General features: G+C 36.2%; 1 long non-coding RNA gene across 2 annotated transcripts; it reads right to left on the bottom strand.

The window, feature by feature from the left end:
- Positions 1–74,196: 74,196 nt before the first annotated feature.
- On the bottom strand, positions 74,197–126,858 carry LOC123615048 (uncharacterized). 2 transcript variants are annotated; one of them, XR_012506663.1, is made up of 4 exons: positions 126,689–126,858; positions 91,123–91,201; positions 89,499–89,544; positions 74,197–74,407 (listed from the first exon to the last, which is right to left on the bottom strand). It is a non-coding gene; the product is annotated as an uncharacterized LOC123615048 (long non-coding RNA). The 2 variants fall into 2 exon arrangements; XR_012506662.1 differs by lacking the exon at positions 89,499–89,544.
- Positions 126,859–144,179: the final 17,321 nt, after the last annotated feature.

The following is a 144,179-nucleotide window of genomic DNA, read 5'->3' as shown; positions in this document are numbered from 1 at the left end:
ATAGAATACCAAATTACTTCATTTTACATTATCTCATTTCATCCTCAAAATAGTTCTATTATTATTCTTATTCTAAATAATAAAAAACTAAGGCTTAAAAATTTAAACTGTTTCCCCAAATCACATGTTAAGAGACTGATCTAAGGTTAAACGATCTTTGACTTTAAAAGTATGATTTCCACCATACTATACTGAAGTATTTTGCCTTGTATTATTATACAGTACTTAATAAAATCCTTGACCAAGTGATCGTATGAAAAACATGAATATAATGAATGAGTGGATGAAAGTGTTAAGGTTTTAAGTCTAAGACTCCCAAATGGATGATAAGCAATTTAAAGCTCAGGTTCATGACTTATACCAATATGAATGTCCCAAATGTCATTATAATTGTAGACACTATAATTGCTTGTGCTTATTAAAACTTCACTATCAACCAAATTGCACATATATTTTCTTATTTAATCATTGGAAAAACCTAATTAGACAGTAGTTTTTCCAGCTTACCCACTGGAAGAGGGGTTCAGATGAGTCAGATAAGTTGTCAAGAAGAAGAACTGTGTGCAGGTGCATTCACTTCTTATTCTTGCCTGCTTCACTATGCAGCCTCTCAATCAATACATGGCAATGAAACACAAGTATCCTCTCGAGCTCTCCCCCAGGGCTTGAAATAATAGAGAGTCAAAGCAAGTGTGGGCACACCCTTTCCCATGTACACTGAGGCTGCTGACTCCAGTGCTGTGATGGCGCCATCTTGCATCTGGTGGTGTTCCGCAGGTAGTCCTTAAAGACCTCCTTTCCAAGTCTGTCTGAGTGGCCAATTAGACCTGTCTAGGCTTTCTTCTGGGAAGAAACTGAAAACATTACTATTCTGCAGTGTTCTGAGTCTCAGACGAGTTTGAAAATCACAGGAAACTATGTGCATCCAGAATCAGATTGAGAATATATTAGATAAATGGAAGAAATGAATACCTATTTATATATTTATACATCTATATCATATTTGTTACAGTCAAAAATATAACCTGCATTTGTGAAAGTTTTACTTTGTTGTAAGTTATTACCAACTATTTTTCTGTTGAAAAGAATGTAGCCTTCTTTTGGCTTTTGTTTTAAAATATGGACAACAGATTAGGATGTTGAGGAAGAACACAAAATATTATAAATCACTTGGAATATACAGAACTTCATATAGATTCTTGAGAATATTACAATGCTTCTGGAATGTAACTTGCTACTCTGTTACTGATTCAGGGACACTGTAGATAAAGAATGAAGCCAAGTTATTGACCCAAAATAGAGATTTTTTGAAACATGAAAAAAACCATTTAAGAGAATGACGATTGAGTGGAGAATAAATGATGTTATCCTTAGCAAAATAATTTATTGAGATTTTTGGCAAATTGAATGTCAGCAGATAATTTGTTTTGTATTCAAGACATTTTCCCCTACCTGAAGCACAATAAGTGTATATTTTTCTTTTTTTTATTATTATATAATTATTGATATTTAATATTAAAAACACTACAACTGTTACATCAGCATTTTCACATTTCTATTTCTAGTTCAATGAGTAATGAAAGTAAGTAATACTGTACTCAGTTAAATGTTAGAATTCAAAAGAAGCATAAAACATGCAAAATACTAGTACATCCAATATTTATGAGCAAAAGTGTTTGCCTGGTCTATGTGATATTAGCATTTTTCAGTGATCACAGATCTCAAGCCAAAAGCACCAAGCAAAAACTGTTTAATGCAAAGCAAAGGATTTCGATCAAATCTAATAAACTTAACATTGGCAGGCAGGGTTGGGGGAGGTGTGAAAGATACTAGAGGGTGGGGTAAGTTGAGAAATTCAACTGTTTTGAAATAATATGGCTTAGTGTCAGTTTATTTCAACCCTAACTCTGCAGTTAATGTTCTGTGTTTCATCGCATGCATCTACATTGTAAAGAGTGTGCTGGAGCTTGTTTTCAGATAACTGATGCAAGTAAAAGCTGTACTAAGACACATAGTGAAAATCTATATGAGAACAGATATGTAATGGATGAAATATTTTGGGTGTATGTTATGTTCAGTTTCAACACAATTGCTGTTCAAGGGTCGTTTGTGACATAAAGATAACATAATTTATTAAGCCTTATTGTGTGTCAGGAACATGCAAGATGTTTCAAGGTTTCAGTTTTGCAAGTCCAGGTCAGTGTGGTGAAATGAAATTTAAGGGGAAGTATGTCTTCCCAATTAGGACACCAGGGTGAAGAGATGTTGGTTGAGTCCAACACAGTTGACTATCTCTCCTTAGTAAGAGCTGAAGTTGTTTTTCATTCCAGGATTTTATAATGGTAACAGAAGAATTTTATCAATTATGTAAAAATGGACTGTTACTGTAAACAAAAATTTATGAAACAGATTATAAATACGGTTATAAAAATAAGGTATATCTGGAGATGTCTGGTTATCAGTACAAATATTTAGTGATGAAATACCTTCTTAATATGCTCCAAGGACCTTTCTGGATATTACTTTTCATAGATAGAGAAACCGAAGTTCAAGGGCAAAAGGAATTTTGCTGAAGATCACGCTGGTTTGCCTGAGTCAGATTTTGATCCCAGGCCTGTTTCAGGTTTAAGGCAAACCCTCAGTTTATTGCCCTGCACTGCTTTGGGTCCAAAATCATTTCCTGCTGACTTGGTGAATCTAGTAGTGCTTCTGCCCAGCTCTGTTACCTTTTACATGTGTTTTGGCCCTTTTGTTTCTTCAGTCCATGTTGTCCTACTCTATCTTCTGTTACCTGTTCTGTTCTGATCCAAGATGATACGTTCACCATAATGAACTTACTTCCTCTATTTATCAGTGCTTAGAATTCATTTCCTACAATATTAGGCTTTTGACTTTAACAATAGAGAACATGGTACTCTTTTCTCTTTTTCTTATGTTTTTATGTAAATCACAGCAAACAAGGGAAGCAATATATATTCGGTGTCCCTGAGAGTTTTCTTCCGGACTGAGCTACAGCTGTGCTGGAAGGGTTTGCAGGGTAACAAGCAGACTGCCGATGCGGTTCCTTTTTCTCTTTGTTTCTTTTCCTCTCTCTTCTCCTCGTCTGAACACGTTCTCTCTTGCATTGTCCTCCTTTTATTACGTAGGAAACTACAGCTCTGGTTGTCTATACCCTCATATTTCTCATCTTGAAAAGCTTGCCGTGGCTCATCAAGGGATTTTCCTCAACAGAAGTGTCTGCCATCATCTTTTTCCTGAAGCAGGATTTTTTTTCCATCTTCTGTGCTGTGAAAGCAGGATGTCAACCAAGTTGCCGACTTCTCTTGTTTTCAAGCTGACACTACTGCAGAGCCTTGCCCTGGTAAGAGTCCCCAGTGGCTTCAGCAGGTGTTTGGTGGTGTCTGTGAAAAAGACTGGTTAGAAATGAAAGAGCTAAAAGTTAAGCAACCTAAAATAATTTTGAGAAATACAGTAAGCGGCTCAACCTCTTATGTGTCCTTAGTCCTATTACAAGGTTAAGAAAAGAGTGTATGATTCAATGATTCACATAGATATGTAAAAGGATGAAGTGGTTTAAGGGATTAGTGACAGCTAAAGAGTGGAGAGAAACTGTTCATTGTACTGACTTGATTCATGGATGCTTTTCTAGATCTTCCACAGTTCAAATTCATTTTGAGGGTTTTGTAAATTGCAGGAAAAACTATAATGGCATACATGTCATAGCTTTTAGCTTGCTCAAAAAGAAGGGGACAGGGATTGGGGCTGACGATAAAGTCACCTTCCTTGAACACTTGGCTGCATGGAAGAAGGTGGAAATTCAATGAAATTGCAACAACAAAGCAAGGAAGATGGTGTTGGTGAGCAGAGTTTGGAGTTAGGTGATGAATTACTAGCATGTACTGAAAATTGTATCTCTCCAATACATGGTCTATGGGATAAATAAAAGGGCTATATCCAACTAAAAGTTGATTATTTCTTCCTAATCATTATCCTTTATTTGTTTGGTTCAATTCAAGAAATAGTTATTTCAGTCAGGGTTGAAAAAGACTACAGTCCCCATACTCTTAATCCATCCTTCATATTGTGGTCCCTGAGGCTGACCAGAGGACAGAGGAGGGTTAAAATAGAGAAATGGCTGCTTTAGTTTTGCAAGTAACATTCTGAGTCCAAGGAATTGCAACAGATCCTCTCAGCTGTAGTTTAGAAAGAACTGTTAATAAATTAATTTTGACTGCCTGAGCTTAAACCATGACTCCCAACCTCCATTTCTTCATCAAGACTTCCAGGAAGTTGAAAAAAGAGCAATAAAACAAAATATAATAAGAATGATTGACAAAGTTAGAGAGACAACACCTCAGTTGGAATTCAGATGAAGTCACACATAAATGTATTGAGTTAAAATCCTTTTATAAGTAACTTATTCTTTAAAAAATTGAATTAAGTCAGTAGGAGTTCTGGGTGCAGCCTTCAGTTCCAATCCAATAATGAAGGTAGGGTGGAGAATGCTATTTCTAATGGAATTACTTCTGTAAGATAAATGACTGAAATCATCTAATAAAGACTAGGCGTATTATTTCTCTAGGTTTTACAGTTTTATGACATACTCATTTGCATTCTCTAACTTCCAGGATTTTCTTAAAGCTTGATCCAGTAACCTCATTGATTTAAAAAATTTAAAGCTAAAAAGGACATAAATTTTTTTGAAAAGAATTTCTCAGTTTCAACACTGAATGATTAGATCTTATCTATGTTATCGTAAATAAAATTCAGACCTATTATTCTCAGGATGGACTCAAGTTTCAATATATTTTATTAATGAAAAGTCCTTTATCCACCTCAAATTAGAAAGCCATTTTATCACAGATGCTCTCACAGAGTGCAATGCTAACACCTTTCTCAACAAATTTTGAGATTGAATCTTGATATATTATCTTTCACAATGACTATGTACGTATAATCCATTGACTACTGACATACTATGAATAAATAAATACAGGAATTTTTTATAATACAAATAAATGTATAAAACTATGTTAACAAGATTGTAAGAGCAATTTAAGAGGCTTTTTTAAAAACAAGTTTATTAATAGATAGTCAGGAACTGTCTATTAATATGTGTGATCTTGACATGAGTTAATTATAATACTTCAGTTAACTCTATACTTAGTCTGTAGCTTCTTAAAATAAATTTGAATTTCTTAATTTGTTTGCCAAAGAGCAAAGAGCATTCCTGTCATGCTGAAAGATTTGTTTTAATTGATTCAAGAAGCAAATTAATTGTTAAAAGCTCTTGCATACCTTCAAATCTCTCACTATTGGCTTGTGGCGGTGGTGTCATTTTAATTTTTTTTAAAGTAGCAGTAAGTGAATTGTTGGCAGGTATGGTAGATTGAATGATGGCTTCTGTACAATGGCCACATCCTAATTCCTGAAACCTGTGAATACAGTTTGTTACATGGCAAAGGAGAAGTGAGGTAGCAGATAGAATTAAGGTGGCTCATCAGTTAACCTGGAGATGGGGAGAGCTTCCTGGATTATCCAGGTGGACCCAATGTAAACACAGGCATCCTTACAAGTGAATGAGGGAGCAGAAAGACAATGAGGCAGCTTCAAGAAGCTAAAAAAGGCCAGAAAATAGAATATCTTCAGGAGCCTCCAGAAGGAAACGCAGCCCTGCTGAAACCTTGATTTAGCCCCGAGATGCTCGTTTTGAACTTCTGACGTCCAAAACTGTAAGATAATAAATTTGTATTGTTTTAATTCACTAAGTTTGTGGTAATTTATTATAGCAGCAATAGGAAACTAATATAATAGGCATGACTCTGAGTAGACTTAAATTTTTCTCCCGCTAATTTTAAGTATGTTCAAATAAAAGATATTTGAAGTTTAAAATTAACCAGTTCTAGTAAGATTTTATTCTGGAAATAATATGACTTTCTCTTCTGTATTTCCTGGGGGTGGGGCGGTGGGGAGGAACTTGGTAGTGATGGTGGTGATTGTGGTCTCAACTGAGTATTTCTTTTAGATTTTGCTTAAGCAGGCTCGCTATAGCTACAAATCCATTTCATCAAATACACTGGGCCTGGGGACATTTGAAAATAAACCTTGGTCCCAGCATCTCCTACTTGTAGTTCGGAATCCCTTTATCCACTCTGATAACTTTGCTTTCTGTCTAGCTGACTTTTCCTAGCATTCTGCTTCTCTGCTGAGCCCCTCTGATGGAAACCTCTGTGGTTCTTTGATTGTGTTTTACTCTAGGGCACTGTCTGTCATACCGTCTTTAGTTCTGTAATCTGCCCCTTCAGGGTCAGTTTCACCCAAACTCAGGCTCAGGAACTAGGGCTGTTCCTTGTCTATTAAGGGAAACTTAGATTCTCCTCTGAGAGTGGAAGAAAAAAACGCAGCTAAATGCCAAGACATGCCTGACCCCTACCTAGATGTAGTTTAGGGTGTTTCTCTTGCTGAGAATACAGCAGACTTCTAAACTTTTAACACAGATTTGCCGGCTGTCTGAACATTTGACATCAGAGGCATAGGATTTCTTTCTAACAAACCAAACATTGTATCACTTCTTCAGGCAATGTCAGGAAGTCTAATCAAGGGCTGACTGTGAGCCAACGCTTTCCATCATCTCTATTGGGATGTAATAACAGAGAGTAAGAATATATTTACTATTCATTTTATAGGTGTTTTTCTTTAATGGGGGTATTGGGGATTGAACCCAGGACCTTGTGCATGCTAAGCACGTGTTCTACCACTGAGCCTTACCCTCTCCCCTCTAGGTTTTCTAAGCTGAGTCTCCGTATCAAGTTAGGGCAGCCGGAATAACAGACCTGAGTGACATTAGCTTAGTTCCTTTCAGAAATGCTTTCATGGATATATGATTTAATACTATGCTCTATGCCTTTATAGATGGTTGATAAAATAAATGGCCATTTGAATGACACTTCTTTATTGCTTGGGAAATGGTAGTTGAAGACATTGTCCGTTCCATAACCTAGAATCTCTCATGTAAGACTCCATGTGATAAGGACCTTCTTAAATTTTGTGTTGGGGAAAAAAATGTCTTATCAGACAAACTTTTGGATTTCTTTTAATCAACAAGTGGAAGTTATATAAGACAAATTGCGTTTACAATGATAGTATGTAAACAAACAAAGTTCATAAAGTCATTCAGAATAAAACTTCTTCTATTGTAGCTTAACAAAAAGTGTCCCAGAATAACTTCTCAAAGTCATAAACATTGATTTTGAACGCAGTCACTTTTCTTACCCCATCCTTAGGGAAGTGGGACTTTGACAAAAACAAAATGGCAAGTGAGGCCTCTCAGAATGATGTTCATTTATCCCTCTGTTCATACATTTACTAGGAAGCAGTGGAGCTTTTCTGTTGAATGGTTAAGACTGTGGTTTAATTAAATCCCAGATCACCCCACTTATTAGCTGAGGCCTTGGGCTATTTACTTAACCTCTCAACTTCAACTTCCTATCTAATAAAGTGGAAATAATATAAAATCTGCCTCCCAGGATTGAGGTGAAGATTAAATGAGGTAATTCATTTGAAGTACTTAGCACAGTGCCTGGCATATAAGGGACAAGACTCAGTAGCTCGGTATTGTCTGTATGATGCTGATGGTGGTTATGGCAGTGCTGAGAACATCAGTGAACGTAGACCTAGATGAGGACAACTCTCTCCTCCTTTGCAATATTTTTGTCTCCTTCCGTGGTGCTTCATCGTTAGCTTTCTGCTGAGGAAACACCTGCCCTCAGGCTGAATACACCCAGGTAGGGATAATGAAAGCTTCCTCAGGAATGACTCTGAGTCTGGACTGTGTTTTCAGGGAGAAGAGGAAAAAGTGTTAGAGGTTTTCTTTCTCTAAGTGGAGAAATAAGATTTAGACTAGATGGACTTTTTTTTTTTTTTTTTTAAAGCTTCTTGCCAGCTCTGCAAAGATAAGTGTGGTTAGGTTAATCTTGAGGAAAGTAAGGGTGAAGCTCTATTTTGTATTGAGGGGTGGGGGGAAGAAATATAAAAGGGGCTCTAAGTTCATGCTTGGTCTAGCTCACATCAGAAGGACAGGTGATCACACAGGGATTTGTGCAGAATCCCCAGCCAAAATAAAAGCATGGAGCAGTAGCTTACAAACTTTTTGGTCTTAGGACTTGATACTTAATTACTGAAGATGATAGAGAATTTTGTTTACTTGGGTTATAGTCATTGATTTACTGCACTAGAAATTAATACAGAAAATATTTAAATAGTAACTCATTTAAAAACAACAATACTTAACCCATTACATGTTAATATAAAAACCATTTTTATGAAAATAACTGTATATTCCAAAGCAAAAAAAAAGTAGTGGCATTATTTTACAGTTAAAAAAAAGGTACTTAATATTTGATTTATTAGAAGATAGCTGAATTCACATACCTGCATGTGCAATCAGTCATTTATGATGTGTTGTTTTGGTTGCAGTAAATGAAGTAAATCCAACATTACAAAGATAGCTGGAAAAGGAAGGAATATTTTAATAGATTTTTGAAACAACTTTTGGATATTCTTTTTCACACTACTCCACTCTACAAATGGTGATTTTTTAAAGGTTAGTAGCAGTGTGGAAACTGAAACTATACCAGTGAACTTTTCACTTCCATGACAGTATCGTTAGACCATCTTTGTATATTCTACCATACTTGATCTTGTAACATCGTGCATTTGGAAAATTTTGGACCACTGAAGCAGATTTCCCAATGTTGAAACATTTTATTATACATTAGTAAATGGTAACATTTGTTAATCTCATTAGAAAAATCTTTCTGTATTGAAAGATGTCAAGCTCATAGAGACAGATATAAATTTCCCCAGCTCTGGTTTTTGCTTGAAAGCTCAAATTTTGTCCTTGCCAACAAATGCTGTCAGCTGTTTCCTTGAAATGTCAGGCTCCCTACGTTCATTTTTGAGAAAATATATCCCAAATGCCCAAGTCTGAATAACCATAGTTTTTCCACCATTCTGGTAGACTTAGTCTTCATGGTAAAAGCAACTAGTTCAGCTTGTAACTCCAAAAATCCCACAAGAGCCTTTTCTTGAGACAAACATACATCAGTGGACAGCAGGAGTGATTTATAGTTAAAATGTCATGCTCTCAAAAATTGAGATGAAATAAAATTAATAATCTTTACTGCTTCATGAAAGACATTCTTAAGTGAAACTGGCATTTTACTGCAAGTGTGTAGCAGTAAAGAAGGTAATGACTACTAATTTTTTTTTTTTTTTTTTGGTGCTATTACTTTGTTTTCTGCTTGGGCATCAGCAGTTTCACCCACACTTGCTTTTGCAGCATCAGAGCAAATAGTAAGGTAGTGAAATTGGCAATTAATATCTTGTTATTATCATATCATCATTACTATCATTAACTGCTATGTTTATATCTGGAAACCTAAGTGAGCTGATAAGCTATTCTGTGGATTTGGGATTCGGGGATTTGGGATGGAGAGTCACAAAAACATGGGTGAAGACTCTCTATTTCACCTGAAGCCTCCGATTTTCTACTTCTTTTCTATATCAGCCCTTCTAGTTCCTCATTTTAGACACTAAGACCAGGAGACCCATGTCACTCAGATGACACTTTTTTTTTTTTTTTAGTTTTAATTTAATTAGTTTTGGTCAATATAACTCAGTCAGTGTACCCATTTAAAGAAGTATGTGTATACTTACATACCAATTATATACATTTATAATTATGGTTATATAGAGTGTTACACGATGAATTGTGTTCCCTCAAAGTTTGTTATGTTCAAGTCTTAACCCCGAGCACTTAGAATGTGGCTGTTTTTGGAGATAGGGTCCTTAAGAGGTAATGAAGTTAAAATGAGGTCATTAGATTGGGTCCTAATCCAGTATGACTGATGTCCTTGTAAGAAGAGATTAGGGCATAGACACATACAGCGCGAAGCCTGGGAAAACACAGGGAGAAGACAGCCATCTTCCAGTCAACGGGAGAGGCCTTGGAAGAAACCAGCCTTGCAGACATCTTGATTTCAAGCTTCTAACCTCCAGAACTGAGAAAATGCATTTTTGTGTAAGCCATCCAGTCTGTGGTACTTTGTTATGGCGGCCCTAGAAAACTGGTATGTGGACTATTAAAAGAATTTCAAGCATCAGTACAGAAGTATAGGGGGAGATCAAGATTAAATTATATTCAATTATTTTGAAAAAAAGAAGCCTGGGATGCTGACTGTAGCTATTGAGTGTTCTCAGCTAAAACTTTCACTGCCGCTTCTACTTGGGTGCTGGGAGTCAACCTTAGCCCTGGTGTTCCTTATCCCAACGTTCAGTTCCCAGGCACACATGCTTCAAGTAAATAGGCAGTGTTTTCCAATATTATTTTTCTTAACAACGAATCCTCACCAATACTAATAGACCCTGCTGCCCACATAGATTATAGATTGGACAGTGTTCAGCTGTCAATGTCGTGTATTCTGGGGGCTTGCTATTCAAATTGCGCCTGCAGACCACCAGCATCAATGTCATCTGAGAGTTGGTTAGAAATGCGGAGTCCTGGCCGCACCCTAAACCTACTGAATTAGCGTCCACATTTTAGAAATATTCCCATGTGATTCTTATGCACAGCAAACTTGGAGACACACTGCACTAAAGGTATATGTCTAGAAACATATTTTCTTTTTTTAAATTTGATATATTTGTTTTTGTTTTTATTGAAGTATAGTCAGTTACAATGTGTCAGTTTCTTGTGTACAGCATAATGTCCCAGTCATGCATATATATACATATATTTGTTTTCATATACTTTTTCAATAAAGGTTATTACAAGATACTGAATATAGTTCCCTGTGCTATACAGAAGAAATTTTTAAAATCTATTTTTATATATAGTGGCTAACATTTGCAAATCTCAGACTCCCAAATTTATCCCTTCCTATCCCCTTTCCCCCGGTAACCGTAAGATTGTTTGCTATGTTTGCTAGTCTGTTTCTGTTTTGTAGATGAGTTCATTAGTGTCCTCTTTTTTCTTTTCTTTTTTTTTAGATCCCACATATGAGTGATATCATATGGTATTTTTCTTTCTCTTTTATTGCATTCAAATCTTCTATAGAAAGAAAAGGTTTGGAATTTCCTGAAACAATGTGCAATATGTGGGAGTTTTCTAGTCCACAGACAGTAGACTTGAAATCAGTTCTGTAATATTTCAGCCTCCAGAGTGACAATATCTTTTCCTTGACATATGACTGCTCTCTTCTTGGAAATTCCAGGATGTGAGGTCTTGCAGGAAGCAATGACATTTCTCTTTCAGTGTCAATACTTCATGGGGAAAAAACATGTATTACTACGGTCGTCAAAAGAGGAATGTCTTAAGTGCATTTTCAACAATTGAAAAGTTTTTCTCATTTTTGCTTTCTTGTTTTAAGTATTCATTGAGGACATCCCCAAATCCAGTACACATACAATGTGTTCAGAGTACACATTTCCTTCTTACATCATTACTAAATTGTGTACCTATACTGAACTGCTTCACAAGTTAGTTTGCTGAGTCTAGGCTGAAGTCCAGCAGTTCCCTACAGAGTGGTAAACAGCTGGATGTCTCAGACGTTTCTCCTATACCTTTTATAGATCAAAATCTGAATGTGTTTTTCCAGGAAGTGTACCATGAAACTATGAGTGCCTGCTGAAAATCTCTCCTGTCCATAGTAGTGTTCAATCCGGACAGATATTTACTCAGAGAAAGCGCTTTTCTGATAATAACATCAACAACAAGCTGTCAAACAGGAAAAACAAAAAAGGTTTTTTTTTTCCATCATCATGAAGTGCTGTGATTGAAAATCCATTCTGAAGAAGTTGCCAGTGGTATCATTTCATCTGTAGATCCTAAAATAATGGCAGCTGGCAAATGCTGTGGCTGATACTTAGGCCTGCCATATGCCATTCAGTATTTTAATGACAGTACTAGTTTTGACCAGCAATTTCCACATGGGAAGTGACATCATGTATTTGCACTTCTAAATTGTTTGTACAGTTGTGAAGATGAATTTAGACTTAGACATACAGTGGTGGTGTATGATAGAGGTGTTCACCACTAACCCCACGTAGCATGACCTTCAGAAATCAAAATAACAGTCCTCCTGACCCTCAGATGCTGACATTTGACAAGCCAGCTGGCCTTGCTTGTTCTTGGAAACCTGTATCATCTTTTGTGTCCTCCCAGATGTTCCTAGCAGTTACTTGCCAGGACTTCACCAAATAAAAATGGTAAAGAATAAAAGAGACACTAGAGATCTTTCCTAGAAACTTCACTAGATGGTTACTTTTATATTTTCAACACAGTCATTTCTAAGATAATACAATCATTAGGCATTTGAAGAATTACAGCTGATATCAGTGAATGATCACTGGCATTTTTCATATTTATAATAATAGTTCCTTCTGGGTAAATGGGCTGACCTTGGAAGATACAATGTAGTTGTACAGGCTTCCAATGGTTTTTCAACAGTTGCATTTTCAATAGCTGTACTTCTAAAAGACAAATGTAAACATGTGGAAATAGATTATGGTTCGTTATTTTCTTTTTATAAAATAAAATGACCTTAGGAAAATGCCATTAATTATGTTGTTACCAACTTCCTCTTCAAGATTTTCTAAAGAAAAATCTTAAATCATCATTAGTACATTTTATGACTTCCACTAGAAATTTGCATCAATATGCTACTTGAAAATGTGTGTTAACACAAAACTAAAAGAGATATAACACTCAAAATAAAATGAACACATTCATCACATCACATACTTACCTCTTCTTCCCTTGTGCTACTGTCTTAGCAACTTTCGAATGTATCACTCAGTATTGTTAACTATAGTCATCATACTGTACATTACATCTCCAGAACTCATTCCTCTTAATAACTGAAAATTTGTATCCTTTAAAGACCTTCACTCATTTCTCCCACCCCATGTAACCATACCACTGGCAACTAACAATCTATTTCTATGAGTTCAGTTTTTTTAGATTCCACATACAAGTGAGATCATACAGTATTTGTCTTTCTCTGTTTGACTTATTTCACATAGTGTGTAATGCCCTCAGGGTTCATCCATGTTGTCACAAATGGCAGGATTTTCCTTCTCTTTTATAGCTGAAATAATATTCCATTGTACCTGTATATGTATAGGCCACATTTTTTTTTTTACCCATTCATCTGTCCATACTAACTTAGGTTGTTTCTATACCTTGAATATTGTAAATAATGCTGCAGTGGACATGGGAGTTAAGATATCTTTTCAGGGTAGTAATTTTATTTCATACCAAAATGTAGAATTGCTAGATCATATGGTAGTTCTATTCTTAATCTTTTAAGGAAACTTCATACTGTTTTTTCCATAGTGGCTGTACCACCTTACATTTTCATCAACAGTGTACAAAGCTTCCCTTTTCTCCACGTCCTCACCAACACTTGTTATCTCTTATCTTTTGGTGATAATGATTCTAACAGTATGAACAAATATCTCATTGTGGTTTTGATTTGCATTTTCCTGATGATTAGTGATATTGAGTATGTTTTCATGTAACTGTCGGCAGTTTGAATATCTGCTTTGGAAAAACGTCTATTCAGGTCCTCTGCCCATTTTGAAATCAGAATTTGGCTATTGAGTTGTGTGAGTTCCTTATATATTTCAGATATTAACCCCTTATCAGACATGCCTTGCAAATATTTTCTCCCTTTCAGCATGTTTCCTTTTCATTTTGTTGATGGTTTCCTTTGCTATGCAGAAGATTTTAGTTTGATATAGTTACACTTTTTTAATTTTTGCTTTTGGTGTCAAATTCAAAAGCTCATTTCCAATGCTGATGTTAAGAAGCTTATCCTTATGTTTTCTTCTACAAGTTTTAAGTTTTTAGGTTCTTAAATTTAAGTCTTTAATCTATTTTAAGTTAATTTTTATGTTTGTATAGGATATAGGTCCAGTTTCATTATTTCATGTTGCTGGCTTGTTTTCCCAGCAACATTTGTTGAAGAGTCTATTGCTTCCCTGTTGTATGTTTTTGGCTCTGTTGTTGTAAATTAATTGACCACATGCATATAAGTTTATTTGTCGATGCTCTGTTCTCTTCCATTGACCAAATTGTCTGCTTTTATGCCAACACCATACTGTTTTGTTATATATAGCTTTCTTAAATAGTTAGAAATTAAGAAGTATAATGCCTCCATCTTTGTTCTTATCAAGCTTACTTTGGCTATTTGGGGCCTTTTGTGGCTCCATACAAATTTTAAGATTATTTTTTCTATTTCCATAAAAATGCCATTGGAGTTTTGATAGGGATTGCATTCAATCTGGAGATCATTTGGATTGTATGGACATTTTAGCAATATTAATTCTTCCAATCCATGAGCATAGAATATCTTTTCATTTATTTGTATTTTCTTCAATTTCTCTTATTAATGCCTTATAATTTTTAGTGTACAGATCTTTTATATCCTTGGTTAAATTTATTCTTTTTTTTAAAATTCTTTTTGATGCTATTGTAAATGGGATTGTTTTCTTAATTTCTCTTTCTGATAGTTACTGTTAGTATATAGAAATATAATTGATTTTTATACATTGATTTTGTATCCTCAACTTTCCTGAATTTGTTTATTAGTTCTAGTATTTGGAGTTTTCTATATATTATATGTCAACTGCAAATAGAAACAATTTTACTTTTTCTTTCTAATTTGGATGCTTTTTTTTTTTTTCTTTTTCTCGCCTAACTGCTCTGACTGGGATTTTCAGTAATGTGTTGAATTAAAGTGGCAATAGTGAGCATCCTTGTCATGTTCCTAATCTTAGAAGATCTTTCAGCTTTTCACCATTTTGTATGATGTTAGCTGTGGGCTCATCATAAAAGTCCTTTATTATGTTGAGTTACATTTCCTCTATACTCAGTTTGTTGAGAGTTTTTGTCATAAATGGATGTTTCATTTTGTCAGATGCTTTTTCTGCATCTATTGAGGTGATCATATTTTTATTCTTCATTTTGTTAATGCAATGAAGGCATTGCTTTTTTGGATATTGAGCCATCCTTGCATTCCAGGAACAAATCCCACTTGATCATGGTTTATGATCCTTTTAATCTTGAATTTAGTTTGCTAACATTTTGTTGAGGGTTTTTGCATTTATGTTCATCAAATATATTTCCCTGTAGTTTTCTTTTCTTATAGTGTCCTTGTCTGGTTCTGGTATCAGGTAATGGTAGTGCTTCTCTCATAAATTAAGCTTGAAGTGTTCCCTTTTCTTCTGTTTTTGGAAGGGTTTGAGAAGGTTTGGTGTCAGTTGTTTTTAAAATGTTTGGTAGAGTTAACCAGTGAAACCATCTGGTCCTGGATTTTTTTTGTTGGAATTTTTTGATTACTGATTCAATCTCCTTATTAGTATTTGCTTTGTTCAGATTTTCTATTTCTTCATGATTTAGTCTTAGTAGCTGGTATGTCTTAGGAATGTATCCATTTCTTTTAGGTTTTCCGATTTGTTGACATATAATTGTTCACAGGATTCTTTTGAGCCTATGTATTTCTGTGGTGTCAGTTGTAATATCTCCTCTTATTTCTAATTTTATTTGAGTCCTCTTTTTTTCTTGGTGAGTCAACTAAAAGTTTGCCTATTTTATTTATCTTTTAAAAAACCCAGCTCTTAGTTTTATTTATACTCTCTATTGTCTTTTTAGCTTCTTTTAAAATTTATTTTCACTATTATTTGTTATTTCCTTTCTTTACTAACTTTGGGCTTAGTTTGTTCTTCTTTTACTGGTTTCTTGACATGTGAAGTTAGGTTGCTAGTTGAGATCTTTCTTTTCTCAATGTAGGCATTAATTGCTATAAACTTCCCTCTTAGAACTATTTTTGTAGCATTACATTTGTAATGTTATAGTTCCATTTTCATTTTTCTTGAGGTAACTTTTGACTTCTCTTTTGATTTTTTCTTTGACCCATTGATTGTTCAGTAGCATATTGCTTAAGCTCCACTTTTTGTGAATTTTGATTTTTTTCTTGTAATTAATTTCTAATTTCATACCATTGTGGTCAAAATAGATGCTTGATATAATTTAAATCTTCTGAAGTTATTAAGACTTGTTTTGTGGCCTAACATATATATATTCTGGAGAATGTTCTATATGTGTTTGAAAAGAATGTGTATTCTGCTTTTATTGAATGAAATGTTCTGTAATGTATGTTAAGTCCATTTAGTCTTACATGTAGTTTAAGTTCAATGTTTCCCTCTTGATTTCTGTCTAGATGATCTATCTATTGTTGAAAATAGGGTAATAAAGTTGTTTATTATTATTATTATTGTTATTATTATTATTATTATTATTATTATTATTATTATTAATTTTCTTCTATGTTACTCTCTTCAAGTCTGTTCATAGTTGCTTTCTATATTTAGGTGCTCCTACATGGTATATAAATATTTGCAAATATTATATCCTCTTGTTGGATTGACCCCTTTATTATTACATAATGATTTTTTTTGTTTCTTTCTTTTTACACTGTCTTGTCTGACATAAATATAGCTTCTTCTGCTTTCTTTTGGTTCCCCTTTGCATTGAATATATTTTTCATTCTTTTACTTTCAGTCTGTGTGTGTTGTTAAAGCTGAAGTGAGTCTCTTGTAGGCAGTACATAGTAGGATCTTGTTTTATGATCCATATAGCCACTGTATGTCTTTTAATTAGAGAATTTAGTCCATTTACACTTAAAGTAAATGGAGAAGCTGGGAGGTGAGATTTTTTTTCCCTGACTCTCTGCACTGGTCCCATGATATAGCCATGGTGGTGGTGGCAAGAGGTGTTCTGTACTCTCTAATAATTACTTCTTTATTGTATAGTTCTATGGAAATTATAAATATAAGCCTTTTGCCTATCAGAGCCAGGTGATCCAGGGGCCTGTCCCTTAGGCAGCAGTCACAGAAGTTGGGGTGTCAGTCATATGTACAATCTCCTTTCGAGGAGATAGTGGTGACTTGGAGCAAGCTAGAGGGAGAGGGCAGGGGAAGTGTCCAGAAGCTTCCCTGTTCTCTGGGCTGGATCATGTCTATCCCCAGATGTGTGCTGTAGTAGACACTTGATGCTCAGGCAGCAGCTTTTAAGGTATGAAAATAAACATCTTTCAGGGAAAGCCTAGGAGATGGGTGTTTCTGTCTGCTTCCTCTGCACTGAGCCCTGGGGGTTGGGGGTAGCCACTGCAAGTCCTTGTGAGCCTTTTAAGAGCTGTTTATTTATTTGCTCTATAGTCTTATAGGTCTCATGGATGCAAGCACCATCGACTTTCAGAGCTAGTTGTTTTGGCAGCCTGTCCCTCAAGTGAGAATCTTACATGTTGGGGCACTAAATGGAGGGTTCAGATGCCTTTCTCCTCAGGGAGAAGCTGGGACTTCCCTCCTGATTGTGTGGGGTTGTGCCAGAGGTGGAGTTCATGGTGATAGTGTGTCTCAGCCTTTCCTATCCGTTTTAATGTGGGTGATGTGGATATTTTCTTGTTCACCTAATGAAGAGTCACTCAGTTAGTGTCTAGATTTTTTTTTTCAGAAGAAATTGTCCTGAAAATTAGCACAAGGACCCAAGAACTATATTTGACAACAGAGGCTTAACCCAGAGGCAAGCAAATTGAGCATAGGTCCTATAGACTGTAAGGGTCTTTGCTATGTGATCTCTAGTAATGACAGATTTCCCCCAATGGATGTGTAACTTCACCTGATGGTATTGTTTGAGGAAAACATTCTGTAGCTTTATAGTGGGGCCCAAAATTCTGCATTTCTAACAGACTTTGAGGTGGTGGTGGTGCTGTTTGTCTGCAGAGCACACTTGTAGTAATGCGCCATTAGAGCAGTGCCATTCAAAGTGAGGTTGGTGGACTGACAGCATCACTGTCTCCTGTAGAAAGTGCAGAGTCTTGACCCTCCCCCCCCCAGACCTAATGAATCAGAATTTCTGGGCAGGGTTCTCAAGTCTCTGTCTTGACAAGCTTCCCTGGGGATTCTGATGTACACTAAAGTTTGATGAGCACTGCACTAGAAGGTATTATGTAGAAAATGATGTTGAGGAGGAAGAGAATCACAAGAAATCTTAAATCACTGGACTTAGATAGTGCATACAAGATTTGTTCCACCAAATATGAATCCAGGCCTTTTGAATAATACATATAAACTGCAAAGAATATTGCCAAACACCAAGGGGTGGATGTAAATGCTTGCTCTGGAAGGAAAAGATGAGTAATGATGGTTGGCAAGACCTGTAGAAGAATTACCTATGTGTTCTTATATTTTGGCAGCAGTCTAGAGCTGACCATTCTTGTGTTATGTTTTTCTTAACGTTCTCACAGTGAACACTGAAGGAAAGTCTCTCATGTGTTTGACTGTGAGTCTAATCAATCAAAGCTCAGGCATGCTATACTACTGTCGGCTATGATTTGTTTTTTTCATTTACTTGTCACAGAATTCTGATAAATTCATTCAAAATGGTCCAGAGCAGGTAAATATATAGCAATACTATTATAGCTTACATTTTTTCTTTTATGACAGTCTCTAGCACAAAACTTGGCACATGGGAGTTATTCATAATACACTTGAGAAATCATATAGAATTTATAGAATTCTATGATGTGCACAATTGAAATTTAATCCAAAAGCCAAGTTACTTGTTGAGGAGTTTGACTGTTTGTTTGAAAAATATTACCCCTTTGTGATGCAGGTATGGAAACACCATGGGAAAAACTGAGGAAACATTTCAATTCTCATGTTTTTTCTAAAACTTTGCTGTTTGTCTGCAGACACTATTTCATCTGATTCAGATAAGACATCCCTTCAAAGTATTTAAATTATTTTTTGAGCCACTGAGCCACATTAAACATATAGGCCCTAGTTGTTACCTGTAATTATCTTCAGAGTTCACAAAAGAATGGTCTTTGATTCATCTCTTGTAATTTTCACCAATTCATAGACACAGCCTGAAAATTTCATATCCTAATCTTGCTAAATTCTTGAAGGCTGTACCCATACTTTTATCAAACGTGAAGACTGGGTGTAGCATTTTTACTGTCTGTGTGACCTTAGGCAAATCACTTACCCTCTCTAAGCTTCTTGGTATTACCTCTTACTTGATGAAGATGCCTAGGAGATTCTCCCGACTAGTCCAAATACAAAAAAAAAATCCTTCTTCTGAGTAATTAGGTTGTTTTGATCCCATGAACATGGTGAATACTGTAACCAATTTAGTGAGCTGGTAAAGTAGGTAGACAGATAAAAGTTAGGTATGTTACTAACCTAACATCTCTGATTCTCACTTTTCTCATCTTTAAATGAAAATTTTTTGTGTAAATACAAGGTCATTTCTAATAAAACAAATAAACAAGATGTTGTTCCCCAATTTTATAAATTGATGAAAACTTAGGAAATCAAGCATGCAGAATTTTGTCTTTATCTCTATGCTGGCTACTATTTGGTTATTTCAAAGTACCACCAGGGATTAATTTTTTAGTTATTATATTTGGCACTGTGTAGACTTTTCCTTAGCTACTATCCATTTTCTATTACATCCTTGGAAACTGAAAGTCTCAGTGTGTGTAATGTCATTCACAGTGGTTTCAGGAAGTGCCCAGCCGGTGTTGATGCTTATTCACAATCACATCGTTGTGATTCAGTCTCAGCTCTATCAAATGCTTCTTCTGTTGCATTTCGAAATGGCTGTGGGACTAAATAAAGTATGCTATGAACTCATGATAACTTACTAACTTACTTCATAGGTAAACTTGTTAACTTATATCTCAAATCGTTTTGTTTAGCACTCTGTTTGTTTCTTGTAAATTTTTTATGGGTTCTTTGGAAAGATTTAAAGAGGATCACTATTACATTTTCTCCCCACAAGCAATATATATCACCCACTTCCTCTAGAATGTGTCTCTAATTTCAGTGACTTCAGTCATGTTAGTTTCTAGGCCCTACAAATTGAAAAAATTTAATAGAAATATTCTTCAAATTTTCACATGGCTGAATATAAGACAATACATACAGATATAGTGGAGGAAAGACTATTCCATGAAAATTACCAAAATGAATCAATCAGAGCATCTTAATCCTAGAAACTTTATTTCCATACAAGAGATATGTGCCAAAGGTTGGAATCTTTTTTTTTTTTTTTTGGTCACTAGAGGGAATATATTCCAGCAAATTCCCTTAAGCATTTTGTGACATTTTCCCTTTTTATTAAAAAAAAAAAAAAAAACAGAAAGGAAAAAAGTTATAAGAAAATCCACACATAGTAGAAAGATATGACTAAAGATGATTTATGTATTGTTTCTACAATTACAGCATAGTATTCATGAGCCCAACTCTCATTCTATCACCAAATGAAGGGATAAGACTGCCAAACTCTCATTCTGTTGTCTTTACCCTCGTCCTTTTGTGTCAAACTTTCCCTCTTTAAAGGCTTCCATTATGGTCCCTTAGGTATATTTTTTCAGAAAATAAAGTTGTAGAAGGTGGAGAGGAAGAGGGCCTGGGGCTGGACCTTCTGCTATGGATTATCCTCCATGTTGTACATGGATGAGTCCGTTGTAAACAACACAAGTGAAAATTAGCAGGTGTAAATCCTACATCTTTACATTGGTGACTTATGATGCTTGAGAATTCAACATGGCATAAACTTGAGGAAGTTAAAATTTATTCCATAGTATGTGAATACACCTGATTCCATGTATGGTCTTCCCTTGACTTTTTTTTTTTAAAGGACTCATATAGAGAAATTCCTATTTCACTATATCTTTATAGATACAAGTTGTCAATAAGTTTTAGCTTCTGCTAGACCGTGGTTTTTTTTTTTTTTTTTTAAGGAGAGACTAAAATATTCTATTTCCCATTTGATTACCTGAAAGGGAGTGTTTATCCTATGTGTTCATTCTGTAGTTTGTCCCAGAAATTCTTCAACAGAACATTGGTGCTCAAATCCTATCTTCTAAAGAATTGGATACACAGAAACCTGTGATTTGATTTAGTCAGTGAGAATCCTCAGATTTTCCCTACTGTTTTAGCTTTGGGTGGGAGGTAGGGCAAAACTGAATACTCACTAGGATCAAGGCACTCCTGTGTTCAGAAAGAAGATGGGTTATTGAAAACACTCAGCATATTTTCAGAGAGACCCTTTGATTGGGTTCCACCTGCATCCTCTGTGCTGATAGCACTGTTAGCAGTTAGAGTAGGCAGGAGCATGGGAGTCCCACCTGGTGCGTCGCATCGCAGCACGGCTGTTCTACATGGGGGTTTCTTAGAACATTAAGCTGCAGTCCTGGAATTAGTTTTCTCTGAAAGTTTTTTTTAAAATTAGCTTTCAACTATTGGCAATTTTTAAGTTTGTCTAGCCATGTTATTGATTTAAGTTGCTACCTATTTTAGGAACTTGTTTTATTTTAGATCAAAATGTGCAAATTTTGAGCATGTTGTTGTTTCTGAATTACAGATTCAGACTTGTTAGCCTTCTAATTTATAAGCATGAGGACCTAAGGCCCCCCTTGCCCTTGGACTCTTTTCATTTTTTTTTACTGGAGTTCTTTTGACTTTGCTTGCTGGTCTTTGAAATTATGACTAATTTGAGAGAGATTAGGAACTCTTTAATCTGTGAAGTAGTTACAATCCTCCCTGTGTCTAATTTTCACCATTTGCAGAACTAACCAGACTCCAGAATGTTGGGGTAGGAACCATCTAACCACATTCATATAGCTATAGCACCTTTAGATGTGGGTATAGGAGATAATATGTTGGCAGTTTAAATATGAGGATGAGCCTTCTTTGAATATAGCAGGTCACTGTCTGGAATGATGTTCCTGTCAGAAACAGATGGTGTCTTGAAGATGTGACTGAGGAGAGTTTAATGAGGGCACCATTTACATTTGTGGACAGGATTAAGGGACACTAACAAGGATGGTGAAGCACACTGGGGATCCCGACAGCAGGAAGGTATTACCACCCCATTTCTTGGTGATAAGGCACAGGGTAATATGGGTATGAGCCCAGATTTATAATTCTTACAACATAGAATAAGTTGGCTTTCCAGAGGTGACATTATGTGGGATGCCGTGGTGAAGAAGGCATTGTATAAGTCCGAAGATGGAGCTGGCAATATTGTGGAAGGCAATGAAAACATATCTCTAATGCATCTATTCCTCTGATGAAAAATAATTGTCCCGTCAATGACAGAAGATGTCCAGTGTGTCTGGCTGGACCCCTAGTGAATGGTGCCATATTAGGGGGTCAGAATTTGCCTCAGTACTTGTGATAAAAGGAAAAGAAAAGAATGATCAGGACTCAGTGAGAGCTCTAGTGTAGCTCAGGAAATGTTAAAAAAAAAAAAAAAGCTACTCACACATTGCAGATTATCAATAAAAGAGCTGAAGGAAAAATACCTTGGCTTACCTTTTTTCCCACCTTTACATTTCCTCATGGCCATACACAAGTGAGCCAAAAGTCAGTGAGCAAGCCTATTTGATGTAGCCCATAAAGTCAGTGTCCAGAATACAGTGTGGAGTTGGGTAGAGAAGGGTGAAGAGTGGATCTAAAGAGTAAATGGAGAACTTCCCAAACTGTCATGCAGTCCACTGAGTACGCAGAGTCAAATCTGAATGTAGCTACAGTGCTGAAGGCCATTTACAGACATTCAGACTCAATAAACCACACTGAATTACTATGGAACATACATTGATGTCAGACAGCTTGACTTCAAATCCTGTTTATTAGTTGAGTAACCCTGAACAAGTTTCTTAAGCAATGTGATTCCCAGTCTTAAGATATTTAAAAAATGGGTATCATACCTGCTCTAAATGAGTGTTCAATATGTGGTATTGTTTGTTCCATAGTCAGGGTCACAGATCCAGGCATCAGGGGATGGAAACGGGACCACTCACCACTAGTGATCCATTAGCAAAATTTTGCTTTAAGTCCCCATGTCCTTATGTCCTGTTGGTCTCGAAGTGTTAGTTCCAAAGAGAGGAGTGCTTCTTCTGGGAGACACAACAATGAGCCCACTGAGCTAGAGGTTGGGACTGTTACCTAGTCACTTTGGGCTCCTCATGCCTCTGAGTCAACAAAGAGAAGACTTACCGTACTGGCTGGGAAAATTGATCCTGGTTACCAAAGGCCAATCAGACAGCTGCTATACAGTGTAGGGAAGGATGAGTATATCTGGAATACAGAAGATTCCTTAGGGCTTTTCTTAGTAGTGTCCTGCCTTATGATTAAAGCTCATGGAAAACTACAACAACCCAGTCCAGGCAGGGCTTTGGGTTACCCCATCAGGCAAAGGATCACAACCAGCTGAGATACTTGCTAAGGGCACAGGGATTATGAAATAGAAAGTAGAAGAAAGTAGTTGTAAATAATAGCTATGATCACATGGCCAGTTGCTGAAATGAGGACTGTAATTGTCATGAGTATTTCTTTATAAATATGTGTGTGTGCTATTAAGCAAATATATTTGTCTTCTTCCCTCTCTTACCTTATTATCACATAAGATGGATTAACTTTACATTATAGTATTTAAGTATTGTTAACGTTACATCATAGTATTTAAGTTATAGGATATCAAGGAGAAGATTAAGTATTACCCAAGGACTTTGCATCCCCTTTGGGTTAAGGGTTAGTGCTTTCTCAGTTGTACGTAGGATAGTTGTATCATATGAGGAGGAAGTATGACTTTGCTCCTGTCTTTATTTGGATATTCAGCATAGTGTAAGGAGATGTGTCTTGGTGCCAAGTTGACTGTAATGATTAATTTTTATGTGTCAACTTGGCTAGGCCAATCTACTCAGTTGTTTGGTCAAGCACTAGTCTAGATGTGGCTGGGAAGATATTTTGTAGACGTGGGTAACATCTATAATCAGTTGACTTTAAGAAAAGTAGATCACCCTTGATAATATGGGTGGGCCTCATCCAATCAGTTGAAAGCCTTAGAGCGAAAAACAAAATTTCCCAGAAAAGAAGGAATTCTGCCTTTTTTTTTTTTTGACATTGAAAATAGAAAGGTCACTTGTATTGACAAGACAGGGCCACAATGGGCAGCTCCACAAAACACAAATAGGACAGTCCTGAGATAAGACTGCAAAATAGAAATCCTGTCTGAGTTTCCAGCCTACTGGTCTGCCCTATATATTTCATACTAAAGACTATAACATTACTCTTGCCTGAGATTCTAGCCTGTTACAATAATCTACCAGTTTTGGACTTTCCACCCCCATAATCATGAGCCAATTTCTTAAAATCTATCTGTCTATCAGTCCATCTGTCGTCTATTTTATATCTTATTAGTTTTATTTTTCTAAAGAATACTGATTGATAAGGTGTTAAAAGTACTTCCTTTCTATAGGAGTTGTTCACATTAAATGAAATAACATGTATAAGTGTGATGTGATTTGGGTGCTTTAGTTGCATGAAACAAATAATTTAATTCAAATTGGCTTATACAATAAATGTATATTCATGGCTTGTGTGCTAGGTTATTTTTCCCAAAGTTGGCACCACCAATACATACATAACACCAAGTGCTCTTTTTGACATGTCATACTGGCATACTTCCATAGCGAGGTGCAGGTTAATGTTCCCTTTCCCTGAAGGTGGGTACACATCTCTAAGAGACTCAACCGGAAGAATAAAGCAGAGGCAATCCTGCCTGACTTTTGAAGTTAAATCATGAAAGGCAACATAGCTTTTGTGTATGTGTGTGTCTGGGTCTGTCTGTCTGTCTTTCTTTTCTCAGTCTATGTGCTTTCCTTTCCTTTGTAACCTAGGTACCATGATGGGAGGAAATGCATCCCATGTGGGGAGGCCATATGTAGGTGTTTCAGCCCACGGCCCCAACCAGTTCTCCAGCTGACAGCCAGCATCCATTTCCAAATGTGTGGGTGAATGAGCTTCAAATGACTCCAGGCCACAGCCTTCAAGCCGTCAAGTATTTTACTTGAGGACCTCTAATTATGGAGCAGAGATAAGTCATCCCACAATGCTGTCTGAATTCCAGAGCTATAGAAACATAGGAGGTAATAAATATGATTGTCATTTTAAGCCAATACATTTTAGGGTAATTTGTCATGTAGTTATACATAATGAATATCACTTGCTTTATTGAAGAAAAATTTGAAGGTGGTATAAGTTTTAGGCATGATTAGATCGTGGATCAGCTAAGTTTCTCTATGACTTTTTTTCCCTCTAAGTTCTAATTTCCTTTGTGTGTTGGTTTTGCCTACTTATGGAAGAAAAAATAGCTATATTTGTTCCACTGCCTCACATCTGTACAATGTATGGTCCAGAGCAAAGAGATGACTTTTGTTCTAGTATTCCCAGAAGGAATCCTGAAATTCAGTATGATTGAGCTATCCTGTCGCATGGCCACCTCTAAAATAATCCAAGGTCTAGGCTTATGGAATTTAACCCTTGGCTTATCTTAGTATAATTTTCCCATCCTTAGAAACACAGAAATTCTTAAACCTATGATTCAGAGTACCTAGAATCTAAGCCAGGAGATAAAAAAGAAAAAAAACTAAAACAGGAAACTTACTACTTTTATTAGTTATTTTGGAAGTTTGACTTTTATGCTATCGTTTACTTTTCAGAGTTATCAGATACTTGCTTTATAAATTCCATCCTGAGATTTTAGTTGTCATCAGTATGAAGAACAAGATAGAATGGGTTTACTATTTAGCTGAAACTGGAAAGTGCCATCTTAAAATGGCATTAGCATGGCTTATTACATTCTTTCTTTTCCTTCACTACTTTGAGCCTTCAAACAACCAATTTCTTGTTTTGTAGCTCATTTTGATTAGTAATGAAGGATGCTTCATCATTTGATTCCCTATTACACATCACACTGTTATTTCCTGTTTTAATGGGAAACATCTCTAAAAAGTAAGTGGTCCACCTATGTCTTTCAAGCCTATTTGGAAAAAGCTGGGTGAGCAAAATTAAACAATCCCTTTAGTATAGAACTTTTTAGGTCCTTTAGTATGTGAATCTGCATTCTGAATTTCCAAAGGAGCAAGATAGTGCATTGTATTTTCCAAACATATTTAACTTCTGAGACCTTTTTTCCTCCCACAAAACTGACATTCTTCAGAAAAGAATTTGGGAAATAGTATAACCACTAACATTAACTTTTTTAACACTAACTCTTTTAACACTAACTCTTTATAGCTTACATCATGTTATGCACTCCAGATTCGCTTCCTTCTATACTTATTAAGTGCTATTCTAGGACCTCTGTGGGGTGTACCTTTTGTAGATTTAAAGTGCTATTTCAGACTTCCGCTAAAATGACTCTGCTCTTAACAACATTAAACATATGCTGTCACCTAACATTGCCAAGTATCCTGGAGACAATTTCAGGAAAGAATGTATAGAACAGCTTAATTTTAAACATAGCCTGTGAATGCTGTAGCTAACTCATATAGAGATAGACACATTTAGTCAGCTTTATAGAAATAGTTAGCTTTGAAATTAAAGGGGAAAAGATTGGAGCATAATGGCATTGTTTCTATCTCCTTTAGTGAGACAATAGTGGAAAGACTGGGTGACTGATGAATACCAAGGTAATACATGAGAAAATATTTGACTTTAAGGATAAACTAAGTAATACTCATAATTGTCATGTGTAAGGAAGTCATATATCAAACATTATGCCACATTTTATAGTGGAAATCTGTGGTTGCTTCCACAGTATCTTTTCTTTTCCTGAGAAACCCTGATATAAGTTTAAGAGATAGACAATGTTTGTGGATTGAGAGACATTATTGTTCAGATACAATTTTTCCCAAATTGATCTGCAGGTTGAAAGCAGTCCTAACCAAAATGCCAGCAGGGTGTTCTGTAGATATTGAAAAGTGAATATAACATTTATTTTGACAGGCAAAGAAACTAGAAATGCCAAACAAATTTCTAAAAATAGCAAAGTTTGGGAATCCATATTAACTGATTTTAAGACTTACCTACCTTTATAGTACTCAGTGTGGTATTGCAAAAGCATAGTCGCATAGATCAGTGGAACAGAATAGAGTGCAAAATAGCCCCACGCAAATGAGGCTGACTGATTTTTGACAAAATGCAAAAACAATTCAAAGAAGAAAGCATAGTGTTTTCAAAAAATGGTGCCAGTACATTTGAAAATCCTTATATGAAAATAGGAATCTAAATATATATCTTATGCCTTATACAAAATGAACTTAAGGTGAATTATATGTCTAAATGTAAAATGTAAAGGTATAAAATACTTTGAAAAAAATTGGGGAAAATTTGGGGGACCTTGGGTTAGGCGAAGTGTCTTTAGAGATCCCAAAGACAAAATAAATATAAGAAAACAAAGATAAATCATCTTTATCTAAATCTAAAACTTTTACTTTGCAAAAGACACTGTCAAGAGATTGAGAAGACTGAAGAACATATTTGCAAATTACATGTCTAATGAAGGACTTGATGTAGTCTATGAAGAACATTTAAATGCAAATTAAGACCATGCTGAGATACCACTACACAGCTATCGTGATCGCTAAAATATGAAACCTGAGAATATAACTTGCTGAAAAGCAGGTGGAGAAACTCAGACTTTACTACATTGCTGGTGTGAATGAAAAATTATGCATATACTCTGGAGAACAGTTTGGCAATTTCTGAAAAATTAAACATATGACCTAGCAATCTTACTAGTGGGTATTTATCCAGAGAAATGAAGACATACATATAATAAAAACAGTACATGATCATTTATGGAAGCAATATCCATAATTTACAAAACCTGGGAAGAATTGAAATAGTCTTCAATGAGAGTGAATAAACAAACTATAGTACCTCCATGCAATGGAATACTATACATCAGTTAAAAAGGAACAAACTCTTGAATCTCAAATACATTATGCTAAGGGAAATAAGACAGCCACCAAAGATTACATACTATATTATTGCATTTTTATGACATTCTGGAAAAGACCATATTATAGGAAAAGAGAACAGATCAGTTTTTACCAGGAATTAGGCATAGGAGAAAGGTTTGAGTATAAAGGGACAGTATGAAGACATTTTTAGGAGTGAGGAAACTGTTTTGTATCATGATTGTTGCTACAAAACTCTTTATATTTTTAAAAAGGCTCACAAAACTATATACCAAGGAAGAAAACTTTGTTTTATATAAATTAAGGGAAAATTTAAACAAAACCAAAAATAGTTTTAAAAGAGCCTTAACTATGATTAAGTTATAAACAAAGTTAGACATGTAAGAGTTTGTAAGAAAAAAAAGTAACAATAATTTGATTTTGGGGGGACAAAACCGCTTTTGAGAGTATCTTGAAAACTGTGGAATCTTTTCTTAACTATATCCTGTTAGACATTTTAATACATTTATTATGTGCATACAAACACACTGAAAGTTCTAAGTTCAGGAGGTTCCCTGATGTCCTTAGATTTATTTTTGTAAAAGCTGGTGGTCCAGGGACCACAGATTAGACCTCTTGCCCATGTAATACATTAATCAGGCTTCTATTCATGCTCAGGAATTTTAAAATTTTGACTTAATTTTATTTTCTTATTTTTATTAACCTATAATTGACATATAACTTACTAGTTTCAGGTATACAGTATAAGGAATTGTACAATGCATTCATTGTACAATGAATATTGATCTTAGAGTGTTTCAGAGTTCTCTTGTTCCCCAACATATTTTCTTACTAGCTTATCTTTTAAAAATTGAAAACAGTTTTTTTTTAATTCACAGGTTATTAAAGATATCCAGGATCTAATAGTAGCCAAAGGTAATTGGTTGCTGAATCTTCCATTTCTTCAATAAAGGTAAGGGGGTAAAAAGACAAGGCACATGGAGCTTTATCTTGTAAAAGAATTTTCACACTTGGGACAGATTTCGAAGCAAATAAGACAAACTTTAAAAATTTCATTAATTTGATTTGGGTGAGCCCTGTTGACATTTCTCTGGACTAGGATAGTAAAAGCTTTGAACACACACACACATAATGTATCTTCAAACAAATTCAAATAGAAGGACGTGTACTTTTATGTGTTATGTGAAGGGTTTGTTTGCTTTTTAATATAGCTGGCATAATTTTCATACAAAAGAAATGTACTCCAGGGGGTTTGCATGTAAGTTATCATAGGAGATAATTTCACAATAGCAGAGAACATAGTAAGATTTAAAGTTTTATTTTTGGAATTTAAATCTTACCTTGTTCTCCCTAGTTATATTTGCAGGACTTCCTTGAAAAGAGAAATGTAGAGTTTACAAATGACGAAAGTAAATAATCCCACAAATCTATCATCTAATTGCATCTAGAATTCCATGTATTTTATTTCATCACTAAGAACCACTATTCTAGTTTATATAATTCTTTCAATTGCTCCTCAAAGTTCTAAAACTAAAATGATATGTATTGCATATTGTATGGTCTGTCTATATTATGTAGAGTTATAGGCACATACGTGCATTTCTGTATGGAGATTTAGTGACTATAAGACACTTGTGAGCCTGGCATTGATTTGCAGCTGCATATATTGTGTGATCTTTTTAACATTTTCAAATGGCTGCAGTCCTGAGGGAGTGAACATGTTTCATAATGTTGGGCAGTTTCTGTACATTCAGTTGACAGAAAAGATAAAAAATTATCCCAAGTTTCCAGAGGAAAGGTAAGATGGATGGAGGTAGCTGATCAGGGCATATTTTGGTGACTTGCAATGTACAAGACAATATAAACTATGAGATCATATTTGGTGACTGAAAAAGTGAAATACCTTGTCATCCATCTAAGACAGAGAGGAAAAAAAAAGTACCAAGGCAATACTGTAGCTTAAAGATGAAATTTCCTGCTGGTCATGGTCATGGTCATGGTCATGGTTCTTCTTAACATCATTTTCTCTTTTAATATATTACATAAAAATTGTATGTAAATTAGTATATACATGTATATACATAGTATATTTTTCAAGTGGGAAAATTTTTGCATATTTTAATTTCCATATATATGTTTCTCTAATTTAGATTCTATTTGGTGATTTTCCTTTGAAAGGTTTAGTTGCTTTATTTCCTAACTTTCACAAATATTTATTAAATGACTACCATGTGCAAATGAACTATTGTTGCTCTGTCCAGAATTTCATAATTTAAAAGGGGAAATATTTGTTTTCATTTAAAACACATTTTTCCCTCAACATTATGTTCTGAAGTTAGCCTAGTTTCTTTATGGAGAGATAATTGTTTTCTCAAGCATTTGGGACAAAAGTTTCAATGCTTTTCCTATGTTAATTGTGAAGTAGAGATTACACCCATGGTATTATCATTTCAAGAGTATAATAACAACAGCAGATATTGGAGGGTCGTCATCAAGGTGAGTAGAAGAACTGCATAAAGATGCTACTGCCTTACTCTGTTACATGATGCTGCACAATTGTGGGCTACTAGGGAGCAACTGGGTCCAACCTGAATAGAATTGTGTGAAGTGACTCATCTATAGGAACAAAGGAGCTAGAGAAAGAATGAACGGTTCTAGTAAAGATGCAATATTGCTCTATTATTATCGATTTATTCATCTGTTCATTCACTCAGTAAAACTCTTGAGTACCCATTTAACATGACTCTATTTTATAAAGTTTTCCAATATGCAGATGAGGTTGAGAGCAACTGGCTTAGTTTTGTGATACCCAAGATAAGACTTTTTGAATATTTTAATAATGGAAAATACTGCTTCATTTATATATCTTTATTTAAATTCTTGCTTTTTGGGATAACACTTCTTAAAGCAAATAGTAAGGTGAAACTGCCTCTGTGTGCACACTGAATTCTGAGCAGGGACTGTTGTTACTTTTACATAATTAGTTTTTGTTTAAAAGAGTTAAGACAAAGAGTACTACTAAAGACGTGTCCATTTGGGTAAAATGTTGTTGGTACTTACATTGAAGCTTCCTCACAAGCATATTAGACTGAATGAGATTATAAACATTAGGCTTACTAAGCTTGCTGAAGGTTGTGTATTGTTGCACATTCAAAAGCTTTTCTGGTTTTGATAATATTACCATTATTAACTTTGTCAATTTACTCTCTTGTTTGGTTAAAATGTTTCAAAAATGGAAACCATGTGTTTTCTCTTTTTAATTTTAAAATGTCTACTACGTGTTTGAAAACACCACTGGGTCATAGAGGATTTTATGATCAAAAAGAATTTCTTAATCAGATTGACTTATGCTCCCTGATTTCTGAAACATCAATTCTAAGAATGTGGCAGCTCTCCATAATATCTTCCTGAGGAAGCTCATCTATTCAGTTTGCCTGAGTGGGCAACATTTTTCTACCCCTTCCAAAATGAAAATGAAAAGATGCTTTTGAATCTATCAATAAAGAAAGGGCTGAATTTTGATTAGAAATCCAAGTCAAGCATAACTCATGTTATTAATTACCTGAAATTTGAAAAATTCCTTTTGTTTTGTCATTCTTAACTGTATATGTTCATAAATTTTACTCATATTAATTTGTTGAACTCAGAGCATATATTTTGTTCATTACTATTGTAAATGTTGTTAGTCATAATTATTCTATTTACATATTTAGCCTAGTATGATTTTGATTTTGTAGAGCTTTGTTATTATTTTAAAATAAAACAAAACAGGTGATCAGCTTTATAGATTTATAAAAAACACCTTAGTGTTTTCAGTAAAGTGTCTATGATAATTCAGCTTCTCGGTTTGAAATGCTCATGTCTTGGCCATCTGTCACAAGTCGTGGATGTTGCATTATACACATGCAGGTAAGGATTTTATATTCTTCTTGTTTCATGGTTGTGGCTCAGGGTGGTGACTCTCCTGATATAAAACAAAAATTCTATATAACAAACTGTTCTCATCTCCATCTTCTTGCAAATATGCACCAACTCTTTGAAAAGAAAATGGACTACACTAGAGTTTATATATAATTAAAAACAATCTCTTCACTTCTCTTCAGTTCCATATCCAACATTCAAAGAAGTATTAATTTTATGTAAAGGGAAGATTTTACTGAAGTATTAACCAAGGTGCTGGGTTGTGAGCATTGGAAACTCAACTCAAAGTAGCTTAAGTAAAAGAGCAACTCTCTTATAGCTCTGGTCAAAAAATCCTAAGGAGACCCTGATTGAGAACATATATGAAACCCTGAACTAATTTATCGAGGAAGATGAAATATTCTTATTCACAAATATGCTCATAAGTCTACCATGTTTTAGGTATAGATAGGTAGATGAAGATCAGCTTTCTTTTCAAAGTGTATTAAATGGGTTTTCCTAAGATAAGATCTGATAGCCATCCTGTACCTTAGCTAGTAGGAAGTGATGTGGGACAGGAAGGAAACAACCAGTCTCCACCACAATAGAATTGTACAAAAATAAAAAAAACAGAAAGAAAAAAAGAAATGATGACACAATGATCCTTCTAGTACTAACATAATAACTTTAATTAAATTTACCATTTAATTTTTTATCCTAAGACCTACTATGAATTGTTAGAAATCACTAGCATCTTACTCTACTTATAGAAGAAATTATAGAAAGAATTCAACAATTCTAAAGAATCTATGTGTAGACATGATGTTTCACATGGACCAAATCCAAATCATGATGCTAATTTTATAAAAACTCATGAGCAGAGAACAAAGGATTAGAGTAGCTGATAAAATGTCAAGTACAAGCATTACAGATAATGGTGTTTTATGCTCTTCCACTTTCCTATAGAACTCTCAGTTTATCTCCTATTTCTATTATTTGTCACTCCTTTTTTTTTGTTTTTCCTGGCTCTAACAGCATTCTTTGTGCTATTATGTTTGGAAAGAATCATTTGGTAGGGAATGTAAACTAGGCTTTTAAAAGTAGAGGTCAGTAATATGTAGGTTGCAAATGATCCTTTTAGATTGCCTCTGATTTTTCTAGCTAATTATTGTAAGCTTTTCCATGTTGGTGCTATGAACTTTTGCCACAATGGCTCATGTTTTAAAAGATTTGAAAGTAGAGACTTGCATGTAAACTATGATCTAAACAAATTCACTTTAATGAAGAAATAACTTTAGGAAAATGCAGGAAATAGAGGCTGACTAGACCATGGAATGTGTATGACTATAACAATACTCTGAAGGACTCTTTAAATATGGACTTAAATGATGATGACAGAACAATTTTCAAAAAATTACTGAACCTACTCTTTGTTGAAAACTGTAGAAAATGCACTATGCCTGTATAATGAATGACATAAAATGTATTACTCAATGTATTCTGAATGTTGTGTGGAGGAGCCCGGTATCAGTCTCTAATTCTTTCCTTCAAAGGAAGTGGTATCACTCTTTCTTTGCTAGTGTAGTTAGTACCACAGTTAACCATGTTGATCTTGTCTGGATTCTCTTCTGCCTTATTCTTTTCTCATGGCATCTTATCTATGGTGACACATCTTCTTCTAGCTTTAAGATCCGATTATTGAAACCAATGTTTTTAGTCTTTAATTGTTAACTTCAGCAATAGCTGCGTAACATTATAGCTCTATCACTAAAAGCTGAGTGGTCTGTATCTTAGTATTTTGGGATGGTTTCTTTCATGTTCTAGAATCAAAAAGTTTCTGCCAGCAACTGGTTTGTTGGTATGTATATGTGCTATGAAGAGAGATGATTAAACGTCTCTTTGGTAGCCGTGAGTCTGAGATGGAAGCAGTTTCTCCATTTGCACAGCACCTTGATACTTGTGAAACACCATTAAGCATCCCCCAGGCAACAGTGACTTGGAATTCTACTATTTAATTAGTTAATATTCCAAATCCACACGTGCTGGTAACATTTTATGCCTTATTAATCTTCCTGCCCTGACATTGCCCCTCTCCCCTAGGCCCAAATCAGTAATTATTTGGAGGTTGAACACAAGCATTAGGATGAAGATCTGAATGTCTAGTGGTTCCTCCAATAAACTTCACCAGTCTTCATGAATCCCTTGAAATGATATACACAAGTTACTAATTATATACATTAAGAATCAATCCAGGGACTCTTAAGTGGGCCATTGACCCATAAAATATTAGATGCTCTTTAAAAATAAGTCTTTATTCCTAAAGTTTAAAGTTTTGAATTAGTCATATATTGGTTAACTAGAAAGTGCCTTGAACTAAGCACACTAAGAAATCAATTTCCTGAACTCATTCTTTAGTTTAATGCTTTATGTATTAATAATAATTATGAATTTCCTCCTTTCTAGTCAAGAATTTCTCAGTACATATTTTATGGGTGACAGTTTTTCTCTTGTGTCTTAAAAAAAGAATTTTATTACATTGGAGATATATCTTGGCACATTTCTATCTTAATATTGTTAATGTTCTTATTTTTGACCTCATAGATTTGGATGTAGGTGATTTTGTGACTTTTAGTTGTTTTAAACTATGTTTGTGATATTCTAGAGGATTCCCTAGAGTGTGAAGCTGTCTTGATCTAAAAAAAAGTCTTATCATCTCATTTAAAAAAATAATTAGGTTATTCTTTTCACTGACATGGGAATCACCACATGGTGCTAGAAAGAAGTCATATTCAATTCCCATATGGACATTTTCTTCTCTTAAAAAAACATTACTTACGTAGCACTCAGTTAAGTGCTTCGCTATCTCATTCATTATTCATAACGTTCCCAGTTGTTAAGGGGTATGATATGCTTGGGCTTCACCTTAGGGAAATGGTCTCATAGAGAAGTGAAACCAAGGGTCCAGAGTAAATGAACTCAGTAGCCAAAGTGGAATTACAGTGTAGACTTTCCCTTAGATCTTAGGTGACTCCAAATTCTCTACCTTCTCTATTCTTGCAGCTATTATCCTCTTATTTTAAAGATTATCTGAAATTTGACTTTATTAAGAAAGCAACAGATAACTACTCCTTACCCAACAGAAAAGAAAACCAACGTCTTTAGCCTAAGTTTGTGAGGTGATGATTGTATTACATTTACAGGGAGTTCAGGGATGGTAATTCAGGCTATATCCACAGACATAAGGGAATTTTCAGTTTTGGGCTGACTTTAAAAGTCAGTTTAAATAATTGCTTAGTAACTTTAACTAACCAATCAGTGGTGTCTTTTGTATAAGATGATCAGTGTGGTGCTTTGTGTAATATTAAATAAGATAAAAACTAAAATTTTACACACAGTGTAATTTTTCCCTATGCTCTTAGCAACAGCCGTTTGGAGTGAAAAGTCCTGGGTTGAGATCATGAATAGAACCATCATTATAGTTGTGTGATCTCAAGTAAATCACACTGCCTTACCATTTCTTTAATTACAATTATGAATAATAACCTGCTCTGTATGATAATCAGAAGAAAGAACACATGGTGGAATTACTTGGCAAAATAAAGTACTTTACAAATTTTATTAGTCATTATTGCTTTTCTCTCTGGATATAGATTTTTTATGGGTATTGATAGACCTTAACTGATTGTTCTCAGCAGATATTTCCCAGACTGTCCAGAGTCTTTGCAATGATGAAATTAGTAACAGTAAAGAAGCTGAATAGGACATAGTGTTTATGCATTTTCCAATTCATGGAAATTCTCTTGTCACTTGTTTTCTAGTGTTGCTGTCCTTACAACAATAGGCTTATACTAACTTTCAAAGCTATGTTAATTTGTCTTTATATGTCAGCATCAGTATTGCTTTCTTCTGAGTGTGAGCTCATGTAAACACAATAATTTAGCACCAAAATTTTATCCTGGTAATAATAATAACAAATAGAAAGATGCCTTCTGATTTCCCAGGCATGTGTTTGTTCAGTCTAATCGCTTTGGCTTTACTTATTTTATACACACGTACACACATAGGTGTGTGTGTATAAATAAGAGACTAGTGCAAATGGGATAAAATTTTTTTCTTACCGATAGTTGGAAAGTGGCTATCATTCAGCCAGATTGGAAATCCTGCTTCAACTGTGAAACAGATTGCGGGATGAAACTGTTGACTTTTCTTAGAAAAGAAAGTCCATCTCACAGTCAAGGTGGCTGGAAAATAGAGCCCATAGAATTCACTTCTCTTTCCTTCTTTCTCGGATCTGGCTCCATGGCCAGGATTATTTTAGGGAAATATTTCATCCTTACATATGTACAGGGTCCAGGATTAGAGAAACTATTCTTTTCTCTCACTTAATATGAGAAAAAGCTTCACAAGTCTCATACTGTTTTTTCATGATTTACTCTTTCTATTCTTTTTAATTACTTCCTTGTGACTGGGAAAAGCAAGCTGTCATATGCAGTCTGATTTCCTTAATTATAAGTAGTGAAGTTTTCTATGAGCAGATTAAGTGACTTAAATGAATGTCGCTCTCCTGGCTTTCTTAGGGACTCCATGTTCCCGCTTCACATTTCAAACATTACACCTTTGATAGGCGTTAAAACTCAAAAGGTGATAGTGGATTTTTGAATTCAGCAAACTCCATGTAAGTACAGTTTCTCACTTTCTAAAATGTAAAGAGTAGGTTATTGACTCAACCCATTGAAATGTAGATGAAAGGTGTAATTTTAATTTTCATGCAAATTATAGGGCATGATATGTAATACTGGTTTACAGGTAGTGAGATAACCTTTTTATAACATAACCTGGAATATTGGGTATGCTCTGCGTTTTATTCCCCCTGGTGAATAAACTCACAGCTATATATGTCAACTCACAGTTATATATGTATTATATGTGTGTGTGTGTGTGTGTGTGTATGTACGTATATATACACACACACACACACACACACACACACATATATATGTATCCTATTTATAAATCTGGTGTTCTAGAGAATAGTTAACAGTTACAGTGTACAGAAAATCCAATTAAAATAAGTGAAAGGATTTTGACCTTGTGCCAATGAGCAAGGAAAAAAAATTCAAAAATTATATATACGTATATGTAGTCTTTAGTTGACAATACCTTACATTTCAATGTATTTTTAAATTTCCTTTTACAAGTATAGTAATACCCAACTTGCCTTTTTAAGCTATTATCATTGTTTTCTTTTTTTTTTTTTATTTTGTTCTTCATATTTCCGTAAAGAATATGGTAGATTCCCCCCCCCCCCACTATGATTCAGAGAATTTTTCCTGGTCTGGAAAAAATGCAGGACTGTTCAAATATAAGGCAGGTGCCCCCACTGATGCTTCCACAATCCTGTGGCCAGAAAGAGCAAAGCCTTTAGAAACAAGTACTCGGTCTGCTAAAGACACGCTCTGATCCGAATCAGCACAAATACCTGGGCTAGTAAATTAATTGATTTTTATTTTCTATCAATGTGCAGCGTACCAAGCATCATCAGCCGAGAGCAAGTCATGAAAGAGGATTCTTCTTTTATCCCCAAGTGATAAGTGTGGTTACACAAGAATGTTAATATAAAGACATTTCTTTTTCTTATCAGGTGGTGATAATTTGGGAAGAAAAAAGAAATGTAAGTCTATTTAGTAATTGGAACCACATTCTAAGGCAAAGTAATTGCATATAGTTATCCCTTTCTTTTTAGTTTCCAAATTTAATTTTATGTAAATCAGGTGATTGTCAAACAAAGACTCTCATGATGAAAGTTAAGTTATCTTCTTTAATGCTCCTTCTAGACTAACATACCAGGGATGGAAATACTATAAGTCTGAATTTTAACCTCTTCTTTTTGGTTGATTACTGTGACTTGGGCAATTTTTATTTTAACATTCTTCTATCCCAATTGACCCTTCTAAGAGAAAGAGATAATTAGAATTTCCAAATAGACATTTGATAAGAAGTAATTTAGTATTGGTTTGAAGTGTTCATTTCTCTTCTTCTCTTTTTAATGATGGAGGTACTGGGGATTGAACCTAGGACCTTGTGCATGCTAAGCACATGCTCTACCACTGCGCCATACCCTCCCCTAAAGTATTATTTTCTTATTACTAACTTCCAGCATAAGAATAGCTTTCAGAAATATCTACATGTCTGTGTCAAAACTTCGTTTTTCAGCTTCCTAGGAGAGACCTAATCTCAAGCATTTTGATCATAAGGCTAACTATAAGTAAATACGTACCAGTTGCATCAGGTCCCTGAATCTTGGTTCAAAAAATATGATTACCGTAGACACATAGCTAGAGATGTCCTTTACATATACTGAAAAAATGTCTGGACCTTGGAATGTAGGCTGACTTCTTCTGTAACCAAGGCCAATATCACTTTTCTCTCTGGATAATTCTAGGCACAACTATGTAGAGATTTCAGAGTACACAAGTAAATGCTTATTTATGCAGAAATTAAATGTAAGTTTACATGTATTTTTAATAATAGCTTTATTAAAGTATATTTCATATACCACAAATTTTATCCTTTTAAAGTGTATAATAAACTGATTTTTAATGTATTTGCAAAATTGTGCAATTATCACTATTTCCTGAACATTTTTTCACCCCAGAAGAAGCCCTAAACACCTTAGCAGTCACTCTCAGCTCTTGCTTTTATCTAGGCCCTGGCCAGCGCTAATCTATTTTCTTCTTATATGAATATGCTTATTCTGGACATATCATATAAATAGAAACACACAATATGTGGCCTTCTGTGTCTGACTTCTTTCACTTGCCATAACTTTTTTTGACATTCATCCGTGTTGTGGCATATATCAGCATTTTATTCCTTTCTATGGCTGAATAATATTTCATTATATAAATATACTGAATTTTGTTTATCAGCTCATCCGCTGATGGACATTTAGGTTGTTTCACTTTTTGGCTATTATAAATAATGCGTTATGAACTTTGGTGTATGTGCTTTTGCATGGACATGTTTTCAGTTCTCTTGAATAAGTACTCAGGAGTGGAATTGCTAGGTCATATGCTAATTCCATGTTTAAAATTTTGAGGAACTGCCAAATTGTTTTCCAAAGCTATTGCAACATTTTACATTCTGAAGACATAAGTATATTTAATTAAAAATTCTGTTAAAATATTGAGGGGAGAATACCCATGTAAATAATAAACATATTTTGATTTTTTTTATCTGAACAATAGTTATAATTATTACTATAGTATGTTTCTCAGAAAAGCATTTCAAAATATATTCAAAAAATAAATTTTTACCCCACATGTTCAAATTACAGCAAAGACACAAACATATAAATTCAAGCACAATGATTCAAGCACAATGATATTGAAATTTCCAGTTTAAATCTCTACTGGTCCAAATTGACACACAGAATCTAGTTAAATAGGTAAATGTTGACTAGGAAATGGGAGACCTTTAGGGAACTTTTCTCAGAATGAATGCTTCTAGGAGAATGTCTAGAGATGATATACTTCTGAAGTCATTAGAAAATAGGTTTGCTATGAATATACTTGCTGAAGTTCACTGAGATTTACGTCCAAAGATATTCATTTTTGCTTTGTGTGTAATATCGATACCAACAGCAGCAATAAAAAACAAACGTAAGTTTCTTTAAGTAGGATACAGACTGGGAAAGTTACACATCCACACAGTTTCACACAAAACAGTCCTTGAAAAGAATGAGGTAGGTCACTATATAAATAGAAGAAACTAAAACAGATTTTCATAAATGTAGAGAAGAGGGTGCTTAATATGAAATCTATGTAAAATTGGAATTGAATATATACGTGTATTTAGGTATAGAAATTCTTAGTGTCCAGAATCATTAGAAACTGTAAAGGGCAGTTGCCCTTGAGGAGAAGGACGAGGGACTAGGAGATGAGAGAGGTTTTTGTTTTTCATTTTGAACGTTTTGGATAAAGTTTGAAATTTCTAACTTGTATACATATTATTAGTTTCATTTGTTTCCCCAACAAATATCGACAGGGTTTTCTGGGTACTTAGATTTGTTTTCTCCATACAAAAAAGCATTGTCCTCTCAGATTTATGCACAGTTAAAAGGATGAGGTAAAGGCTGCCGTAAAGCTGGACAAGTGCAGCAGTTACTTATGAAAAGATAATATAGCAGTGCCCTGCTGGATGTGCCTCATCACAGTGCTGTCTAATTCAAATAACAGGGCTGAATGACTTGGCAATGGCAATGGTAAAGTTCAAGGGTGGCTGGGAGCTGGAGCTCCTTCCTGGAGTCAGCTGGAATCCTCAGAACCTTGCCTGCCTCCTGCTCTGCTTGTGTTTCAATTGCCTGTGGCCGATATCCAGGGGGGTGATTTAGATATTGTGCATCCTAATTACAGTCGGGCAAAGCCAGGTGCCTGCTAAAACACGCGTTTTAATGTTCTCTGAGGGTTTTCAAATAGAAGACGTGAAAGAGGAAAATGGTACTCTAATGGGGGATTCTGTGCCAGAAAACCCTGCTCCTCTGCCGTCCCATAGTTAATCTGACACTGAAGCAGGTGTCAGCATTGGAGTTGGTCTGTCTTATTCTGTGGCCAACATCCTCCATCCAGAGTTGAGCCCATCAACTGTCCTGACAGAACTGGGTGCTCTGGGAACTCTGCCTAAACTCTAGTTAGTTCAGAAGTCCTAGGGTATCCTAGAAGGGGTGTATACAGCTAAGCTAACATTATGGTTTTATGAAGATAAATGAGGAGAAATTGGGACCAAATTTCTGTGTAGCTTTGTACCTTATTCATAAAACACCTATTTGCTATTCTCTGCTATCTTGTAACCTCACTGATAATAATGCGTTACAGCAGTGGTGCTCCACGGGGGTGACTTCACACCCCCTCTCCCAGGACGATGGCCAATGTCTGGAGACAGTTTTGATTGTAACTACTGAGTAGGGAGAGGCCCGGATTCTGCAAAAATCCTGCAATCCACAGAGAGTCTCACCACAACAAAGAATTATCCTATTTGAAATGTTAATAGTGTCGTGGCTGAGAAGCCCTGAATTAGAGGGGCATAATCAGAGAATCTTCTGAAGATCTTACTTGAATTAGAGGTAGGAAATCTCAGCTGAATTTAGATCCCACTTTTTTCCTTTTTGGTGGATGGTACTGTCTAAGGTGTAATCATACAGGCCAAACCTTTGGTAACTCAGAGAAAGCTTCTTTTCCCTGGCCTGCTATGGCTGTCAGCTCAGAGGGGATCTTGTGGGCTCTGCGCAGCGCTCAGTCGGGACTTGAAAGGGAACTGGCCATGCGGTCTATGCCCACCGTGCACGTGGGACGAGAGAGCCTGGCTTTGCCTAATGCTTCAGAACCTGCTGTGCTTTTCTACAGATTCCTCTATCCCAGTCTCTCTTCTTTTTCTTGAAGGTATTTAAAACATGGTTTTTTTTTTCTTTATTGTGGACTCTTCTACTTCTTTGTCTTTCCCATCATTTAACTTTTCCTTCTCCTTTATCTGCCTCTTTTGTCTTTTCCATTTCTATCCTCTCTCCCTCTGACTTTCTCAGATACTACTTCTCCCTTCTTAGATGTTTTCTTGTGTCTTCTGTGTTAGTCTTTCTTCTTGTGTATCTCTCCTCAGCCTTCTCTCTCTCTCCTTCCCTTCCTTGTTCTTTCTCTGTCCTTTTCTGTTTTGCTTTGCATTCACGTATCGATAGCGCTAAGGCAGAAACTAAGCAGCTGTGCTTATTGGGCACAAATTTAAGGCCTTATATTCTTACTAAAAGAAAAAGATAATGAATTTGCATTCCTTTAAATTATAAGATCTTAAAAATCTATAGTAAGTATCACTGTACCTCACTTCCTCCAGCAGGACACATGGTGTCTTGTTTGGGATACATGTGTGGACATGTTACCGTGTAAACAGCTATGTAATTTAATTACATGTAGTTCTCCATGTACTGATTTCTAGTCCCCTTCCAACTTTTACCTATTAATTTAAACACACACACACACACACATGGATACATGAACACACACACCACGTGCACACATGCTGAAGAGGTGAATTAATGATGGGCTCTTAGGTTTTTTTTTTTTTAAATTGAAGTATATATTCTATTCAGACTTGATGAAATCACTGTAGGGAGAGAATCCTTTTACTGCCTCAAGTTATAGCAGATAGGATAGCTGACCGTTTCTCATATGCATTCGGCCAGCAATGGCTGCAGATTTCTTAAGCTTGCCTCAGCTCTGATCTCAAGTCCTGTGTGAATGTACTGGCTTGGGCCTCCCACCCATGAGTGGTTACAAGTCCCCACATCCTTGGAATGTATTTAAGGCTTTGAAGTATATTTCACTTTCTCCATGAGGGGAGAGACAAACAATGACTTGAAAGGTGACTTTCTGGCAGGTGTGTGTCTCCCTGACTGTGATTACTGTGAAATGGGCAGAGACTGTCTGGATTGCACGATGCAGTGCTCTGGGCCTGCACATGTGGGCGTGCCTGGAGAGCTACTGTTGCCTCCTTACGGGTTGAAATGCCTTATATTTATACTAGATTATGCCTTGGCCATCAGTTTAGACATCAAACCATGTGGCACTCTTTAATTTTCACAATGCCACACAGACCTCAGTGCCTAGAAAGCAGGTGATTTTTGAAACGGCCGTTGAAGCTACAGAGATGGCATGTGGAGAATCTCCGTGAAGGTGTGGGCGTGACCCAGCCCTAGTTTCATCAGCACTATAATATGTTGTCGATCTCAGGCTTTTAGGTGGCTGAACTTACTAGGGTTGGAACATTTAAAAATAAATGGGGGAAAATGCCATGTGAGGATGACCTTTTGAAAGAAACGTTCAATGTCTGAGACCTAAAGTAACTGACAGAGCCGCTGAGCCATAGGGGTCTGACGAGAAAGCATTAAAAGGCATCCCTGCTGGATGAGGAATAGCTTTCATTTTCTTTCTTTTTTTCTTTCTTTTTTTTTTTTTCATTGCTAATAGATGACTTTCACTATTGTTTTAAAAGAAATCTTCTGGGCGGGTGGGGTATAGCCCAGTGGTGGAGCACCTGCTTAGCATGCACAAGGTCCTAGGTTCAATCCCCAGTACCTCCATTAAATAATAAATAAATAAACCTAATTACCTCCCCCTCACCAAAAAATAATGAAAGACAAAAAAAAAAAAAAAAAAAAAATCTTATGGCCAGAGAATTTGAAGGGCTGCTATTCATGTAGAGACAGATCTGACAGCAGATAGATTCAGAACATGAAGTACATTGTGAATGTACCAAGAACTGCTTTCTTTTAAATCTCCAAATCACCCAGAAAATTTACATTACGAAAATATGCAATCTGTTTCTGACACAATTCTCCTTTAAAACTTTGCTTCAGACACTCTCCAGCCTGCACTGAATGTTCCACTTATTAATGCTTCTCCCTCCCCTCCACTCCCCTCCCAGCCACCGCCCCCCCCACCCCGCCCCCTTTGGAACACTAATGGCAGGTTTTGTTCCACTTTAGATAATGAGCAGGATGAGCCGCAGGTTTCAAGAGGATTTGTGCTATCAGTTGACATAAACAATGAAAGGGAACCTGGACTCATTCCCTGTTTCCTTTTAACCCTTTCCTGGGAGGGGAGGGGTACCTTGTAGCCATTAGCATATCTCAGAGAGATATGAACAGAAGTGCCTGCTCTGTACATTTTAGATACATTAAATAAATAATATTTCAAAGCAAGTGATTTGCTTCCCTTTTCAGGGATCTTTTCAAAAGCAGCTTGAGAATTAGTCTGGTTATCCAGAATATTGGATCCTGTTACCCAAACAGAGATGATCTAGCCCATCAGTGTGGCAGGCACTGATGCTGCACAGGTACCTCTTACAGCGGGCCAGACAGACCCAGCAGCCCTTGCTCCTTGTGCAGATTTGCTGTCCATCCCTACTCCAAAATGAGCAAAATATCACTCAGAGGCCTCTAACTGCAGCCTCACTCAGTGTTGAAAAAGGATGGAGAGAACGCTCTTCTCTGATCCTTCATGGGATGCTTGTGGTTGGTATCCTGCGATCCTCCCAGTGACTTATTTCTCTACCAGCCTGCTGTTTCTTCTTCTTCTTCTTCTTTTTAAAATCATTGTCACATTTAACATTACTCAGCATTTTACACTGTTAATGTTTTATTTAAAATTTTCTTGAAATTAAAATTACAAAGAAAAAAATAATCGTTACTCATATCCCTACCACCCAGTAACAACTTGCCATTTTTGAAAGAAAAATCGATATTTTTTGGTAAAAATAATGTATACTCACTGTAGAGAATTTAAGCAATATAGAAAAGTACAAAATAACATTTAAGAAAAAAAAAAGCAAAGCCCATTATTTAGGAATAATCCTCATTATTGCAGGCAAACAGAATTCCAGACATAGTCCAAATAAATAACAGAAAAATAATTTTACAGATATTGGATTATGCTATAGATATCTTCAAAAATAAAAGAACATTAATTTTACTTTTACTTGAAATCAATGGAGAAAAAGAGATTGAAATGAAAGGTTAAAGGACCTTTTGAATCTCAAATAAATTTATCTTTAAAAAAAGATTTCCTTAAAAATTTATAAAAATAGTTAAGACTTCTGGTATTATTATGTTTCTTTAAAACAGTATGTTTACTATTTTAAACAATTGAAACCCTGCTGTGAAAGAGAAGAATCCAGAACTTTCAACACATCTCAGCTTGCCTACCCTTATATCCTGGATCATATTGCTTATGAAACTGGTTTTGAATCTTCTTAGAATTATATATAAAATGCACATTTAATTTTGAAACCATATTTCTCTTGGTTGCTTGGTCATTTTATGTCTAAATGAGCCAGCTTCAAGCGCACAAAGATATTGTTTGATTATTTTCAACACTCTAGCCCCATCACCTAGAGTAGTGCTGGAAACCTAGTAGGCACTCAATATTTATTCAATTGAATTTTATTTTTCTCAATAATATTTACTGAGTTGAATGAAAGCATGACTATATTTTTTGAGAATGAATTCAGTGTTCACTTCTATGTCTTTTGATACAGTCTCTCTACTTCTTAGGTGTGTATATTAATTAAAATCTGAATTGTCTGAGTTTTTTTTCTCCCAACAAGGGCTATAAGTAGCATATTCCTGGAATGTTTTTCATGTTTGATAATGACTTCTTGGCATTTATAACTGAATGGTACCTTGTGTGGGTATAATATGAGTCACAGTTTCTGCCCTCAGGACTTCTCACGTATCAGTCCGTTTTTCTGAATCTTGATGTGAAGTTTGAGGTCAGCATCCTGATTCCTTTTCTTTTCTCTTCCTCCTCCTCTTCCTTCTCCTCTTCTTCTTTGTCTTCTTCTGCTTCTGGTAGGTAATGTTCTTTTTTATCTGCCTTGGTGTGTATTTAATAGCATTCTCCATCCTACTTGCTGTCTACTTTTGTCTGTTAGGGCCTTTAACATATTAAGCGTAGTTATTTAAAACTCCCTATTTGAGAGTTCCAACACTGGTATCATATGTAAACCTGATTGTGTTGATTTTTTGAATCTTGGGATATGTTGTTTTGTCTTGCTTTTTCATACGCCTAGTAATGATTTGTTGCTAGTAGCCATCTATGTAGGACAGCAGAGATTGAGCTACATAGTTTCTATCTCCAGAAATGGATGTACCTCTCTTTCTGTCAGGGCCTTAGAGCAGGTGTTTGACTGAATCTGGTCTGAGGTTGGGCTGTACTGGAAGTTTATTGTTTCACTGGTTATCTTCAGTGCACCATAGGCATCAAATACCCCTGGTGAGACCTCGCGGTTAGAACCAGGGCTGAAATGCCAGAGAGTTTCTCTCAGTGCTTGCTCCTCCTTCAGCTTTAGGACATTCCTTTGCACAGCACCTCAGGGAGGGTCATCTCCATGCTCTCAGTGCCATATTCCATCATTATTAGTCTGGTGGTGGTGGGAAGTTGCCAATAATAAAGAATAATTCTTTATTATTCTGATTAAGATGCAATCGTAGGCGTGCACTGTGTCCCTGGGTATCAGTGCTGTGGCCTTCTTAGTGCTCCTGTGCCTGTTCCAGCTGTAGTTCTTGGTATAAGATACATTTCTGCCCCTGCCCCAGAGGTCAAGATTTTTTTCTCTCTTTCCTTCCCTTAGCTGCAGTGGGTCTCTGATAGTGCCCTAAAAGTGACAGAGTTCCCCTTCTCCTACAAATTAAATCTCTTGTTCCACAGGGATGAGTCCCACTAGAGATTTGTACTGCCCCCACCCCCACATCATGAAAGGCATCCCAGGACTTTCAACAAGTGGGGTCCATAAAGCAAAAGTCAGCAAGAGAAAACAAACTCTCTTGTATCTGCAGCCTGATGGGCTCCCACGCTCTCTTTGCAGCCCACATTCACTCCCTCGATTTGTTAACTATTCAAGCCGAATTCTAACTGGTGTTGAACTGTCTTCTTCAGACAAGCAAATGTTCAGATGTCGTTGGTTCCTGAAGGTGTCTGTCTCTTTGCAACTGTGCATCGTCCTTCCCTACCCTTCCCAGCAGAAACCAGAAGCTCATCTTGATATGGGAGAAAAATATTTCTTTCTATTATTAAAGTTCAGGTGCTCAATATAATATGTCTTTGTGCGATCATTCTATTTCTAATTTTCCTGTTTGCTCTTGTAATCTGTAGTTGTTCAAGGTAATTTTCTTGAACTACATCACTCAATAAAGTCTGTTACTTACTTATTCATTTTCTGAGTGGATTTCTTACTACAGAAGCAGCAATTATTGTAATGGGACATCTTTGTCTTTTTTTTTTTTTTTTACTCATTTGCTTTTCTCTAATTTCTCGAAACTCATTTTCTTTTAGTTTGATGATAACAGTATTTCCTCTCTCTCAATTCTTCGAATTCTAAGGCTATCTGCTACTTTCTTTGTTCTAATCTAACTTATTTGTCAGTTCTATAGAGATGGTTTCAATCTTCACTTTTTTTCCTTTGGGTCTTCAGTCATCTTTCTACCTTATTGTTTTATTTTATTATCCATCTTTGAATTTTTGTTTCACTGAATCCATGGGTTTATTAAGTTTTTATATAACATGGAGCAATTGTGAGGAATTCCTGTCTTTTCCATAAGATTTACTTTGTTCTAGTTTAGGTTCTTTGTCTTTTGCTTGGTTTATTTTTCTCTTTTTTTTAAATGTGATGTACTTTTACAGTATGTAGTCATGCTCTGTCCAGAATCCAGAGACCACAAATACCTCCCTGCCTATTGATCTTAAGCCACTTGTGTAGTCTACAGGTGACATTAGAACTTTCCCTGAACTGAACTCATCATCTTCCTCCAGGCCACAATGACCACCATATATATTCTTTCTCTACAGCATATCTTTGTTAAGGCCACTACCATTTATCTGCTTTCCTAATGCAGAAACCTAGGAGTCATTCATGAATGTTCCCTTTTCTTCATCCCCAAGAAGCTTTTGCTGTTACTTAGGGAAGGGATGTTGGGGTCTGATCTTAGGCAGCGATAGTCTGGATGTGTAAGAAATGTAAGTTTGGGACATATTGGTGGCTTATTTGTTGAATGACCTTGGTCAGTTAATTTAAATGTGCTAAGGTTTGTTTTCCTCATTTTACAATGGGGGGTGATCTTAGCCCACATCTCGTATTATAGTAAAGTTTAAATTAGATGATAACTCTGGGATTTTCTGTAGTGCCCTTTTTGTGGAGACCAGTACAGTGCCTCCTAAAGGATAGTTGTTATTTGACATTAAAGTGGATTAATATACCAACAGTTACATAACTTGTAAGGAGCAGACACGGAATTTGAAACCAGGCCATCTGAGTTCCAACACTAATTTTTTTTTTTCTTAGCACACCATACTGTTCCAGATGTAGACTGGAAGGAACAGCAGACTAGAGGGCAGATAAGTGCCAGTCCAGCAATGGGTCAGTGTGCTTCTGGATTGGGTGCTCAGAGCTTTATTCCTTTATTTCAAACCATATGAGGATTCTGTCACCTGAGCTTTTGAACTTCTTCTGGTCAAGATATCTGAATTTTTATTTAGGTTTTATCTTTTCCTGCTTCTATACTAGCCACTGTAAGAAAGCATGCTCAAAATATACCCCTTTCACCTTCATCCATATTGATAAATCATGGAAGCCAGGGTTTGTTGTGGTCACAGATTTTATTTGTCCCTCCTGGATCAGTGGGCAGACCATCAAATGCACAATGCCTTTGTGCCCAGGAAGCCTCCAGAATCATAGATCAGTTGGCAGACAGGCTGTGAAACATGCAATGTTTATGATGATCTATGTTGTACAATCGTATGAGATCGATTGTGTATATAATGCTCATCAGTGTGGAGTCATCTGGGGAAGCATCTGCTGAATTTTGTTTGCCAGCTTGAGGAAAAGATATTGCCAAAAGGTTGGCAAAGGCATTTATGTCCTTATTGTATGGAGCAAATTTATACTTTTTACTGTGACTCCTGTAGTGGAAGAGAAGCAGCTCCTCACCCTAACCATGACGCCACGCCCACCATTCCATACTCCCCTGAAGATGCGCCATATGCCACCAAATCCTCAAAGGGGTTCGGAGCAGAGATTTTTATACTAATGGAATCATTCTCTGTAATGCAAAAACACAGCTGGAAAATATTCTCAAGCAATAAGAACATCAAAGTGTGCATATTACATACACATCTAAGGATATGAGTCTACAGCTGTGGTACTTGCAGTGATTTTTAGTGGACCACACAAATCGATTGATAAAAGGAGAAAGAGTTTATAAGATAAAGATGATACTAGGTTTTTTCCTGCTCATCTTTCACATAAATTACATACATAAAAACTAAATTATTCATTATGAAAGTATATCTCTGGAAATGTATTTTTTAAGAATCTTATCAAAGCATAAACTCTCAATCTTGGAACCATAGCTCATTATAAATTGCTAAATTATGGCTTCTATTTCATCCACATGATTTAAAGAAAATTTTCCATCTCCTTATGGTTTTCAGTACAACATAGAAAATAAATATTCTTTTTTGTCTGGTGGTTTTTATCTTGAAATTCTCTCACATAGTTTAATCAACTTGGAGCAAGGCAGGTTCTGAAATAGCAATCTCATGTTTTGTTTCTGTGTGTCATCATTTTCCCTACTCAGGAAGCACCATGAACTAGTGAAATACTCTTTAAACCATATTATAACTCGGTCTGTTCCATGCAGACAGTGACTTTTGCTTATTTATTTGCAGCAGTGAATTTCAACAGCATATAAAGCCAGTGGGCATTTGATAGCCTCACAATAGGTGTCCTAATCAGATCAATTCAAACTGATCCTGTATATTCATCTTAGTACAAGTGTACTTTTTATCTTATCGGATTTTTTCAAAGCTCATTGAAATGATCTCCTTTAATAGCCATTCCTGTGGTCCTTCCCAGGAACATAGTTTTGAGTTCCTCAAGGTTTTCAATATTACCTCATTCTTCTTTATATCAAAATTTAGAGGAAACTTGCTTTTCCCTTGGCTCTTTTGGCTTTAACAGAGACAATAAATTTTCCCATTCTCTTTCCTCTGCTCAGTGATGCCTGTAACCGTATTTTCATCACAAAATCCACAAGTAAGATTCTTATTTCCCTTAATAGTATGACTCAATTTGGAAACTTCTTGATCATAGATGAATTAGGCAAGTGTTTTTTCCTGATTTATCATTGTGCTATGAATTTCTTCTCCTGAGCCAGTTGCTCATGGCATAATCTTAGGCTGAATTACTCTATCAGTGTTTTCGTCATATTCATCTTCATTGTATTTCATCTCTGGTATCTATCTACACATAATCCAAGTCGATGTCTTGTCATAATTAGTTTCCTCTCTCTAGTAATAAGCTTACGCTTCATAGAATCTGACTTCATTTCTGAGAGTTTTATAGAAAGATAAGATATTTGGCATAATGCTACATTATAAAATTCTCTTCTTGTTGCCATGTATAGTCTCATTTGAATCAATTATTATTTAATAAATTATGTTTGGAAGTTAAGAATTTTAAAGTTGGTATATAAATGTAAAAAATGGCAGCTAGATTATATTGAGTGAAAGATTTAGAGACATGTTTTGAGTAAGAGGCTAATTAAGTAACTGGAAAATACCAGATATTCCATTTCTAGTCTATCAAAACATAAATGATTTGGGGCAACTTGGAGAGCTGAAGAATTTTATTGTCAATGTGACAAGGTCAGCAGATGCCCGATAAATAATTTAATATTTTAGAGAGTTGTAACCTTTAGGTCAACATTTTGAGAAATGTTAAATTGTAAGCCATTTGGTAGCAATTAGTAAATTACATCTTAAAGCTTATTTGATGATAACTGAATAGTTAGTCTAAAAGCAGAAAATTGCCACTAATACAAGAGCAACCTCTTACCTTCCTGCTCCTAAATCATTGTTTGCATGATCTATTAAGCAAATGTACTTATTTGTTAATGTACTAGAAAGTGCTGTAGCTAAGGTACTTAAAAATTGGTACTGAATTTATACATATATGACATAAACTAAAAGAAATCCACAATTAATACCCACTGGGAAAGAAAGCTGTCTAGTTTGTAATTCTCTCAATTTGGTTTGGTCTAGAAAGTTATTAAAGGATGAAGCTTTCTTTTCATTTACACTACATTAACTTCTGATTCTGATGGATCACAATTCATTTTCCTTGTTGTTTTATGTAGCCATGATTCCACCCAGGATGAAAATGAATTTATAAGCATTTGTAGAAGAAGTCAAAGCTTTGAAGATTAGAGGACTGATTATATTGCCTTCAGTAGGTATAAAAAGGCGTGATGACCCTCCATTACAGCATCGCACTTAAAATGCATGCCATATGGGTAGATTGCCAATGAGTAAACGAACCAAATACAAACGAATTGGATGACATCATTGGGCAGACTCAGTGTAATCAGGATTGTGGATGAACCTGGAACCCGTGGAGAGGCTGATGTTCCTGATGTTCCTCTTACCTCCTTACAAATTAAGTTCTTCTTCACCAAGCATTCTTAACATCACTCCTTCCTTCAAGCCAAAATCAGCAGTTGAGATGACTGTTTTCTCCACTTTCCAAGCAGAAATGAGCAAGTTAAGATATTATTATTTTTATAAAAGTTCTAGGTTTAAAACTGAATTGTTTTCATAGGACTCACTCTTGATAACCCCATGAACAATCTGAAGAAAAGGCAAGCAATGAATATAGTGACAGGTTACTCTGGGAAATCCTTGTTGAGTATCCATCCACTCTGCGCTAGTCATTGTATAAAGAACTGTGATATGCAGAAAGACTAAATGAGAGTTCTTTTTTTAAGGAACTTATAATCTATTAATTTTGCACAGTAAGCCTACTTGTATGAGCAGCTTTCCTTTGAGTAGCAATATATAGGCAGCAAACCAGAAAATTGTAAAGTCTAAATGAATAATCCTGTCCAAATATTCTATAGGAATTGATCAGAGCAATGAGTTCAAGTGACGGGAGAAGAAGACATTGTGTAATTGCTGATTGGCCCTGTGAGGTCATTTGCTGATTTTCCAAGGGCGGGGGTTGACAAACTCTAGTCCATGGGCCAAAATTGGCTTGCTCTCTATTTTGTAAGTACAGTTTTTTTGGAACAAAACCATACTCATTCATTTCTGTTTGTCTGTAACTGCTTTTTCCTGCTACAGCGGCAGAGTTGAGTGCTTGGATCAGAGACCCACTGGTCTGCACAACCTAAAATATCTACCATCTGGCCTTTTTCAGAAAAAAAATGACTGGTTCTTTTCCTAGGGGATTAAAGTATTAAAATAAAAAATATGATTAGTCAGAAGGTATATGTTTAGGTTAAAGATTAGGTTCATTTCTGGACATATGGCTTTGAAGTAATTGTGGGATATCCAGGTAGAAATATAGTGGAGAGTTGATGAGGCTCTAGAATTTAAAAAAAATCTTCCAGGCTAAGCCTACTGTTTCTATCACCTGCTAGAAGGAGTTCCGTAGTTGATGTTTTTGATGCAAGATATGTATTCTGATTTTGTAATGGCAATAAAGAACAAAGAAAAACAGAAGTCTAAGGACTTTGGAAATATTCTTTAAAATATATTACAGAATACTGAAAACAGCTCAGATTATAGGAGGTCAAGGTATGAGAGTTGAGAAAAACATGTTCAGGAAGTATGGTTGTAAATAGAAAGAAATATGAGTGTGACTTGAGGAGAATGGGAGTCACATAAAGATTTATTTCAAGATAAGGGATCTAGACAAATGAATATTTCAAGGCAGACAGAAAAACTCACTAAGGTAAAAATGATGAAATATTTGGGCGAGAGGAAAGGATGACTGAATGTGTGTATGTGTGTGTAGGAGATCCCTAAGGAATTGGTAGTAGGTAGTCTTTAGGAATACAGGTGGAGGGGTATATTAGAACTTTTGGCTTTAAGTGACTGAAGCCCGATTTGAACTTGCCATGACTCACGTAACCAAACCCTCCTCTCCTCTCCACCCATGTCTTTGCTTCTATCTCTGTGTTAGTTTTAATCTTTGAAACTAATTGGATTAAAAAAAATGTAACAAACCAAGAACTTCCAGCCCCTTTGGGGCACAGATATTTGCAAAGTCTCATCCTAAGAGGAAAGGCTCTATTTAATTGAGATGCAAGTATCATAAAAGTACCCAGACCTTCTCCTCTCACCAGACCTAGAGTACCCAGACCTTCTCTAACTAGCAAGGATATTGTACCGTCTTTGTCCCAGCTCCAATCACATATTCACCCCCATGACTAACCACTGTTGCTAGGACAGTAGATACATGATTGGCTCATCTTGAATCAGGAGTCCTCCTTAGCTTTACCATTGTGTCTGGGACAATGGCAGAGCTCCAGTTCAAAATCCTTCTTAGGACAAAGGAGAAGGAGAATTCAAAATCCTTCTAGAACTAGGTGGATAATACAGTCTGGTCTGTTGAGGGGATTGTTATGAACAGGCGGCCACTGTGATCTGTGACTCTTACAATCAAAGCTGCTAGTCACTAGTGTGACTAGTGACTAGCTGGACTGATTGATTGGGGCTGATGTTCATACTAATTGGTTGTGGCATCTGTCATAATTGGTTGAAACTGTGTGTTAAATACTTTAAGTATTACCTCTCTTTATGAGAGGATTAGTCTTAGAGGTAAATTTTGTCATCTTATTCCCTGGGATAGGAACAAAGGAGAAAAGTATGACTATTGAGACAAAGCTTTAAAGTGGTAGAGAGAATAAAATGACAGGCTTCACTGGATTGGACCAACTGGCAAGTCAATTTTACTTTAAAGATAAATCGTGATACTGTAAATGATTACAAGGCTAATACTTGGCAGTCGCTGCCGTAAGCACTTTACACTCTGAGGTTCATTTAAAACTCACCAGAACCTTTGAGGTAAGTGTTCTTATTACTTTATAGTCAGAGGAATGGAGATTTGGAAAGCTCTTGTGTCAGGTCGCTGTCCAATGGTGGTGCCAGAATTAACCTGAACTCTTACTGCTGTGTTCCTCTGATTTTCTTAAAAGCAGAAAGAAAATGGGTTGATTGTATTTCATTTTCATTCTTCCTCTAACTCTTCTCCTTCCATTTTTAAAAATAAGCTTTTTATTTTTCGGTACCCTTAGCTATATGGAAAAGTTGCAAGGACAGTACAGAGAGTTCCTCTTGTCTCTTCAGTCAGTTTCCCTTCAGTTAATATCATAAAAGACCATAGTATTTTTGTCAAAACCGAGAAATAATCACTGTTATATTATTAACTAAACTGCAGACTTTAATTGGACTTTACCATTTTTCCACTAATATCCTTTTTATCTTCCAAGATCCAACACAGGATATCACACTGTATTTTGTTCCCCTTCATTTTTTGCTCATTTTCCTCTCTCTCCTGCACATGTTCATTTTGCTCCAACTTTCCCATCCTCTGATTGCATCATTTTTTTTCTTTTTCCAGTTTTCCTTTCCTATTCTCATGGTTTTATTTTATCTGATTATTTCCTGCCAAACTGATACAATTATAAAAAAGGAAATATTTGGAAACATACTGAACTTAGCTCAGGCAATTTCAGAGTGGCCTGGCAAAGAGTTGTTCAACACAGAGTTGTTGTTGTTTTATTGCAATAAATTGAGAAAAAAATGGGTATCAAATCTGTATCCACTCCCTTTAGGACCATGATCTGGAGGAGTATACTTGGACTTGCAGTCACTAGTGGAAATCCAAGTCCCCATGAAATAAAATGTGTATTTTAAAAAAAGCAAATTTAAAAACCACCTTTTGGAATGTTACAGAATTTTAAATGAAATTCTATGCCCTTGAAGGTATTAATGCCTGTGGTTACACAGATTGGCTGTTGAACTAGAGCATATTTGTTTTGGTGGTTTTGCTCTGAGGATGAAGCAGAAGGCTGCAGCACCAAGGTATAGGCTTAAGGTTAAAGCAACAAGCGTGAAACCCAAATCCTGAGAGTAAAGAAAAGGCGGGAAACACAGTGTATGTATCAGTAAACAGATACAAAACATAGTGCATGTGATCAGCCTGAAGATGAAAGACAGGTTTTACTGGAAATATTTTTGAATTTTTCAAGGTAGAGGAACGTGTCTTCATGTGAAAGTGATTGTAGAGAGATAGTGAGGAATGGACAGAACTGTGAGCAGAGAGAGAACTTCTAGAGCCAAGTCTCAGTTAAAGAGAAAAGTGAAGACAAGTGCGTGGAGAAAAAGAAAACCTATTTTGGATATGACAGAGAGTTTTAATTTTGATTATATTTTGTTGTGATTAAGGTGACCACTGAAGGAAGAAAAGTGAATCTCTAAGCTTTAAAAAGTAACTGTCACCAAATGAGGAAAAATTTTAAAGCGGTGTTATTTTCCCCTTAAAGACAGTGGAAGAATCCCAGTGAACTTGTTTAAGGTGACCTACATAAGTGATGATGCAGCTCCCAATGAGCCTCGAGGGACGGGCTGTACTGTAATTAGATTGGCACCTTCACAAAGTCGCTTTCTCGCTTGCTCGCACTCTGAGTCTTTTAATTCGGTTAACTTAGAAGTGGGTCTAAAAAGACCCACACGCATTAAAAAATGTTCCCATCCTGTGAGCCCTGCAATGTAATATGCATGAAAATTACCCCTATCTTTTGCTTATTTTGTTTTATTTTGTTCCCAGACACTGATTTTCCTTTGTTTAAACTGATGGCATTCACAAAACGGCTCTACCATAGAGTCTACCCCATTTATTAATTTTATTAATGGGTTTCTGGCACAATGTGGATGCTGTTGGTCTTGGAAGGTGCACACTTCACTTGGTGTGATATATGTCAAGCAATATGAGTGCATAGCCGATAGAGAACTTTTTTATCTTCTGGTTTTATAGAGATATAATTGACATAGAGCACTATTTAAGGTGTATAACATAACGATTTAATTTACGTGCATCATGAAATGATTACACAGTAAGTTTAGTGAACATCCATCATCTCATATAGATGCAAAGTAAAAGAAAAAGAAAAAAATGTATTTTCCTTGTGATTAAAAACTCTTAGGATTTGCTTTCTTAACAACTTTCATATATAACACACTGTTAAATATATTTATCGTCTTGTACATTACATCCTTAGTACTTATTTATCTTGTAACTGGAAGTTTGTACCTTTTGACCACCTTCATCCAATCCCCCATCCAAAATGCCTCCAGTAACCACAAATCTGATCTCGTTTCCTATGTTTGTTTGTTTTTTGAAAATATATTTGACCTAGAGTACTACGTTAGTTCCTGTTAGTGATCACAGCATAGTGATTCTATATTTCTGTACATTACAAAATGATCACCATAATGGGAGAACATTTTAATACACAAGGTGAGGGGTGGACAACAACAGATGCCTGAGAGAGAGAGATGACAGAGATGCTCTCAGGTAGGCTGAGTATTTACCACATAGGATCAGAGGGCAAGCAAAATTCTGAAGGAGAAAATGAAAAGTAATTCATCTGCCTGTACCATACCTATATTGCTCTCTGCCTGTGCAAGAAAAGGATACAGCACAGCACAAGACTTCTAGGAACTGGGAAAAGGTTTTCCGTCTGACCTGGATGTTGTTTGATAGAAATTCTCAGTGGTGCCACTTGGGAATGAGAATGTGTGGTATCTGTTGGCAGCATCTGAAGGGAGGCAGCTTTCATTACGCAAAAGGGAGCTTTGCGTGGCCAGTCAGGCTTGTAGCTTTTATTCTAGTTAACCCTGTCATTGTGTTGGCAATCTTTAGCATCCCTTGGGCCAGTCTCTAGGGAGAACAGGACATGCCGAAGGCTAGGGATCGAGACACAGGTAGTAGGAATTGATCCTGGGAGCTCACATGCGTGAGCTTAAAGAAAACTTCATAGTAGAAGTTAGAAAAACATCAGTAGCAACATCTCAGTCACCAGTTGTCTTGTGGCGTAGTAAGAAACGGAGTTGTCCTTGTCCCCTGTTCCTGGAACAAGGCTTCTAAAGCCCTCGGAATTCCTTGAGTGATAGGGGTGTCCTTTGTTATTCACAAGGAGCTCCTTTTGATCACACCAGAGTTTATGCTAATGGGGTAGCTTAGGGTGGTTCCCCTTGATCGCCTCAGGACAGAGCTGGTCGCCCCACTCACTGACCTCTGGGGATAGGAAGAAGGGACAGCTGGAGGTTAAACTCTGTTAAAACCTTGGAAGGACAAGATTTGATGAGCTTCATGCTGGTGAGCACACTAAGGTGCTGGACGGTGATACACCTGGAGAGAGCATGGGGGAGAGCATGGGGGCTGCACACAGCACTGCCCCCAGCACCAGAACTTTCCACAAGCATCTCCTCCATTTGTTCCCGAGCTGCTTCCTTTACAATAAACTGTTAAGTGTAAGTAAAGTGGCTTCCTCACTTCAGTGAGCCATTCTAGTCAATTATCAAACCTTAGGAAGGGTCATGGCAACCCCAGTTTATAGCTAGTTGGTCAGAAGTACAGGTCTCAATCTGGGACTTGCAGTTGGCATCTGAAGTGGGGCAGGCTTGTGGGACTGAGCCCTTACCCTGTGGGGTCTGCCCTAACTCCCTGTGGTCAGTGACAGAATCAAATTGTGGGACATCCAGCTGGTATCCAGAGAATCAGATAATTGGTTGTTAGTGTTAGAAAACACTCCAAACTAGATTTGCTTTCTTTTTTCTTCTTTCTTTCTTCCTTTCTTTCTTTCATCTACCACATGCCAAGACATAGGAGACATTAAGACTTTGGTACCCCTGATAACCCAAAAGGTGAAGACCCCAGTTCTTATCATACCCGAAAGATAAGCTTACAGTCAGGAGACAGTGCACTGTGTAGTGAAAGATTTATTTAGAGAAGGAAAAGTTCACTTCCAAGAACAGAAGGAGGGCTGATCCAGGGAAGGAAACCCAGCAGCTTTTCTAATCCCCTCGCTCAGAGGTGGTCTCTTGCCCGACTGACGGATCTTGTCCCTGGAATGCTTAGTCACGTTTGGCACCTTTGTGTGTGTCCTTACCCAGGGCATACACAGAAAACCCCATAGGGAAGAGGTAGGGTGGGGGGAGGGGCCTAAACTGCAATGTTAGTTATAATACAATGAACATTGGGCGCGTCTGGTTAAGTCCTTTCCGCTACTGTGCAGTTGTAGCTGTTGGGTTCTAACCTGTTTCCTGCTGGCTCTCATTTAGAAGTAAAACCCCTTTATGCTGGAGGCGGGCATAACGCCATCTTCTGGACCATCTTCCCTCTCCTCCACCTATCTGCCAGGAGGGCCAGCTTATCTGCCTGCCTAACACCCCGACCAGCAGTGTCAGTCTCATCTGGGAGCTTGAGAGAAATGCAAAATCTCAGGCCCCATCTCAGATTTGTACTGCTTCAAGTTTAGCCTTTAACCATGATCCCCAGGTAATGCATCTCCACACTGAGGCTGAGGAATCACTGTGGGAGAAACTTTACAAAAGTCATCTTAAGATTTATTACCCAAATGAAGAGCTCAAACTTATCCCTAGAATGAAGGCTAAGCAGGTGTGTGTTTTAGAGATTCCAAAGTAAAGTTGAATTTACTTGTGAGACTTGCAGATTTTGGTCTGTATCCTCCTCATAACTCAGAAAGGTATGAGCTATTAAAATTTGAGGATGCTCGCTCAGTAATCTAGTCCAGTATTTAGTGTAATGTTCAGAGGTGGAGTACAGGCTGGGTGGTGTAGGCTGCTGTCTCCCCGTGCTTTAATATTTTTATACAGGGAAAATTATGGGAAAACGATGAACTTGTGGAGAGAATCACGGAAGGAGAGATTGAAGGGAAGGCAGCCAAAATAAGAGGGAAAAGGAGAAGATAGATTATTTTGTTTTGGAAACAGTGGTGGGTTTAGGAGCAGAATATGCACATCTGAGACTGCAGACATATTTTAATGCTAGCTGGCAGAGCCACTGTTTGTGTGACAGGCACGAGTCACTGCCACTTTCATAGCGCCTGGGGAGTGTGAATTCGTGGCTGGGAGGGAGGAGGTGCTCTTACAGAGTCTACAACCGGAGTGCCTTGTTTGTTTGTTTGTTTGTTTTTTGAGTCTCTGTCTCCTCTGCAGACCTGAGTGGTAAGTGGATCTGTTCTCCATCCAAGCTGTGAACATCTTCAGATTTGCTACAAACAGATCTCTTACAGTGCTGAGTAGTTTTTGAGGTAAAAATTCTCTGCTCCCTCCTCAAAGATCTTCTGTTTCTACCAATATAATTTTTTTTTCTTATCACATTTCCAAAGTCTCTTGGGTCCCTTCTTCTTTCCCAATAATGAGACCGTTTACGTAGATCTGCAGAAGGCAGTAACAAAACCTCAGTCTTGTCTGCAGGTACAAGCACTGGGGAGGCGGTGGGAGAACATTGTATGGAAGGAAAGAAAACAAGATCAAATTAGAAATGAAATGTGGTGAAGAGACAAGTAATGAAAAGGGGCGGGGATATTTAGCCACACACGCTGAAGGAAAAAAGAGACTACAAAAATTGGAAGTCTTCCCAATACTAACTCTTTCATATCTGAATGTGTAACCATCTGCGTGACTGCTTCTGCTTCTGCTCTTGAGAGTCGACGGAACGTAGGGTGATCTGACAATGAGGCAGAGGAAAAATAGTATTTTAAGTCTAGTTCTCCTTTGTCACCACCTTCTTTCGAAACAATATGCTGAGCATCACTGCCAGGCGATTTTTGGGAGGGGGTTATCACACTTTTGTTCTAACCGGGCTCAGGCCCATGATTTGGACCTGCTGCCGTTAAAGAATGCACAAAAATAGGGCCAAACTGAGAGCAATCTGACTCATCAGCAAACCATGATAAGCTCAGATCTTCACATTTATGAAATGAAACCGTTTTCAGCATCCTGTCTGCCCTGATATAGTGTCGTAAATTTGGATTACATGTCAATTATCCAAATTTACTTCTCTGTACTTTCTCCTTTGAATATGAATGTGAATTTTAATTTAAAGCTTTCTTATGAGCAAAACTTCCCATCAGAACTCTGTTGTAACCGTCATCCCCAGCTATTTCATACTTGCCAAACATCTTCTCTTTCCAAGGTCATCTGTTTCACCACATCACTGGAAATGAAGTGGGACGTATGGTTCTGTTTAATCAAATTTCATGCTCTGCTGCCTCCGTCTTATGGCCTCTCTGCTAATTGATCAAATTTTCAATTAAAGTCTTCCATCTTTGTTTTAATTCTTTGTTAAGGTTTCTTTTCCATTAGATAATTTCAGGAGATCTGAGCAGCTCATAGCCCTGCTCTCCGCCCCCTTTTATCTGCCTACTGTGGAGTTTTTCATGTTGAAGAAACAGTTCTCTTTTTCTGTCTGACTTCACCCCGTTTCTCACAGTTAAACTTCTCCTTGGACTGGCATTGTCAAGATTCAGAATTTTTAAATTTTTGATTTATTTGTTCAAGAGGGGATTTGTTTACTTCATGCATTATCAGGGATTTAAAAAAAAAAAACAAACCTTTGTACATTTTTCATCTGTCTCTCTCAGTAGCAATTAAGCAAATTGGAACTAGAGTCTCCTAAGCTGCAGCTAAAAAAATGACTGTGGTTAATTAATGGCCGGTAGGTGACATTCTCTTTTACGTGGGGTGCTTCTCTGTGAGTTCCTTCTAATGAGCTGTGACACTACTTGATTACCAAACCGATTTATTGTTTCTATAGATCAGTTAAGGTGCTAACACAACAAATATATGTAACACTGCATCTCGTGGGTTACTCTGTTCCCTTCCTTTCATCCTTGAGAAGCAAAGTGTCATCCTCAAAGCTGTAGTAAATCAAATCGGCCTTGAAATTCACTAACGGATGGTATATTAAAATATAATAGTTATTAAAATCAATATATTTAACCAAAAAACCAGGAAAATGTGCTGACAGGATCAATGTCAATAAGCTTCGTCTAGGAGGGCTTTGCTTATTGCAGAATAATTCTGGATTTCAAAATGTGGAATTTTAACTTTGATGTTTCCAGTGCCCTTGGAGAATTTCAGACAATACCATTTCATAGAAGCCTTTCTTTGTAAAGCATGACAGGCTGAGTTAAAGGTTTAGTGTTTAGAGGTTTTACAATGTGAAATTCTCACGTTATGGTAATCTTGGAATAAAGTGTGAAAGCCCATGAACTGTATTTCTTTCACCTGCCCGAGATGCAAAGAGCAGGCAGGCATACATTCTCACCTTGGTCACCTGCCTCTTAAGTGCAGAACTCAGGCTTAGATCACGCCTGTGGCTCTTGGCACTTGCTCTAAGCTTTGCTGTTCATCCTGAAAGCAGTGGTTTCTGGAGCACATAATATTTTGCTTCTACAAATATGTTTTAAAGATTCAAAACCTAGTAATAACTTTAACCAGATTTGTTTATACTTTTACAGCTTCTTTATTTCCATTCACTGCTTAAGAGAGGTGTAGCTTGTTACATGGATCAAAATGCCACAGAGCAATTTTTAAAGTGTACCTAGAGTGCATGGGATGTCGTGACCCTTGCGAATTGGAAACTAAGAACTCAGACTTGTGAAATAATTTTTAACCACCTTTGAGTTTGCTGAATCAACAATACCCCAATCCCAAGCCAATGTGCCTTTCAGAATATTTTCAGGATAGGGCATAGAAATGTCATTAAGGAGGAAGTTGTTCAACCTATTCTGAATCTTCCCTATAGTTGAGGTAGATAAACCCTTAGAAAATTGAAAAACCTTAACTGAACGTTTTGTCAAAAGTATAATTGCCAATTTGACATGAATTTTCTAGAGCCTCCAGATAGAAAACTGCTCAACTGTCCTAGTGGTTGCTTGTCTTAACAAAGATCACGTTTTAAAATTTTATGATGTGCTGTGGCTGATCAAATTGAACTACACCATATCATAAATTCAAACCCAATGTTGTCCAAAAATGCACACTATCAGTTAAAAAGGCATTTCTCCTTTCCCTTGTTTTTAAGGCAGGAGCTCCAGGCCTCGCGGGTGTAGGGGACTCACCTGGGGAGAACACACCACTGCAGGTTCCGATTCAGTGGATCTGATGCAGACTCAGGAATCTGCATTAGGTCATTCCCCTCATTACTTCATGTCATTCTGATGCAGCTAATTCTTAAAAAGGTCCTCAGAATGCACTGTCAGGAACGGATTTTAACAGATCTGTGCTCTAGCTTCTTCTAAAGACCTTGAACTTTGCCTGTTTTCTGGAAGGGGTCAGAACCTCAAACGTTTTAGTTCATTTTTATGGATTGCATGACCAAAACCTGTAGAATATTGTCTCTCCTTTTCATCATAGTTCAATTTAGCATTTGTTAATAAAAATTTAGAAAAGCAGCCTAATTTGTATATTTTTATTTGAAAAAATTCTCAAGACAGTCATCTTCTCCAATTTTTACTTAAGTGAACTTATTTTGTGGGGCTAAATGATCTGTTTTCTGAGTTGAGGTGATTTCTTACAGTGATCCTTATTAGACAAAAAGTGTTATAACATGGAGTGAACATACTGACTTTTTCATTATTTAATCTCATTCAAGGAACAAATAACCCCCATAAGACTTATTGAGTGTTAGTTGTAACTTTGTTTCTACTTTACTAAGGCAGGCTCTTTTTCTTGTGTGCTTCAATTTGAGATAAAGTGATGAAATTGGAGGTCAGTGGTGTTAAATCCGCATTTGTGACACAGTCTCTGTTTTTGCTATTACATTGTCAGTTGGTGAGGTAGCAAATACTACCTCCTTCAGAGTCCATGGCCAACAGTGGATCATTGGAAGCCCAGGCTGATTAACTGGAGGGTAGAAATGAGAGTGGCAGTTTGATAGATGGTCCTGACTTGTGTCCACAGATAATACTGGGTTGTATTTAGTAACAGAGAGCTGGGAAACCCCAGATTCTTATTCCTGATAAAATTCCTGACTCTGAAAGTGCAATACATTCATGCTATTATTCTGTTTCTGTAATGCTGTATACTGGTCAACCTTACAGGAAAGTCTATTAGAGTAGGTCCAAGTTGTTCTGTGGGTTCAAGTACATAGCCATTGATAGCCCTTATCTGCCAGCTGAAGAGTATAGATGGGAGCTCCCCTACGGTACTTTTCTGGATGTGACTACCTTTGGAAGAACTTTTTCTTCATAATAGTCTTGCTGGTTAATTATGTCCTTCTAAGGAGATGTTGGATCTGGGGTGGCAGGACACTTCAAGGGAGTCTGATGGTAAATCCCTTTATGTAACCGTTTCTCCCTGTCCTTAGGACAGTCAACATGATTTCTCTAATTTCAGCCCCAGTCATAGCAACATGAATCTCCAAATCCCAGGCTGAAATTTTTCTTCACAGTGGAAAGAGGGGGAGGCCTGAATTTGAAAAGGAACATGAAGCTTATTTTCTTAAGTGCTTCCCAAGAGAAGGTATGCCCAAACCTTCATTTCCCTCTGACCCGTTCCAACTCTTTGAACTTCTGCAAGAAAGGAAACTATATATCGTTGGAGGAGAGCGAGAGTAAGGGAGCTAGAAAATGTAAACACCAGAGAGATGAGGAGGTTCTCAGAACAGGGCTTCCTGCCTTTTTAAGGATAGTGGCTTATTTTCTCCCACGGTTTCCTGCTTGAAGTCATTTAGGGGAAAGGTGTTGGTAAATAATAACATTCATCAGAAGGGGTTTTTCGTTTAGCTGCTTGGGAAAAGTGAAGAGATTAAAAGCTATGTTACCTTACATTGGCATAAACAAGATTAACTTGTCCTATAATGCAGTGGAATTAGCAGTGGACTTGGATTCAGAGGTGAGGCCAAGGCCGGCTGTGTGGGAACAGAGTGGGGCAGGTCAGCTCATTACTGCAAGCCTCCCTTTCTCATCTCTAGGAGTGTACTAGTGTGACCTCTCAGGGTCCTTCATCTTAACATTCTAGGGAAAGAGATCAAGGTGGCGGAATAGAAGGACGTGGAACTCACCTCCTCCCACAAATACTTCGAAATACATCTATACGTGAAACAGTTCTCGCAGAATACCTTAAAGTTCTAAGATTTTAAATAGGGCTGACTATATTTCTTCTGCATCTGGAGTTGGTAAGTGCAGGATTGATGCTCGCTTGCTTGTTTCCTCTGAGGGGCCCGCCCGAGAGCAGGGTACACTTGTAAGCTTCAGGTGGTTTGTGGAGCCAGGAGATCCTGTGCGAATTTAATGAATGAGTGCTTGTGTGTATTTTCTGGGGATCACAGAACTTTGGTGTTTCTTTTAAAATCAGATTCTCAAAGGAGTTTATGACCCCAAACAATTGCCCTAAGGAAGGGAAGTGTAAGAGAAACTGTGCTTGTGCAGGCCCTGAGAGAAACTTGCAGATACTGCTGGGGGGAGCTGTAGAAGGCTCACACTTCCTACCTCCTTTTTTGGGATTCACCAGTATCTAAAATAATGACTTGCTGGGAGATATGATTATTTTAATGGAATCTCAATGACACATTGTGCCAGAAAGTAAGAAAGTGTTCAAAACAAACAAAAATAAAACAAATCCCACAATGGTGTCTGTGTGTCAAAGGGAGTTCCCAATGGCCAAAGCTGCAACCATTTGAGCAATGAAAGAAAGTAGCATTAGAGTGTAAGCCAAAGTATAAAGTAAATATCCACAACTCCCATATGGACCAAATAAATGATTGAATAAAGAAATAGATTGGGAAGAATAGACAAGTGTTCCATGCAGAAGAATTCCAGGTAATGAATGTCCATGTTACATTCTTTAGAAGATAGAGAATATCTCACTACTTCTTAAGTGTGGGCTGTGCATGGGGACTTCCTTCCAGAGTGCAGTAAGTTTGGAAAGGCTGGGAAACAGTAGTGACTTTCCAGTGGAGAAACCTGACAAACACTCTTTCAAGTCATATAATCAAGGTTAATATTGGCAGTGATAAATCATATTGATAGTTTGTACCTTGGATATGATGTAATGAGAATGATAATTTACCTCTATGGTCTTCCTCCCCGAAGACACAGTTCCCTAATTGTAAGAAAAACATCAGACAAATCCTTAATTGAGGGACATTTTACAAAATACCTGGCTAGTCATCTTCAAAACTGTCAGGATCATAAGAAATATGAGAAGTCTGAGGAACTGGCATAGCCAAGAGAAGCCTAAAAGAGACACGACTGCTAAGTGTATGTGGTGTCCTGGAAGAGAGATAGGACACTATGGAAAAACTCAGATAATCTGGATAAAGTATGGATGCTGGGGTGTATATATATATATGTATATGTCACGGGGTGGACTGTTTGTGCGTGCATGTGAACACATCCTTGCAGCTGTGATGACATGTTACTGGGAATGTGATACTGTACTATCATTAAGAGCAGAATGAGCACTTGTTTCTGGGGTTCAAATCCAGACTCTGCCAATAATTATAAGCTGTGTAGCTTTCAGTAATTAACATCTCTGAGCCTCTTTTTTTTAAACTCCAAAATCAATGCATGCAAAGCCCTTAGGACAGAATCTAACCCCCAGTACATAATTATTATTAATTGGAAAAATGAAACGATGTAGAAACATGAACTTACATATTAGCCTATGCAGGTATACTTTGGCTTAATGATAATTATTACAAGTAACATCTATATAGTGTTTTATGGTTTATAAAGCTATAGCATGTACACAAATTCATTGACACCTCACATCACCACAAGCTATTTTTATGTATTATGATCCCCATTTTACAGTTAGGGAAACCAGTTCAAAGAAACTGAACTTGGAGATCACAGATAAATGCCAGAACTGGGGTACAATGTATTTGAATTTCAAAGCCTGTGTTCTATCAACAGTATAAGGCTGCCTCTTAGGTATTTTCTATTTGCAAACTCCCTGGCAATTTTAAATTAAAAAAAAGTCCTGAAGATATTGCTACAGAGTTTTGTTCTCAATGTTTTATTACATTATTTCTTACAGTACCCTTAAGGAGATAGAATAATAAACACTGAATTCTATATTTTGCAGAGAAAAAGGCAAGGCACTAAGAATTTTCTTCTTTTCACATCAGGAGTTTGTTAGATTCTGGGAGAAAATCCACCTTATCTCTAACTAACTGCTATTTTTTGCTCCAATATAATGATCTGTGCTAGATGCTGTGTGCAATACAGTAATAAATACATTAAGATTATTGCCCTCAAGGATTTGGCTACATATTGTCTATGCCTTCTTTCATCTAAACCTGAATTAGGCAATATATTCCTCACCTAGGCCTTCCATTTCATACTTAAAAGTTTAATATGTCATAGCCTGATCATATTTTGACAACCAATTAGACAAAAGATAATCATGAAGTTTTTGCATTTTACAAAATACAAATCCAATTTATATTGTTAACAAATTAGCATTATTTTAAAATTCATTTGCATAAATTTAAATTTTCTGGAATTACGTATATTAATATACATGTATAAATTCAATAAAAATACACACATGTGCAGAAACATAATCTTACAGGTATATAAATATGGATGTTTTGTAAGGAGGGGCAAAGGGATGATGGAAGCCCAAGCTGGCAATAAGTCACAAGCTTATTATTTGCTATTGTGTAACAAATGGCTCCCAAACTTAATGACTTGAAATAGTACATATGTCACAGTCTCTGTGGATAAGGAATCTCAGAGTTTTGGCTGAAAGCTTTTTAGGAGATTTCAGTAAAGTTGTTGGCTGGGACTGTGATCTCATCTGAAGGCTCAGCTCAGATACAATGTTGTTGGCAAAATTCAGTTCCTCACTGGTTGGTTGTTGGATGAGAACCTTAGGTCATCACTAGCAGCTGGCCAGAGGCCTCCCTTGGTTCCTTGACACATGGGTCTTTCATAGGGCACATAGGGCAACTTACAGCATGGCAGTGGACTTTCCTCAGAGCACCAGAGCAAGTGAAACCCCAGGGAAATCAATCTTTTTATAACTTAACTGCTGGAAGTGACATTCCGTCACTCTGCCACTTTCTTTTTGTAGAACTTAGGCACTAAGTCCAGCATGCCCGCAAAGGGAAGGAATTCCACAGGACGTACGTAGCTGGAGGTGGGGAACTTTGGGAGTCATCTTAGGATCTATCACACAAGCATAGTTTTTTTTTTTTTTTTTTTTTTGAGAAAACACTGAGAAACACTGAAGGAAAGTTGTCTTGTTTTGGCCCAGAGATGGGTGAGGTTAAGGGGCAGGCCTGGCTCTAGGGGCCAGCTGATGAGTTGTAGCTCGGATATCCAAGTTGGATATGGGAAATACTGCCTCCTGTCTGCAGTTGCAATATATGGAGTGGACAGATATGTCCGACTGCATAATTATTTGTCAAACTCATTTTCTCCTCTTCCGGGGCACACAGCTAAACCATATTTGCAAGCATTCTTTGGAGGTAGGTGTGGTGATGCAACTGAGCTCTAGATGAAGGATTGCAAATAGAAATTCCATGAATCACATTCAGGTAGGACACAAAAAACTGCCATACATAATCCTCTCTATTCTTTTCCACTTCAGGTTGGACAGGATGGAGACAAACTCAAGGGTGACTTTGTAAGGCCCATATTGAATATGGCAGATCTCAAGATGAAAGGAACACATGGTATCTGAACACATAATTGGAGGGAGCCACCCCCATTGATGAAGAACATTCATTTTGAACATTATGTGAGAAAGAAACTTTCACTGAATTAAGCCCCTAAGGATGTGGAGATCATTGATTATAGAAGCTAGCATTACTGAAACTACTATGAAAGCCAGATGCCTGAAGTAGGAGTCCTGAACCAGGCAGTTAAGCTCCAGCAGTGCAAAGGCAAATCAGAAATGGAAGACTATAACTTAATTATTCTTTAATCCAGATGCCTAGCACAGTTCTTGATACAAGGTTGGTTCTTTATAATTTTGGTTTAATGATAGATGCTGACCTGTTAGATAATCAGGGAGCTGATGTATGTAGAGTTAAGAGCTAGCAAAAGGAATCTGAGCCTAAAGGAGCATCCTAAAAAAATTTCAGATGGTACTATATTTTGTTGGTCTGTTGTTAATATATTGCCTTCAACCTCTAGTGTAGAATTCTAATTAAACAGGTAAAATAATGAAAGGCTCATGTTAGGTGCTTTAGAGTCAAATATTAGATTTAAGAGGGAGGAGATTAGAGGCCCTGAAAACAACAATAAATTTAATTTACTAAATACTTACCTTTTCAACTAGCTTTTACTGTTGACCCAGATAATTGTTCCCCTTCCCAAAGCATATTCAAGACTTTTGATTCTGTAATTGATTCTGTAACGTGTGTTTATTCTCTCCTATTTTTATTAAGCAAGCTACATATTAAGGACTTACCATGTGCCAGGCATTGTGTCTAGTGCTGAAAATATTGAAATGGAAAAGACAGGGTCTGTGTCTTTGAGGAGTCAGTGTAGTGAATTTAAGGGAAAAAAAAAGGTTATCTTTATAACATGCTTTCATGGACAGTATCGAAAGCCTAGCATTAATATCATAATACTTGCAAAAAATATAAGTAGAATACCACAAATGGATGTTGACATCCACCTAATTGTCCTCTTCATCATTGCCACCCTTGCTGCCAAACTCTGCACGTTCACACGCATCAGATACTTCTTTTGGAATTATTTCCCAGCATATTTTCTTATACATGGTTCCATTTGGCTTGATGCTGCAAAAAGAAAGAAAATAATAGAGAACACACTCAGCGACTCTTTCTACATGGTTTGGGTAAAAATGTTACAACTCTGCAATCAGCAGGATTTTGCTTTCCTTTCTGCGGCAAATGATAAATCTCAAGGGTCAAAACATCTGGCTGGCAGCTTCGGGCAGAGCAGGCTACAGCATCTCTGTAGCCTGGGAAATGGGGGACAGGGAGGTGGAGCACTTAAAGAAGGAAGGCCTCTGTCTGAACTTAAACAGGTCCCACGGGTTTGCAGAACAGCCCGAATCCTGCGGAGGACTAAGGTTCAATGGCATGAAGGAAGGCAGGCCCGGTTTGAGGATTGCTTTTCTATATTTACGCCACTTCTTATTTTTTTCTTGATGCTGCTGTTTCCTTTGCTGCTCTCTTGCTTGCCCTTAGCTACTAGCTGGTGCTCTGCACACTTATGCCCCCCCGCCCCCCGACACTGGTCTAAGTGCTTTCCTTAGCATTATCTCCCGTAATACTCTTACCGCCCTCATGGGGAAGGTACTCCTGTTATCTTCATTCTATCAAAGGAGAAGGAGAGCAGATATAGGTCTAACTGTTGCACATCTTGCAAATAAATGGCAGTCTGACTCTAATGGGCTGCCTGTTGATCACTTTATTTTCTATTACTCCACCCTTTTCCTAAAATTCCTTACTCTCTTTATTAAAATTGAGGCTTAGAATGGCCCCAGATATCCATACTTACAAAATCAGCTGTTTATTTGGATAGCTTTATTTTTTTCCTCTGTTAAGAAGTAGTTGTATTTAATTTAGAAAATACAAGTAAGCAAAAGAATGAAACAAAAATTACTCAAAACCCCTCCGTCCAAGAGCAAACATTGTTACCGCCACTGCTATCTCTCCAACACATAAGAACCCATGCAGCTGATGCCCCCGGGCCTCTCTTATATGTAAGTCTTACAGATACAGAATGTTGCTAGACTCTTTAAAGTTTCAAGTCAGAGATTCAAACTGTTTTCTGAATGAGTAGTGTAGAACCCCCTAGTGAATAGAGCTGTGGTGCCAGGTTACCTTAGGTAGGATACATTTATCCTGGGTTTGCTCAGACAGTCTTGGTTCAAGCCTGTTGATCCAGCATAATTATTAGTAGTATTCTTTTTCACTATAAAAATTTTCCAGTTTGGGTAATAAGTCATATGATTATCTCGTTCAGAGGCCAGTGGCAAGCCAGTAGAGGACTGTCAAGTTAGTCAAAATAGATCCAAGAAGATAGAAAAAGAAGTGAGACTGCCATATGAAGATTCTCCTAATTATATTACTAACAAGGAAACGAATAATTAAAAAAATTCCGCCTAAATAACGTGAGTAGTGGAATAGAATTAATCATTATTTGGAGAGAACATGAGAGCAGGATAAGGAAATGCTCTTCCTTTTCAAGTATACCAGGATCTCTTTCAAAAGGATCGCTTGCTGGAACGAAAAAAAAAAAAAAAAAAAAAAAAAAGAATGACAATTTTTAACAGCTGATTTCCTACAGATTACGTTTTAGGCTACAATACATTAAAAATAGAAACAGATAATGAGAATGGAATTAAAATGTGCCAAATGCATAAAATCTTAAAAAAAAAGCATTTTGTAAAAGTGCCTAGGTCAGGGAAGGAATCCAAAATGTAATAACAAGAAAATGCAATGAAAATATAAATACAATATATTAAAAAAAATGGAATGTTACCAAAATAGCACTTAGGAGAAAATTTATCACTCAAAATACCTCTGTTTGTATGGAAGAAAAAGGAAAAACAATGAACTAAGTCTCTACCTAAAGTGTTCAGGAAAAAGAATAAAGCAACATGCCAAAAGAAAGTAGGGAAAAAGGAAATGATAAGTAGAAATATGTGGGAACAATAATAGAAAGGGGATCCAATTCACAATAAAGCAAACGTTAAATAGTAATAAATTTGAGAGCTGAAAAGTTTGCGTAAACTACCAAGGTTTATTTGGAGAATACTGAAATAAGGGAGAGGCAAACTGTATTTCTGAATATGAAGATAATAAGATTCCAAGTATGTCAGATGTTCCCAACTTTCATTACAGCTTTGATGCAGTCTCAGTGAAAATATCAGCATGATTTTTTTTTGTAACCAGACCAAACAAATTTTCTAAGAATGCATCCAAGAGCATAAATAGGTCAGAATAGCAAAGATTTTTCTGAAAAGGAGAATTGAGGGTTATTAACTCCTATGTATTAAAGTCCAGAATAAAATGATAAAAATAAAAACAATGTCTACTTTTTTGTGGAAATAAAATAAAATGAATAAACTTTAAATATATTAGGAATCAAAATGTAAATATTTACATTACAGAAAGAAAGAAAAAAATGACTATTGACTTGAACATTGGAGTGGTCACCCTGTAAGCAGAGAAGTGACAGAAAATATCAAAATAGAAAAGAGTCATAGGTTACACCATAATTTTTTGCTTCTGTACAAAGGTTGCAACTAAATTAAGAGAGTAAAGGCAGAAGCAGTTTCAGAAGAAGTGAAAACATTTTAAACCAGTCCTATACAAAGTGTTCATTTAGCATTTTAAGTACATTTTCAGCAACATAGCAAATAATTAGAGGATATTTAAAAATAGTTGCTTAGTTCAACAGACATTTATTGAACTCCTAGGTTCTCAGGATACTTATAAAAATATTATCACTGCCCTCAAGGAGCTTGCAGCTGCTAACCACAGAAACATACGGCAAAGAAATGCAAATTAGACTATTAAACCATTTTATCCCTACTTAACTGGTATAATTAAAGTTAAATATAAATCCTTAGTATAGACAATTTAAATAAAAACTCATTCATTCACATTGCAGGTATCAATTCTTAAAATCCATGTACATTTTTGTGCTTTAAAAATTTTACCATAATCCATGGTAACTTTTGAAATATTCAGAAATTTATATAAGCAAAAACATCACTTATAACATCTAGAAATAACTATAGTTAATATTTTAATGTATATTCTTCTCAACTTTTTTCCATGCATATTTATTTGTTTACAAAAATAGGGTCATACAGTGATATTATTTGTAATCTCTGAGTATTTACTTATATAGCTCTGTTTCCGTATTAATAATATACTTTCAAATTGTAAATTTCATTTATTTCAAATTCCATTGTAAAGATATGCCGTAATGTATTTGACTAGTCCATTGTATTGGCTTTCTGTTTCCAGTTTTTCACCCTTATCTAATTCATTCATTTGGTAAATAATTATTGCATTGATTGATGTCTCAGGTTCTGTGCACTGGTTGATGAGCATAGCAGATATGGTGCCTTTTTCCATGGGGCTTGTATTTGGGATTGCTCTGTTGATCATGTTGTCCTCTTTGGGCTCCAACTTGTTGAGGCATGTCAACCCGGGGCCCACCTCCTACTGTTGCGGTATTCTACCTTCAACCTTCTGCTACAACCATCTGTTAGACCTTGCTCCCTGCCTGATCTCTGCTGCACTCCTCTCCAAAGACAAAGAGAGAAAAATCTGACCCCACATTAGAACCACCTGTCCTTTTATCCCAACCTACGGCTGAATTCTATAAATTTGGATTGCTTCCTATCTTCAGGATACTGTTAAAACCAAATTCATCATGCTTAACTTCTTTTTATTCTTGCTCATTACCGAAAATGTGAATGCCTGTAGGCATCCAGATTCCTACATGTATTTCTCAAATGCTCAGTGATGCCTTTCTGTTAACTTTCTACTTCTCTGCATCCTCCCAAAGTTTCTTGCAGTGCCTTATGAAATTCTCCTGTACTAAAACAGGTTTACTTACATCCACAAACATTTTTCCTTATTAAATCTTTATCTCCTCTTACAAGCTGCACATTTTCTTCAGTACCCAACTACCTTAAGGCTGGGTGAGAAATCGGTGTTTGTAGGGTTATTACCACATATGACTTCAGGTTTTCTTTTGTCTCTCCTCCCCGGCAGTTTTCTAATTTATTTAATTTGTATATTTGTGTTAGTAAGTGTTCTTCCCAAAATACGCTTTTTGTGTGCATCAATGATTAGTACAGGCACACTTTGTTTTATTGTACTTCACAGATACAGTGTTTTGTTTTGTTTTGTTTTGTTCTTTTTACAAATTGAAGGTTTGTGGCAACTCTCTGTGAGCAAGTATATCAGTGCCATTTTTCCAGCAGCATTTGCTCACTTTTTTTTGTGTGTCACATTTTGATAATTTTTGCAATATTTCAAACTTTCTTCTTATTACATTTGTTATGGTGATCTGTGATCAATGATCTTTGATGTTACTATTGTGATTATTTTGGAGCACCATGTACTGCATGTAAAGAAGATGGCAAATAATAAACATTTTGTGTGTTCTGACTGCTCCACTGACCAGGTGTCCCCATCTCTCACCCTCTCTTTGGGCCTTCCTATTCCCTGAGACACAACAATACTGAAATTAGGCCAATTAATAACCCTACAGAAGGCCTCTAAGAGTTCAAGTGAAAGGACGAGTTGCATATCTCTTACTTTAAATCAAAACAGAAATGATAAAGCTTAGTGAGGAAGGCATGCAGAAAGCTGAGATGGGATGAAAATCAGCCCTCTGGTGCCAAACAGTTAGCCAAGTTGTGAATGCAAAGGAAAAGTTTTTGAAGGAAATTAGAAGTGCTACTTCTGTGCAGTGAACATACAAATGATAAGAAAGCAATAAGGTTGTTTTAACCTTATTGCTGATGTGGAGAAAGTTATAGTGGTCTGGATGGATCAAACTAGCCACCACATTTCCTTAAGATAAAGCCTAATCCAGAACAAAGCCCTAACTCTCTTCAAGTCTATGAAGGCTGAGAGAGATGAGGAAGCTGCAGAAGAAAAGTTTGAAGCCAGCAGAGGTTGGTTCATGAGGTTTAAGGAAAGAAGGTGTCTCCATAACATCAAAGTACACAGTGAAGCAGCAAGTGCTGATGTAGAAATCACAGCAAGTTATCCAGGAGATCAAACTGAGATCATTTTATTGGAAGAAGATGCTATCTAGGACTTTCATAGCTAGAGAGGAGAAGTCAATACCTGGCTCTAAAGGTTCAAAGGACATGTTGACTCTCTTATGGGCTATACAGCTGATGGACTTTAAGTTGAAGCCAGTGCTCATTTACTGTTCTGAAAATCCTAGAGCCTTAAGGATTATGATAAATCAACTCTGTGTGTGCTTTGTAAGTGGAGCAACAAAGCCTGGCTGACAGCACATCTGTTTATAACATGGTTTACTGAATATTTTAAGCCCACTGTTGAGAACCACTGCTCAGAAAAAAGATTCCTTTCAAAATATTACTGCTCATTGATAATGTGCCTGGTCAGCCAAGAGCTCTGATGGAGATGTGTAATGAGATTCATGTTGTTTTCATGCGTATTAACATGCATATTAACATCCATTCTGCAGCCCGTGGATCAAGGAGTCGTGTCAACTTTCAAGTCTTAGTATTTAAGAAATACATTTTGTAAGCCTATAGTTGCCATAGGTAGTGATTCCTGTGATGCATCTGGGCAAAGTCAATTGAACACCTTCTGGAGAGGATTCACCTTCTAGATGTCATTAAGAACATTCATGATTTGTGGAAGAAAAAGGTCAAAATACCAACATTAACAGGAGACTGAAACAAGTCGATTTCTACCTTCATGGGTGACTTTGAGGGGTTCAGAAAGTCATTAGAGGAAGTAACTACAGATGTGGTGAAAATAGCAAGAGACTTAGAAGTGGAGCCTGAAGATGTGACTGATTTGCTGCAGTCTCATGATAAACTTGAATAGATGAGGAGTTGCTTCTTCTGGAGCAAAGAAAGTGGTTTCTTGAGATGGAATCTACTCCTGGTAAAGATGCTGTGAAGATTATTAAGATGACAATAAAGGGTTTAGAATATGGCATAAACTTAGTCGGGAAAGCAGCTGCAGGATTTGAGAGGATTGACTTCAATTTTGAAAGAAGTTCCAAAACGTTAAATGCTCTAATGTTCTAAATGTTCAAAAATGGTAAAATGCTATCAAACAGCATTTCATGCTACAGAGAAACTTTTTTTGTGAATGGAAGAGTCAATCGATGTGGCAAACTTCACTGTTGTCTCATTTTAAGAAACCGCTGCAGTCACCGAACCTTTGGCAACCACCACCCATCAACACCAAGGCAAGACTTCCACCAGCAAAAAGATTAGGACTCACTGATGGCTCAGAAGATGGTTAGCATTTTTTAACAATAAAGTATTTTTTAATTAAAGTATGTACATTGTTTTTTTAGACATAATTCTGTTGCATACTTAATGGATTCTAGTAGAGTACAAAAATAACCTTTATATGTGCTGGGAAACCAGAATATTCACATGATTCACTTTTATTGTGGTATTTGCTTTATTGTGGTGGTCTGGAACCGGACCCGCAGTGTCTCCGTGGTGTACCTGTGTATGAAAAGGTATTGAACAGTGACGTCAGTACAATGGCAGAATAAGATGTCCCAGGCATTGTCCCTCCCCATAAACACATATAAAACAATGATGTTTGAGCCAAAATAACTTTCTGAGACCTCCAGAGACCAGTTAAGCATTTGCAACAGCCAAGACAGCACAAAAACGAGAAAAACCACTTTGAAACAGGTAAGAAGAGTAGTTTCACTGTACCCATGCCACCCCTCCCCCAAGTAGGCATAGTTCAGTGCCAGGAAAGAGCCACTGGATTTCTCCCTTGGGGGAAAGAGTGCGGTAAGCATGCATTTGATATCCTCTACCTTTTGGGATGCTGCCCAAGAAATCTACCTCTGTAACCTCACCCAGACTGCTGAGGCAACCGGCACTGAGAATGCCTGAGGACAGCAAAGAACAAAGAAAGGGGGTGGGCGGCTCCCTGTAGCTTGCCTGGCCCTGAGGGGTTGAGAGAAGGTGCACAATTCCCAGACTTCTCCTTCAGAAGACTGGGAGAAAAGTGGAACTTGCACCCAGCCTCCTGGCATTCCAGCCTGGCCCCTCAGTGAAAAGTGGTAGGTGGCTCTCTGCAGTATGGTGCTGCGGGATGGAGAGAAGGTGCATGGTCTTGAGACTTCTCCCCCGGGAAGGAAAGAGAGAGTGGCATTGCACCCCACCTCCTGGCATCCCAGTCCGCTCCCCAACAAAAGAGGAGTGGGTGGATCTTGGCAGACTGCAGGGCTTTGCAGGACTGAGGGTAGGTGTACATCCTGAGGCTTCTGCTGCAGGGAGAGGGAAGAAGGATGGAGCTCCCACCCAGCTTCACTGCATTTTAGTGCACTCCCCTAGGGAGAGGGAGTGATTGGCTTTCTGCAACCAGCATGATTCTGTGGGATAGAGAGAAGATGAGCAATCCTGAGATGTCTCTTTCAAGAGGTAGGGAGAGAAGTGAATCTTGCTTCTGACAACATGGCATTTCAGTGTATTATTCTCGGGAAAAGGCCTGGGTGGCTCTGAGCAGCCAGCACAGCTGTGCAGAATAGGGAAAGGCATACAACCCAGAATCTTTTCCTGAGAAAGGATGGGAAAAGAATGGAGTTTACACCCAATATCCTGGCATTTTAGGAATGAAAGAAAATATTTGCAAATCATAGATCTGATAAGGGGATAATACCCAAAATATATAAAGAACTCATACAACTCAATAACAACAACAACAAAAATGTAATCCAATTAAAAAGAAGAACTGAATAGGCATTATTCTAAAGAGGACATGCAAATGGCCAACAATATATATGAACAAGTGCTGAAATCACTAATCACCAAGGAAATGCAAATCAAACCACAATGAGATATCACTTCACACTTGTTAGAGTGGTTATTATTAAAAAGTCAAGAGATGAGAAGTTTTGGTGAGAATCTGGAGAAAAGAGAACACTTGTCCACTATTGGTGGGAATGTAAATTGGTGCAGACACTATGGAAAACAGTATGGAGTTTCCTCAAAAAAATTAAAAATAGAACCACCACATGATCCAGCAATTCCACTTCTGGGTATATATCTGAAGGAAAAGAAATCACTATTTCTAAAAATTATCTGCACCCCAGTATTCATTGCAGCATTGTTTTCAATACTCAAGACATGGAAACAACCTAAGTGTCCCTCAAAAGATAAATGAATAAAGCAAATGTGTGTGTGTGTCTACATTACATATATACATTATATATATGAATATTTCTCAGCCATAAAAAGAAGGAATTTCTGCCATTTGTGACAACACTGATGAACCTTGAAGGCAGTATGCTAAGTAAGATAAGGCAACAAAAGTCAAATACCGTGTGATCTCACTTAGATGTAGAATCTAAAAAAACTGAACAGATTAGTGGCTGCCAGAGAAGGGGTTAGGGGATGGGTGAAATGTGGGAAGATTGTCAAAAGGGACAAACTTTGAGTTTTAAATAAATAAGTTCTGGGGATTACAGCATGGTGACTAAAACGAACAGCAGAGTATCTTGCATTTGAAAGTTGCTACGAGAGTAAATCTTAAAGTTTTCATTACAAGAAGAGAAAGAAAGAAAGTGGTCAAATAGCAAATTTCCTTGTGGAGTACCTTTGAGGGAGAAATGCAGGTTCCATCATCTTATTCACAACTAGCATTTGTGAAGATGCTGTAACAAAATATTTGAACTACTATCTCTGGAGAAACTTCCCTATAGCAGTGCTTCAGGCCAAATTCTAGCAGAACTGGCATTCCTGCTTGTCAGGAAGTCTTTTGTTTTTTTTTTTTGTTTGTTTTGTTTTGTTTTTTTGGTCCACATTGAGGATGGAGATGGGCAGTTGGATACTACTGGCTAATTCAATTATCCTGTGATCTGCTTTGGCAAAACACACTTTCATAATAAGAAATTAGAAATAATAAGAAATGATTTCATGTTAACTTGAATATGACTTCCTGTTCTCTGCATATTTATATACAGGAATCTCAGAGGCCTGGGGTAGGAGGGGAGGAATGTGTGCCTGCCTGTGCACCCAAATGGCAGACATTCCTTAAATGTCTGTGGACCCTGACCCTTCCCCCTCTGTCTCCTACTCTTAAACCACCCAATGTCCTAGTTGCTAGACTTGCCCTCTTCCAACTCTTCAGCCAAAACAGCAGACTAGTATCACAATTCTTCTTATAATTAAAGGTGCATACCAATCATCTTGCTAAAATGCAGATTTGGACACAACAGGTCTGGTGTGGTACCTGAGATTCTGCCTTTCTAGTCAACTCCCAGATGATACCATTTGCTAATGATCTACTGACCAAGCTTTGAGCAGCAAAGCTCTGCAGCAGGAGTCAGCAGATCTGTGAAGGGCCAGATAGTAAAATTTTAGGTGTTATGGGGCGTAGTGTCTCTTTTGGACAGCATGTAAATTACTGGGTGTGGTTTAGCTCCAATAAAACTTTAAGTACCCTGAAATATGAATTTCATAGAATTTTCACATGTTGGGAAACTTTCTTCTCCTTTTGATCCCCCCCCCCCACCTTTTAAAAGTGCTAAAACCATTCTTACTCCAGGGCTACACAAAAGCAGTCCGTGGGCTGAATTTGGCTGGTGTGCGATAGTTTGTCAATTCTCCTTCTAAAGCAAAACTTTTAGAGGCACAGACCCAAGTATGGATCCCTGCTTAGCCATTTACTAACTCTTGCTCATCCCAGTTAATGACCTCTAACCTACCTCCCCCCAAACCAATTCCTGCAAAATAGACAGACCAATAAGATGGCAATAGTAAATCCTTCCGTATCAATAAGTACTTACGGATAAATGATTAAACTCTCCAATCAAAAAACATAGAATGGCTGGATAAGTAATAAAACAAGCCCCAACTATATGCTGTATAGAAGACATTCATTTTAGATTTAAGAACGTAAAGGTCAAAAGTGAGGGAATGGAAAAAATTATATGCAAATGAAAAAGAAAGAGGTAGCTATACTTAGATAAAATAGACTTTAATTTAAAAAACTGTTGTAAGGGACAAAGCAAGACATTATGTAACGATAAAAGTATTAATTCATCAGGAAAATACAACAATTTATATATATATTCAACATCAGAACACCTAAATATAATGTAAGTATACTCGGTTAAATTTTTTAAAGTTCAATTAGAAAAATACTGTTGCCAATGAAGTTATGCAAAAATAAAAAAAGTGCTTATTCAAACATTTAAATTTGTCAAATTAGGAAATGTATTTCTTAGAATTCAATTACAGATGTTTACGGTATGACAGAATTACCATACACAGTTGATGGGAACATCAATTGGAACCGTAGTTCCGGAAAAGGTTGACAATGTGCCTAGAGACACTTTCAAATTTTCTACTCTTTGATCCATCAACCTCATTTCTCAGAAACATTGAGAAAATAGTAATGTGGGAAAAAAATGTATACAAGTATACTCAATTTAAGTGTTCATTAAATATTAAATGTTAAATACAGTGTATGCATGAAATAAAATATAGTGTATTAAAAAGTGTATTATGTTAGATACTTCATTCTGTTCCTTATTTTTGTTTTCACACAGTTCTGTGTTTATAAGGTCCTTCAATGTGGCTATGTGAACATGGAATCTGTTCCATCTTACTTTGCATAATGCTGCATGAGGATATATTGTCCATATTTGTACCTATTCTCTCTCCCAATGCTGAATGCCACATACCCTCCAACTACCTGCTAAATTAAATAATCTAGAAATGAAAAGCCTTTATAAATTTCCTCTTAAGGAATTTCTTTAGGACTTTAGGATATAAAGAACTAGGAATTGATGGCTGAGCCATAAGGTATATAAATACTTAAATGGCTAAATACTGCTGGTTGGCCGTATTACTCTCTCTACTATGCGAAAGTCCCTACGCCTGCACTTCCTTTCCACTTCATGCTTTATTCAGAGTTCTTCTTTTTGCAAACCTAGGAGACTTCAAATGTTATCTCATTGTAACTTGCATTTCAAGGACTCAGAATGAATCCGAACATCTTTTCCTAGGTTGTCAGCCTTTGGATTTCCTCTTTTTGAATTGTATCTTCATATTCTTGCCATTTTTTTGGAGTTATTCCATGATTTTTATTGATTCAGACAAATTTCTGGTATATTTGACACATTAATGTCTTGTATGCTTAGGATTTAAGAATATCTTCTCCAGTTTGTTCATCTTGTAATTAATTTTTTAATCATGTCTTTTACAGTATTCCTTATTTTTGATGTTATCAAAATACTTATTTTTTTCCTTTACAGTTTGTGTTTTTGAACTTTTGTTAAAAGTTCTTTCTAATCTTTAAATCTACATTGAATCCTAACTTTATTACTGTATCTTTCAGTGTATATTATCAATCCATCTGGATTTCATCTTTTTATATGATGTTAGGTAGCGATCTAGTTTTACTCTTCTCTGTATGTTGAACTCGTCTTTCAGCACCATGTGTGGTTGGCAGCGTTTTGAATGGCCTCTAGTGACCCCTGCTTCATGGTATTCACACCTTTGTGTAATCGCCTTCCATTAAGAGTGGGCTGGCTCTACCCGGTGACTTGCTTTTAATCAACAGATTATGGCAAAACTGATGGGATATCACTTGTGAGGTTGGGTTACAATAATACTGTGACTTCTGTGTTGTTTGCTCTCTCTTTTGCTTTTTCCTTCTTTCACTTTGGGGAAACAAGCTGCCATGTTGTGAACTACCCGTTGGAGAGGAGAGGGCTATATGACAAGGGAATAAAGTCTAGATCTAACCAACAGCCAGTAAGGGTTTGAGGACTGTCAACAGCCACATAAGAGAGCTTGGAAGTAGATCTGAGGCCTGCCAACAGCCAAGGGGGCGAGCTTGGAAGTAGATTTCCCCTCAGTGGAGTCTTAAGATGACCTTGACCTTGGCCAACACTTTATCTATAGCCTTATGAGAGACTCTGACTGCAAGGACTCTGCCAAACTGGATTTCTGGTACAGAAATTGAGATAATAAATTTTTATTGTTTTAAGCCACTAATGTTAAGGTAGTTTGTTATTCGACAGTAGACTTTTAATACACCATTGACCAAATCTAATTTGCCCTTTATTGCATTGTGTATAACCTTATCATTAATTAATCAATTCTACTCTTTTAAAATTATTATAACTTTGCCATATGCTCATATATAATAGAATGGATTTCTCTGATTTACTTTCTTTTTAAAAAAGAATTTGAAAATAATTAAAATTGAATAAAAATGAAAATACAATATTTCCAAATTTGTACACTGCAGCTTATCTCGGCTTAGAGGGAAGTCTATATTTTTAAATGCCAATGTTAGAAAACAAGAAATTCAGTGACTAGTGATTCTCCCTTACAAAGGCAGAAAAAGAGGAGAAAATATGCACAGGTGTATTCCAATAAAATGTTGCTTATTATTATTGAGAGTGAAATTTGAATTTTATACAATTTTGTGGTATGATGGAATATTATTCAACTTTTGTCTTTTTTTCAAATATTTAAAAATATAAAAGCCCTTTTTAGCTTATGGGTTATACAAAAACAGTGAGACAGTTTTGTCCACTGATTGTGGTTTGCCATCCCCTCTAAAAGACTGACCACAGTTAAAAAGGGAAGGCCATATTATCAGGATCAGGAATGAAAGAGGGGTGCTAACAGAGGTGTTAAAATGTTAAAAAGAATAATGCGTACATATATTATTAAAGACTTTATATAATCAACTTTACAACTTAGTTGAACTGGCAAAAGTCTTCAGAAGATAAAAATGACAAAAACTGACAGTGGAAGAAATAAAATTTCAGAATACCTCTAATGTACTATTTTATTCATAATTAAAAACTTCCCTATAAACGAGTCTCAGACCCAGAGGGTTTTACTGGTGAATTCTGAAAAATATTTCAGAAAGAAATAATATCAATCCTATGTAAATTATTTCAGAAAATAGAGGAGTTGAGTACATTCCAGGGAGTGAGTTTTATGAGGACTACATCACACTGATATGATACCAAAACCACACAAAGATATTTCAAGAAAAGAAAATGATAAATTAATGTTCCTCTTAAACATACAGAAATCTAACAAAATAATTGCAAATCAAACCCAGCTATACATAAAAAAGCTAATATATTTTAAAAAAGCATTAGAGAAAAATTTATGTGTATTCTGGAGACAAACTTTTGGCAAGCTGACAATTGAAAGAAATTTTCTCGACCTTATAAAGGACATTGGTGGAAATTCTGTAGCTAGTATTATACTTAATGATGAAGGCTGAGTTTTCCCCCTAGGATTGGGAGCTAGGCAAAAATATCAGCCTTTCTAGTGGAGATCCTAGAAATGTCAGTAAGTCAAGGATAAATAAAAGGCATATGGATTGAAAATGAAGAAATAAGACTGAAGTGCAAGCCAATTTTGATAGGATGATTTAAAAGTATATATGTAAATGCAAATGTTCTAAAATAGACAAAACAATTTACAAAGGAGAACAAAGTTAGAGGACTTACAGAAGGGTTTTGGACATCAATTACAATATGTGTGGGTGGTTCCCCCCAACAAAGCAGTTCTCTGAGATACCAGCTGGGTTTCCCACAGTTCAACTCAATTCTGACACTTTCTACCCGAAGACAGCGTCAGATTCCACAGATTAAGGGCTTAGTCCTACAACCTGAGCCCCACCCCACCCCAATTCAGACATCTTTTCAAAGTGTAAGTTGTTACCTGGGCTTCTGATAGTTAGGCTATAGATTGGAGGTTCCAACAACCCCCTCATCGGGTTCAATTAATTTGCTAGAGCTGCTCAGAGAACTCAGAGAAACCTTTTAGTTACTAGATTGCCAGTTTATTATGGAAAGATATTAACAGAGGAACAGCCAGATGGAAGGGATGCATAGCATTAGGTATGAGGAAAGGTTATGGAGCTTCCATGCCTTCTAGGAACACGCTGCTCTCCCCAGATCTCCACATATTCACCAACCCGGAAGCTCTTCCAACCCTATCCTTTGGGGGTTTTATGGAGGCTTTATTATATAGCATGATTGATGAAATCATTGGTCATTGGTGATTGAACTCAATCTCCAGCCCCTCTCCCCACCTAGAAGGTGGGTTTTTGTGTGTGGTGGAACAGAAAGTTCCAACCCTCTTGTCACATGCTTGGCTCCACTGGCAACCAGCACCCTACATCTTAGACAACTTCCAAAAGTCACCTCATTAATATAAACTCAGTTATGGTTATAAAATATGGGCTTATGAATAACAAAACACCCATTTCACCTTTATGGCTTAAGAACTGAGGACAAAAGAACAAATATTATAACAAAAGGTTCTCCCTGCTGTTCTTCTAACTTGGGGCATTCCAAGGGTTTTAGGGGCTCTTTGCCAGAAACCGGGGAGGACGACTAAATGCACACTTATTATTATAACTCACGATATTACAACTCGTGATACCTGATTTCAAGACATATTAATGCTACAATAATCAAAATAAATGTGGTACTGGTAAAAGAATAAATACAGATCAATTGAACAGAACAGAGTCCAAAGACAAATCCACACATGTACAGTAAATAGATTTTTGAGAGAAGTGCTAAAGCAATTCAATGAGGAAGGGAATTCTTTATTAAAAAAGTAGTTATGGAACATGTGGATATTGATAAAAATAATCAACTTTACCGCTTACCTCATACCATCCACAAATATTAATTTGAATAGGAGCATAGGCCTAAATGTAAGCGTCAAAACTATAAAACTTCCAGAAAAAGAAAGAGGGCAAGCAAATATTTCTAATACAGAACTCAAAAAGCATAAACCATAAAGGACACAATGATAAACTGGATGTTATTTTTAAAAAATTTAAAAAATGGTCTTTGAAAGACATAATTACAGAAGTGAAAAGACAAGCCACAAAAGGAAAGAAAATATTCCTGATACACTTATCTGGCAAAAAACTTGTGTAAAGACTATGTGAAGAATTCTCGACACAAAACTAAAAAACCAACCTAATAAAAACTAGGCAAAAAATTTAAATGAGCATTTCCCAAAAGAAGAAATGGCCAATAAGCATGTGAAAAATGCTCAGCTTCATTAGTCATTTGGAAAGTACAAATTAAAACCACAATCAAATACCAGTTAGGTATTATTAAGAGTTATAACTAAAAACTCTAACAATAGTAAGGTTGGTGAAGATACAGACAAACTGAAACTCTCATAAACTTCTGGTGGGAAAGGGAAAGGACACAAGCAATTTGGAAAACTAATAGTTTCCTTATAAACATATACATATCATACCTTCCTATAAGTCCAAAATAAAATCATATGACCACATAAAGACTTGTACATCAGTATTCACAGCAGCTTAATTCAAAATAGACCCCAAATGAAAAACACTCAGTTGTCCATCACTATGTTAAGTGGATATCAGAATGATAGTTCTGTATCTAAGCAATGGAATACTATTCAGCAATAAAATATATATATGAGGCTATTAATACATACAACACATATAAATCTCAACACACTATATAATTCCATTTACACAAAATTCTAGAAAATGTAAACTGATTTCAGTGACAGTAAGCAGAGTATTGTTATTCTGAAGTCCTGGGGTGAAGGAAGGAATTGACTGAAAATGAGAGAATGCTTTTAGGAAAAAGGCAATGTTCTGTATCTTGGCTGTGGTAATGGTTTTATGAGAGTATATGATTTTCAAAATTCATTAAATGGTACTCTTTAAATGAGTTCAGCCTATTTTATAAAAATTATACAGCAATAGGTTAATTGAAAATAATATTTGGGAAAAATTAAATGTCTAATAGTAGGGAAGTATAAAGATATTGTGGTATATTCAATTACATGTTTGATTATTATTTGGCTATGAGAGGTGTTTCTGGGAAAATTTTATCCCTTCAAAATAAAAATATGTGGAATAATTCAACAAAATATATAAAGGAAAATTTACTAATCTCTTACAGAAAAAATTCAGAAAGATCTAATAATAAATGTAAATAATATGATGGACTATTAAAATGGTTAATTATTGGTTAACTATTTCAATTTAATACTCAGGATACAATTTCAAGTGAGTAAACAAGTAGAACTTAAATATATATTATGTTTTCCACACATTTTCTCTATTACAATTCTGAGAAATCAATATGTTTTTATAAAAAACTAGCATTAGTAATATTTCTCTCAATTGATACTTTTATATATTTTCAGTAGGAGAATCAATTGGAAAGTTATTTTTAAAGACTTATCTACTCAAATAAAATAATATATGATGGTTTTTATCAAGCAATGACACTTTCCATAAATCTCTATAAATATGAATATTTTGAGGATAAATGTACATGGATATTTATTACAGCATTGCTTATAATGGTAAAATAGTTGGAATCAACCTGAATGTTCAAAAGGGAGTATTGACATGGTGGAAACATGTATTCAACTGCACTTGAATGTAGTGCACTCATACTGTGAGATGTTATACTCATTAAAATATGAGTTAATTCTACTTATGTGTGTGTGTATAATATAGAATGTAAGAATAATGAGGATAAACTATACACAGTCAACTTAGTATTTGTGAATTCTCCTACTTGCTAAAATTTATTTATAACACCCTAATCAATACTCATGACATGCTCACATCATTTGTGGACACGTGCATGTGAAGATCAGTGAAAACTTTGAATTGCCCAATGCACATATTTCTAGCTGACATTGAATTAGAGGGTTGTTCTGCCTTCTTGTTTAAACTTACACTGTTAAAAGTGTCCTTTTTGTGGTCTGTGTAGTGCCATGTTTTTTGTGTATTTGTGCTGTATATTGATTTCGCTGTTTAAATTGCCCCCACGTATAGTGCAGTAGTGTTGTGTAGGGTTCCCAGGGGCAAGAAGGTTGAAAGGTTGACATTTTATGGAGAAAGTCCTTGTGTTAGATAGACTTCCGTCATGAGTTACAGTGCTGTTGTCTGTGAGTTCAGTGCTAATGAATCACTAACGTATATATTAAATAAGATGTGTTTAAATAGAAACAGACATAAGGCAAGGTTATATACTGATTGATGGATGAAAATTTTGTGGCTAGAGGCTTTAAGTAACCTAACCTGTATTTCACCTGGGACAATGATTCAGTATTAGCTAAAGCAACATTCAGGGTGACCTTATGGAATGTAACTGCCATGAATAATGAGAATCTACTATGTACATATTTCTGGAAGGTTGACAAAAGTGTATTTGTGAGAAAATCAAATACAATCAATTCCTTCTTTTATTTTCAGTAGAAATAATGCACAATCACTGCCAATGTGTTTAAAAAATATATTTGTGCATATTTGTATTACCTAAGAAGAAAAGCATGGACAGCTATGCATGAAGATATTAATATAATTTGTGTCTGAGCATTGAGAATGGGGTAGGTGAGGGAAGATTGTTAACTTAAAAAAAGTCTATACCTCTGTGTAAATTTTCTCAGCACATATTACTTTTGCTATAACATAGAGGAAATTAAAAGAAAATTACTTGCCCAAGGTCAGAGGGCTAATAACTAAAAGCTATATGACTACTTTCTTTAGTCACTAATTAGCAATTCCCAGTCCAGGGTTTTTTTCACTTTATCATGTTGTCATTAACATTAATACATGTGTTGATTGTATTGATATTTAATAAAATGAACAAAAATAATGATATGTTCTGATGTTCTATAAATGATGTGTAGATGTGCCTATGAAAGGGAATTTTATGAGTCTTCAGTTATATATTCATTCATTGATTTTTTTCCCCTTTAGAGTTAAATATAAAATAATAATAACAGTATACCAAGGAGAATTTGAGGAGGGTAATGTGACATCATTATGCAGATTTCAAAAAATATCTTGTCCCTTTGTATAATAATTTGTAATGAATACCTCTCATTGAGTACTTATTAAATCAGCTACTTGACATATATAATTCCATAATACTTCAGATGCTAATTTAAGCTTCACTTCCTCCTGAATTTTCTTCTATATCTGTTAATGGGTGAGACTTGCTCTTGTTCAGTGCCTCAGAGAGGAAGAGGGCAGAAGGCGGAAATAACTGAGCCTCGTGTTCTGAGTTTCATGTTCTGTAAGTCAAAGCTTTGAGGAAGATTTAGATACTCTCTTCGGACTGTGTCTTGGATCATGTCAGATACTGTTCATTCTCTTTAATATCCCTTTTCCCCTTCTTCCTTAGCAAGAGTTTCACTTTTAGTTCTAGATATTTCTGCCCTCAAAAATAACTATTTCCTAGCCTTCTTTGCAAACCAAGTGTGGATATGGAAAGAAATTTTGTCTAAGATAAGGTAAGTTGTGTCATACACCAGATTTTGACATTTTCCTTCGAAGTAGGTCCATATGTATAATTCACCTCTATTTATTTCGCCTCTTCTGTCTTTCTGACACTTGGAATGTAGCCATGATGGCTGGAGCAAGGGCAGCCATCTCAGACAATGAGATGATTTTGGTAATGGTGGCCATGGATGACAGGACAACATGATAGAAAGATTTGGTGTAGTAGATATACCTTTATCACTCCTGGGTAGCCCACTTCTGACTTTTGCATGAGATAGATTGTATGTATATTTTATTTAGCCACTGTCATTTTGGGTTTCTGTTATCTACAGCTTAGCCTATTCCTAATTGATACATGGTTGTGTGGGAGAGCAGGCACTTCTCACACAGACTACAGAGATATTTTCTACAACTAGGAAGTCAAAGGGGAGTAGAAGGAACCTGTAGTCTTTCTTAAGTCAGTGAAGAATGTCTGCATCCTATACCTGTGTGGATGAAATCTGACAAAGGAAACACTATAAACTGTGTATGCTTAATACTATGGTATAATTCTGGGAACAGTTGGTCTAATATTTTTAAATATTCAAATCATAGTGTTTGGTCATTCTTTTCTCTTTTAACAGAGTAACATCCACCCAGTGCCACCAACCTGCTGGGCGTTTTGCATAAATTATTTCATCTAATATTTATAAGGACTCTATAAGATAGGAATTATTATTGCTATAGAAAACTGAGGGTTAAAGAGTTTAAGTAACTTGACCAAGGTCTCATAGCTAGAAAAGTCATAGGCAAGCTAGCTTTCAAACACAGGTTTATCTCTTTCCAGGTATCCACTGTGGTTGAAAATGTGGAAACACTAATAAAAAACAAAATTACTTTAAAGGAAAATATTAAAATTCTAAGTCACTGAATTTCAAATACCTGATTGAAAAAATGATATAACATATCATTTTATATAGCATGTATATAATATGTATAAATATAAATAAGTCACTTGGACCCCTAAAGAAGAAAAAGTATTTTGATATTCTCTGTGCATTTTAGCAATTCTAATATTTTACATGCATTTTAGCATGTGAGACTATTGTTTGGTAGATCTGATAGTCTAAAACCATTAGTACCAGGGGGAGTAACACTGTACATAGTACCTAGGCAGATACCTGCTAGGAACATGTTCTGTAACATGACAGTATGTAGAAAGAATAAATATCTTATATCTTGATGCTTTTGAAATTAAAAAAATCTGACTAGATAACCCCATTTTTTTCAGTGTTAGCAGAAAATAAAATCTCAGTCATTCCTGTTGGTGGCTACTGTTCCTTTTCCAGGATTATTCAACAGTTCTGAGAGCTTTACCTAGTCCAGAAAATTTGGGAAAATATCTCTAGTTTTCTCTATATCTTGATGTCACTGTGATCCTCCTTGCCCATACCAGTGTGATCCATTCTATGGAAGCACTTCTGCTCCCACTTGTCCAAACTCAGGCAGTAATTGTCTATTCCCAGCTCACAAAGCTGTTACCTCAGAGCTAACGTATTCTTTTCAGATGTCATCATGTAGCAGGAATCTTACCTCCTAATTATGCCCAGGGTCACTGGCTTCTGCTAGTATGAGAACTCCTTTCTGTGACTACTGAGCCACTAGAATAAGTGTCCCAAGCTGGCAGCAGACATAGATTTTTTTTTTTAAGCTGGACTCCTACTATATTTTCTGGTGGAAGAATCATTCCTCTGGAAACCCAGGGCTTCTAGCTTTAAAGAACCCAAGTTTGAGAGGATGGAAAAACAACTCCGAATGGGATGAGTAAGATGGGTGGAGTCACCCCTAATTCCCCATCTTGGCTCATGAACCCATGCATTCTATGTAACAGGGCGCTGTGTCATGCAGTGGCCACTGGGTTATGCATCCTGAAGGATATTTCTCTACCAGTGCAGGGTGTTATTTCCGGGCTGATGTCTCATCCACGACTCTAAGAGTCTACTTCATCTCTCTTCCTGGCTGACCACTTATGAATGGTGTTTAGTGTGTCTTCCCTCCAAATGCCATTTCCCCTAACTCACTTACATCCAACATTCCCGTCTTGCTCCTTCAGATCTCTGACTAACCAGTCAAATAATGAGGCACTGCTGGTGATTCTGTATGATTCTCTGTAAATCTTTACCATGGGATAATTTTATTTTTACAAAAAGCAGCTGATCAGGTACACAGTCCGAAGCTCTGTGCCTTGATTTGTCTTTCAGGGTTACTCCTCACTGGGGCTGCAGCTCAGTAGCAGTCATGTTTCAGCTTGGACTTGTACGTCAAACAGACTGACTCCATGAACCAAGCTTGAGTTTCTTCCTCCTCTGACAGGTGATCATAGAGAACTCTCTATGAAGCCATAGGTATAAGCTAAGGAGGAGACGTAGATGTAAAAGTGGTAGGTGACGTGGAGGTCTGGACCACTTATTTTTGCAACTAACTTATTAGTCCTGCTCAAGTACAGTCCTGGGTGCACTATTTCTGTTTTAGGATGTATTTCTGTTGGGCTTATGCCAATTTATGACTTTGTACAATTGGCAGTGCTTGGTTTATCATGGACTTCAGTGTAAAAGTTTCATCAACCAACAGCATGCCCATTCTGATTTCTCATTCAGAAATTGGAAAGCAATTATAAATCTGTGTAAAACAGACTTGGGTCAGGACTTCATTTATTATATAACCCTATATACTTTTACCCTAGTAGGTGGGTCATGATGGAGCTTTGATTCTTTGAAAATCCAACAGTCTTCCATGGGAAGGTTCCATAGAAAATTGGGTGTTCTTCTTTATCCAGTTATATTTACTGTATAAATAGTAGAAGGACCTTTGGGGAGTGGCTGGGGAGTGTGTTGGGCTTGTCCTCCCCTGGTCTCCTTTAGGATTACAAGATGATTGTTGTGATTCCAGGCCTTAGACGCAGATACTACATCAGCACATATGTCTTCATGTATTTCAGTAAAGAAACCTTCCTCTGAAGTCCCCAGCAGATGTTCCTTCATGTTTTATTGGCCAGAATGGTATCAAATGCCCTTACTTAAACCAGTTACTGAAAGGGGAATGGTTTCATGATTGGCTTAGTCCAATCAAGATTTATCTCTGGAGCTGGGGACAGGGCCAGTTTCCCCTGAAATTTAAAAAAGAGGAAAAAAAAGCTTTTTATCAACTCATCTAACTTTATTCAAGTCTTCTCATATATTATCCCTAAAACAACACCACAAATCACCAGCAGGTTTTTGTATCATAAAACCACAAGATTTTTACCCTCTTTTGCACCAGTATGTGCTGGAATGCAGGATAATGAGTATTTCTGTGAAAAGAAAGAAAACAAAAATAAACCTGACCATTTTTAATGCTTGTTAATATGGAAACAAAATGATAAAATAATAATCTTCTGTATATTTGATGGACTGTTTATTGTGGTAAGCTTTTCTTATGCTGTTTCCACCAAGTGAGGCAATCTAGTTAAGAAAGTTAATTTATCTGAGTGGATCTGTTAGCATCATTTGACAGCAAAACAATAACAAAAAGTGACTGTAAATTGCTCAGCATGTGTTATTATTGATACCCTCTTCACATGCACACATGGACACACTCTACTGTAGGAAAGTAAATTTCTGTATGAGAGTAAGCTGACCTGAATGTGAGTTATTGTCACATGGACTTAGAAGATGAGATAGGAAGACACAATAATAAAGTAATTCAGCATCCTTAATGTTGGTTGAGTGACTGTAGAGCTGTCAGGTGTCCTGAAGAGTACATTGCTCTCAGCCTCCTTAAAGTGAAGAGGACTCGGGCGTTGTTATAATTGTATTTTTTTTTAGCTTAAATCAGGTGCTAAGTGCATGAATTTGTTAGACAAAGAGTGCCACCAGAGATTAAGAAATGTTATATTTTAGAAATAATATGTTCTGCCTTTGTGAATAGTGTAGAGTCTCATGACTGGGTCTTTGTAAACATTTTGTAAAGATATAAATAAACCGTTTGTGACTTCAAATTGCAACCATTTTGAAAGATCTGAAAACAGTTTCAGAAAGGAGCTGCCAAATTTACTGCAAGTCAGTACAAAAGGAAACAGTTGTCTCTCAAATACATTTCACAGAACTGTATAGTTAGCAGTCTTTTCAGGTATAAAATAATAGCCTGATGTTTTTGTACATTTTATTTTGATGGCTGGTTATCTATGGAGCCAATGGAGAATCAAATAAAGCTTTGTGAAACTGAAGGGTTTTCAAACCTTCATCTACTGGATAACTGAAAATAATTAATTTATTAAGAAACGAAGTGATTTGAGAATTTTGGATAGTAGTTAGCTATTTTCCCTCTTGCTACAGGGTTTAAAAAACAACCTGTGAGTCCATATTTTTTACAGATTTCATTTGCATTATACAAAGTGATGTTATTATTAGACAAGCAAGTAAATTATTACATATATCACATGTAGGGCAAGAGCCTGCTTTTTCTCTTATATAATATATATCTTGAATAAAATCCGGTAACAAATTTGATGTAGGCCTCAAAGTATCTGTATTACTTCAGACTACATCAATAAAATGAAATCTTCCTAGTTTTGTGCCGTGAATTTTTTTCAGATTATTGTTCATAAATTGATGGATGCTAAAATGAAAGTGGAATAGGTGTTCAAGATTTATTCTACTTTGCTTTCTTCACAGTGGAAAATATGGCTTCTTAGCTTGAAGGGAAGGATACTTTTCTCTAACTCCATATTGTGATATCTTTTCTCAGGGAATTTTTTCAGATCAAGGAGGTTTAAACTGATTTGTTTTAAGGGGTAGTATCCAACTGAGTTTCTGTAATACCCCATTTTTTTCCCCCTGTGAGAAGGAAAGAAGGATGATGAGAAGTGGATGATAAGCAAATTAGTTACCTTGAAAAACAAAAGACCATTCCTGTAATTTGGGGGTAGGCCGTATCAGTACCAAGTAGCAACTATTCCCATGGGTCTTCTGAAATAGAAAAATAGGAACTTAGTATGCGGTTACCTTATGCATCATGACTGTGGTGTATCAGAATGACAAAGTGAGATGGAGGGTCTCGATGGGGTTAACTCCCAAGACAAGAAGATGAAGCAGTAAAGGACCTAAAGATTCATCCAAGGAAAGCGTGGCCTTTTTCTTGGTGTCTGGTAAACTTTCTTCGTGCTCCCACCTTTGCCCTCCCCTGCTCCTACTCTACACTCTGCTGAAGTAAAGCCATCCATCACTTTATGCGTGTCTGCTTCCCAAATCTAGTCAGAAGTGACCAAGATATCTTCTTTTTGTGAAGCACAGCACTATTAGTCTACAAGAGCAGATGGGCAGCTCAGTTTGAACAAAATGTCAAGCTAACTGCAGATCTTAACCCTATCACCCCTGAGAATGACTAGTCTTAGACACAGCTGCTACAGTTACTCATCTGAAGTTAGACCAGGAACTCTTTGGATCTCAATTTTTGTAGTCAAATTTAAAGCAAAGAAAGACAATGATAAAAAAGTTACTTTGACTTAGTCTATTTGGCATGAAACTCTGAATTGATTCTCTATCTGCTTTACAGCTGCCTATGAATACCTTCCTGGCAAAGTTCCTGCATCTTCTTAAACTCTATGTCCAGACAACCATCATTTTTCACCACTAATTAACCCTCCTCTCCAAGTTCTATATTTGTGCCAACTACACTACTATCTTCCCTATTTCCTAAGTGGACTATTTTGGTGTTATTTCTTCTTTCAGATATGCATATCTTCCAAAAGCCTGGACAATCATCCTTTGCAAGAACTCTTAGATTTATACCTTCCTCCCCATTCTCATTGTTAGCACTGAGATGTAGGCTTCTAACTCACAGGTACTAAACCCTTCTACCTGGTGTTTGTCTCTAGTCCCTTTTTGTTTTATCACATTTGCTCATAGAATAGACACAGTATCTAGTATTCAATGATGTTAAAAGCTTGGGCAGCAAGAGATATCCTGTTGGTTTTATTATCTGGATTTGCGAGAGATTATATGGTGACAATGAACAAGTTGGGGAACCCTATGTGCCCCAGTTTCTCTATCTGTTCCCTGAGGTTAAAGATCTATCTCAAAGAATATCTATAAGAATTTTAAGGAAATTTCTTTAAAATATTTCTCATATGAGAAGCACTGCATGTGTTTGTTGTTTTATTGTTGTCTGTTATATAGCAAAAAATTCCACTCTTGTGCTGACTGATTAAAGTCTAGTAGTTTTCTGCCAACTATTGGATACAAATCCTTTAGTCTGATTTTATAGACTTTCTATTATATCATCTTTTTTAGCCTAATTAGTCTTAAATTTCCCCCTTAGCTACAGATAAACACTTAGCTACAGTCTCTGCTTTTCCCTAGAAACCAGTACCCAACCCCAACTTTGTGAATGTTGTCCCTTGTTTAGAAATTCAACCCCTTTCTTTTATAATTGGACATTACCTCAACTACTTCACACAATATTCTTGGATGAATCCACCCCATGGTGGTTCCTCTAGCATTCCACATCTTTAAAAAAATTAAACATGCAACTTGTACTCTAATTCTTTCCACTGATTTAGAGATTTCTAATAACATTGCTCTCTAGCTTTTGTGTTTATACAGGTCTTCTCAAACAGGTTATAAGTTCCCTGAGGGCAGGAACCATGCCGCCTGCCTTCTTTTGTAATTCTGCAGGGCCTGGAATTGTAAAGGAGACAGTAAGTGATTAATAAACACTTGTCTAATTTAGTGGACTAATGGTTTGGAAGTTTTTTTATGTAGATTCCTTTGTATATACATTCTTGGAAAGAGTCCAAGGCAAAGGGAAAATAAAATTCAATTCACTTTGTCTTTGGCTTTTTACAGCCTAAAATAGCTAATTGAAAATAAAATTCCCTATTTAAGAAACTGGCAAACTAAAGAGAACAGTGTCAAGAAAAGAAGTTTCTAGAAGATATTTTCTTTAACTTTGTGAAAGGACCATTTTCCTTTTTCCCCTTATAGTTCTCAACCACTTGCCAATCCACTCTTTTCACTTTCGTTCCCTCCTCTAACCAAACCCTACACAATTCTACATGAATTTTGGAATTCATGGGTTTGGAAACCATGTTTTTTGGTTTGGGTTCCTTCCCAACAACTTCCAAGCTCTTGCTACCTGTTCTCGCTTTTCCTGCAGCCAAGCTACATCGCCCCTTTCCTGTTCCTTGAACACACCATGTGCAGTTCTGTTTGCCTTGAATATTCTTCCTCTGACCCTTCTCTCTGCTTTTTCCTTGTATTCTTCCAGCTAAACTCAGGGGTACCATTTCAGGGATCACCTCCATGACTACCCTGTTCAAGGAAAGACCTTCTTCTTTTCCCATCATCCTCTGTCATATGACTCTGTTTTTTTCCATTAGAGCCTGACCACAGCCTGAAATCATCACGTCTACAGTTTTGCTTTCTTGTTTATCGCTGTCTTCCTTCACTGGAGGGTGGGACCTTAGTTTCCATGCTTATCATTGTATTTCTTGTACTTTACAAGAGAACCTGATATACAGTGGGCACTCACATTATAACTAAATGAATAATGAGCTTATAATAGTAAGTTTAAGCTACAAACACATGAATTATCTATTGCCTTGTAAAATAAATATTCCTAAAAGAGGTGTAGTGAGGTGGGGATATGAAATGCTGACCGTGTACATAGTTTCCACAGAGAGAAAAGGGGTCTGGAGTGAAGTTAGTCTCATATAATAACCCAATTACTTTGATAAAACAAGGTTTCATTTCTCCCCAGCTGTGAAAAGACTAATGGATCCTGGGTATACGTGTTTTTCTCCCATGCATTTCCTGTCTATAGTCTAACAGATGAAATGAAGAGAATTATTTTAATAGCTGCTAATGTTTTCAAGCAAAAGTAAAACATGTCTTGCCCTCAGAGCTTGCCAGTGTTTCTGACTCACTCTGCCAGTTAGTGTAGAGAGGAAATAAAATTCACCTCTGCGACTTCTGCAGACTCTCATAGATATGGAAACAAAACAGTGTCTTAGTTTATACTGTAGGAATTTACATGATGACATTTAATGTATAAATGATGCATTCCTACTAATCTAGGGAGATGCGTATACTTCCTTCTTTGCTGTGTTTATCTCCTGCTGTCAGCTCTCCATTTCTCCCAGTACACAGTTCTCCAGCTCCAATAAAAAAAAAGTCTGGTGTTTGTTCTTTTCTCCATGTCTTGGCTGATGTTATTTCCCTGGCCTACGTTTACCAATTTTATTTCAAGGTCTGGTCCAAGTCCTATGTTTTCTCTGAATTGTTCTGTCCTAATCTTAACTTTTGTATTTTTTGCTTGTGTCCTTAATCATGTGATGCCAAAAGTTTCCCACTTAAAAAAAGAAGATCTCTATGTGTTCCTCTTCTAATAAGGATTTAAAGGTTCTCTGGGGAAGAAACTATTCCCTCTAACTTTTTCAACCCCTCCAGCTCCTAGCACTGTCTGAACCCATCATGTGTGGATGCTCAGTAAATATTTGCCCAATGGAATTGGCTTGTAAGAGTTCATGGAGAGACTGGAAGACAGAAATCTACAGTGCACGGTAAAGCTCAATTAGGCTGGTGTTTCTAATCTTCTTGCCCTATAATCTTTGAAGAAAGAGTCAATGAAGTTATACAACTAACCTTTTTTTCTTATAAAATCAAAGTGTCAACAAGAATGACCAAAGGATGATAATTTGTACTAGAAGAAGGGAACCTTTTAGCTGTTAGATCAGTGAAATTATTCTCTTTAATTGGCATCTCTAATTGTGCGACTTTCACTTTCCATGGAGAAATATACACCCAGTCGAGGAGACACAGCAGGAGCTGAAGAGATCTTTGGCAATAGCATGTATTAGAGAAACACGGTCATATGGATTAAAGCAGAAACCATAGTATGTGTCTATCTTACTCAGTGTGTACACTTGAGAAACCCACATTCTTGTGCTTCTTTTTGTCCCCGTTCTGGATGCTCAGGAAGACCTGTGTTTGTGCAGAGAATGAATTATTCAACCACTGGTTCCTTTTCAGCTCTCCCATATAGGGAAACATCGTCTCATCAGATGAGGGTTCTAAATTTTGGTGATGGCAACTCTGCTTTACCTTCGTTTCTCTTGGTAAGCAGGAAGTTTCATGCTGCCACGGGGCTCTCCCTGAGCTGAGGTTTTCTGGCATAATATTTTTATTTCTCCACTTCTCATTTACCCAATTCAGTTTTTCTGGTGAGTTTTTTTAAACATATTTTTAATTTCTCTAATTCAATTTCATAAAACTTTTTTCCAAGTAGATGGAGCAAATAGTGTTCATTTTTTTAGAGACAGCCTATCATTATGAGCAAATACCTCATTCTTGATAATCAAAAGTACAATGAAAGGTTTTTTCTTTTTTAAAAATCAGCATCCTTTCCCTGCTTCCATGCCCTAGACCGTGCACGACATGCTGCTTTCCCCTGAGAAGGTGTAACTGCAGCGAAGTCTCACAGCTACTCTGACCTTCAGAAGGAGGGAGGTGGGATGTAGCCTCCCATGTCGCTGTAGCACCTCACTAAGTCAGTGATTGCAACTGAAGGGGCGCAATGAAAATATTAAGGCAACGCCAGTAAGGGAGATAAATTTCAGAGATGAGATTAAAAAAAATGTGTTTGTAATACACTGCCTGAATCCAGTGGCTTAACTGGGCAAGACAGCAGGATACCTACTTCAGGTCTCTTGACAGGCAACCCTGAAGAGAGGGGTTCAGAGAGGGGTTCAGGCAGGGGAAGACTCCAGGCAGGGGAAGACTGATGAAATCTCACGACTCACGAGCAACTCCCATTCTACAGTATTGAATCAGTCCAAGAGAGACATAAACTTCATCTCTGGGAGCAGAAACATCACAGTATCTTCATCTAACCTTATGTTTGCCCATTCAAAATCTCTTTTGCCTAATCTAAACCAGTCGACTGTGGATGAATCTATTTCAGAAGAGGAAATGCCATATTGAGGCTCTTTAGAGTTGAAAAATCTATATTGAAGTAAACATTATAATAAGTATTATTATGCTGATACAGAAATAATTTATACAATATAATGGACCATAAATGATTTCAGGCCAGTAAATTTTCTCAATCACCCAAATTATCTGTTTTCATTGCAGCTTTATATTTTAATCATTTGGGGAGGAAGTTATTCTAAAATGTATTATATAATGATTTACCTTTCTAAACAGAGCATAATGATCATTATATACTCATTTTATTAATGACCCAGAGTCATCAGAATGAGTAATAATTATTATTTGGTGCTATAATACAGAAGTATTATTTGTAGTCTGAAGTGAGCAAAACCTTTTCAGTGACTCATTAGTGCAGTACAGTGGGGAACTCAGTATTCTCATGGTGTGATGTGAGAGAATACCATTCAATAAGGAAGAAGTTGAAAGGTTAAATGATTAAAGCCTGGAGTTAATATTGAGGTGCAAACAACTTATAGATGTACTTGCCTCATGAGACCAAAACTCAATATTGCTCTGTTGATTCAAAGTGCTTCTGAGGTAGCTTCACATTTCCCCTTAAAATTAAAGTGAATGGTTGGAAGTGGGCATAACTGTTACACAAACAACGTCCTCCCCCAGAAAGACGACTCCAGCCCTTCCATTGTTTTCCATCGTTGATTATGTCGAGATGCAGCATTCAGTGAAAATATTCTGCCCCTCTCAGAGTTGAGGTTATTTTTCACTTATTCTTGGAAAGTCCCCATATTGTTCATCAGCATCACTAAAGCTGTTTTGGTTGAATGTTAGTTGTGGGAATACTTTCAATTGTTCTTTAGCTCTGGTGTAGTTTTGGGTGATAAGCAGGCAGTTTCATAAAGGCTAATAAACAAATGTCTCTTGATGGAAAGGACGTTGCTTTGCTGGACTAATTCCCCTTCTCTCAGTAGAACTGGAAAATTTTAAATAGTGGTGCACACCAGTGGAATTTGTTATGAACCTGATCCAACAGATTTGCTGCAGAAACCAAATTATTTCTAATTTTAACTGTTCAGGAAGTTTTTCTGACCCAATGTATTCATTCAGTGGTTAAGAACGTAGCATTCAGATCTCACCACACTCATTCCAAATGAAGGAGCATTGCATCCTTTCCAGATTGCATTCCTATTTCCCTCTTTATACCTCTGATCTGATTTGCAATGTCAAGACGTTCCTGGAGAGCAAAACTGCTCTCGCTTTGTACTTAATGGGAGTTAATCTTAGGGAGACAAACAGAAGTAACAATTTGATCAGAGACAACTAAACCCAACAAATAATAGCTCCTAGCTCTTTATCACAGTCCAAGTTGGTCTTTGCTAAGTATGTGGAATCCTGTGCATTTCTCTTTTCCCAAAAAGGCCTATTTTTCTAATAGCATTGCAAAGTGGCCTTGCGGAGGAATGTTCTGTGGCGCTAACTAGTAATAGCTTTTTCTCTGAACTCCAAGCCCTCTTAACTGAGAGACAGATAAAACCCTATCATCTACTTCATTTTCTCTAATTCTTTTTTCCTCTTGCCTCTAGGAAAAAAAAAATTAGAAAATAGTTGGCAGCACATTAAGGACACAAAGCAGAGAAAAATGTAGGTTCCTGAAATGTTTAAGGGAGATGAAAATCATCTACTTTTGGGAACTGCCTAACGGAATTTAGCTGGTGCATTAGTTATCCAAATTACCTCTTGCTTTTATCGCACAGACAATATACAGCTGAATTGTTAAATGATGTGCATTTTTTCCCCCAAGAGCAAGATTGGACACTTAATCAGGTCAATAATTATTCACGCATTAGCACAGTCTTCTTCTTAAAGTGTAACGGTGACTCACTGGGGATATAGTCATTATTACTGATTAGCAGGAAATTATTTTTGCGCATCAGTGGTTCATGTGAAAACAGCTAAATTTATTATGCTGAGTTATTTAACAGTTGGATCATGTGAGAACTCTGGTGTTACTGTTCTGATTAAGTCTCTATACATTTACCAGTAGATAACTATGGAAAACCTATACTGCAGAGTTACTGTTACAGCTGAATTTTGCTATGAACCGTCCTACTTTCTGAAGTTTCAGTACTTGCCTTAGACATTCATAATGTACTTCCACGATAAAGTCCTCTATAGGTAAATTTATTTGAGAAAGAAATGGGAGCAAAAAGGTAAAGAATATAAAAAAGAGTAGAAGATAAAATATGAACATAGAGAATAAGAATATAAAAGAGAGAAAAAAGTGAATAAGAAAGATGGAATGAGAGAGATACAATTTCACTGTTTGAATTGTTAATTGGATAATATTTGATGAAATATCTGAAATTCCCCTTGGTTGGTACAATTAATTTTTAATATTGGAAATAAAAGACCAATCCTGCATTTCATTTCAATTACTTTTACATAGAAAATATTCCAAGAATCTTATTAAAAAATTCTAAGATTATGCCATAAATATATCAGCATATATTGCTAAAAGGTAAGGATTCCTTTTTAAACACAGCCACGATATTATCATATCTAAAAAAAATTAGAAATAACCCATTAATATTATCAGATATCAAGTCCATGTGCAAATTTTCCCAGTTACATAATAGCTTGTTTACAATTGGTCTGTTTAAATCAGTATACAAGTAAGGTCAAAACATTGTATTTATTTTGATATAACTCTTTAGTATCTTTTCATCTTGAGGTTACCCTTCCTAATAATATTCAATTTATTTGTTGAAAACGAGATTATTTGTATTGTTTGATCTGGTTTAAGCTTGATACTTTTGGCAAAAACGCTTTATATGTGGTGTTGTATCTTCCATTGGGAGACATAATCTCTGGTTTTCTCTCCTGAGATTATCAGTCAAGTAGTTTGTTAACTTCAGCGTTGGTTTTATGTGGGAGAGACATGTTAAACACTTGGTTGTTTCTCTTTCTTTACTACTTTCTAAATAATGAATTAGTTATCAACCATCTTCCAAAGTGATTAATACATTTTTAAATATAGTTTTGAACTTGTAGATTTTCACATATTTGCTTGTCATCAATCCATTGCACTTTTAATTTTTTTGATACACAAATTGTCCATCATTGGCATAAAGAGGCTTTTCAAATTGTCTCCTCCATCCTTTGGATATAACCCTGATAGTCTTTGATGGATTCCTTATAATCAGGTATGACCCAATATCCAGAATCATTTTCAACATTTCCTCTTCTAAACCTGGTGCTAGCCATTGCTCTGATGATTCCTGGTTCCTTTTAGTAGAAAATCATATGTTGAAATAAAAAAATGAAAGCTAGGGCTTTTTTATTTGTTGTTTGGTTGGTTTTAAGCAATATTTCTAGGCTTTTTTCTGTTTTTAGTGGACAAGCTTGTAAATATTATTTTTTAAGAAAAAATAAACCATGTGTTCATAACAACATTTTCAATTTGAATTTACCATTATGGAGTTCCAGTTAATGCCACTGTTTTCATAATTACTTATTTGCTTTTTTACATTTAACATTTATAAACAGCTGCTTTAGGCAGTAATAGTTTTTTCCTCCAGCTCTTTTTTTGTCTTTAAGATAAATTTCACTCTGGAGGAACAAATTATTGTGTTTTTAATCATTTGAAATTATTTTTGTTTGGTAGTTAGGCCAGCAACTAAATATATGGTAAATTTGGTTTTGCTTCTGAATTTTGGGGATTGCAGTTGTTTCATTTGCATATAATTTTACCTTATAATTATAAAATATTTGTATGGCTCAAACATGTACAAAGCAAGTATATTCAGAGAAGTCTAATCTCTGCCATTGGTCCTTCAAACATGTTCCTCTCTCCTCATAGGTAAACATTTTACTAATTTTATGGTTTATCTTCTCATTCTCCCTTTTGAAACTAAACAAGTATTCATAAATGGATAAATGTTGGCATGACTTTCTTTTTTCACTTAATATTATACCCTGAAGATTACTCTACAGCTGTCTATGGGGCTGTTTCTTCTTCTTTTTAACAGCTGCATTGTATTCCATTGTGCAGACTTACTATAGTTTATTCAACCAGTTCTCCATTGATGAAGATGTGTTTGCTTCCAATCTTTAGCTACTACAAATTGGCCTTTATTGAATAGCGTTATGCATAATTTTACCCATATTTTTGTCATTGTATTTTTGGGATAGAGTCTTAGAAGTGGGATTTCTGGTCAAAGAACAAATACATATGTTAAATTTGCTATTATTCTTTTCCACTATTTTGCATTCTTACCTATAATGTATGAACATACTTTTATGCCACTGCTTCACCAACAGGGTATATTATCAACTTTTTGGAATTTTACTATATTGGTAAATAAAAAAACAGTATCTCAATACAGTTTAATTTGCATTCATCTTACTAAGATGTTAATTTTTCATTTTTAATGGGTTTTTGACTTTATTTTTTGGTGGGCTATATGATCATATCTCAAGACTATTTTTATATACAATTATTGTCTTTTTGTGTTCTTTCTTTTTAAAAAAAAAAAACTTTAAAGTGTATTAGGAATTATGGCAGGTTGCAAAACTGACTGCACTTCTTCACTCCTTCCTGCATCCATTCTGTTTACAATATTCTTTTTCAGTTCCTCCTATAAAGATGTGGATTCCATTCCTCCCAAGGTTAGGCTTGGGACACGTCTTGGCCAGTAGGATGTAGCAGAAGTGACTGTGTACCGTTTCAAGCGTAGGCCCCTAGAGACCTTGAATGCTTCTTTCATTTTCTTTGAACCCTGCCTAACTGCCATGTGAGCCAGTCCTGGTTACCCTTCTGAAGGATGAGAGTCCATAAGGAGCAGGGATAAGCCATCTTTGCTAAGGCCTGGCAACACAAGTGAGCCCAGCAGAAACTAAAAGACCCAAATAACCTGTCCAAAATTCCTCAGAATCAGGAGCTAAATTGCTTTTGTCTTAAACTTCTAAATTTTGGGATGTTCTGTTATTCAGCTCATTGAAAGGTAATAGCTCTTTTTCCATGAAGTATTGCAAACATTTCCCCCAGTTTGTATACAGTATTTATAAATGGCTACACAATTTAGGTTTTTTACTTTGCAATTTTACTTTAACTTTGCTATGTACTTTTGCTTTACTTGTCCTTTCTGTTTTATTTTCCACATGCAAACGTGGTTTTAAAGAGTAGCAATCATACTGCACTCTTCTGTTTATATTCTTCCTTTTTAATCTAATTATATCTCATAAACATTTTCATATGTTTCAATATTGTGTTTATAATTACAAATCCTTTTATGTCCTTACTGTAATTTACAAATGCTTTCTTTTTTTGTTGAACATTTATTTTATGTTTGTTGCTGTTATAGATAATGCTGTAATAAACAGCATTTTGCTTTATTGAATTGTTTCTTTATGACAAATTGTCATATAGTTTTTCAAATAATATAATTTGTAATGCCACCAGCAGTAAGTACTGCACTCTTCCTAGTTACAGATTTTTAATGTAAGTATGCCTTTTTCTCAAAGTAATTCTTGGAATTTCAAATTTTTTCATCATTTTCTTTGGTATTTAGCTAGGTTCCTAAATAACCTATTTTGCCTATCTTCCTAAATTTCAGGTTTTGTGTATTGACTTCCTACTGTGGAAACTGAAGATTTAGTTCTGTTAAACCCCTTTCACATGCTGATGTTCCCCTCACAGCTATGTGTCATCACCTCTTCCCGCCTAACAAACCCACTTCTTAACATTTAAGTTGAATCATTATTTAGAGTTTTAAATTGTTATGACTATGTGTATATTGTTTAATTCAGAGCCAAATGGAGCACTGTTATTAAATTTTTTGTGTGTGTACAACTTGTTTTTATTTTGTGGAGTTAATTGCCCTTTATTATTGTTGTTATTTTGTTTTCTTATGATCCCTGGCTAAATTTTCCATACTATTTAACACTTCTCAGTCTCATTTTCCACTAAGCCAAAGTTGTCGAATAATCTATTCTATTTTTTGGAATCAGAATTTTAGTACCAGCACCATCCTGTTGTGATTACTGTAGCTTTGTAGTGTAGTCAGAAGTCAGGGAGTGTGCTTCCTTCGGCTCTGTTCTTCTTTCTCAAGGTTGTTTTGGCTATTTGGAGTCCTTTGTGTTTGCATAAAAATTATAAAATGATTTGTTCTAGTTCTCTGAAAAATGCCACTGATCTGAAATAATCTTACTTTGGTAGCATATTGACTTGGAGTTGTAGGTTTACTATTTCTTTTATTTCTTTAAGGACAATAAAATATTTTTAAAAATTTAAATTTTGCTTCTTAAATTGCCTTGGTTGCTTTTTTCCCCTGTAAGTTTTCATTTTTATTTATATTAGAGACTTTCCATAATTGGCTAGTGGTCCTTGGCCTCCCATTTACATTAAGAGTGAGGTGCTGAGTTTACTGGAGCTCTGTTTTCTCAGGTGGGGCGTTTATTGGTGTGAGAGCTCAGTTTTCTCCTTGTGTTTGAGGGGATCCCCTATTGTCAGTATTGGTGGGATTTTTTTTTTCCCTTTTGATCTGTTTTATTTTTTCTTCCATAGCCTGCCTGGAGATTTAGACCTGGATGTTATTAGTCTAGGCACCAGGAGAGGGAAAGGGCTCATGAACTGAATATTTAGTCATTGAGTTATCACTTAAATTTCATTTTTAGTACCTTACTTACCTTTTCCCCTCACCTGTGCCTTACCTTCTTAGATGAGATGCTCTGTTATCCAACTTTCCAGAGGATAAACCCTTCATCTTTAGCACGGGTAAGAGAGAGATAATTACTGGGCTGTTTGGGATGAGAGAGGATATAGCAGTTCTTTTTAAAGACTCAGCCACTTATCCTGTTTTCTGCTCTACCTTGCACCTTCATAGAAGTAACTGATCCCTGCAATTTCTCTGGCTCCTGTGGTGTGAAACTGCTAGAGTCTGGTTTTTAATCCCCCTTCTCATCACGCACAAGCATCTTCCATTCAGGTCTCCTAAATCATGCTGCCTATTTGACTTCCAGTTTCTAAAATTTAATTAACATCCCTACATTGCTCTAGCTTTCTTTGACTTTGTGAGTCTATCCTTTTTGAATTGCTACAGGTTTCGTGTGTGTGTGTGTATTTTAGATGGAAAAGAAATAAATGCATATATTAAATTCACAACACTTGACCAGAAGATTCTAAGTAGATTTCTTTCATAAGCAAAAATCAGATGCTAAAGAATCCTTCCATGGACAGACCAGATAATAAAGCCTTTAGTGGGAATGGAAATTCTGCATTTATATTAATTCTCCCTGGACTTTTTCCTATATTTATTCTTCATAGATTGGCACTTAGTAGGATTGGTTTATTCTAGAGTTGTATATTTTTCTGTTCTCCCTCTCTTACTGTACTCAGTATTAAAAATGTGCTGATACTATTTTATCCTACATGCCTCACCTTTAACTCTCTTTCCATGGATAAGATCAATATTATCTAAATATTATAAACCTTGTTGCTCACATTCCGAATTCTAGTTCTGTGTTCTGTAACTTGGCTGAGTCCACTTATTGAATCTGTGCTCCTGAAGTTACTCTACTACAATATCTATTTTCAGAAATACCACTTTTTCGTCTCCCTTTGAAATTTTATTTCCTTTCTAACATAATTTATTTTAAGATAATAAATGTACTAAATATTTATATAATTTATGTTTTATTAATTATACACACAAGTTATTCTATCCCTGTATTTTCCTTTGTACCTAAAAACAAATTGTAAGAGCTTAGCAAGTGTGAAACATTGAAGACAGAGGGAGAGCAAGAGTGTGGAAAGATTAGGGAATGAGAACTTATCAGGCACAGAGATGCACAGAAAGAAAAACAGAAGAAAAATAACAAGGTAGTCATCATGGGTAGAATTACCCACTGATGTAAAATAATGATATTTGTTTTCATTTAACTATATCACATAACATATAAAACTTGACTTTTTTTTTCCCCTTCTTTCAAGATGAACTGTTGGAATATTATTGCTAAATGATATAGATTGGTACAAAGTCACTAGTGAAATCCAGAACTTCATACCTAACAGAGTGCTTTCTTAAAAAGTTCATATAAATGGGACCAGAAGACAGAATATATTGCAATATATTCTGTTCCTAATGTCCATGGAACACAAGTAAAGCATTTGCCAAATGTCAAAATACCAAATAGGTTACTTGAAATGAAGAACTTCTTTCTGAAGATGTTTATACAATTTTATGCTAACATCCCTCTGCTTGTGAAGCTCTCTGGAGGGAAAAGAGTTCACAAAATTACCTATAGAAGTCTCTTTAATATACTTGTCATTAAAATTTTTTCAGTAAATTGCTTTGTTATGAAAAGCACTAAGTAAAATGCCTATCTATCCTACAATAGCTTTAAAATGAAACAAAATGAGTTATACAGGTAGAAAGAAAAACAAACATATTCAAGGTATGCTTTTAAGTAAATAAAAGATGATTAAATGCCTCCTGGCTCTGTTGCTGGTCCAGTATGATCAAAAGCACTGTTATCTAGTTTGAGAATATCTGCTTGTTCTTGAGTGGATGACAGTAAAACCTGAAAGAATGTCCTTTGTGTTTCCATTTGGAAACTTGTTCTATGACTTCACCTTCCACCCCTTTTGTTTTTGGACAAGCAAATCTATTTTCCTTCATATATTTTTTTGTTTGTCTAAGTCAAGAATCAAAACCCTAGATTCTTGAAGACAATAGGTTCATAAATCAACCAGGCTTGGGAAATGGATATTTTAACTTTCTACTTCTTTCCTTATAATATTTTTAATTTTAATCCTGGTGGCACCTTGCCCCTGGTCACCAAATCATTTGCTTTATAGTGATTCAACTTAAGATACTATGTTTTCATTTTATACATATAAAAATTTCCAGAAAAGATATATAAAAACATTCACACTTTTTAGGGTTTAATATTCTAAGAGAAAAAATAATGTACAGTGTTGTCCTCCATTTTCATTTGTCAAATATTTCCTTTACTCTTTATCCTTCCTAAATTCTATCAGTGCTTTCCCCCCGCCTGCTGGGCTGTCTGCTCCAATATGAACAGGGATTCTATTTTAGTTCACTGGTATATCCCAAGCATTTAATAACCTATCTTTCAGATAGTAGTCACTCAGTAAGTAATCAATTATAAAATGCATGGGTCCTGCCCTTTCATAAAGGACACATGATACTTGCTCTTTACTTTTCATACTTTGTAATACTGATTTAACATTTTTAAATTACTGGAGTTGAAAATGAAAAAAAAAAAAAAAAGATTGCTGAGTTGCTTTTTCAACCAGAGTGATACATGTTCAGTGAGTAACAATAACAGGACTACCTTATTTCACAGATTTAAAAAATAATTTGCCATCTCCCCACCCCTACCACACACATGTTAACATGTCTGATATCTGATTAAGGAGCATGACTACAATTAGTTGAACTCCTATTGCATGTTAATGCACATGAAGTCTTATTTTTTTCTATTTTTCAGATGAGGAAATTTAGGTCCAAAAGTTAAGCACCTCACCAGAGTTATGTATCTAGTAAATGGTGGTATCTGAGCGTTATTGTTCTGGCCCAGAGATTGCGTTTTTTTTTTTTTTTTTTTTTTTTACATAAATTAAAGATACATCTAGGCAACCGTACTCAATATCTTGTAGTAACCTATAATGAAAAATAATTCGAAAAGGAATCATTATGTATATGTATGCTGTACACAAGAAATTCACATATCATTGTAAATTGATGATGTGTCAATAAAAAAAGAAAAACTAAGATACATCTATTGACCATGTGTGAAGTACACCTGGACAGAACTCTGAAGTTGTAGAAATAGAATCATATATGCTGGAGTTGGAAGAAAATTGAGAGAGCATCTATTCCAATTCCCTTATTTTGTAGATAAGAAAAGAATTCCGGTTAGGTTAAGTGCTCTAGGTAATAAATCTAGAAATTTGCAGACATAGAGCTAGGTCAAAAATCATGTATACTTGTAGTAACAAATTCAAATACTACAGAAGTATATAAAGAAAACCCCCAAATCTCACTATGCCCCATCCCGGACATATTCTACATTTCATAGATAGACGATACATCCTCCAGTTTTCAAGTAGCACTCAAAAATAGGGTTCATGATGCAAGATCTATAAAGCTCATTCTTAAAATTATTTTGGAAGTCAAAAGGAACATATTAGTGCACATAGAATCTTCTGTTACCTTATTAAGGGAAGATGAATTGATGAAGAAAATGGAAGACTTTCAAAATATCTATTATGTACTAGGAACTCTTCATGCCTTAACTCATTTAACCTACATCACAAAGTTTTGAGATGAGAACTAGCTACCTTTATTATCATTTTATGAACGAGGTAACAAGAATTTAGAGAGGTCTGGCAACTTACCAAAAGTGTAAGGATGGAACAGTTGAGGACTTGGGCTCTGTGGCAGTGAAGATTTGGGTCATTCAAACCCTGGTTAATTGAGGTTCTGGCTGATGGTAGAGGTAATAACTAACGGTCACTGGAAGAAGGAAGCCAAAGGTATTAGTTAAAGTCCCTACGCCAATTATAGAAATGAGGACTGTAGAAGCTTTGCATAATGTTATTTGTTTTCTCTATGTTTGTGTGTGTGTATATGTGTGTGTGCGTGTATATGTGTGTGTGCACTTGTTTGTATGCTATTTTCTTTATCTCTTGGCTTCTTCTCCTTGTGTCATATGCGTATTATTAGTAGCTAAATTTACAATTTAGCTTTTAGGGGACTCTTACTATTCAGTAGGACTCTTACTGAATTTGCCAGTGATGGATACAAAGACTTTTTGGATTGTCTCATTTTGGGGAAGGAATAAAATCTTTTTTAAGAAGCGTAGCTATACACTGTTACATAGTGATATAAAGTATTTTATTGTATGGGAGTTAACATGTGAGCAGCAGGGAACATGTAGAAGTTAAGAGTCAAAGGCATGGACTGTGCTCCTTAGCTATCTATTGCATATCAGCTCCAAATTAACCTTTTTGCTTGCTCTGTGAAAATGGATCTGAGCCCTCTGGTGACTGGCACAGTGTTAAGCTTTGTCAGTCCAGAGGCGTGGAGAGAGGAATGCGGAAGGTAGGGCTTTATTTTCTGGTTTTGGAGTGCTCGATCAGCAGTCTCCCATAAGGGATGGCTTCTTCCTTGCTTGGCTTCTGCAGCTCCTGAAGTGTGCAGCTGCTTCGGCAGTTCCCCGCCTGCAGTGCACGGCAGCCAGCAGCACGCAGTGGCCAGCAGCTTCCACTTGGGTGGTTTCTGCAGCACCTCCCCGTGAACAGCTTTCCCAAGCACGTTAGAGCACAGATTTCCAGCAAGTTCTGCCAGCTAGGTACCACAGCAAATTCTCTGCCATTTACCAGTCATGGCTGTGCCCTCTCCTTTAAGATCTGTTTCTTAGTCCGGAGGGACTTAAATCTGGAGGGATGGCGGGGAGGCATTCTTTAAGCTGTTCTATCTCAGTCCTAAGGACAGTGACTGCTTCTCATATTCCTATACGTTTTAGAGTTCTCTCTACTTTTCATTAGCCAATACCTCCTTACTCCAGTCCCTCATTGTAGTTAATAATTCACTCATTAATCTTTCCCTTTTCAAATTACTGTGTGGTTTCTCCTGATTAAACTCAAGACTGTCTGACCTCAATGTCCATACTTTTAGACCATTACCGTGTGCTACCACTGCTCCTTACCATTAACAGGGGTAAGTTAAAGCTGTTAATGATGTGGCTTTGCATAACTTTTAAAGATAAACAGCTAATACTTCTAATTGTAGAATCGTAGAATTTGAGGATGGGGAAGGACATTAGAAATGATTTAATTCAGTCTTCTTTTATTGAGGTGTGGAAACTGAGGCCCAAACAACTTTAAGAATGCTGAGATCCCTGTTTTATCCATTTTTGTATCACCATTGCCTACCACAGAGTCAGTGTTCAATAAGTGTGAATTGAATTGAAGTAAGTGAATTAACTTAGAAAATATTTATTGAGCACTATGCTTGTAGCTACAGATGGAATGATGATTTAGACAGACATAATTTTTCTCCCTCAAGAGATCTTCAGACAAGTAGCAAATCTAAAATCAGAATTATAACTTTGGTTAAACCTAAACCCTCATAGTTGTGGCTGTAGTCACCAACCTGAATTGTGGATTGAAATCAGAAGCTGGTTTTCTTTGTGCACTCTTTATACTTGTGTCTAAATTTTCATAGGAAACAGGATCGTGTGGACATGATTAAATTTAAATTAATTTAACTCTGATGTGGTTATTAGAACCTGCTATCTTCCAGAACAAGCTTTGTATAGTTACCTCTAAAAGCTCAATTTCTAAAACACATGTTCATGGTTTTACTTTTTCTTTTATGGGGATATTATTTTTATGCAAGAATCCCAAACTCTTTTTAGATTTTAATTTAGCAGGAACTTTCTACTCCACTTCCTAGAATGATAGGTGACAGGAAATAAGGCCAACCTTGTGGGGTCAGTTTGTGAAATACCTTGAATATTTAGCTTACGGGATTTTAATAACCTTGGCTGTTTTGGTTTATGAATTCTGAAAACCTTAAGAAATTTAATAGATGTCTATGTTTAGCATATCTTCATGGAGATATTTCTCTGATAATATAGCTTGTGACAATCTAGACCATTTATATTGTTAATGTTAATTCACCACTCTCCCCTGTTTGCAAGAGATATTAGGACATATTTGAATCCATTAAGTTTATTTAAGAGAAATTTCAGTTGCATTTTAATCAAACATATATATTTTAAAAATTCTGGGCACAGAGTTAGAGGCATTATAATTTTGCCATCTTCATCAGTGGTTGTGCTCTCTCTGTAATTCATATGGATATCTTGCCTCTTATCGTTGGGGGAGAGTTAAGTAGCAGAACTTTTCAAAAAAACTTGGAATAAATCTCACCTTTTAAAGAAAATAATTTCTACTAATTAATATATTTAAGATAGAGGATTATGTTTCTGATAAAAAGGTTTTTTTCTTATGTAAAATGCATTCGTGGATAGGCAGACTGAAGGAAATCAGTAAGTGGCTCCTGCAATTTCATTTCATTATTTGAAAATAAATTGAAAAGCTAAGAAAAGTGAACAAATAATCTTTATCAAATAGTGGTTTTAATAGCTCTTGTTTCTGGTAATATCTTCTTGTGAAATTATAATTTTAATCATTCACTTTGTGTCCAGTATTATCTTTTTATTTACATTAATACTCATATCCATGACATAAATGTAATATAGGACATCATGACTGTTTTGAAAAGTACCTCCTTTTCTGCTTTCCCTTTCTCTTCTGCCTTATATTTCTGTATCTGTCTTGATGATTCTCATTTCATAAACTCAATTCCCCTCGCACATACTCACTCCTTGCCTGTTCAGACCTTCTGCTGACCTCTAAAATTCATGGCAGACAAATTTTACACAAATATAAGAGAGTAAGGATTTGGTCCTTTGCTTTCACTGGTCCCTCCAAAGGTCATTTCTTTTATGGCAGTACTTTAAAAGTGCTCACTGTTTTTTTAAAAGCATGATTTAAAAGTACTATGGGTAAAGTGCTAAAAATAAAAATTGACTGTATCTGTATACATGGAGAATCACATGTACTGCCTTAATGTATTTTCTTCTAATTTTTGTCTATGCATTTTTGAGATATAATTAGGATTATACTTTATAAAAATTAGTACTTTGTAGCTTTTATTTTATATTCTATTAAAAAAAATTTCCCACCAGTAAGTAATCTTCAAAGACCTGATTTTTAATAGCATGACGTTTCATCATATAGAATAGTGACTTTTAGGTGCTAACGTAAAAGGATTTCCAAGTAATCATACAGTGATGGAGGTGGGCTGTCCCATAATGAACCACGGGAGCAGTTGGCATGTTGCATGTACTCCGAGGAAGGCAGCAGACAGGGCCGCTGCCTGTTGCATTCCTTACCAGCAAGAACATGCTCCTCTTGTGTGACTGGCCTGGAGGGACCGCAAAGGGAGAGAGACAAACCGGCCTCACAGGATTGTTTCATTCCATGAAGAGTGGAAGAGGCTGAAACTTGTCTTCCTCTCTAGCATGATAATTGCTAACTATGGAATCCGTAAAAGGAACAATGAAAATTTAAGGCGATTGTATAAATTTATGGAATATCCATCATTCAAAAGTAAATCAATACTATATTTTGATCTTAATGCACTAAGAACGATGCAATTCTTGGTTAAATTCTTTTCTTCAATTAATCCCCCTCCCAATTTTTACAATGAGGTGATAGCCACCAAAGTGACCTTCAAGTTGCCAATGTGTCTGAGTTACTGTAAATGGCCATTTAAGATGACAATTAAGCGTGACATCTCTTAAAAATGTCTAATTTTCCTTAAAATCTAAACTCTTCCTTTGAGTAAAAATGTTCACAGTAGCCAATCCGATGTTAAGTAGAGAGGGATTTTTCTAGGTTAGGGAGTTGTATTTTTCTCTCTAGTAATAACAGTGGGCTGCATTCTCTAACCGGGTTTATTGTTTTCAGTAACGTAATGATGTTGGCCAGTAGGCATCAACATGGTACAGATCAGTGGAGGTTGGTGACTATTTTGAAGTCATCTATTTTGCATATTTTAATATGTCATAATAAAAAGACCTGTGACTAATATTTAGATTTGAAAAGCCTTTTTATATGAAAAGATTATTGATTATTCTGGCCCTAGAGTGTACAACTACATAAGCTACTTTGAAAGTAAATGTTAAATGAAATGTTTACGTTATCTGTTTAGATGACAGAGCAATTTAATGGCTGTCATGAAACATATTTGAAATTATTGTTTTGAGACAATGCTCTATATTTATATAATGGTGATATTTCATCTTTAATAAATATTTGAGCTATTTGACTCCTGATGAGCATCTTTTATTGAAATTTACCCAGATTTCTAAATGTAGCAATTTTTTTTTCTGAGGTTGCAGTCATACCTTGACTGTAATTTTGGCTTAAATTTTTTTGCATAATCATTTTGAAGTTGATGTAATGAAGAAAACAAAGAGCACATTTGTGTGGGAGAGAGACACAGAGAGAGAGAGGAAAAGAAGGCAGTATTTTAAAATAGAGTTTGATGGTTTACTAGGAAAAAAAACTTGCCCTTAAATGTTAACCAACTACAGTAACAACTCATGCAGGGTTTTAAAAATTATTATATGTTTATTCTTTATCACTTGTATAGTGTGTAATAACTTTACCAGATGGACATATTTATTTGTTTTCTGCAAGATTCACTTTTGGGACCAATCATTTCACTGCAGCAGTGAATCTCTGTTTTTAAGATATGTGGTCAGAGTAATACATTTTTAAAAATTTGCTTTCTAGCTGAGACTAATTGCAATCTTCAGTTAAAAGTGAAAAATAAAAATAAAAAAACAAGAAATACATTTTTGCTAGTTAGACTGCTGTGTGAAACTATAAACTTTAGAGCATGAGTGAATTTTCAGATCATGTCGTTCAATATTCTTCCTTTTACAGCTAAGGATACTTATGTCCAGAGAGGTGGCCTGACTTTCATAAAAGCTCCTTCAAGATATGGTTGGGAATGAGATATGAGGCCTTTGCAGTCTTGGGCAGTTCCTTGGCTGTAAAGATAAATTTGTTCTCATTGTTTTGTTTATTGTAAGTCCTTGTGTATTTGTAGGTCCGTGCAACTAAGTGCTTTATCACAGCACTTGCACTTAGTATCTGTTTCAAATAATATGCACGATCAACATATACAAATATTTTCATTTTCTGTTAGGTAAATTTCTCTTTAAAATTGTAATTTAAAAAAAAACCCAGAATATTTTCAAAACAGTGTCTTGTCAGTATCAGCATGAAGAAATAGGAAGATTTTGTTGTCATCCAAGAGCAGATAGCATTACCCTATGATTACAGCAAATAAGCAACTAGGAATGCTGATCAGGTCCTCTTCTAAACACGGCTTGAAATTTTTTAAACGACTTGGGTAAGTCCCTTAAGCCATTAGCACTTGTATTTCTTTATTGCAGAAAGGTGATAATAGCTGTCCTCTGGCTGTTAACCTTTAACCAATGTGTTGTGCACACATCGATTTCTCTTTAATTGAAATATTTAGTTCCTTGATGAGTCTGTGTTCATGACTGGGCTGAATATTTTTAATGTCCTCCCAGTGGGGCTATAGAAAGACTGAAAAATAGATGAAAATTCATTCTCAAATTGAAATTTTTATTATTGCTGTGAACTTTTCCTAAGAATCATTTGATCAAATGCAGCTAGCTGATGGGAAAGGTTACCCCTAGAATGGAATTCTATGATTATCTACGTCAGTGGCTTTTAAACTGTGGTCCCCTGACCTGAAGCACCGTCACCTGGTCACTCACTAGAAAGCAAATGCTTGGGTCCTACCTGAGGTGTACTCAATCAGAAATTAGAGTTGAGGCCCAGCTCTCTGTGTTTTAATGAGCTCTATACAAAATTTTGATTTATGCTAAAGTTTGAGAACCACTATTCTAAATTAAAAGAAGAAAGATAAATAAGATAAAGTCATGGAAGTCAAACCATCTCAGACTTGACAACAGAATTTATGCTGTATTGGATATATATTTTTGTATGTTCACTCAAGGAGACAAGAGACTTTGTATTAAGCCCACTTGAACTTCTTGTTCTAACTTTAGATTATCACTGAAAATGTTGAAAGAAGTCAGGAAATTTTAAAGTTTTGATAGCCAAGCATTAAGGTATTGAAAAAAGCAGAGGGAAGTCATTAAGGAGAATACGATTGCTGCTGAGATGTTGGTATCAGAAATCTAATAATTTGTTCAGTGTACAAATAAAAGCTGAGAAAGTACAGGGCACGCTACAAGATTTAGCCCAGTTTTAAAAACTCTGATCATCTGAGAGTGCTACTCTTGTTCAGCATTTGTTTTTATAAATAAAAGTGTGATTTGATACTAAAATAATGATAGTCTTGAGGTTTAATTTAGTTCGAGATTAAGGAAATCAGAGAAGCTAGAAGGTTTTGTTTCATTGCGAAAGATTTATAGAAAGTTTTATACTGGAAGTACATTTTTTTTGTAGTGGATATAAATTTTTTTCAGGGAAGAGAAATTATAAAATAGAGTTAATTTAGTGCTGGACAGGACTGTGTTTGTAGTTGTGGAAGTTTGAACTATGTTGCTGATATTGGCATGGAGGAAGAAATGATACTGGCAAATGTGTCCAAGGCTGGGTTTGAACATTGCTGGCTGTACACCAGTGGTTCTCAAAGTGGTTGTTTTGGAGAGATCAAGGCAAGGTGGTGAGTTTGTCAGAATTACCTGGATATCTTATATTACACTATTTGTGTTCCTCAATATCTTACATTCTCCCAACATCCATTTCACAGGCCACCCATGAAGAACATAATTCTTAGATTGTGTGAAATCTAAAATGAATTGGTCTTTAAGAATAAGTCTTAGTTATGTGTATTGTTATCTCATCTGTAATATTTGTGTAGTTATCCAGTGTAGGTGGAAATATTACATATCAGCTAAACTTTAGTGTCATGTGTTTCTATGAAAATAGAGGAAGAAGGGAAGCTTAATTATTGTACATGGATTTCATCATCTCTTTTGTAAACTATGAGGATTTTTCTATCTATAATGGATAATTTGTTTTTTCTCCAAATATTTCTACCTTTCTTTTCTTCTAAATAAAGCCGTAAAAAGTATTAAAAATGAGGCTGTAAGTGTTGGGGAGGATGGAAGGCCTGCCTTGGCCAGTCAGTAGACCTTTGTGAGGAAGGTGCCTATAAATATGAAGTCACCTATTAATTGTTTAGAACCCTACTGCTGTCCCTAACCCTTTTGATTCATTATCATTAATGGAATGATGTAAGTTTGTTAATATCATTTTTTTCGAGGATGCTGATTTTTGTGAAAAATGTATGTCATCCCTATAGACTTCTGAAATGTGCAAAGCTGGTTACCTGAGAGGTGGAGAGCCTTCTTAATCTGACTTAGGTGAGCTGCTATCAGTGCCCTTCAGTCTTGATTAACCCCTTCCTGGCCATCAGATCCATGGGCAGTTCTATCTGGTCTCTGCTTCAGCCCAGATTAGTGCTCTGGTCAGCCTCAATTCTTGTGTGATTCCCTTCTCTCCTGCCGACATTCTCTTTCATCCATGGTCTCTGCTGCCCTCCTACCTGTGTCCTCACCTACTCTGTAAGGTCAAGTCTGATCAAGACATTCTTTTAAAACCCCAACTCTGTTCCTGAAAACCTGCTAAAAGCAGAGATAACACTGAGACAAGGCATAGTCAATGGAGATATAACAGATATATACCTTGAACTTAAGGAACACAATATACTTTCAGAAATAAAATTTATACCGCACAGTGGCAGAACACAAGGTCCTTCAGAAGAAATCAAGTCATCTGTTACGCGGTGCTCTTTTAGCATCCTTCTTAACATGTCAGTTTCTCATATACATGGCTGTGAGTACTTGATTAATGTCTCAAAAGTATGTTTTATAAAAGGCATGGTCTGTAGCTGTTTGGTTTGCTATGTGTGGACTCTGAGCTTAGTGCCTAACTCAAAAGTGCCTAAGAAATATGAACTGGAGGAGTTCCAAAGAAGGAAACATCACTGAGAAAAAGAGGGGCAAAGAACACTTTATTATGTGACATAAGGTGAGTCTGAATACAGGTGAGTCTGAATACAGCTTAGAACTATTGGTAGCATATGGAACCATGGGCAGTATATAGATAGAGAGGTGGTTGCCCTATAATCCCAGGGAGGGAAGCAGCATGGACATAGGGAACAAGGTCAGTGTGTAAAGGATGTTCTGATTTAGCTTGAGGGAAGAGTTCCTGTGTGGAATAGTAGAAGAAGAGATTAAATGTGTGAGGTGGGCAGATGATGGAAGACTTGGCTTAATGTCTGTTGAAACTGGTTTGACTTGGTTCAGGGAAACTTCTCTCTTCCCAGCTTTGGGAAATCAGCCATGGTAGGGGTATTTACGCTGTAGAAATGGGCAAATTGTACAAATTAGGGCTCCCCCTCTTCCAATAAGCACCTACAGTGAATCGGTTGTTAAATATTTATAAGCAAATCACTTTGAGGATGTTAGGCCTCAAAGGTGTATTTGTTTCTAGATTCAGGGAAGAGGCAGTAAGATGAAACTGAAATATTTGTAAGATTAAAAGCCACTACTTAGCCTGGCATAGTGTGGAACTATTGTAGTGAATAGAAACTGAAAGTACTGAAGCTAGTAATTTCGGTTAGAAAATAACATGGCACAATGGATGGTTTGGGAAGATTAGCTTTTTTTCTGTCACTCTTTGACATTAATGTGTTGCCTTGATTTTTTTTTTTTTCTCCTTCTTAAGTTTCTTCAGGTCAGTGAAACTCCTCCCATTCTCAGAAAATCATCTTGTTTTAGGATAACTTCAGTCCTGTAGAAAATTGTGACACTGAAATTTTAAAATTTTATTTGCTTTTGTATTTTATGTCTATATTTTCCCTTATGAAAAAAGGAAAGGAAATGATTTCTTGTATAAATAACACATTATAAAAATTGGGTAATGTATAGAGTTATAAAAGAGAAAACACCCATAACATATAGATGGATAGCTATTGTTAAACTTTAAAAAAAAATTATTTTTCTAGGGATAATCCGATAGTTCCAATTTCCTTTCTTTCTTTCATTTTTCTTTGTAGTACTTACCACTGCCTAATAAAAATGCTTATTTTTTGGTTTATTCTTTGTCATCTTATAGAATGCATCAAAACAATGTAAATTCACCTATGTTTTCCTCCTAATTTCAAGATTTTATTTTTTATCTTAATTTTTAAATCCACTTATGGATTAAATGAAATTTGAAATAAATTATGTGATTGATTTCAATATTTCTTTTTAAAAGTCTTCCTCAGCTGTTCCAACACCATTTGATGATTATTGCCTTGGAATGCCACTGTGTTCATAACCTGAATATCCCTATTCTACTTAGCTGTGTTTCTTATTTTATATTCATTTAATTACTCAATGAGTCATTCATCCAACAAATACTTACTAGATATTGCTACGTACTAGGCACTGTACTAGTTGAATGGTATTGGGACAGCTAGTTCCATTCCCAGTTAACTCACAGTCCTTTTTAAAACTATACTTAGTCCAGTCTAGCTTAGTCTAATGAATCAGATTCTTTTTAAGTTCTTGCCTGTGATTTATGTAGTGCAGTTGGAGATGAATGTGGTAATGGAATCCAAGGGGGTAGACAAAGGGCAACATGGAGAGAACCCAAGAAGGGAAGAGTGAAAATTTTGATATGGGGCAAAGGCAAAAAAAATTATTTGCCTCTGACTTTAAAGCCTTAAATCACCCTAAAAAGAAAAATCTACATTCAGATTCTGTGTAAGAGATAGAATTACCTTAAGTGACATATTTTTGTAAAAAATTTACTCTTTCAAAATTCATTCATTCACTTATTTGGGGGGAAAGTGAGAGAAATATAGAACAAATTTTAGTATAATAAAAATTAAGTTAATTAAAGAGAAATTTCTGGATTTCTGGATCTTACTAATTTGTCATTTAAAAAGTAATAGATATAGCACTATGGATGCAGTAACAGAAACATGCAAAGGGAAGTTTCATCAAAACCCAAAGAGAGACTGGACAGGTTTTTGAGAAGAGGGCAAGTGAACTTGAACTGAGTTTTCAAATTTGAATATGAATTCTTCAGAAAGGGAAGTGGAGAATGGTCATGTGAGTTCAAAGATTTCTAGGCTGAGATATAAAGGATGAATTTCGGGAAAGAAAAGAACTTGAGCAAAAGTTAAGGAAAAAAAACACAAAAAAACAAAAACACGTGTTGCTTGAAGAAAGGCCAATTGCTTGATACATCTGAATAGTCCTGTTGTGTAAGTGGTGGGGAGAGGAGGCTAAAAAATGCTGGCTTGAGCCATTTCTTAGAAGACTATGTGTGGAAGACTGTTGGCTACATGTACAGTATCCATTGCCACCTATTTTCCTTACAAATGGGACCCTAATTTTTTCACAGCAGTGATATACCCAAGAAAATGTATGTTTCCAAGACTTCTGGGGGTGGCCAGATTACACAATTTTCCATGTATTTTATTTAGTTGAATACTTATTTATTGGTATCTGCTCTAAGCCAGGCACTGTTCTAGGCACTGGAGATACAGCAATAGAAAACAAACAAATAAATGAAACAGAGCAATCTCTAATCTGGATGAGCTTAATTCTAAAGGGAAAAGGGGGAGCATTGAACACAACTCCTCCACCCTGCCCCAAAAGGAAAATATGCAGTACGTTACGTGAGTACTATGAGGAGAAAACAAGTAAGAAGATTGTTTTACTTTTAAGTAGTATGGTCATATAGAGCCCCATTATTGGAGCAAAAAATTAGAGATAAGGAAGCACTTCTTGTTGATTTTTGGGAAGAGAGAATTCAAGGCAGAAGGAGCAGGAATTCCTGATACCTGGGTCAGCAATGTGCCTAGTGTGTTCAAGGAAAATCAAGAATAGTAGGAAAGTAGGGGAGAGTATAGCTCAGGGGTAGAGTGCATGCTTAGCAAGCCAGAGGTCTTGGGTTCAATCCTGGGTACAATCCTGGGTACTTCTACTAAAAACAATAAGTAAATAAATAAGCCTAATTTCCTCCCCCTCCAAAAGATAAAGACAATTATGAGAGTTTGTCCTTAACTAGGGATAGGATGTTATGACTATTAATTGAGAAACCCAGATGGGAAAGATTTCTGAGAAACAGGGTTTTGCTGTTGTTGTTCTGTTTTTCTTATTTGTTTTTCTAAGGTGTAGACATCAGGGACTTGGCTGGGACTCGTAAAATTTGAGAGGCCTATTAACATAGAGCTATCGAAGTGACTCTTGGATTTAGGCAGGGGAGAAATCTTGACTGGAGATACTTATTTGGGTCCTGTCAGCATAAAGACAGTTTTAAAGCACTGAGACATCAAAAGGTCATGAAAAGGATATGGATAGAGAGGAGAAAAGAAGGGAGTCCCGGGGCTTTCTCTTGTAAAGAGTTTGAGTTGTGAAGGGAATTAGCAAAGGGGATTTAGAAGGAGCAGTGAGTGAGGTACGAAGAAAACCAAGAGGGTAGAATGCTCTGGATGTCAAGAAAATTTCAGAAAGGATAGAGTCAAAGGGGCTGTAAACCTGAGATTTTTAAAAACTCAGATGGAGAAATGACAGCATGTTTATTTGCTGACTGGAAATAATAAGAGACAGAGTGCAATACTCTTTGGTGGATGAAATAGGCTGAGATCTTGTATACAAGAGAAAGTTTTGGAAAAATATCCAGTCTTGAAGCTGATAGGTGAGAAGGTGTGGTGATGGAAGCTTCTCAAAATTTTTTATGGCTTGCTTCAGGTTTCTCTGGGAAATATGAGCTGAATGTGCTGATGTGCATATATGGAAATACGGAGGCTTTGGTAGAGGAGAACGTATGAACTGGTAGTTGTTGGACAGTGGGGAAATGAATGAACTCGAAAAGATGGCGGGGAAGCAGGAAGGAAGGCTCCCTTCCACTCTTTCCTGCATGGATTAAGGATGCAGTGATGAAGGCACAGTAGCAATCTTGCAATCATAGCAGAAGTATTGTGAGGACAAAAGTTTCATGTAAGTAAATGAAAAAAACCTTTAATCTGTTCTGTAATTTTGGAGCATTCTACCTTTCTTTCACTTACTTCTAGACTTCATGGCATATGAGAAAAATAAAATGTCTGTTTGGTTAATCCTGGGTAGTTAAGTCTCTGCATATGTGCTCCTGAAATCTGTCCTACCGCAAGCATGGACTTACTTGTTAGATGAAGGAAGTCACTGAAGTTTTTGAATGGTATGACAGTTGGATTTTCCCCAAATATTATTACCTCTGTTCCTTGATAACACTGGTTTGGCTTAGAGTCAAAAGCATCATATAGAGTCTACTGATGCTTGTGCCAAGAAGGAAAGTCTTTCAATCAAAACTCATTGAAATATGGTGTTAATAGGTTTTTTTTTTTTTCCTGTTGTGAAAAATTATTAGATGAATACAGTGGTGTTAAAGATACCTGAGAATAAATTGCTGTAGGTCTTCAAATTTATAAAAGTAGACTTTAGTTTCCCATTGTGGATTTTGGATACCATGTCAATGTTCCCATGTAGACAACAGTCAGAATGAAGAATGGGCTTCAAAATATCACACAAGTTCTATTTTATCATTGAAAATCCTATGTTTATTTGGGGTTGGTCAATATATAAGTCCTCTGTATAATCATTTCTTGTTAAATAACAAAAACAGATTTTAAAAATGAGGATTATTTTGGCACTATGTATAAGTTAGCAAGTAATAATCTCTTCATTAACTTTATTAAAATTCTGTCAGATATTCTTCAACTGAGGCTAACGTCTGCACAGATATGTGTGATGGTATTCTGGGGGGTACCTAGAGAGTCAATTTATTTCATGGCAGTACATTAAAAATGCTTTTCTTTTTAGAATAACTACCAATTTATTAAGTGATAATGTGCTAATTCTCATAATTTTGAAGATGCATGAAAATGACTAAATAATTGAGCTTTCTAAAGCTAAATCCATAGATGACTCTCTTATTTCATTAATTTGTTCACTTATATATTTTGATTTCTTTCTTTGTGCCAGGGATTGGGCTAGGTGAAGAGAAAAAAGCAGCAGACAAGAAAGACAGACCTTGTCAACAGAGAGCAAACCTATTTTTATGTAAGAAAGGAAGAGAACTAAGTTTAATGAACACTTACTAAGTGCCAGTCACTGTGGACCATATATTCTGATACATATTTTATTGACATATATTATGTCAATAATAATTGACATATGTTTTTCATACTCACTGCCCTCCAGTCTCATTGCTTAGTGCAGGGCCATGCAACTGGGGTCTTTCTAGTTAAAAGTAGTTGAAGGGATTTAGAAATGAACATAAAATAGGAGCCTTTTGTTGAAAAGTCAACAATGCACTATAGCACTATATTTGAAATATATTCATGTAACCTGAATACTGTAGCACCTAGAAGTTTCGGTATAATGAAACTTTATTCTAGATTTTGCTGTTAGCTATTATGCAAAGAACATTTTAGAAATTATTGCCGTTAAGAGAAAACTGGATGTAAGATTTAAATGGCAATGAGTTCTTTAAACTTCAATGTCTTCATAATTTTTACAGGATAAATAATTTTTTTTTTTTAAATTTAGAGGTTGATTACTTAGTTTCTGGATTATTCTGGCTTCATTAATGTCATTTTCTTTAACTTTCCTTTGCTTGATTTACAGAAGTTTCTATTTCCTACCACTTTTTCTTCAGAAAGTCCTTCAAAAGTTTGATGAAGAAGGCAGTTGAAATTAATGATTTAATGAGGTATTTTGTTGATACCATCTTCCAAGTACCCAAATAATACCTATATGGAAGCTTGCTGTAGTTGCATAGGTTGTTGTTGTTGTTTTGGTCTTTTACTGAATCTCCTGGCTTTTGCATTGCTGTTTCTGCTTTAGATGGTGTATTATGTCATGTGCATACTACGAAGGAAATCTGCTTACGGGGTAATACAAACCTTCATAGTGTAGGAAGATGGATGATTTTGTTCTCTCACCTTTCTTTTTCCGTAACTTCAATTTTTTAACTTATTAGAATAGTATTAATTTTATTAACAAAAATTATATGATTAAATTTTTAAAATGACTCTTAGACAGAAATAATTAATGTCTACCTCTTTAATCCTTTGCTAAACCCACCTGGGCAATAAGCATACATTTCAGGCAATATCAGAGATTTTAAAAACAGTATCAGCATACCAGTTTAGTTATTATATCACTGAATTAACCACTATTTTGATGCTCAGTAGCTTTGACCTTTGTGGTCTCACAGTTAAGTGACCCGGAGAATGGTTTTTCCTTCATGAAAGTCCATGACTTCAACTACAGAGGAAATGACATTTTCTAAACTAGACAGATGCTTGCCGAAAAAATATTTCCTAACCACTTGTCAGGTGGAGTGATGTGGGGGAAAACACCCAAAACACCAAAGAAGAGTAGGTGATAGAGGATATCATTTGCACATGAATAGGTCAGAATTTCCATCAAAGCTTAGAAACCTGAGTGTTTTCCATGACACAGGAGTTCTTAAACAAGATCTTTATTTTCATTTAACAACCCATTGCTGACTTTCTTACATGAAAGACACGACTTTACTAAAGAGGTAAAGTTCTCTGAAGAATTTTGAATTTGTTTCCATTTACTTTTTTGTAAAATAATTTGAAAAATGTATTAAAATCCTGGAGTTTTATGGATTTATTGTTTAAAAGAAAATGTGTATCAATAAATGCAGCAGTTAAAATTGTAGTGTGTCTTTAGTAAGATACATTTATCATTGGTAAGTTAATGTCATGAATTAGTAATTAATACTAAAATTTGTATTGAGGTCACTGATAATGTTTCTATGAGTATATGGAATTCTGTATAGATTTTGTAGTTTGAAAATAATATTATCTATTATTTTCTAAATAACTAGGTACATATGTGTACATATATATTTTCATATTTTTTATAATAGAATAAATAGGGACCCTTTTTTGAGAGCGTCCCGAGAATTATTTTAAGGCAAAATTTGCTTTGTAAGAAACGTGGAATAAATTTAGTCTATAATGACATGGAAATTTGGGATAGATGACTATTTTTTTAAATTAGTAAGTGGCATATAATATTCTGCATGTTGATTTCTTGGTCTATAAAATGGGCCTTGACAAGGAGGAGGGCTGGAGAGGGAACTGAATAATAGTACTTGAGTCTATTGTGTATTTTTTACAGGCTTATACATTTCTGAGGGATAGTTTTAACTGAGCATGAATTTATCCTTTTTTTCATAGTTCTCTTGGTTTACAAATTGGTTATCTGACAGCTTCTTGCTCTCATGAAATACACATTTTCCTTTCCAAATGGAAAGGCAGAGAGCTTGTTTTATTGATATAATTAAGATTGTTATTACTAAAATAAAAAACAAATTTTAAAGCATTGCCTATATAATGTTCTAATAATTGGTAAATTTATAATTAAATGAAATTTAAACAAGCAGAGTAATTGATAAACATGATCTTTTTAAACAGCCATTTGTACTATATTGTTAAAGAGGTAGGATACTCTAAAAAAGGTTTGTATTTTCTCTTTGTCTTTGTTTTCTTTTGTAAAATAACTTGATAAAATGTATTCCTAGAGTTTGCAGTGGGGAGTGTATTTATTATTCAAAAGAAAACCTGTGTCAATAGATGCAGCAATTAAAAATCTTCAAGTGTTGTAAAAAAATAATAAAAGAAGCCAAAATTACTAGAATCAATTTAGTAAATTAAAACTTTAGTCTAATAAGTGGGTCATATATTCCAGGGACTGCTTTGGCTGGTTTTTCTAATAGTGTTTTTCTAATAATGTCCAGACATAGAATCCAAAGATTCAAGGTGGACATGATCCTGGTGAGAGAATATTATTTGTTTCCCATGATCCAGTGCTTGAATAAAATGAATGAGAGAGAATATAGAAAAGGGAGAACCAGAAAAGGGGGGAGAATACTATGAATGAGTAAAGAAAAAAGATAAAGTTGGAATTTTATGGAAGAAGCAATTACATGGGTACACATAGTTATCATTAAACATCTAGAATTTAGTAAAATATTGTTTTGAAAATGCTTAACATTCAGAGATGATGATTCACTTACCTAAATTTATAATAATGGTCAAAATATGCTTTATTAAATATTTACCAATGCAGGGAAATGTGTTTTACAGAAGGCATTGTATAAAATCTGGTGCAGTCATCTGAGAGGTCATAATTTGGGACTAGCAATGTCATTAGAAAAAATGAATAATTATAGCTTAAACACAGAGTAGTGACAGAGCAGTCAGTTATTAGAATTAAGAACTATAGGCATTTTGTTGGTGCAAAACCGTATAGAATTTTGATGAAGACTGTGGACTCAGTCAGATTGGTTACTCTTCAAATACAGGCCTCAGCACTTACAAGCTGTGTAATATTGCACAACTCTCTGGACCTCACTTCCTCATCTGAAAAGAAAGGATGATAGTAGTAGGACCCAAACTCACTGCATTTTTAAGAGGATTAAACTGTATGCATGTGTGTAGTCTTATATGAATATGTGATTGTATGATTGTGTTATTGTGATGTATGTAATTGTGTATGTGATTATGTATAAGTAAGTGCTTGCATGTCTGATGTGATTGTGGACTGAATGTAATTGTGTATGTGAAGGTGTGCACATGGTTATGTGTACATGTATATATATGCATATGTAATTGCATATGTATGTGATTGTGTTCATATATACATGCATATATGACTTGAAGTGTATGTGAAGTTCTTGGAGTGCTTGACACATAGTAGGTCCTCCATGGAAGTAAATTACAGCTGTAAATGATAATTACACTGAAAGGGAGGGAAGAAAAGGCAGAAGGACAGGGGACAGGTTGAAAACATTGTAAATACAGAATGAGTGGGGTGAAATTAGCATCCTTTGGTTTGTGTTTAGAAGGATGAAGACTAGTTAGGATGATTAATGGTGAGGGATTGATTTATAGCTGCAGAAAAGAAGACAGAGGGGCACAAGGTAACACCTCAGAGGGAGGTGATTGCTAGTCTCAGATGTAAGTGGTTCATAAATCAGTGAATGAGAAATTTATTTATATTGCTCTATAGAGTTTCCTTGATTTGATTCTAGGTCCTCTACTCTGAATTTCCTAACGTAATTTTTAAAGGGTAGAGTTTTTCTCCATTCTGCTAATGTATCTCTATGGGTATATATACATGTTCCAAAAACATGTAGGTTATATGGTCTTAGGGAGAAGTTTCTGAAATTTTTCAGCAGTGTGTTAGAGGTTTGTTGTTGTTATTGTTTCCTTCTGTCACATTAAAATTTAGCTTATTTTAGGATTAAGATACTGTGAGCTTATTCTGCTGGCTTGTGAGCTTTAGAGTTAACCTTGGACAGTATTTATTAAATGTTTGCACAAGAAGAATTGATGTCACTAGGAGGATGGTAAATATACAAGTTAAATATACCAAGGGTGACACATGGTTGATGACTATCTTCTGTTTGCTGCTAACTTTGAGTATTAAATATCATCTAGATTCCAGATGCAGAAGCATATTCTGTCAACATGTAAAAATGCATTTCATTTTGCTTTTATTACACGAATTTCTCTTATTCTGTTCTAGTGCAAATTATAGAATATAGAGTAAATTCTCTCTTCCACAAAAAACTTATAAAAGGGTTCAAGTACATTCAATAGGTCTATCGACAAAACAATTACTGAGGAAAAAGTTATAACAATGATAAACTTATATTTACTAGATTTTTAAATGTTCAAAACATTATAGTCATTGACCAACTAGCTCATGTATTAATCTCTCATAGGTAGAATTATTTGCTTAATCTTTCAGTTGGAAGGAAAGAGTTGTGATTATTTAAACATCTTTTTTTAATATTCTATTTTATTTTAATTTTGGGGGGTAGGTAACTAGGTTTGTTTATTTTTAAATTTTTTTAGGAGATACTGGGGATTGAACCCAGGACCTCGTGCATGCTAAGCATGTGCTCTGCCACTTAAGCTATACCAACCCCCCTAAACATCTTTATTCTGAAGAACACAGACTATTTCTGAAAGTTACCTGAGCTCCATATCATTTTCATGAAATCTGGCAAATGGGAATCATTAATATTTTCATGTTACAGCTAGAGAACAGCAGTAAATTTGAGGAAGAGTGACTTACTCAAGGTTATACACACAGGGAATTGGTGGGAGAATTGGTGATTTGGGTTGGCAAGGTCAGTGACTATAAGAGTTGAAAAGACATTTTGTTTGAGGAGGTCACTGAGTGAAAAGCATTCATTCAGATATGATTACTGTAGCTTGTACCAAATTCTACTTTTATATTCCTTTATAATTTTTCCCAAACATGGAAAAATATTGCCTAGAGATTTCAGAACTATCTAACTCTGTTTAATAGAATTTTCTCCATTTTAATCTCCATACTCCCTGGAAAACATACTCCCTAGCATTTTCTAGAGATGCTAGAATGAAAGTCAAATTCTAATTCGTTAATTTCAAAGGCACCAATGTGTGTCCTCTGAAATATTTAAGGAACATATATTTGCTTCTCCTATTTTAGACACAGTCAACTTCTAACCACCCTTACAATTGAGACTTTTCTAAAGAAGTGTTTCTTACATTGCTTTACTTCATCTGTCCAGAGGTTGGAAGTTCATGCTGATATGCATAAAATGAATCAAGGATAATTCAGTATATAAATCATGTGTTACCATTGTCTGTCATGGTAATTTCCTTAGAATCTCATCATCAATGTCAGGAAGTAGTAACTGAGCACTGAACATCAGACTCCAGAAGTTTAAAGAGCAGGAGAGGCAGCGCTTCCCGTGAGCAGGCTTACAGTTCACTTAGAGAATGAGAAGGTGTATTTGAAAATGTAGCTCACATAATGGGATAGGATGTGCTAAGTACTAAATAAGTGGTAAAGCCTGTGAAGGCCACTAGAATTTAATAGTGAGAGGTTAAAATAAATTGAGGTAATTAGGGGAAAGTTTCATAAAAACTTTAGAAATAAGTTGTTAAAGGAGACGTATGACATAGAGCAAAACTGACAAATAGATTTCAATTTGAGTGAGAATTCCATTTATTAGATAATGGCTTCCCAGATCACTGTTAAAGATTATGAGACCAATCCAATCAATATATCAAAATATTACTTTTATTGAAAGGAAAATTGATTTGCAGAGTATATCTCTTATTTGAGGCCAAAAGGAAGGGCCAGGGCACAACCATTGAAGGCATGACAGAGCAACTGAAGACAGGACAAACTGATTAGAACCAAGAAGGCAGAAGATTCGACTTCCAGTAGACCTTGAGTTTCATGGCACACCCACAGGTGCTGTGACAATTCCTAGGCTGACCATTAAAAGTTCCAAAAAGTGGGTGGGAGCCCAATTCCTGGAAATCCCCGCCCCTTCCCCAACATAGTTAGAATAATCCTCCTGCTTGTTAGCATATGAAATTACCGAGCCCATAAAAACTAACAACTCTTGCACCTTGTGGTCTTTCTGTCTCTTGCTTCTAAGACAGCTCGCACTCTGTCTCTGGAGTGCGTATCCACTCTTACTTTAAACTAAACACCCCCACACCTCTCGGTCTCTCTCCCTCTTGCCTTTTGAGATGGCCCGCGTTCTGCCTGTGGAGTGTGTTATCTCCTAAGTCACTTTCTCTTTTGAGTGAGACGGACCCCACTCTGCCTAGAGAGTGTGTATCTCCCTAAGTAAACTTGCTTTCCCATGCCCCACTTTTGAAGTTTTTCCTATGCGAGGCAAGAACCTGTTCTCCAGCAACACTATGATTTTTCTCTTAAAAAATAAACCTTGAGACTTGCCTGTAGAGAGATGTGAGTGGACAGAACAGATCCTTTTCTAGCCAGTTGCTTGTAGAGCCTCAGGATACTTCACAACCAATTGAGATGGGGTAAAGAAATTCAGAGAAACAAGAGCAGACAAAGACTTCTACTTTCAATCTGGTAAACAGGGCAAGAACAGGGAAAGAGTGTGTTCCCTTCACAAGCAGTGAATTCCAGAGGGAGGGCAAGAGTCCACAGGCCTGGCCACGCATGAGCAGTGCCCTTCCACACAGCCTCACTAAGCCATTTCTTTGTTATGGGAAGAAGTACACAAAGGGGTTGGGAAAAACGACCAAATTTCTTCCTATTATTCTCAAGATGGTATATATAAAGATGGAAAATTTCCAGCATTTTTCATGCTGTTTCATCAGCCTAGGTAAGAATTTAGAAAGAGGAATGAATTCCACTATGTCTGCCATGGGCATGAGGTGAAGGGTTGGTGGCATATCTGCGGAATATTTTTTATCCCTAAAGATGACCATGAAGACATTGTAGTCAGAGATGATGGTGAGAGAGGAAGGCGTGGAGGCAGGTGTAGGTGATTTGACCCAGATGTAATAGTAACTGTTTGGCTTTGATTATGAGGCCAGGACTGGGGGATGCTAGAGGATACTTAGATATGTTTTTATAATTTTCATCCCTCTCACAAAGGACTCACAACCTTTCTTATTCTTTGTTCTCATCTTTCTTTCGCATCGTGGAAAACACCAGCGATTGGACGCTTCTAGTTTTGTCAGGCAGAAGAGGCTGTTTCCATCATAAACCTTTTTTCTTTGGCTGATGAAGCTTATTCTGGGTGTTCAGGACAATTCTTTCTGCATAGCAGTTTCTGTGAGGTGGTCAGGTGTCTAGTGGTTTTTGAATGTAGAAATACAAGTTTGGGAAGAGGGGCGAAAAGTCATGAAAGCTCACACCAAAATTATTTCAGTAATTCCCCTTGTCTTTTTATGGTATCTGCGTACTTCTTGGTATTATGATTGTTTGTTAAGCCACTGGCGTTTTGAGGGTACCTGATTGAATTTCTGAGTCATGATAGGCTCTTAGTTACACATTGAGATATTTTCTCAGGGCAGTAAATCTGGGTCATTTCATCCCAGATTGTACCTAAGAGGATGTATATTTGCAATCACAGTCTTGGGATGATGGGCAGAGGGGTGTGGTAGTAACTGTTATCCTGTTATGTTTTTTGCAAGTTGATGCTGTTACATTATTATGACCTAGGTTCAAATTCTGAGTACAACACTGAAAAATCTGGAGACCTTAAGCAAATCATCAAACCTCTGTAAGCCTCAATCTGCTCATATGTGCATTAGGGATAACGCTCTCTGCCTGGCCTACCTTACAGAGTTTTATGAGGATAAAATATAACAAAGGAAAATTAGAAAATGTTTACAAATATACATGACTTTTTATAACGTCTCTAAGACAATTAAAGTGGGCTATAAGATCATTCATTACCTAATTTCTAATTTAAAATGCTCTTTCCTGTAGGAACTTTATTAAACTCCATTCTATATTTACTTCAAAAACATCCAAACACGCAGCCAGTGGGCCCTCTAGCAACACTGGCTGATAATTTGGATACACTATTGCCTGCGATCTGGGCAAACATAGAATGTTAAAGAAAAATGCAAGCTTACGGAGGCCAGTCATCCTTAACTGTTTATATATACAGGAGTGTTACAAAATTGGAGTTTGTTTTTAGTAGTTTACAGTTTCTTGTTTTAACTACAGAATAATGTTTTGAGTTTTATGAACATTAATCTTAGTAAGAATTCTTTACTGGTGTTATATATCATTTGTTGATAGCCTTAGAGGATCGAATTTTATATAAGAAGTCACATGTTAGTGTGGAAATGGAAAATAGAGCTCATGTGTGTGTTTCATAGTGTACTTGTCATTATCAGTATTGGTGATATTGTGTCAGTGTATCAACTCCAGACTGCTTTCAACATGAGCTGTGTATTCTTTTAAAGGCTAGCCTTTATTCACACCTTTATTTTTAGTAGGTACTGTTTAATCTTGAAACATAAAAAACCATAACACAGTCATCATTCTTAAGTACAGCTTGAAAACACATTTTTAAGAAAATACTCTCTTCCCCAAAGTATTCTTTGGACACTGGAACATTGACTTGGGAACAGATTAATTGGGATTGTGTTGCCCTCACAAATAATTGTTTTGGAACTAAATAAGATAATGCGGATTGTATTGTATAAACACAGCAGGCTCCTAAAGTCTGTTTTGTTTTGTATCAAAATATTTGTCTGTAACTTGACTAATAAATAATTTTTTTAAGTGGTAATAGTTGATCAGTATAATAATCTGTCAAGCATATCTATTTTAAACACACACATACATATATACAAACACAAAACACATATATTCTGGGCACTTATGCAAAATGCTATGGTATAAAAATTTTGAAAAAGAAAGAAAACTGCAAAGACACAAATACTCTGTCCTTTGCCTCATTAAAGATTATGCCTTTGGAATTTGGGAAATGGACCTGTCTTTCTTCTTTATCTTTATCAGAAAATATAAAGAATAAGCATCTATTTTCCCTTAAACTCTGTTTCCTGTTAATTCTAACTCCTTCCTTTCCAGGTCCATCTCCCAATCAATATTGTAAATAGCAGTGGCTAATTCTCGACTTTCCTTACTCCCTGAAGACCAGTGCATAGATGACCTTTTCACCTTTCTTCACTGGCTAGAGATTGGAGGAGCAAATATATCAGACCGATGACTGTATGACAGGGGACTCTATTTAGTACAATCTAGTTATTTTGTAGAAGCCATACAACTGGTAAAAGCTGCAAGGGTCATCACTACAGAGAACCATAGAGAACTCTGCTATATCCTGAAGGCAAAATGTTCAGACTTAAATGATGCAGCAATGGCAAAAAAAAAAAAAAAAAAAGAGCTGCTGGGTAGAATCTTTGCATCCTTCAGAGGCTGTAACAACCATGGATCCAACTCTGCCTTACTTATTACTGTATTGTTACAAGTATTCCTGAAAGTAATAAATGTTCTCAAATTGCAGCAATTGGCAGGATTTTATTATGATTTTTGACAAACTCATAAAGAGCAAAAGTAAACCCATATATTTTAGTGAGAAAGAAATTAGTCAAAGATAAAGACCTAATTTTTGTAGCTGGGTAGCAGAGAATCATCTAGTCCATAAAATCATTATGAAGTTTCTCCTCAACCAGGTGGTCCACAAAGATTACTCTAAAAGTAATTTTCTTGTGTTTTTTTTTTTAAGGCAGAATTGTAACTCATCCTGGGAATTTAGAGCAGTTGATACAGAAGAATAGTGTTGATATACAAAATAGTCAAAATATTAGCATTGCAAAGATTGGATTTATTAGTGATATATATATATTTTTAATTTAAATACCATTCCATATTAGCAGCGTTCTTTACAAGGCTGGGTTAGTTCTCAGAAAACTATAACGTGTTTTATCTTTCATTGAACTAGTGTTTGTGTTACCCCAAAAGGTAAAGACCCTGGTTCTTGTCTTATCCGAAAGACAAGTTTACAGTCAGGTGACGGTGCGTTGTATAGTGAAAGATTTTAAAAGATTTATTTAAAAAAAGAAAAAGTACACCTCCAAGGATGGGAGGTGGGCTGATCCAGAGGAGGAAAAGCGGTGGTTTTTGTCTCCCTTTTCTCTTATTCCCTCGCTTAGCGATGGTTTCTTGATGGACAGCTCTTGTCCCTGGAATGCTTAGTCATGTTCAGTCCCTTTGTGCATGTCCTTACCCATGGTGTACACAGAAAAACCCAAGGGGGGCCTAAACTGCAATGTTAATTATAATACAATGAGCACTGGATCATGTCTGGTTAAGTCCTTTCCACTACCTCGTAGTTGTCGGGTTTTAACCTGCTTCCTGCTGACACTCGTTTAGAAGAAGTAAAGCCCCTTTAGGCAGGAGGCGGGCATAACACCATCTTTTGGACCATCCTGCCTCCCCTCCACCTATCTGCCCGGAGCCCCCACTTATCTAACTACCTAACATTTGGTTTCCGCTTGGAAATATTTTTGTGTTACTCAATTTTTATCATTCAGTGATGATATTTAATCTACTTTGTATAAAATCACAAAATACTTGTAGTTTTATTATTGTCATTGTTAATATTATTACCAGAGCTTACAAGAAGATCTATCTGAAATCTGCATGAAACCTTATATATTAAATTTACTGAAAAATGGATTATTTAAGTTTTAGTGTTAATTCATTTAATACAGTAAATTCAGAGATATATCACATTTTAATTCTGGGTAACACGTTTCTAAGACTGCTCAGGACAGAGTTTATTTCAAAAGCTAGGTAATTCAGTTGTTTCACATGGATCCACATGAATCCACGGTTTACTCAAAGGTCACTGGACTCTTAAGAATACAAATGAGATACTCATAACATCACCAACACAGGAATATCTGAGCCAGACACATCGGGAATGTTATTCACTAACCATGATGTTAAAAGACTGTGATGTCATTTTAGGGCCAGACGAAAAAACAAAAAACAAAAAACAAAAGAGCTGATTCATGCTGAAAAAAGAAAACCCTGAATAATAAGGCAATGGCTCCAAAGCAGTGACCAGGAAATTACTTTCTGAGTAAGATGCTCCAGGGCAAAAGTCTTTCTTTAACAAATATTGTTTAAGGCAGTGAAATCTGTTTTCCATCATTTCTTTCCTCCTAGGTGATTAAATGAAGAAGAAAAACCGTCATTTGATAGCCACAGAAGCTATCTACTGAAAGTATATTCAATCATCATAAACATTATTTTTACAGCAAGACTAGCAAAAGATACTATGGGGGAATCCCATAAAACATTTTTAAAAAGAAAAAAATGATGGTACCATATATTTTTATGAGGGTTTCAGAGTGATCTGTATGCAGCTGTTTCCTCCAAGTACTGCCTGAAATTGCAGGCTCTGGTTTTGGAGCCAGATGGTATCAAATTCAGTTCCCAAATGGGAGAGATTTCATAGGCTAAAGAAGAGGTTCAGGGCTTGTTTTGTTTTGTGACTGAGGATGATTCCTGATTATGCTGTCTATATTTCTCATCTACAAAATGAGATAATCTATTGTAATGCAAACACTAAATAATTACCAGGCATTTCATTGCCCATACATTTTAAAGACAGAAAGAAACAGAAAAAGCTAACATGTTCTCAAATTGAAATTTTCTTCTGTTTCCTGTCTCCTCCTTTTGAAATTTGGGCATATGTAATTCTGTAGGAAAAGACTTATCTAGTTTATTCTCTGAGGTTTACAAGTGGGAGCTGCAAGGTTTAGTTTGAAAAAGAAAGGACAGACCCAAACACTTAAGTTGTAGACGGGCCTTATCCAACGAAAGCGTGGGGCCTACAAAAGGGAAGTTGCCAATGGGCGTGGTGGGACGAAACAGCTGACGTAAGCCCTGGTGTGTGTGATTAAGGGATTCACTTATGCGGAGGAGCTGGGATCCTTTATCTAGGCTGACTTAAGTAAGTATAGAGTCGCCTAACGTTGACTCAATCCTCCTCACATTGTCCTTTGACTGCGACATATCTGCCTTGTCCTCTTTTGTCTTAGCCCTCTCTTCCTGGACCCCTTTCATCTCTCCTACTGTTTTGCAATCCAAGGGCAAGAGTTGCCTCTTTAATCCTCCAAACTTTTCCTTAAGGATATGGACTCCTGAAGCACAAAGCTAGAAAGAGACTCAAGATTTTTTCCCCCCAGTTCTATCATATCACCTTCTTGAGATGATAAGTATAAGATTGCCCAAATCCATTTTTCTCAGCATTGGCTACACCAAAGAATCCTCTGTGGGAACTTTTGAAAAATACTGGTGTGTGAGCCCCACTCCCAGAGATACATTGCAGACAAGAGTATTTTTTAAAAAAAAAACTCTATTGTAGCCAGGTTTGAGAACATCTGGTTAAGTATTTGAAAGGGGAAAGGGAAAGATGAGAAAGGAAATGAAGGAGAAATAGTGAGGAACTATTAATGAATATTTTTAAAGTTATTTTGAGGATAATAGTTTTAAACTACAAATTGTGTTTGTATTGTTGTTTCAAAAGATCAAGCATGTCTTCAAAAGGAACTTTATCACTACTCAGAGTATTCAGAAGGCTATGTTACAGACTTGGAAGATATTTTAAGGGTATTTTGAGTCCTAACAGTGTGGCTGGAATGTATGTGATGAATATGAATGTAAGTATATTGAAGGGAAGCTGTTGAGCTGGAATCCACAATTCTGGCTAGTTAGAAAGAACAATATTATAATCTTAGTAATTTCAGTTCTTGTGTGGATACGAGACATTGTCCAAAAATCCCAAAGTAGCATTTTTTTGTGTGTAAAAATCTAAAATAGAATCAATGATAAATCTGTACTTTGTTAAAAGGGAGAAATGACAATTTTGCTTAACCGTCATCATAGGCTCATTACACTGTGACTTCTCATGGAAGCTTCGTCCCTGGAAATTTATCTGAAATACCCAAAACTTCATACATATTCTGACATACAGATTTTCCTGACTCAGGTGACATTTCCCAAGCTTTATACATTTGCCCAATGTTTTTCTCCCATGACAATTTCCTTAGGTTTGTTTTGTTGGTGGTGGTGTTGTTCCTTTTCCACAGTTTTAGTTCCCCTGTTGTTTGGATGATATTCAAATCTGCTGCGGCTTCTTTATCTTCTTAAATGGTTTTTCATTTTCAACTGATTGTTGAATCATTGCAAAGGAAATTTATTTGTGATGCCATTTGAGGGTAGTCATGTCTGATTCCTTTTCATATGGGAAGCTTAAGAAAGTGTATATTAGATTTTAATGGCTCCCATTCCTTATTTTTGATCTAGCTGTCAATGAGGACAATGTGAGAGGCAGATCATGACCCAGAAAAAAGTAATAAATAGGATGATATGCTATATTCTTAATTATGTCAAAGGAGCTCTGGGGTATTCCTCAGTTATATTTCAAAATATTTACAACAGAATTGTATTATAAATATTCTTCCAATATACTTAAAACTGAATGTTCAAGCACAAATAAGTACAATTAAATAATAAAATTCAAGCATTTAAAAAGAATTAAGTAACCGTCTCTTTTAATAAATATAACAAATACCCTGTATAATTTTAATAGTATGTTTTTCTCTTGAAAATGGGCTCAGCTACTGGAAAATACTGATAAGGGACATAGTACTTTATTATCTGAATTTAATATAGAGAGAAGTAAATTTAAGAAAAAGCATTGAATGTGAACACTAGGCTACTGAACTGAGACCTTTTCCCGAAACATTTAAATTATTTTTAATATAGTTTATCACTCTCCTCTCTCTCTATCCCCAAAGCCTGGCTACTATTGTATAGGGGAAAATATTTAGATTAGTTTCTAGAATTTTAGTTATACCCAAATGCATGTAATTAAAACAAGTTAATATGGACTTTAAAATTATACTGAAGTGTGTGTATGTATGTAATTACATCCCTGGTGACTAACACATCAAATAGCTTTTTAATAATAATAATAATAAGGCTAATAATAATAAAGATAAAACTAACTCTTAGGAACTTAAGACCTTGATATTGCAGTATTCTTAAATGTAAGCTATATTTTTTTTTTGAAGAGCAAGCCATTGTACAAAAGCATACTTGTATAAATGAAAAGTTAAGATGGGTTTATTTTTATAAATAAATGGACTTTTCATGTTTTATTTGTCTTGAAAACACCGCAACATATTTCTAGCACTATTATGACCAGAGGCTGTTTTGAAGTTACACTGTGCACACAGCCAATGTGCTAGGCCAGGCTGGTATGCCTACTATTTGCTCTTTGTATGAAGATTTTTTTCAGATGATTGAACCATTTTTGATTTCATAAGCATTGACCCGCACAATGAGGGTGTAGCCTTCCCTGCCCACCCTGGAATGTTTTTTTAAAGAGCTAGGGAAATGAGATAGCTAATTGTGAAATTTCCCATGGGTGTTTGGTTTTGTTTTCATCACAGAGGTGTACATTCTGAGGAGCTGGGCAATAATCTTATATGTCTTCAACAACTTGGACCAATTTTTCTTCTCTGTTTACTCAAAGGGATATGTGTTCCTGTGGGTTGTCCATGAGCATTCTCTTCACTTTTGATTTTGCTGGAATAGTTCTCTGATCCTGTGGTCAGAGTCATTAACTTATGTTTCAGTTCTGCTGCACGTGGAAACTCACGTGGCATCTGGGGGCATTTGGAGAGCTAAGTGGGAATGTCCCTAAGATTGTTTAGCCAGAAGTATGAGGTATTTTCCCTTCTTCAAAGAAATAATGAAAAGAATAATTATAAGATAGAGAAAACTTTTCAGAGCTAGGGACTGCCGAAACTTATCTATATTAAACTTGCAGATGACTGACCATAGTCAGCCCACTGGAGAGCCCTGGTCCAGCTGCAGGGGCAGATGTGTACTTCCTTGAACTCGCTTTAGCTGGACTCCTGTGAATGAATGAGCAATCTCTTTGAGAGAATTAAAGAGCTCCCCAGATGAAGTCCGGAACAAACCCCAGAAAGGCATCCTAAGGGAAACTGGAATAAGAAAAAACGTGAATTAAGGATAAGTTTGACATCTGTGTCAAAAGCAAATAAATCTTGTGTAAGAACAAAGGTTACTGGTAGGTAATCAGGAATGGTTTCAGCCTCAGTTACGTATTTAATTTGTGCAAGAAAAGGCACTTATATGAAAAACATATGTTTTTGAAGTAATTCCCATAATCATTCTGAGAGGTGATCTAGTATAATTCTTTAGTTACAGATGAGGAAATATAAAACTATAGTGGTTAAGTGATTTTTTTTTTTAAAGTCTGGGGGAGTCATTGCTTAAGCTTCCTGTTCCTGCAGACTGACTTAGACCATTTCAGAAAGCCACTTCCTCAATAATCCCAATTATTTTCCATGTAGACTTAAATTATATTCCCCATTTTATTCTGAAAAATTATATTAACAAATTGCAAAGTATTTGATAATCGAATATTCGTTAAGTAAGCTAACTTACATTGAATTCTCATTTTGTTAAGGCAACATTGTCACAGGAGCTTTTGTTCCCTCTTCCCTTACTTCCTTTTTTTTGAAATTTCACCAAGAATGATCATTTTAGTAGTGCTCTTAACATGATAGGCTCCTGAAAAAGACTATGCCATGACCATTGTCCTGCTGAAATGCAGTGAAATAAAGTGTTCAAAAGGCTTTAATCTTTGCTTTTCATTTCTTACAATCAGAATTCAGTCTTTCTGGAAATGATGCTTGTATTAGCTTACTAGGGCTGCAGTATCAGAGTACCACAAACTAGGTGGGGCATAACCAACAGAAATTTATTCTCACAGTTCTGGGGGCTAGAAATCTGAAATCAAGATAAAGGTGGAGTTAGTTCCTTCTGAGGGTTGTGTGGGAGAATTTGTTTTATGCCTCTCTCTGAACTGGTGGCCACCAGGGATCTTTAGCTTGAAGATGACATCTTCCCTTTATGCATGTCTGTTTCTGTGCCCAAAGTTCCCCTTTTTAAAGGGGCATAGTCGTACTGGATTATGCCCACCCTAATGACTTCACCTTAACTTGGTCATCTACAAAACCCTTATAAGGTCACATTCAGAAATACTGAGGGCTAGGACTTCGGTATATTTTGGGAGAGGGCTCAGTTCAATGTTCTAAACAGGATTAATGTAAACCTAGTGGTGAATTATACTCTCATGTCCATAGGACATTTCACTTGTCCGTTTCTATCAGTATTTCCACATTCTCAAGACCAGACCTATAACAAAAACTTCTTTATTTTATTTTATTTTATTTTATTTTATTTTATTTTATTTTATTTTATTTTACAGTTTATTTATTTAATTAACTTATTGATGGGGGAGGTAACTAGGATTATTTAGTATTTATTTATTCTTAGAAGATGTAGTGGGGATTGAACCCAGGACCTCATGCATCCTAAGCATTAGCTCTGCCACTTGGGCTATACCCTCCCCCCTACTTTTTCCCTCATTTTAATATACTACCTCAAGCTACCATTTTTATTTTTATCTTGCTATATTTAAACTTCTTTTAAAAAAGACTCTTCTGTGTTTGTGATCTTCATTTCCACACCCCACATTCACCCCAGTCTGTTTTCACATTACAGCACACCAATGAAACAGCTCCTAGTAAGGTTAAAGATGATCTCCATTTTGCTAAATCCATTTGAGATTTTTTTCTCCCCTGCCCTCGATTCATTTGTCTTTACATGATCATTATTGGAAGATGCAATCTCCAATAGGCCCTAAACCTCCTTATATGTTCTTCTTGGCTGTGCCAAACAAACAAATTTCCTGACTATTCTCTGCCATTTCTCCAGGTGCATTTCCAGCAAGCAACCCTGAGGAATAAGGTAACACTTTCCTCCAGATAATGAGCATGCTTATTTCCACCTTACCATAAAAGTGGTTAATCTTCCATGCTCAGTGTTCCTCTTCTGTAGGGCAACCCACTGCATCTGCAAACATCCACCATGGGCACTTCACATCACTCCACAGGACTTAGGACACATGGGGAACCAGCAAGAGCATCCTGCCACTGTATTTACTGTGAATAATAAAGTCCTTTGTCTCTAGCTCAGGAGTATTGGGTCTTCTGCCGGCACTTATAAAGCAGTAACAGACTAACTTATTAGCTTGTACATAGAGAAAACTCCCATACCCTCCCTAGTTCTTCATAATCATTTGACCTAATTGGACGTTCTTCAAATGCTACCTGTCTGGCGCTGCCTTTCAGATTTCCTCTGCCAGCAGTTCCTTTCCTACTGGGTCATCAAATTCTGGAGTTCCTTAAAGCTCAGAAATAGGCTAAAATAGTCTTTCACTAGGAAATTTCAACACATCCACAGTTCTTGTCACCATGGGGATGTCCAGATTTATTTCTTTAGCCCATAGCTCTGCTCTGCTCTGTCAGTATATCCAATGACTGACTTGACATATCACTTGGATAGTTTGAAGATATCACAAATTTGTGATGTGTATGACCAGATTCATGGTCTTTCTCTTCAAACCTGATCCTCTTTCTCTATCTGTTCTTGCAGTAAATGTCGTCATCATTTATTCACTAGCCCAGGCTGTTTGTTGCCTTCTGTATCCTCACTCCTCCTACCTGATCTGTTATCAAGACCACTCACTTTTGTCATCTCAATATCTACGGAATTTGTTTTTCTCTTCATTGATACCTTCACTCTGTTCTTAGCCACCATTATCTCTTAGGAGATCCCCCTAACTTGTCCCTCTGCATTTATTTTGTTCTCCCTCCAATCTATTCTTCAGCTGAAGCCAGAGTGAATGATCACTTTAAAACCCACACTGAATCATGTCATCCTGCTTAAAGCCTTCATTGTACTTAGGGTAAAAATCAGTTTACTCCTACTCATTCTTTTGATCACAGCTAATGTAAAGTTTTCTGTGACTTCCCAGTCAGATTTGGATCCTTTGGTACATGTTAAGATATAATCCTTTCCCTTTTCTTCAGAACATTTTGCAGATGGTATTTATATATCCTTAGTGTGATTAATTAATTTCTATGTCCCTTCTCAGAGAGTGAACTCCATGAGAATAAGGACCCACATTAGCTCACATTGCCTGTCTAGCAAAGACTACAGTGTTTGTCCCAAATTGGCACTCAGATATTTGAAAATGAACAAAAGAGAATGACCACTTTGAAGAAGCAACAATACATGTTTCCCAAAATATTTGTTGTACTTCAGCTAACAATTCACCCAGAAGCGAATAGGATGTTTTAAAATTGTAATTCAAATCATGTTAGACTTTACTTAAAACCCTTCCCAACTTCCCAACACAATTAGAATGAATCCAAATTTCTTATCTTGGCTACAAAATTCTACATGACTTAACCCTTGGCCAACTCATATTTCTAGTACAGCTCTTTCTCTCACCTACCACAATAAGCTACACTGGATATTACTCCCTAATTTCCACCCAGAAGCCCATGTGCCAACCATTCCTCTTAATCCCCTCTGCTTCATTGTCTCCTTTTGTTATTTAGATCTCAGTTGGAATATCACTCAGGTTTCCTGTCCATCAAATCTTGACCGGAGACTCAGTCATTCTCTCCTCAGTACTTTCCACAATTTTGTATTTTCCTTATTTGTTTGTCTATTTATTTACAGTCCAAGTTCTATAACTCCTATACATATGCATGTGTGCACACATACAAACACATATAATTCACCCCACTAGAAAATGCCTTGCATATAGATTTTCTTGTTCATTGCTGCATCCTCAGGACTTGTAAGAGTTCCAGGTCTACTACAGTCACAGATAAATAACTTTTGAATAAATTAACACATTTTTAAATTTAGGGGTCAGGAAATTTCCAGCAGTGCCATTAATACTGCTTCTGATTACCAAATGTGAGAGTGATGATGATTTCTAAGATGGCTCAAGATAATTTTTTAAAATTTGAAGTTTGTCTCCAAATCAGTAGGGAATCAGTCTAGGGAATCAGTAGGTCTATGATTTTTTCTGTTTTCTTCATCACTGATTTACCTTGAGAACAAGTTGTCTATTCCTCTTAGCAAAATAAATTGAGCAAAGATTTAAATTAATGTGACAGAATGTGCTGATATTTAATTTGAGGTTAGTGTAAACACAGAGGAGCCAAAGGATCCCCTAACAGTCCTCTGATCCTGAAATATACCTTCCTTCTGTGCTCTCCCAGTATTTAGATCTGAAAGCAACAGGCTGTACAACCACAAACACCATAATATTGTCAGAAGTTGAACTTGTTTTAACCTCTTTACCTTTAAGGTGTGGATTAATACTTTCCTTTTCCATTTTCTCTAATTGCCTAGAGGTAGTAACTTAACAAGAGCAAGATAGCTCTTCTGCCTCTCCTTTGAATTGTACTGACATCATAACTGTGCATTATAGATTAAAATCTGTAAAACTCCTAAACAGGAAGTGGAGACATAGTTAGAAAGACATTAGAAAAAAAATTAGCATGTATTTGATATTTCCACAAACATTAGAGGAAGAAAATATCCCTCAAATGAAGCTTAGCACGCCTCCTTTTACTTGCTTCCATTAGGTGTATATTCCTTTACCGCTGACAACCTTTCTGAGATATGTTTTGGTCTTTCAGCGTTAGCCTTAGGCAAAATTTTAAAATACTTGGAATTATTCTTGTGGATGTTGTATTAGTGCTTCCCTTTATTTTGACATCTTCAATCCATTGTATCCAAAGGTCCAATATTTTAACTCCTCATTTTGATCTTTCCTTAGCATACTCTGTAGCTTTCTCTTCCTTTTCCCTCCTTCTCCCCATCAATGGCTCTGTTTAATCTGATGAGCAAATTCAAACTAGTTTGGAAGAGCTAATTATTTATTGTATCACCCTTTCAGGAAATGCATTTCTCTTTTAAACCAGGGGCTAGCCCTTCACTCAAAAATATGACTTTAATAATAATCAAGTATGAACAGTGCAGTTCAGTTTGAATTAACCAAGACATATTAGGGATGATAAATCCAACAGTCTCACAGTCTTGTGGAAAGGAAGATGATAACTTAGCAAATACCTATACTAAAAGTCTAACGATTTTCGAAACAGGCAGCCTCCAAAAGGGAATGAGACATATCATGATGACACATAATCAGGTTTGTCACTCAGACATGTGAGGTATAATCACAGGCCTGGTGGCCAGGTGGGAAGGAAAAGAACACCCAAGTCCCTTTTTGAAATATCAGTGAGCTAAAAAGAAAACCAATAAGGATGCAGTCTTCAAGGCCAGTTGGGGACAGCTCTCATGGGTGGTTGTCAGAAAGGTTCCATGTTTCACAATTAGGTTCCTTTTCAGGAACCAGAATCCACAGGTGCTTGTTCTAATGTAGCTGGGATCTGGTATCTTGGAAAAGGAGGGCCTCATGGAGAATGTCATTCACCAAAAGCTAGATGCAGAAGTCCCTTACTTAAAACTTCAGAGCCAAGATTCTTTAATGAGAATAAAAGTGTTCACTGTTTTCTACCCCTCCTCTTGAATTTTCTGCTACAGCTCAAGCATAAATGGCCATGGAATGATTATATAGCAAAATCTCTACTAGTTAATAAGCGGCCTGGGTAAATTAAGTGAAATAAGGTTCAGTGTGGAGCATTCTGTGTGTCAGTAGTAAGTGGCAGCAGTTACCAGAAGACAGTATTATTACTAGTAATAGTGTGATTCTCTGCAGCTGTGAGTTGGACAGTGGCAGTGAGGTGCTATTTTGGCTTTTAGAGACAATCAGCAACTGTATTTTTGTTAAATAAAGAATGGTCTTCTAGTTAACACTCAGTCTAGAAGATATTCTTTTCACCTAAAGCCGTGGAACTCGGTAGGACAGGGACTTATAGTAGGTAAGAGCAGAACCACTTGCACTGAAGAAGAGCCTGAAGGATAGAGGTGAGTGGTCTGGTTTGAAACAATATGGATTAGGGGTAAATAGGCAGTGTTTAATGTAGACTGGCTAACATACACACATTCAGTGCTGAGTACACACACAAGTGTGTAGATCTAATTACAGATACATAGATACAGGAATTCATTTAGTGGGTGTGTCAGGATCTCTGTCTCTGTAAGTTCCCTTTCATCTTATAATGCCTCTCCATGATGATTACTTCTCTCATTTTATATATAAGAAAATTGGGGCTTAAATGACTTCAATGAGTCCTAAAGCTGTAGATAGCTCTGTATTATTCTAAGGTTTTCTGATTCCAAAACTTGAGTCATGGACTACTTTCAGAAATAAATCAGAAGACAGCACAGGGTAGAACAGCAGAAAAGTGGGGATGGGTGCAGAGATGGGGTGCAGCGGCTTTGGTGATAGACATTCCTGGGTTTGATCCCTGGGTACTGCCTGGGATATACTGGTCAAGATAATTAACTGTTGAATGCTTTGGTTTTCTCACCTTGAGATATGGGGCTAATGACACTTCTTAACAGAGTGTTGTGAAGGTTCGATGAGATAAAGTATGTAAATTTCTTAGTAGAGAGTAGTAGGCTAGTTTGGTATATAAGAAGCTTGGCAGTTTCCACTCTGTCCTAACAAGTTAAAAGCTGAATGAACTGGAAAATCAACAGCTCTTCCTAGATCTGTGAGGGAAATGAGGTCACAGGACAGACCACTGCCTTCAAAACTGGAGACTGACAGGCAAATAAAAGAAAGTCAAAACCCCCTGGAGCAGAAACCCACAAGTAGAAACATCAGTGGGAACCAGTCTAGGACTAGGAAAACCTGAACTGTAATTGAATTGCTGAAGGCTCAGTGTGGACCAGTCTGAAAGTTAAAAGCTTCAGGGGACCCTGTCAGAAAGAGCCCCCTCACATTTGTATGACTTTTATCTCCAGGAGCTCTACCAGGACCTGGGCCCTCACAGTGAATATACTAAAAAGAACAAAAACAAAAACAAAACAAATCCCCTCGTGCTTCTGGCAAAGGGAGGGGAAGAGGAACCGTTCTGAAACATGCCTGAGCATTCTGTTCTTAGCAAGGTCTGCCCTCAGGAGAAGCTACTTAACCAAAGCCTAAAGTGCTGGGGTTTTATCAGGACCTGGGGAAAGGAAAAACTCGACTCCAGCCACTTGACGCATCTTGTCCCACCAAGGGGGCAATAAAAAAACTAAGAAGCGCTTGTGAGGTCTGTAGTCCAGAGACACAGACACTGCGGAACTGATACCTGATCACAGCACTACAGCAGGTCACTGCCCACGCCTCCCGCCACGTCACTGACGGCAGCACCTCCCGCCACGTCACTGACGGCAGCAGTGCCTCTTTCTAGTGCATCATGTCCAGCTCTGGAGAAAATAGGACAAGACGTACTAAAACGCAAAAAAGGCAGTTTTAAGAGACAAAGGAAGTATTGAAACCAGATGCTAATATGGCAGAGATGTTGGAATTTTAAGGCTAGGAATTTAAAACAACTATGATTAATATTCTAAGGGCTCTAATGGAGAAAGTAACAGCATGCAGACGGGCAATGTAAGCAGAGAGATAAAAATTCTAAGAAAGAACCACAATGAAACGCTAGACATCAAGAACACTAACAGAAATGAAGGATACCTTTGATGGGCTTATTACTCGTAAGCTGGACATAACTGAGGGAAGAAACTCTGAGCTTGAAGAAACCTCCAAAATTGAAAGGTAACCAGAAAACAGACTGAGAAAAACAAAATATCCAAAACCTGTGGGGCGACTACAAAAAGCGTAATATATATATGTAACTGGGATCCCAGAAGGAGAAGGAAGAGAAGAAGGAAAAAGAAGTATTTGAAACAATAATGACTGAGAATTTCCCCAAATTAATATCAGATACCAAACCACAGATCCAAGAAGCTTAGAGAACACCAAGAAGGATAAATGCAAAAAAAAAAAAAGACCAAACAAACCAAAAAAACTACACCTAGGCATATCACAATTCAAACCAAAGAAAATTAAGGATAAAAAAGAGAAGTAGGCATTCAATGATTAAAAGAAAAGACCTAAACAATAGTATATAGTTTTCATATATCTATTGACATATTAAATTGCATGTAGATAATGCCATAATGAAGCCAATTATGAGAAACTGGTTATTTTGCTGTATTTATAATACTGCAAGGGAAAGGGGGCTGATCATTGTCAGGGAGAGATGCAGAGACTGCTGGGCCCTCTAGATGTTTCCAGTCACCTTGGTGTTGCCCAGCACTTTTAATAAATTATTGCCTGAATGGGCCTTCTCCTTGGTTACCTTGCCAGATAATACGGACCCAAAGCGGTCATTAGTGTCAGCATAAAGAGTACTCTTCACAGGGGTCTAAGGAGAAATCACTCGAAATGAAAAACATAGTATTTGTGTTCCCGTGGTTTTAATTTAAATCAAGTGCAAACTGTGGGAGACTGTTTTCTTTTTAATGAGACGTTGGCAAGGACTATTTCGGATAGCTCCGCCACCCCAACCCCCAACTCCACCTTTGGCCGGTATTTTCTACTCTGTATTAAAAAATAGCCGGGGCTATTTTAGGGAATTATTCTATGTCACGAGAGGGCAGAAGAGTCTCAGTTTATGGTCTTTGTACTTCCTGTCGTGTGGCCCTTCTTCCTCTTTCACCAGAACGTTTACCACAAAGATCTCCAAAAAGGTTCTTGTTCTCTCCGGCACCTAGTATAGCAGTCGGGGTGGGGGTCGGGGGGTGTCCATAAAATGTGGAAGCCTGTGGAAACCTGTCTAGGTTCCTTTTCTGACAGGAAACAGGGTTGAAGTCTCAACAAAAAGAGAAGGGAGGAGAATTCCACAAAACAAAGTGAACCCTTCCACTTAGAATCCATGATGATCCCACAACTTATTATTCCTTTAGATTGACCCTAGTGTTTCAGGAAAGCCTCTGAATTTTTGTTCATCTTTTCAGGGCCTCATATTTTATTAATGGGTGTAAATGCTTCATTTTT

The sequence above is a fragment of the Camelus bactrianus genome, chromosome 1, assembly GCF_048773025.1.
Source record: "Camelus bactrianus isolate YW-2024 breed Bactrian camel chromosome 1, ASM4877302v1, whole genome shotgun sequence".
In the NCBI taxonomy this organism is placed as follows: domain Eukaryota; kingdom Metazoa; phylum Chordata; class Mammalia; order Artiodactyla; family Camelidae; genus Camelus; species Camelus bactrianus.
This window is presented reverse-complemented; position numbering and strand designations above follow the sequence as displayed.